Source organism: Lepeophtheirus salmonis, chromosome 3, assembly GCF_016086655.4.
Source record: "Lepeophtheirus salmonis chromosome 3, UVic_Lsal_1.4, whole genome shotgun sequence".
Taxonomy (NCBI): Eukaryota; Metazoa; Arthropoda; class Copepoda; order Siphonostomatoida; family Caligidae; genus Lepeophtheirus; species Lepeophtheirus salmonis.
This window is the reverse complement of record NC_052133.2, coordinates 12,397,638-12,541,816: the sequence shown is the minus strand read 5'-3', so window position 1 is coordinate 12,541,816 and position 144,179 is coordinate 12,397,638. Positions and strand designations below refer to the sequence as shown.

General features: G+C 31.9%; 2 protein-coding genes and 2 long non-coding RNA genes across 16 annotated transcripts in view; 2 read left to right on the top strand and 2 right to left on the bottom strand.

Annotated features, from left to right (window-relative positions):
• Window positions 1-2,048, top strand: part of LOC139904919 (uncharacterized) — a 3,486-nt gene extending 1,438 nt beyond the window's left edge. Inside the window, exons 1-2 of the long non-coding RNA XR_011779209.1 lie at window positions 1-1,808; window positions 1,872-2,048. The exon at window positions 1-1,808 is cut by the window's left edge and continues 1,438 nt beyond it. This is a non-coding gene — a long non-coding RNA (uncharacterized lncRNA). The remainder of the gene's footprint in view (window positions 1,809-1,871) is intronic.
• Window positions 2,049-35,117: 33,069 nt separating this feature from the next.
• Window positions 35,118-47,430, bottom strand: LOC121114127 (uncharacterized). Of its 4 annotated transcripts, XM_040707985.2 has the most exons (7): window positions 41,464-43,545; window positions 41,112-41,404; window positions 36,576-36,772; window positions 36,305-36,465; window positions 35,823-36,219; window positions 35,461-35,637; window positions 35,118-35,401 (listed from the first exon to the last, which is right to left on the bottom strand). In XM_040707985.2, the coding sequence occupies exons 2-7, from the start codon at window positions 41,116-41,118 to the stop codon at window positions 35,219-35,221; spliced, it is 1,122 nt and encodes a 373-aa protein (XP_040563919.1). In that variant the 5' UTR covers window positions 41,119-41,404; window positions 41,464-43,545; the 3' UTR covers window positions 35,118-35,218. The 4 variants fall into 4 exon arrangements, with proteins under 4 accessions (XP_040563919.1, XP_071743127.1, XP_040563918.1 ...); XM_071887026.1 differs by lacking the exons at window positions 41,112-41,404; window positions 41,464-43,545 and adding an exon at window positions 46,482-47,430; XM_040707984.2 differs by having other exon boundaries at window positions 41,112-43,545.
• A 24,062-nt stretch (window positions 47,431-71,492) lies between these two features.
• LOC121114128 (uncharacterized) lies at window positions 71,493-74,009 on the top strand. Its single transcript, XR_005863210.2, has 3 exons — window positions 71,493-71,605; window positions 72,362-73,230; window positions 73,295-74,009. It is a non-coding gene; the product is annotated as an uncharacterized lncRNA (long non-coding RNA).
• Window positions 74,010-76,541: 2,532 nt separating this feature from the next.
• On the bottom strand, window positions 76,542-111,441 carry LOC121114129 (uncharacterized). 10 transcript variants are annotated; one of them, XR_011779205.1, is made up of 11 exons: window positions 111,172-111,441; window positions 107,167-107,366; window positions 100,183-100,374; window positions 98,474-98,595; window positions 83,243-83,333; window positions 80,855-81,842; window positions 80,663-80,782; window positions 80,394-80,577; window positions 79,775-80,329; window positions 78,108-78,516; window positions 76,542-77,378 (listed from the first exon to the last, which is right to left on the bottom strand). XR_011779205.1 is itself a non-coding variant. In XM_040707988.2 (11 exons), exons 2-11 carry the CDS (start codon window positions 107,317-107,319, stop codon window positions 77,191-77,193), a joined length of 2,739 nt encoding a protein of 912 aa, XP_040563922.1. In that variant the 5' UTR covers window positions 107,320-107,366; window positions 111,172-111,432; the 3' UTR covers window positions 76,542-77,190. The 10 variants fall into 10 exon arrangements, 4 of the variants coding, with proteins under 4 accessions (XP_040563922.1, XP_040563921.1, XP_040563924.1 ...); XR_011779206.1 differs by having other exon boundaries at window positions 78,108-78,513; window positions 111,172-111,432; XR_011779204.1 differs by having other exon boundaries at window positions 100,174-100,374; window positions 111,172-111,365.
• Window positions 111,442-144,179: the final 32,738 nt, after the last annotated feature.

Below are 144,179 nucleotides of genomic sequence, written 5' to 3'. Positions count from 1 at the left end.
CATTATTTTTTCTCCTTTCCAAAACATTCTTCAAATTTTCAGGGTTACCATGTTGATTTTCAGCTTCTTTTTTTTAACACGCCCATTTTACACAGGATTTTCATCCCTACATATAACACAAGAAATATGTAAGCAAAGAATCAAGCGCACCCGCTACAAATGGTGTAGAAGAAGTGAGAAATTACAACAAAGACATACATGAGTTCATAAGGCCTGTCATATTTTTATGGAAAAAACGTATTTATTAGATTTAAGTATTTAATCATATACTTTTATACAAAAATCAGGTCCGTGAAATTCATAAATAAATATTTTATGATAGGGATTATTTAATTTCAATATCAAGATTATTTAAGTATAGATAAACATTTGATTATTGGAAAATTTGACAAATTACCTAATGAACATATGTTATGTCATTGTAGTAATTTTCATGGAACGCCGTTCAATTTTGTGTTCCATTCACAAGTCTGAATCAAATTAGTGATTTCTTATTACTAATTATATTTAAAGTATTTAAAATATAATGTACGGAAGTCATTTCTCGTAATATTCCATTGTTTGAAGGCTTCTTAATTATACAATATCGATGAGATCATTTTATACTACTATGTATATAATGCTTATCTCTTTAATAATAACATCTCTAGTATATAGAATCAACGTAAATAGATAACCATAGTTATTTCACTACCTGATTAACAGTAGATCATATTTTTATGAATGTAGTGTATAACTATAGAGACTATCAAGGATACAAAGATTGTATTATGTATATATTTCCATGGTCACATTTTCAATCTAAAGCTATAAAATAAATTGCCAAAAACGCGCTTGTTAGCTTCAGTAGATTTCTTGAGATTTTGGTATCCTTTTCCCAACACAAGACTTCGCTTTTTGATACTAACACAGATGACATCACTTTATCATTTTAAGTCACTTTTCGTCATAAAAATTTTCCACAGTTTAATTCCTGAGCATAATTTACATTTTTTAATCTTCGTAAGTTGTACACGTCCATAACTTTATTGTATCACGCAATTTTTCATCAGAAAATAAACCAAAAAGGGTCCAAAATCAGTTAATAGTTAGCCAATTCTTCCCAACTATGAAGCTATTGTTGAATAATTGCTTTGGAATGATTATCAGTTTACCAATAGCTAATTCTAATTTAACCAATCGACGTTCATCAAAATGATTAGGTGGAAAAAACAGAAGTATCGACACTAGGGGGTTTCATATTTTTTATTTTGTTGAAATGTCCGGCTCGCCGGTCATAATTTGTTTTTATAGATAAAAAAATATAATAGGCAAAGTTACAGAGAAATTCAAAAATATTTAGACCTCAAAGTTTTGAAAATGGCTCATTTAAAAAAAATGACTTTTTCCTCAACTATCGTCAAAAAAAATCACAATACGGATTTTTTTCTTTTTATCTTTTTAAAGATGAAGTAATTTAGTCTTAAATATATTTAGGCTATTCCGAGAAATAAATATTTATAATATTAATTACAATGCAAAGTAGTTGAAGAGAAAATGAATGCATATATGGATAACATGCTGCATGCAATGTTTTTACATTTTCACCATTTTCTTCTGAAAAACATGATTTTTTGTTTTGATTGTATTTGCTCTTAATTTGGGATGTTAAATTAGGCCCAGTTATTGGTCCTTCAATTATGTCCTAAATATCAAAGCGCCCTCTATGAAGCATAATTTCTTATATGGATATCTGGAGTACTTTTGTTTATAATTTCAACACATATGGCATAGAACTATACTCGTATTATAATTATTATTCATAATAGGTGAGGAATATTTAGTACCAAATAATACTGCATATAATAATATTTTTTTTTTTTTTTGCTAAGGACAAAATTAAAAATCAAAAGATAAGAACAAGTTTATCAAAGATTATTTCTAGAATAAAGATAATTTCTTCTGATTCAGAAGACAGCGACAGTTGTCAGGAAGGAAAAGAACTAGGGTCTTGAAATTGAAAAAAAAAAATTAAAATATTAAATTCTTTCAAAAAAAAATAAAAAAAATTCAAAATCCATGACTATTCCCAAAAAAAAAAAGAATTTTTTTTTGTTCTTTCCTGGTGAAAATTAATTTTTGTACTTTTAAATTTTTTAAAAAAGTCAAAAAAATTATAAGTACTTTTTGGACTCTGAGTAGAATTGAGGTTTGACATCAAAGAAATTCCCACCAATGTCGTTGTTTATTTCCACCTCTCCTCGCAACACCTGCGTTTAGCGGATCTAATGAAACGTCATCACAGATAAGTGCGGCTCTCCGCACAAACCGTCTTCAAGTTGTCAGCGTTACTATTTTAATTTTCAGTTTCTTTTTTAACAATAAATGCTAATAATAAGTCTTCATTTTGTTATACGAAATCACGTGATCAATATTTGCCCAAATCTACAGAGTGCCACAGGGAAATTTTCCACAATCAAGAAGGAAAAACATAATGAAAAATATTATCCAAAACTTTAGCATTCAATCTTGGCAAGAATTATTCAATATGTTCGACTCCATTTTGTTGATTTGTAAGAGTTTTTGAGTGAGAATTAATTTTTTTATTAAAAGGAATACCATTGGTAAAGTGTATGCTTAGAGCCGTTTTTTATATTGATTATTTATAAGAAAATAAATGGTACCCAATTATCCTTAAAAATTATTTACTTCGCTTTTTATGATATATATATTTTATTAGCTTATAACTTAATTAACATAAATTTATTTATATCATAAAAATAATAGTTTCTACTTTATCAAGCATTATTATCCATACAACATGCATATTAATAAACGGTTATCCTTTTTTTCTGATTAATATATCTAAAATACTAAGTTATCTTAGATACATATTTTTTTTTAGTGCTGATACATCTTTCAATGCTTTTCAACAACTTGCAATAAGTGGTGTAAAAGTATCAAGTGTGAGCCCCCAAATGGTGGCTCCTTCAATTATGATGTAATTCTTGACGTAGATACAAATTTCAAATATTAAATTTTTGGATTTTTTTTTGGATAAATTTAGGTTTTTCAAAATACTTGGGAAAATTAATTTTTTTTGAAAAAAATTTCAAAAATGAAGTTTTAAATATTACATTTGATTAATTTTACTCTTAATACCCAGACTATCCAAGACCAATCAATGTCGTTGTAATTTTTATATAAATAAGTATATATAAAGTTTATAAAACAATGTGTAACTAAAAATATGGTGAGATTGGGATTATTATAATGTCCTGATGAAACATTATGAGGACATTATTATAATTTAAAAAGGGGGATGAGTCAGTCTTTTTTTTCCCCAGTGAAGAAATTGGTTGTCTGTCTTGGTTTTTTATTGTGCCCTGAGATAGTACTATACATTGATACAAGTTTTGTTTATGTACTTTATGGGGTAAAATAAAACGTAAATTCAACGTTTTTTTAGGTGAGTTTTTTTTTTCCTCATTTATCTGATGGTAATTACCTGTACCTTATGGTGTGAAATCGTTCGTGGCAGACTCCCGGTCTAGAATGGGAATATGTAAAAACTTACCTTCCAGTCGGTACAATACATCAAATTGAAAATTCTAGTAGCCCGATTACATGATGGTCTAACCTGGTATTTCTATTAACCTTGTTGATAGCCAATTTTGTTATGATGTCTTAGTTCTACAATATGGGTTCTAATTACAATATATGAATGTAAAAATAAAGTTATTTTATTAAGATTTTTACTACCTTTTGCATTTTTTCATAATTTGATCGAGATGTGTTACCTGAAGATGAACCTATTAAGAGAATGTAATTTTGCATAAGTAATTTTAATACCTCAAGCCAACTTTTCCCCTCTACCCGTAATCAAAAATTAGTTACCAAATATAATTATTTAGCTGTTGAAATTATCTACTTTTCTTTATTTAATAAAATCCATCACCCAACCTCTTATACTGGACCTTTTGTTAGATTTAATTATACAAATCAACTGTTAGTTTGTATATTGTAAATATACAAATTTAATAGTGAGATGATTTTAATTTATAGATATTAAGTTTTCCCCACAACATTCAAATTACAACTTGATGATTAATTTTAGTAAATATTGTTATGTAGTTATTTACCAATTAATTATATATTATTGAAAAACATACCCTCAACCCTTAAAAGAAATAAATTCATTCGCCTATTAAAATATGGTAATAAATTGCATTTTACATAAATCAAGATTAACCTTAGATTCTGTGTATGTAGGTTCAGCATTTTATGAGTTAGTAAATTCCAGAAAAGGTTAACTACACTCATTAGAAATGCTTTACATTGTATATCTCCTCAATAGGTTTGAATATAGTATGTTGACTTAAAATTTAGAAAGTAATGTCTTTTGAAATAGATGTTTGTAATTGTAATTGGTCGGCTACGCCGTTCCATAAAATAGTTTTTTTTCTTTTACACATGTAATTAAACTTATACATCTTATTATTTTTATACATAAAAGGCAAAATCTTCATCTTCAAGTGCAAAGGCCCTGGATATAAATGATGTCTTGCAGATTTTGTAAGGGGAAGATGATATTTCAAATATTACATTTTGTGGAAATAAATTCCGAAAATTCATATTATTCACAAAAAATTTCAAATATTAAATTTTTTGCTCAGTCATATTGAAATCTATATATATTTATCAACCGTTTTTCCTTTTCTAATCGCTAAACTTAGTTTTTCTTTTCACTTCTCCCTTCATTAGTTAAGGGTGATAATTTTGGTAATAATACAAAAGCGTGAGAGGAGAAGAGAAGAAATACTTATGGCATCATTGATTAAATAATATATATCTTCTTTTATCAATCATGAACATTATTTTGATTAAATATTACCAAGTAAAACTATTTTTTGGTGAAGGGAAGCTTCTATATGTAGTAAATTTTCAGATAATTTATAATGTTAAAAAAATCATAATTGAGATATCTTATAACTGTAAGGATGATCATTTTGGTAAGAATAGAAAAGCGTGCAAGGAGAAGAGAAGAAATACTTATGGCATCATTGATTAAATAATATACATCTTCTATCAAGAACGTTATCATTCCCGCCTTTATTATTCAATATTAGTATAATATTAGATGGGGATAGTCGATATAGAACTGAATAAAATGTAAAAAATAACGTCACCTTCGGTCTGGATTTCTGAAAATGGAGGCCCAGGAATTTGGAAAATACTGACCGGATGAGAAACAGATGGTTTGTCGGATTTGTCGATATAAATGTGCCTTTAGTCCCCTGTCTAGAATTACACGCCACTCATTATCCTCATCTCATATCAAGAGCATGGATATTCATCTAAAAAATCCAGTTAATGATGAATACATCAAGTCAGACTTTAACTCTGATCTCACAAAGATGCTTATTCCATGTAATATAACCTTATCCATTGCTAATCATCTATGTTTAAAAAATTTATGGAGAAATACACGGGTAAACCTATCCCTTCCCGAGGAACCATCATTAAATAAATGGAGGATGTTGGTACTGATGTCATATATAGAAATACCTCCATTGTAAATTGTGAAGTTAAGATAATTTTCAGCCTGTTTAGAGTCATCCACGCCAAATGGAACCCTGAAGTTTGTACCGTCTAAGAGTAAGTATTCATTTCTTTTTTAAATCTAATCCTAAAATATGATTCTATTTTAGCTAAAGTTATCAAGAATTATGATACGCAACTCATTAAATGACATAAACAAGTGCTTATATGGTCACAACAACGGGTGTGGTAGCTTTGGATGGTTCATAACTAGTTTGTCTGACATTAGCTTCTTTACTTAAAGACTTGAGTATGATCATTAGGTTTTCCAATATTACATAGTCAATAAATATTACTTTTTGATCACTTAAGGATTAGCTATGATTGATAAGCCCCAAGAAATGGTTTTCAAAAAACTCATAAAAGGCAAAAACAACTGCTTAAATGGTCAGAACAACGGGGGTAGTTATTGAGTGTAGCATTATAATTAGCAATTGTGTGTATCCTTCATGATAATAGTATGCTGTTATACAAGCATAAATAACGGGGGGAAATCTTTTTTGAATCCCTTAATAAGGAGTAATATCACCGGACATTACTACATAATTAGCTTTTGCAATAAATATTTACGATGGATTTAATTCTAATTTTTTTTTATTAGTATATTTATTGTCTAATTTTGTGATTTTGACATTTAAACTTTAAGTTATGACATATTTAACTGAATTCATGTCAGAACAAGAAAATATTATTTGAATCAATCTATTATTTCATTATTCTGTATTTATAATTTATTGTTATTAGTTATATCATTATAATTGTTTAATTTTGTATATTTAACATAAATGTATGATGGTTTATTTTTTAGAATGTAGATTATATTTAATTTAAGCCTTCTTTTTAAACTTGGAACTTCAAATATATTTCGAAATACTCTACTTTGTCGTCTCATTAGTTATTATTCTGAGAATATGGTTCATAATTGAATTACAATTTAATGGAGTGTGACGTATTCAAATCTACTGTAACGGATAAAAAACGTCTAATTCAATTATACGTAGTATATCTTCATTAAACATTTTGCTAATAAATACTTTTGGTATACCCTCAAAAATCAGAATAAAGCAGGTTATGTGATAATTACATCAGTATTTTAAACAATGATACCATAAGTCTTTCTCCCTCCCCTCCCCTTCTTGCACGCGTTTTTCTCTACGCAATTATCAACTTCAGTTATTAATAATTTTCAATTCAAGTGTACTCAACGCCTCTGGTGGAAAAAAGTGTCACTAAGATTACTACTGTGTACAAGTATTCATCACGTGGTATTCGTTTCGCCCCATGGCTTAAAGCTTTGGTCAGGAATGAAGTTGGTGTTGTGTTTACATACGTCGATTGACTTGAGCAAAACGGATTGGAGTCGTTAAAGATAAAGTCGATTCGATAAATTTGAAAAAGGAAAAAGAAGATAAAAAATTAATGAGCTACGCATGCCCATGGCAGTTCCTGATATGCACAATTTAGGCTTTCGTCGAGGGCTGGTATCGTTTAGTGGCAGCATGAGCACCCAAAAAGAAAATTATTTATATCAACTTCCTCTGGTTTTTTATCTTGCGCCGACGAACATACAAATTTTGAATAAAAAATATAGAAGATAAAACTCCAAACAAATCCTTGGATATTTAGGACCACGATTGTCATTTAATAGGTACAAAATACCTCACTTAAGATGGATCTCAAGAGACCGACAAAATTGGTCTGCTTTAACAAAAATCATTCTTAACATAATAACAATATACAAATATATATTTTACTATTAATTCAATAATTTTTCATGACAAGACTAACAGCTAGCTACTCACTTTCTTTCTTTGCACAAGAAAGAAAGTTTATGAAGAGATGAATGCCATCGTTCTATTGCATTTTCAGATTACTCCAACTGTACTGACCTTTACAGTTTTCCTTGCACTCGCCATCGAGTCGACCATTGACTATCTCCCCGAATCCTCTTAGTAGTGTGTTTCTCCACAGCCAACAACCTCTTCTTCTGACAGATCCTGGATCATGTTGAAGAGGAAATCGATGCTCTTGCCTAGTTTTATGCAAATGTTTACACGTCAATCCAAGAGTCGTGTCGAATATGAATAATCTATCATGCCTAATGATATTAATTAATATATTTGATAATGGAGAATTAAGTAATTAGCACTTATTCCATTGGAACCGCTGTCGTGTTTGTTTATTTTTCTTTTATCATAATATAAATTATATTGCTGATAGGTATTATATTAGTTTAAAAGAATCTAGTCAATTTTTCCATTGAAACACTTTTCCTTTTTTTTATCTTGCCATTTTTTCCGTTGCCATGTTTTCCTGACACCATAATTAATAATATTGAATGTGGTGATGAACTGTGGCTTATTAGGTATAAAGCATTGTTAAGTATGCATAGGGATGATTCCTTGAGTTAAATTAATCTCTGATCATATACTTTTACCAATAGACTGCAGGTCTGAATCATTTCGCTGGCTGGCATGACAATCACACCCTAATCTGGCTCTCACCCGGGGGATGATTTGGATCCTTTCCTTTGTAGGGAAGATGGCATCCCTACCTCCCATCCCCCAACAATTTGAGCACTAGGTATGTCAAATCTATCTCTTAAGATATGGGAAAAGCCTCATTAGAAATTGGTATTGATTAGAAAACCACTAAGGACCAGTAGCACCAAGAAAATTCTAAACACCATTTGATGAGGTTTTGTGATACAAACCTCTTAGACGACTCAATAAAATATGAATTCAACACTATTGTTTTTATTTTCGAAAATTGACTCAACAATTTGAGACGGGTCAAACCGAATCGATAGTAATTATTCGAATCGACACAACCCTAATAAGGGTGAATCAAGATTCATGGTTCAACTTATCAATTTGACATTTGATATCTTGTTTTTTGTTTTGTCTTTTCCCCTACATTTTACCACACGGATGTTTAAAGCAAACGACATGTGCTGACTATAGGCACAAAAAACGCCCACCTCATTGAAATACAATAAGAGGTTTAGAAACTCAAGTTACTCTTGAACTAGTTAGTTAATTTTTTTATTGATAAAATAAGACACATATTCGACATGAAAGTGTACTCTTTATACTATTTATGAGACCAGGAAGCAAAAATTATTCCAAGAAAACTGGTTTCAAACGCATGTACTCCTGGGAAAACCTGCTATAAATAAAAAGAATATTTTATAACTTAAAATTAATCATACGATAAATAAATATTCCATGACCTCATAATATTCAGTACTTATCACTGTTATTTTTTTATTTGAGCATGCTCAATATTTGTGTATATATTAGGAGTATATAGCTCCTTTAGCCACCATGTCATACAATAGAGTATCGTTTCTCAAAAGGGATACCCCCGGACCGTATCAGGAGTGCCACCAAAAAATACTTATTTTGGCATCTAATTTAAGTCTAAGATGTTTCACGCTAGAAATTTTTCAACTCATAAGTATATCAATAGTAAAAATCTCACATATAATTTATGATTCAAAATGTGTCTCTTCATCCACATGAAGCAATTTGTATTGCATTTTTGCATTCATACGCGTAAAATGAGCTCATATAATTTAATTTTAATATATTTGAAATAGAAAATATCTAACATGATTCATGACGCCCTTGAGGAACTCCTGGGAGATTTCCACATTCACCTTAAGACACTGAGGGAAGGAATACAGCGAAAATAACGCCAAGGGTCATGATGGGAGAAGGGAACTTGTGCTGCACCACAGAAACATCCTTGCAAATCTCGCCATAGAAAAAACAAACCAACCCAACCAAGTCATGTTTCAACTCCTTCAAGAGAGTGAGGTGGCATTCGTCTCCCTAACAGGTTTATAAAGTTTTTATTGAGAGTCGCAGTAACAAAATTCCTAATAGTAGAAGTAGCAGCACTGATCGTGTAAAAAAAAAAAGTTCAAATTCATCATAAGAAATGCTATTCCTTTAATTTAAATGCTATACATCCAAATTGAGTTTAAATCTCCTCATTTCAAGTTACTCCAAGTAACAAAAAAAAGAGTTACAAAGGAACATCCATTTTAAGCTCGAAAAAATAAGTGCAAAGGTTACATGGGGTAGCCATCTATGCCCCACTTTAGCGCGCTCTCTTGGGCAAACGCAGTGACCCAGGCAGGTTTTTTTTTTTTGATAGATAGCTTGTTGAAACTTGAACCTGCTGGAAAAAAAATGAAATTAGCTAACAGATTCTTTGTCCCAAAAATTTGAAAAAAGCCACAGAGCCCTCATTGAAATCCAATTGCTCGAACTTTGGATTAAAGCCCTTGGTAGACATGGTTGACATTGGGAGGCATTACATATGGCAACAGGACTCAGCTCCTTACCAAACCTCGAAAAAAAAAGTATCAAATGGCTCCAAGACAATTTTGACGACTTAATCTTTCCGAAGTTTTGGCCTCCAAACTTACTGGATCTAAATCCGATGTATTTTTTTTTTTTGGGAGCGATCGAACGACATACCAACCGAACCCCCTACAACACCAAAGACGAACCTATCAGTTGGATCAAGGACTTGTAGGATTCGCCAAGGGATTAGTGGCAAAGGCATGCCCGCGCTTTTGGCCTCGTATTGAGACTTTAATTGAGACTGGAGGTGATTTTATTCAATAAAATAAATTAGAATTCATCAAGCTGGTTAGAAAGAAAAATCGTGTTTGAAAAAAATACGACCGTAAGGCTATTTTTCGTCCCGTGTGTTCGTGCTAGTACAGTAATTAAATCATCTATGATAAAAAAAAAATATTTGACAGATGAGAAGTAACAAATTGAACATAAACTGAATGTAAACAAAAATCAAATTAATTTTTAGCTCTACTATTCTAATCACTCAAGTAAAAATCATTTTGAATTTGGAGCCAAAACTGCAAGGGAGAATGGAGTAAAATGGAAAGAGTGGTAGAATGAACAATACGTTTTTCCAAGAAGATATGCTCTCATTTCACGTGTTTATTTTGGCAAATTGCATCATTTTTTGCTCTAAAAGAAACATGCTGTGATTTTTTTCCTCTACTGAACATGGTCTTACCTCCTTTACACAAAATATCAGGAGCGTCCATAGGGAAGGGTGGAGGGGTTGTACTCCCCCAAATTAAGTATTTTTTTATTCTTACTAGAAAATGCAATATTTCATTTTATTTTCTAAAAATGTCATATTGAATTAAATTTTCCAATTTTTTTCAGAAATTTTTTTATTTTGATTTTAGATTTTTTTTTCCAGAAAATTTGATTTTTTCTAAAAGCTCCGGAATTTTGACATTTTTTTCCTAAAAATTAGTTTTTCAATTTTTTTTTGAGAAAAATTTAATTTTTCAAATTTTTTTCCCAAAAAATTAAATTTTTGGATTGAAAAAAAAAAAAATCTCAAAACCAAGCCCCCCATATATAGACACTGTATTTTGTTATCAGCTGTCGATTGCCTTATCGGATATAAGTATACATATATAAACTGGCCATCTTATAATGTGTATGAAGACATTTTTGTTATCACACAGATATATAAATACGCTTTTAATAGAATATACATTATACCTTATCGAATAAAACACATCTATGGATTTCCATATTATTATAAAGTATATGTGTTATGGAAAATGTGGAAAATCGGGCATTTTGCAAAATTTGTCGAAATACAATATAAATTTCATTGAAAATGAACACTATAATCAAATTGCATGCAATGAAATTGTACCCCTGATCAAATATTTAATGATCAAATTACTTGCAATTAATTGTTCAACAATCAAATTATCCACAATCATAATAACCTGATAATGCAAAATGAACATAAAATAAATACTCCATTGGAGATCTCCAAATAATGCATAAAAATGAAGCTTAATATGCAAATAAATAAAAAATGCAAATAAATAGGGAGAAAAAGGCTTAAAGTGCAAATAAATCCATTAAAAAAGGGTTTATTTTCCAGCTTGTGAACAAACTTGGAGATTTTGTCATGCCTTCACGGACCTTCATAATTATAGACAAGGTCTGGACAAGAGGCAATCTACCTCCAGCTGAGTGATGCACTCCTTTAGGACCTTGAAGTGTAACTTTATTAAGACGAGGTCTTAGGCAAGAGAGGGATCCTCAAATATATTTTTGGACTACTCGATTGCCCTGCTCTCGTCATCCTGCATTAGTTAAATAAATCCATTAATGGTAAAGATGTTTTTCTCAGTCGTAGAAGGCTGCAACCTATCTCCTTAATGAGGACTGAGGGTAGTCACTAGTAATATTAGTCTCTACATTTGATCTGTACAATATACCACAGAATAATTATATTCTATTCATTTGTATAAAATTCTAAGTACGGTAAACCCTTCATTTAAAATCATTCTTCTGATTTTGAGGTTATAACTTGTACAATTTGTGAAATATAAAGTGAAATTAAATTCCAGGAATTTTACATTCATATTAATTTAATTTCACTAAATGAATATGTGTACGTTAAATTACTGTTATGAGTAATTTAAAGATACAAGTCCATTGCTATAATGATTGTATCACTAACTCCTAAAAGGACCAATAAGGTTACGATATTAAATAGTATTATGCATATAACAAAAGGATACTCATTGTAAAATCCAAAGTTCAAATTTCTTCCATGACCTTTTAATTGGTCATATAACAGTATCAATTCATGCGTTAATGGTTTATACATATGTATATGTATGTATTTTTAATCTTCTTCTCTCATAAGGAAGGAGGATTGTTTAAAAAATAACCTTCGTTAAATTACGAATTATTTATGCACACACATTAGACTGACTCGTTTTGGGACAGATATTTTCCCGCCCTGCACAAAGACCTTTTTAACTGGGGATAATCAAAATACGAATTTTGGCAAAATTTGAGATTTTTTAATCTATTTTTGGCGTGGTACAAGCCATTTTAATTTGTTGTACGATTTCCTTGTTTCCCAAAGATAATGTCCCAACTTTTTGGAATATCAAATAAATTATGCAAATTTTGAAAGATTAAGAGTAATTTTTTTAACAATGGTTCGATGAGCAATGTAGTAGATCACATACTTAGCTGTCTATTAACCCAGATGGCCTTCCGTGATAATCTCAAGTGGAGGGGCACTACGATCTCAAACCTCTTCTCGCACTGAGTGCTCATCGTGGCAACAAGGACAATGTTTTTCTTTGCAATCGACAGCTAATTATGTGTTTTACAACATTGCTTATAGGAAAATTGTTGAAAAATGACTCTTAACCTCTCAAAATTTGCATAATAGAGACGAGTTAATAATAACGGGTTGCCCAGTATTTATCTCCACCAACAAATTTGAACGGAGGCCATGTTTTTGCTTCTGCTTGTTTGCCTGTTTGTCCTGCGGAATACGCCAAAAATTACAGATCGATTTTGATCAAACATAGTAAAAAGATTATATATGGTCCCAGCAAGAGTTCAGGGTAACATAAATGTAAAAAAAGGCATAATCGACTATAACTGTGAAACAAATTAAGATATATAACTCAATTTGATATTAGGTGAATATTTTGCGCTCTGCCTAGCGCCCATTATAGCTTGCTATGTTATGCCATTTACAATCCCTTAAATTATTTTAAAAAAGGTGTACCGAGTGGGGACCAAAAACTTGTTCTAGCACGAATAAATTACAAAAAACGGGATTTTTATGGAATTCAGAAAAGGTGACTCAAAACCAATTTGTTATATGTTTAAATACTATGTGTAGCAATATTTTTTATTCAATATGTCCTTCTTGACAAGGAATAACAGTATTGCCAGACCAGCAAAAACACTGGCAGCTATTGACGATGAAGGTTGTGTCCATGGCGTACTACGCTATCATGATGGAGTGAATCCAAGTATGGATGAGAGGTGCGGCAGACATTTTTCTCCAAGACACCCCAAAATTCAGAGTCCAGGGCGAATACATGGAGACAGGCTGAATGGCAACCATATTTAGTTCTTCTTGGCTGTACAAGAATGTCATTAATTTATTTATGATGTAGGCAGCATTTTAAGCTGACGTTTGATTGTGTAATGAAACCTCATAATTAAAAATAACAGGGATTAAATTGTAAATCAACACTACGGCATGTTTTGGGTCCTAAATATTTCTTACTGATAGAACCAAATAATAATAAATATATAATTTACACAATTTGACTCAAAGGATTATATTTTGGAACAATAAAAGGAGTAAAAATGACCAATTTAGGCACAAAAAATCCCATTTAAAAAATATAGGCTATAACACACAAAATAACCAGGGGGTTCTTAAATTTAGCCAAAGTCAATTTTTTGATATTTCCCTGAAGAAGAGCTATTAATAGAGGGAAAAAATATTCGCCTGAAAACGGGACAGTCTAATACACATATCTACTAATGTACAACGTTCCTTTTAATCAAGAATTGTATATAAATAAATAGTCCTTTACTTTTTGGCAGAAAATTCCTTCTAAAAATAGACAAAGGAATTCACTTTGCCGGAGGCAAACAAAGGATAGGTTTATGTTATTAGGAAAAATATGTTGTACTTACCAAAAAAAAAAAGGATTGTAAGGTTTTTTTTTGTTTTTTAAAGAACTTTTATGTTCATTGTATCTCTCAACCTTTCCTTCCCACAAAAAGGAGAGAAAAAAAGAAGACCTGAAATTAACCGGTAGTTGTTACCCAATTATGTCATTCTTCTCAACAATATAATTATTATTTATCAGTCATTTTTCCTATTTTTTTTTTTTTTTTTAAACAACATAGGGCTATTTTTATATTTCTAGAATAACTATGAAATAAAAGATAAAATTGAATTGAAGCAATCATATTATAGGATTTTAAACAACTATTTTCTTCTTTATTATGAAATGAAATAAATAGATCAACGTAAAATAAAAATGTTTTAATTCTTTAAGACATTTGTTACACGCTTTTTTATTTCATGATTATTCTACTCTAAAAAAATCTTTTTTTGATTAAAGAATAGAAAAGAGTAAAAAAAGTGTGTATTTAATGCAGCTATAGAGACAATCCGAAAGCAAGGCTTATGTCATAAGAAAATAAGCCAGAGAATAAAGCGATTTTTGACAGAAATTCGACGTCCACTTAGTGTTTAAGATTTGAGTTTTTTATCAGATAACGGGCGCCCTAGTAGCTAACCTTGTACATCAAACTGCCCCTATAGAGACTGGTTAATGTCTGCTACGGCTTGTTTGCAGATATACAGGGCTAGTATCGCGGCAAAATCGATAGTATAATTAGGATAATTATGACTGAAAACATTAAGACATTTGAAGAATCCAAACTCAATGCAAAGTTTATATTATGAAATAAAAAATAATACCACCCCGTAATTTGAATTTGAATTTTGAAAGTTTGCTATCATTTCTGATTTTGATTAGGTAGAGGGTACCCTAATGGCTATTCTCGTACACCCAACTGTCCCTATAGATTGAGCCAGATAAAAGAATCGACAGCCGACAACAAAATACATTGTACTTTTTTATATCAGGGAGATAACGTCGTGTTCATAGACCGTAATTATTCACAGTTTAAAATGAACTCATTCGAGTTCAGAACATTCAATAGGGTAATATTCAAGAGTAATCGAAAAATGAAAAGCTGCTAATACATAGTAAATTTTCTTGTTGTTGGAGTAACGCAGTGATTTAGGGCATTATACTTCGAACATACAAATGTAGATTGTATTTTGTTATCAGCTGTCGATTTTTCTGATTTAGGAGAGAAAAGTAAAAAAAATTCGGCCTGCCAATGAAAGACTGTGACTTTTATTTAAAAAAGGATTCCCTTTTTACTATATAATCTCGCTTGACTTCCAATCCACGCCTCTTCAACATCAGCATTCCTTCACAGAAGTGAGTGTCTGGAAGGTGATGAAAATATTCATCTACGGACTTCTTAACTTCTTCATCTGATTCAAAACCCTACCCAGAAGCAGATTTCTTTAAGTTTGTGAACAGTGTCAAATACAATATATGAGGGTGTCAAATACGGAGAATAGGGGGATCCCTAAGCAAATCATACCCCCGAATCTTGCAGTTTTCCCATTGCCAAAGCACTCTTGTATTTAGGGTGTGTTATCCTAGTCAAAGATGATTTTATTTTGTTAAGGCCATGTCTCTTCGTCCGAATTTTTGGCCTCCGTCTGGCCTAGAAGGTTGGAGTAATATTTGTCTGTAAATGTTGTACTAATTTCAAGATAATTTCTTCTGTGATTGCAGTTATTGGCAGTCCTTCATATGAGTCATCTTCGATGACTCATATGGGACTACGTTTAAATTCAACTCCTAATTTTTAAAAGTTGTAATGAAAGGAGCAGACTCCCTCCAAATCTTTGTAAACTTCAGATGAATTTTCTTGTGACCTATGGGGTAATCCAGGCCAAAACGAAGAATTTTATTTACGTGTGATATTCAATTTCATCCATTTTAACAAAAAAAAACAATATTAAGTATGTTTACTGTAACAGTTCGTATAAACAAACTTCTCAAGCAAACCAGTTGAAACTAGTCATAAAAAAGTAAGTCCCTTGCACTGAGCAAGAAACTGAATTTATTAACGATTGCAGTACTATCTTTTGTCAGGCCAATAACTTTTCACCTTTTTTATTATTGCTCTTAATTTTGATTGGTTGAGCCTGTATCAGCCTTGTAAAACTGTGTACAATTCCCTACTATTTCCTAAATGAAAATAATTTCACAATTATGAATAAATTTGTCGTATTACAAAGAAGTAGTTGTTAAAACGAGGGGAAAAAATTGATAAATGAGTACCCCCCCTTCCCCTTGTCGTGTCTTTATATGGAGTATGCTCGGCAGTTACTAGACGTAATTATGAACAACTCTGTTCCCTTCATTGTCTTTTGAAAGCATTTATTCAAAATCAAAATTAGTGATTAAACAATTTTTCACAAATATAGAATTATTGTTATTAAATATTGGAAATTGTTTTAAATTTCCATGATAATAACTTAGGCAATCAATGTTTCAGAACACTGATATGGAAAAATAACTTAAAAAATCAACAGTTGATGCCAAAATATAATTTAAAAAATAATACAATTCTTGAATTTGGAGTAGCTTTTCATTCGTTTTTGGATGTAAGGTTGTGAGATAGAAAAAAAAAATATAATGACAAGGATAGCATTTGAGAGTTTTGGCCCATATTATCCGAACCCACATCTGAATTGATTTATGGAATGATTTTATACATAGTTTCATGATCAATAATACTGTTAAATATAAGAGCCATTATTGGAATTACATATTATTAAAGGAACATGCAATAATCAATATAATAGGATGAATTATGCTCCTGTAATATTCATACCACGCTGCACCTACGTATAAAGACACGAAACATATAATAATCAACTGTAATCCCCTTTTTCATATAAAGAAAAATGAAGATAATATATTGAATGATACTCAATGATATACTTCCCATAAATCCTATAGTCATACCTATAGCATAACTTATTAATTTCGAAAAATGAACGAAGAAATAAGTTATTCTATAGTTATGCTCTGTTCCCATGAGGACAGGAATACCCTTTTTTATGTTGATCCCTCGTCGTATATACGAGGGTCGTTTGAAAAGTCCGTACAAAGTGCGAGATATGACACTACTGAAAAGTTTCGAGGTATTGTTTAGTTATTAGCACCTCTTGGAAGTACACATTACAGCTTTTAGCTAGATCCGTCTATTTTTTTCTGTTGGACAAGAGATGCTATCAACTAAATATAACCTCGATACGCGACAGTAGTGCCATCTCTCGGTCTTTACATGGACTTTTCTAAAACCCCTCATATATAAATGTATTGGCTATTTTATTTTTTCTACAATTTTTTTTGGCTATAATATAAAAATACAAATGTATAGCTGTGCTTTTAATAAATAAGATTTGAGTTTTTCTTCCATTTTAAAGCAATTGAACTTTGTTCCTTCAGTTATTTTAGAAATTTTGTCTGTTTTGTCAAAACAACTTTGTATATTAACAACAATCTCTTCAACAAATTTTGTATATAAACTAAAACCATTATTAAATCCTTGTAGCATTTTTTAACCATTCCTCCAAAAAAGAAAAAAAAGGCCCAAATTATCTGTTGGTAGTTTATCAATTATTCCATACTTCTAGGACATTATTCTTCATTTAGGTAAAATTATTCATAGTTTAACAAAAAATATTTCGAGTGTAACAAGTCAATATTCCGGACATGGAGTATAGAATTGTATAAGAAAGGTATGTAAAAATGCATGAAACCTTGTAGCCGTTTAGATCAATTTATATTTTATACAACCCTATACTGTATAGAGTTGAAGACTCATTTTTAACAACGAGTATGTGTAGCTAAAGCTCAGCAAGGGAGTATTTTGTTCTAGAGACTAAAATACTCCCTCCCTGGCTCATATTGTTATAAGGAAAAAAAAATTATCAATTAATTTTTTGTTCTTCTTAATTATAGAGCATATAAGAAGTGTTGTGTCAGTTCTTATTTATTCGGTCCAGTCTAGTCTTTGGACCGATTCTATCATTCCATGGCACCAATCCTAAAAACTGAAGGTCCTTCAGACTGTCTGTATTAGAACTGATTACAAAAAAGAAGAAATAAAGTTGAGTAACGTCATCAAGAGCCGAACTTTATAAGGTAAGGACTGATATTGCTGGAATAAACTGGACCAGCCGAGACTGAACTCAACTAAATAAGGACCGATACATCACTACATACAAGCATTGAATAACTATGTGAGAGTGTGCTCATGAAACACACGAGGGCAACACTCAGGATTTCTTAGGGAGCTATTTTCTATATTCTTGAAGGAGAGTTCGTTTCTGCTCGAATTATACATGAGGGGAATTTACAGTACTAAACGGGGAGTCAGAATAATTCCAAATGCCGAGTTATACGAAATCCACGCTGTTGAAAACCGTCTAATGCGGGGACCTCCTGTATTAGTCTGAACTAAAAAGTATGAGTTATTGGCTAACTACCAACTGATCGGGCTTTTTCTTTTTGTAAGGAAGGTTGCGAGATACCATAAAGTAAGGAAGTGCCAGAACTCCAATAATAAGAGAAGTATCATTTAAATAAAGTATTTGGCAACTGATAAAAGAAAAGTGTAAATATTAGTGATGGAACGAGTCATTTGAATCCGAGATTTTTTCTGGAATTGGCATCGGGAAAATAATTTAAATTTTCCGATTCAGATTCTCATGTTTACTGATATTTAACTATTTATTACTTTTCTAAATTATAAAAAAAAAAAAAAAATAGTAAAAATATCCGTCAAGATGTAAAAAACGACCATTGAGCCTCATGATTTTATAAATATTCTAATAATATAACTTATGATAAAAAATGCTCGAAAACTGAGAAAAAACAAATTGAACAAAAGCTAAACGTGAAGATATGTAAGTGTTCTAAACACATGCAGTCGGTACATATATTGTTATTTTAGGGGAATACGTTTTGTAAAGGGATCTAGGAAATATCACCTTTGCAACATTTGACTTTGGAAAGTTAGCCGTGGGATTACTCGCCTTCCCTTTTTTTATGTAAATATTATGGAATTGGGATCGGTCATTTTTTTAGTAAAATCGCATTTGAATTGTTTTGTTTTTTTTAATCGTCCCATCACTAGTCAATATTAGTAACTAGGATATTATACTAGTAGGACCTAATGTCATGTAAAATTATACTTTTTTTATATACAATATACTTGTAATATCCCAGATAGGATTAGTCAAGTATTTTGTAATAAAAACGAAGGTAAGCGTAGTCATTCTTTACCTAGGAAATACCTTACTACCTACGCCTAAGCTCCAATAGTTTTTAAAAGAAAGTACATTTTGTGAACAACATATTCTAATAGGTTCATAGCACATACATCAAAGGTCAAACGTATTAATATAATCTACCTAAATGTACTCTGACTATTCAAGTGGACTCTAATCCTTTAATGAAGAAGAAAATCCCTTTATATAATGTATATGTAATAGTTACCTGCTTTGAAAGGAATGAAATCATTTATGTCTCTTAATTAAAAAATCATTAAATCATTAATTTGAATATAATTGCTAGGGAGAACGATCAGGAGCAAAAAACTCAGAGTATGAATAAAATAGATGTCTTTTAAAGGATTTGAATGCTATTAAATTGTATATAATAGGAACATTTGTATTGTATATACAGCTGTTCATATTAATTGAATAGAAGCACCTGGTACAATACATACAACTATAACGGAGGCGATGTTTGAAATGATAATTGATAACATACGCTACATTATCTACAAGCTTTTCTCTTTTTTGGAAGAGTAGGTTGAGTGATTTTATCCCTTAATCAAAATTGCCGAAAGAATTATAAAATAAAGAGTACGGCAATGAAATTGTAGCGAACAAACCTTTACATATAAAATAGAATCAAATCGTTATTTTTTAAAGATCGTTAGTGACATAACAAAAAAAAAAAAACTGTAGACAGCTAATGATGTCTTACATCGATTGAATTGAAATAATTTCATTAAGGCTTGAAGAACTTTACAATAGTGCTTCCGGAGGAAGCGTAGTTCTACTTCACAAGGCTCCCCTCTGCATTTTGATTTTTGTTATTTCATCCTTGACAGAGTATACCAGAGACGTCTTAATAGTGAAATGAGCGACGGCTATTGGTATGATAGCTCCAAACAAAATAATCCATCAGATTAAGATCTGGACTACTAGACTCTCTTATTTTCTTTTCAAACATTTTGCTACAGTTCTTTTGATTCTTCGAGGATCCTTTGTGCCCTCCAAGGGCTTTATGATAAAGCTGATCGTGATAAAGGCTCTATCACTCTCTTTAATGTTTTCTAAGGTAACTATGTGAACACATATACGCCTTAGTTAGATATTTTACAAGAATCATGATGACAGGAGAACTGCATTCTTACTCGTGGAATTGAATTTCCTCTAGCTCTTCAAATGCCCGAGTCATCATAACAAACTAAATATCATGGCTATACAGCTCAATAACACAAAAATATACGATAATTTTGTCTTCAAGTATTGATCTATTTGCTCATTTTCCTTTTATTAGCTTTTGAACCTTGATTGGTTGAATTTGAATTCTCTTTTTAAGCTGGGAAGAATTATCAACCATTATTGAATTCCATAATTGTGAGGCTAACAATTTTGTGTCTTTTTCCCCTTTCTTTAAGGAGAAAAAGTTCAAAGATACAATAAAAGTAACGATGTAGTTAAGCCCCTACACTTTTAAAGGTACAGTATCGCATTTTTACTATTTGCTATTGAAGCGATATTGCAAATTATAATTCACGCTATTACGTCGCCGGATTCTGTCCATAGTATGTATATGTTGTGTACGAGTTGCTGTTTGTACAAGTTGTAACTTGTATAAGCAAATGTTGTAGGTTGGAACCACAAGATGTGATGAATAATTATAAATGGCGGATTTACAGTAGTTGAAATGAGGATAATTGAATATTCCATGGATATGCTAATCTTTTATTTTTTGCTTATTTTAATACCAATTACTCAAATATTTGTATTTTGTGGCATATTATAAAGTTCAAATACTTAGAGTTATATTATTTTTAAATAGGTAATGAGCATGTAGTTTTAACAGATCTAAATGAAATAATAGTATTAATGAATAGTTGGTAATTAGAATGGTCAATGTTGTAAGTAAATTATAAATTTTAAGGGGACGAAATTGAAACTTGTACAATTTGCTTATTGAAGTCGCAACTTGCATACAACATAATATATTCAATGAATACTAAACTAGACTCTAACTATTTATTATTGGTATATATATTATTAATATTTTAGCTACGGGAGATATTTATGTATAGACAGTATATATAATATTTTACATATCTCTCAAAGGAGGCAGGGGCGTTCGCAAGATTATATTTGGAAGTGGGTAGAGGGTCAGTTTTTTGATTTTTTTAAAAAATAAAAAAAATTTGAAAAAAAAATTTATTGCTATTCACAAAAACAATCAAAAATTAATTTTAAGAAAACAAAAAGTTAAATTTTTCGGAAAGAAAAATTCAAAAAATAAAAATCAAATGATAAATCTTTTGAAAATAATTTCAAAAATCCATAGCTGATGACAAAATTGTTAAAAAACCTACAGCTGTTCACAAAAAATTTCAAAAAAAAAATTTTTCGTGAAAAAAAATTCAAAAGTTCAATTTTTCGGAAAACAAAAATTCCAAAATTAAATTTCAAATATGAAAGTTTTCAAAAAATTTCAAAAATCCACACTTGTTCACATTAAAATATCAAAAATTAAATTTTTCTAGAAAAAAAATAATCAACCAAAAATCTAACAAAGAAACTAATTTTTTGAAAAAATATAACAAAGTTGAAGTTTGGAAAAAACTACTTTTAGCTATTCATAAAAAATGATTTTTTTTAAATAATTCCAAAAATCAACAGCTGTTCCCCAAAAATTATATTATTTCTAAAAAAAAATAAAAAAACATTTTCGGAAAAAAATATATAAGTTAATTTCAAACATCAAATTTTTTATTTAAAAAAAATCCACAGCTATTCACATTAAAATATTTTTTTAGGGGCTACATCCCCTTCAGCCCAACCCCTTTGGACGCCCTGAGAGCCTTTAAGGCTGTCATCTTCCAACCCCTCCCTATAAAGAAATACATTCCTATGTGATTTAATATTCAATTAAATTGAAGAAGTGTTTACATAACTTTTAGAGCACTCATAAATTCCTGTAGAGTAATCAACGTGTAAATTATAATTATAATTATGATATATACAATATGTTGAATAATTAATTACTCATTTGATTTGTTTTTAAATACTTTCATATACATAATCACGGAGGTATGCTTGCATGTGAATATGCAGCTTATCATCCTTCTATTCCTATTAAATAATTATAATAATTTAAAAGTATAATGTAATTCGATAAGTAATATAATATGCATAGATGAATAAGGCCGGAGGGAAGGGATGAATATGAACTTTAGAAAAATGAAGTTTATCCACACATTTCCTTATAAAAACTCTCTATTGATGTTTGTCTATTTTCATTACTAGACTGTACGAAGAAGTATCTAAGTTTCAAAGGGCAAAGCTTTTAAGTATACTATAGGTAATTTAAATAATTAATTAAAGTTGAATGCTTGAAATTAATTCATATTTCGATATATTAAAGCATGAATAAAAAGTAAAAAAAAAAACAACTCCTGAGCTCTCTACCTTATGTACAAGTCGAGAAAATGACACTTGAACGTGATTGACATATTTCCATTCGGGCACTCCAAGGAGTTGGGGGTCTCCAGGACAACTGTCTAGGCCGTCAGCAAGTCTGAAACGTTGGAGAGGATTCTGAAGTGTTCTGTCAAAAAGGTCAAATTGAACCTGGAGGAGTTAAGAAATACAGTCAAGGTCAATCACTTCAAGTCCATGAGGATCTATACAAGAGATATTGGAGATTCACAACAGATTATCTAGAGAGCTATTAAATAAGTAGGCAGAAAGAGCCTTGTGATGGCTGCGATGCCACTTTTGACACCAACAATGAAAGAGATCCATCTCTTCCGTTGTTAGACTCTTTTGAGTTCTTTTCAACCCTTTTTTGATACTTTTGGCCCCCTACTGCCCTGATGCCAAACCAATCAACTACCCCTTTTGGTTGGATGTCGAGGGGAAGGCCTGTAATGTCCATTATCTAAACACTGAGGCCCTCAAAGACACTGTCAGTCAGCACTGGGACGCTATGATAGATGACTACATCCGCAGGGGGTCTCAGGTCTGAAAGTCATAATTGCCGCTAAGGGCCGTTGCATTAAAGATTAAGAGAGATCAGACGAACATCTATTTACATGATTAATTCTGTTGAAATTCTACTGTTAATTAATGACTTTATTTTTTAATCGAATTTTACTAAAAATTTCCCAAAAAATATCTCATCAATTTAACAATCTATTAATAAAATCTCTATTATCTCGGACCACACTTTCACAACGTCCTCGGAAACGTCCAACTGCCTTCTTGACCGCCCCCCTGTGTAAAGTCCGAAATGCCCTCATTTCACATCTCTTAGGGATATTGTTGGGATGTGAGGACCTTCATTGGAAACCTGTTCAACATTACCCCAGAAAAAAATAGTATAAAGGCTTTAATGCGGGTGAATTAGGAGACTAAATCTTAGTGGAACGTAGAAACCATTCTCATAATCAAGAACATCAAGTGTTCTTTTCCTGGTGTGACAGGGGGGTCCGTCTTGCTTCTAGATCCATATTGGTCTTTCATGATGCTACAGAATCAGATAAAGATTTTGGTGTGCAAAACACTGCTTGAAATGAAGGGCGGTATAACGTGACCTTCGCTGCCAACAACCCTAAGAATGGGTAATATGCTTTAATGAACATTTTGCAATGCTTAAATTCAATTTTAGTGCATGAATATGGCAAAAACCGTCCACTTATAGCTGCTCCTACCATTACTTTAGCCAAATTCTTGAAAAAATAGTATGATATATTGATATACATAAATTATCATTGTCTGATAACTTAGATCAACTTTTACAGGAGAAAGGAGTTCACAAGTCAGTAACCCTGATTAGTGATTAACTTGACTACTAGTCTGGAGCTGTAAATGACTGGCTCCTATAATTTCAAGAGCTCTTGGAGAAGACACATTTAAAAAATCTTCTTTTCCGCGCATACAGAATATACTGGCCGAACGATTTCATTACAATATAATTTAAAGCTCTCCCCAATTTTACATACAACACTTCTTAACTGTGTTGGAATTTGAAATCAGATAGATCAGTGCACATATCTTCTGAAATTATTGAAAGACTTACAGAAGGACAAAATGGACGCACATAAAAATACCCTTTAAAAAAGAATAAAAGATCCAACGATTTCGTTGATAAATTGTTTAAAAAATGCAAAGAGCATGCTGGTACAGTAACTTCAGAACAAGAGCTTAGAGATTTGATTGTGAATTATGTTTCTAAAGAATTGAGACTGTGCCTTAGAAATAGTTCCAGCACCAACGTTTGACATATCCAAGAGATATGATGGCTATATAGGGTCACCAAAGTCGCCGAAGGCGTAATGTGAGGCAACCGTATCACCAAGATGGGCGACATATATTAAGCAACAGAGCAGCTCATCATATTTCCGACAGAGGATGAGCTAATGGGCGAACTGAAAAAATATAGTAATATGGCTGAAGGAAAATCAAAAGTCAATTAAGAACAACAAAACTGCATTAACTTTTTTCAAATGATATTCTGGGAAGGTTGTGCCTGCTTCCGGTCCAGGATTTCTATCGGTCCCAGTTCTTTCATTTTAAGGGCTTCGGTCTCGGTTCAGCTTTATCGGTCTTAGTTCTTTTTTATCTAGGTTCAGTTTGGTATCAGCACATAAAATAAGGGGTGTCACTAGAAAATTACGACAGAAGAAATGATACAAACAGGGCCACAGCTACCTTATACGTAGAGTGAGTTGTGCCCCAAGTTCCAGTAGGGACCCGGAAACTAAGGTTGCTTAAGACAATGGTTTTCAAAGTGGACCATGAGGGGAGGCTAGGGTAGGGGGGAGGCTTGCAGGAAGATGAAGAATTGAGGATTGCTTTCAGTCGACAAATAGATAGTACACATTTTTTGTAAAAAACATTAGCTAATAATGTATTAGTGTTGGGGGCTTTTGGAAACCCTGGATTTCGAAATATTGTAGTTATCATATCATATTATAGGAGCCTGTCAAGCTTATTAGTGGATCTGAATCCGTAATCAATCCCACCCTTCCCTCTTTTATTTACACGGTCGGGTGCCTAAAACCACTTTTACAGATCCATAAGAAGCCCTTAGTTATTTTAAACTCAAATACAACTGTATCACCCTCGCGACTTAAAAAAAACTTTGGAAAACGCTGCAATTGCATTAAAAAAAACTCAAAAATTGCATTATTGATTTAAGCTAATTTATTTTTTATAATATATATTGTATTTTCTTCATATATTCTATATAGGAACACCGATACCGATAAACAATATATTGTGGTCTCGGTTTTTTTTCTCGGTTCTAGTTCCAGCAGTTTAAAACCAGAACCGCTTGAACCGATATAACCCTTAGACCGATTTAGGCACAATCTTGCATTCTAGATATAACGTGGGAAATTTGTGGCCAAATTCGGTAAAAAAAAATCACCTGCGGGTGCCCCTGATAACGTCACTATTATATAATCCCCCCCACACACACATACAAATGCATTCTGGCACTGGTGGACTCGTCAACACCCAAATTGAAGACTCTGGACTATAACTAGAGATGGGGTTTGTGTATAAGAGTGCAAGAAGAAGGTGAAAGACATATTATATTTCTGAATTTAGACCATTGTGTATATCAGTTTCCTACCGAATGGTCCATAAAAATCTGAACTATTTGAATTATATAGCTTCAACAAGATATATTTTATTAATTAACAATAGAATTTCAACAAAATTAAGACTATAAATAGATGAGTGTCGTAGTTCTCTTAATTATTAATATAACATCCTTAGCAGCAATTATGGCTTCTAGCCGGTGGGAGCCACGTTATTAGAATGACAGACACTGCAGACTTTCCCTCGATATGCATCCAAAAGCTGTAGTCGAGGGAGTTGGAATTAGGGATATAGGGTGTCAAAAGTGTCAAAGAAGAGTTCAAAAGAATTCAAAGAACTCATTCAAAAGAGTCTTACAAAAAAGAGTCATTACTGGTGTCAAAAGTGGCTTCTTCACCCTCACAAGGCCCATTCCGCCCACTTTTTTGTACAGCTCTCTGGATAGTCTGGTTTGAATCCCTGATATATCTTGCATGGACCCTCATAGACTTCTGGCGCTTGGCCTGTGCTGTTTTCTGTAACTCCTCCAGGTCCAGTTTGGCCTTTTTGACCGATTACTTCTTCCTCTACAACGTTTCGTACTTGCTGACGGCGTAGATAGTGCTCCTGGAGTGGCCTAAGTGCTTGGAGTGCGCGTAGGGAAATTCGTTCATTACGTTCAAGTGTAATATGCTAGAGAGCACGGATTTGGTTTGTTTTGTATCTAATTTGGTTACGATTTGAAATCTCGAAATATGAATGCATTTCAATCAGTCAAGCTTCATTAAATATTTAATTAGTAAGTGTTCAAATTTCATAGGACCACCAGTTATTATATGATATGAAGGGGGGGGGGAGAGATAATAAATTTATGTTATAAAGAGGAGAATTTAAAATAGCATTACTGCAGGAAAATATTATCGTTATATATTAATTCACATATGTTTATTATGCATTTTTAAATCAATTTAGAACAAAGATAGGAGAGAATTATTTATTTATAGTGAGGCGTTTACACACCAACGACTTATTAAATTATAAAGAAAAAAAATATTAGTACACGCAATAAACCATCTCTCCTTTTCTCATCGGTATTCTTAGTTCCTTCTTTACACATATACCATTCTCTAAATATAACTAACATTCCGGGCTATTGGGGTATTCATATGTATTGTTGATGGAGTGACGAAACAAATCGGAAACTTCCTCATTTATTGATTTGTGACTAAAATTAATAAATTTTAGTGCTGACGTAGCATATATAATAAAGTAACTTTCTCATGTAATTATGTTGGGGAATTAACTCATTTCATGAAAGGAGCCACATAGACCTATCGATTATCTATTTGTTAGATGTATTTCTGAATTAAAATATATAAAACTCAGTAATATCAATCTTTGGAAGACTTTTTCAACTAACCGATTATTGCACTAAACTTCCTAGAGATTCCTAACTACATAGTGGGTGAAAAATAAAAATTTTATCACAGTTTCCAAATTATTCTTAAATTTTTATATATTGTTTTGTCAGCCCTTATTTATTTGGATCGGTCCCATCAGTCCTTCAGACTATCAGTACTAGAACTTAAAATAAAAAAAAGTTTAGTGCCGTCATCAATGACTTAACTTTATAAGTATTAGAACTGATTGGCAGGACTGAGTTGTACCGGGCCGAGACTGACCTGGACGGGACTGCAGTTTCCAGAGTTCAGTCCTTAATAAGGACTGACAAAACACTAGTTATATAAAATATTTGTAAATCTTAAAATCTAAATACAATACTGTCAACTATTTCTCTATTCAATTCTGCCACTATCGTCTGTTACGATGGGCAGAAATGTAGGACTTACAAATGTAGTCCGTATCGATTTGAGGTTATTTTTGTTTGTAAGTGGCTATTGTTTAGTAACATAGAGATAAAAAACATTAAGTGATGATGTGAAGACCGTCGTAGTTGACCAAAACATTCAAATTGTTGTAGTAACAAATAGATATGTCAATAATAAAGAAGGTGCTTCAAATATTTGTATATCGATCCTTACTGTATTTTAAATTTGATTATATTTTTCTTTATGGAACTCTTTAGTTTTTATTGAAGGAGTGGCGATTCCTTAGAAGATCTTGAGGGATTTATATATAAACTACATTACCTGCTCCAACGGAGTTGAATGGAAGTGATGTTTTTGTCTTTGTTTGTTTGTTAGTCACAAGGATTAAGACAAAAGTAAGAGATGGATTATGATCAAACTTGGTACAAAGGTTACATATGGCCGCAATATGTGGCCATTAATTTTTGTTAGGTCAGAAGAGCATAATAAAAATGAATAATCGACCATATCTTTGTAACAAATTCAGATACATAACTCAATTTTATTTTACGGTGAGGTTTTGCACTCTACCTAGTGTCCATTCTAGATTCCATTGTTTTGGTCAACTCATTTTTGCTTCCAATAATTTCCCTTGTTGTTGCCCAGCCGAAGGACTCTATGTGTAATAAATAAAAAAATGATTTTATTTTGGTAGTTATTTAAAAAATTTAACTTTCAGAGTTAAGTAACTTTTTTAAATACTCAGATGATTTTTATATCACTTTTTTTTTTTTGGGGGGGGATGAATTACTGCTATAAAGAAGGGGTTCTAATGGACCATTGGATAAGGCCCCTGTCTGCTGGTTCATTACTATCACTTTTTAACAAAAAATATTTCTTCTCTTTTACAATTGTTATTTAATGGAATATTTTTTATTATTTATTTCCAAGGCTCTATTAACAAGGTTGAGTTGAGTGTCTAGTAGCTATCCAGATGTTAAGTAATCTATTTATTAAAAAGTGTATTAATTCAGCTGTACCATATGTCTTGCTCGTGCCCTCACCTCGAGCTCTTTTTTTCATTACATACTACTCAACTCTAACTATAACATACAGGGTTGATGTTATCTAGTGGTACAATTTTTTTATTTTTTAAATTTTTCAGGAGTCAAATTAAAAGGAGAGGTTTATTGAGAAAATTTATTTAAACAACCATCTTAAAATAGTCCTCGGCACAACTTTGATTAAATATGTGATCCCCCAGCTCAATTAACTACCTTAATACGATGGATTGCATACCTTTGATAATTAAATAGATCCAAGCTTGGTCCCCTCCACCTTGATGGAAGCCTTAAGAGACTGGACACTCCTATGATAAGTAGCACACACCCTCTTCTCCTGGAGTGCTTTGATGGAATAGTCCAATGAGTTTGCATCTGGAGAGAAGGGCGGCCACATTTGAGGTCCCAAAAGTGAGGAATTTTGTCTCCTATGAAGGCCTTTGTATTAGCGGATCAATGTCTTGGAGTTCCGTCTTGAGAGAAAAAAAAAAATTGATCCCTAACTTTTATCTGTCCCAAGGTAGCACTTTCTTATACAGGAGTTTGATGTAAGCATCTGCATTGAGCCGCTCCTTTCTCATTACAAAGAGAGGGCAGACAACGCCCAATACCATGAATATGGCTGGAAGTTTTGTTCTGAAGACATGTCTCACTAAAGCTGAGACATTGTCTGGACGTTGGGTTGTGATGTAGCAGCTGTTCTGCTGATTCACAGTGGCATCAATGTTGATTTTTTAAATCATATTTCCGCTAAACTTTATCCAAATTTTTGTTAGGCCTAACAAACCGATTAATATTTTTTATAAATACTATGTAGTATCGTAATTTTTTAAATCTGTCATTTACAAACTCGGAATTGTAAAGTGTGTACATCAATTTTTACTTAGCACCCGCTACGTATTATAATAGTTTAATATCCTCTCCTGACGGAAATCGTTCCATTGCTTTTCCCTTTATGAAACCATTTAATATTTTATTCGTATTCACACTAGGTATGAACCTATTGACTTCATGGGGTATTAAAAGTACATACTTATATAGAAAACCTATCTACCTATGAAGTTTGATCCTTCAACCTTGAAGCCTGGAGTCAAAAAGATTAACACAATAAAAATATTATTTCAACAGCCTTTTTATTATATCATCCATCCATAGTATGCAGGTTCTATGATAATTTTATCAAACAAACTTATGACAAGGCAATTAAATGCTGCTGCTTGAATGCTCTACCAACATACAAAAGTATGAAGGAATAAGCAAAATATGCATTGTCATGATAGGAAATTGAATTTAAATTGCAGAGGTTGGAAAACAAATGGAAAGTACGTACTTACATTGTACATAAGTACTTTAAAAATAGAAATTTCTAGAAGGCAACGTTTTTGAGTGACATCAGAATATGTACATAAAATACTAATACCAGAGATGGATCTCGTCATTACGTCAGCAACAACAAAATTAACACTCAAATTTATGGTCAGCTGTAGATATGTCTGATTCCTCACCCCTTATTTAGGACTGAAGACTGAAGTCCAGTAGAGCGGAGCTTATTTTTTTAATGTCAGAAATAAGTTGTATATCGGGTCTCAAAATGTTCATTTTAGTCTATAAATATAAATGGCTAACTTTGAAGAATTTTGAAGAATATTTAACGGTAACAGTACACTTTTTAAGAAGAAAATAGGTTTTAGTTTAGAAGTCATAGATTTAGTACACATCACAGCTTTTTTTTGCAAAATAATAAACTTTGATTAACAAACATTATATCGATAATTTTTTATGAAAATTCCGTATCTACGTTGCCAAAAGAAGGATAATTGTAGTGACATCAATTATATCTTTACACATATCAGTCTCTTCTTTAGCATATAAGAGCCAAAAAGTTCAACTAATTTGAAAATACGCATATTGCTATCTAAGAAAAACAAAAATATGCAAATTTTTATGACCTGGGTAACCTTTAGTTGAAGAAAAATAAATATATAACAAAAATTGATAAAATAAGTAAGAAATTTTTATAGAATAAAAAAGTTTTTATAAAATAAATTTAGTAGGAGTCACTTTGATATAAATATAACCTCTTTATGACCGTTTAGCTACATATAAATATTTTTTTAAATGGTTCAACGTTAGCCAATGATATTTACAGATTAAAAGAAAGATTTTAAAATCCTAAGAACCTCATATTTAGAACATTTCAATAATAACCTCCCCCCTACCTTCCAATTCAGCCTTGATCTGGTCCAGTACAGTCCTTAAACTTTTAAAGTTTGACCCTTGATAGTGTCACTGAATTTACTGAACTTTCTTTTTTTTCTTTTTGTATCAGCTCAGTACTGATAGTCTGAAGGACTAACGGTCTTGATGACTGGTCACAAGGATTGATGAACCTTGTCCTAAGACTACACTGGACCGGATAAATAAGAACTGATACAACTCTATATGTGGGCCTATTTTTCGAAGGAAAGGTTACGAAAAACATTAAAGTAACGACGTGACGGGGCACCTTTGTAGTGTTAGGCTTCGATCTGAAAAACCTAGACCAGTCTGAGACGGCTATGATTTTTAGTGGACCGGACTAATTCGGTCCACTAAAGAAGTTTAGTCTGAATGGGTCTAACAGAACAAATAGGTTTCAGATCTGTCTCATTTAAAATTCAGTTTAGACCAATTCTATAGATTAATTATTGATGACGTCATGTGTGCTTCAATATGGTGAAATTTGTTAAAATCACCGAAAAAATTGGTCGACGAATTGAAAACGATTAAATTGCGTTATATAGTCTGAGATCGCCGACTGGACCAAAGTATTGGTCCAAATTGGTCTAAAAAATTAATTAAGTTCGAGTCGAAAAAAAATCGTTCTCGGACCAAGTCTCAACACCAGTACTTTGAAAGAATCCACTTATTTTAAAATTTAATATGACGGTAGGAATTTAGATCATAAATAGATACGTACTTTCTATTTACGTACAAACAGTGAGGGATTACAACATTACATTTACAGTTATTGACTCCAATTAAATGTTAGAAAAAGTATGATTTAAGTTTCCGTTAGAGTAATTTCGATTCAATCCATTTTTATTTTTATTCATGTCATTAATAGAGAGTGGTGATATGACTCAAGATATATAGGTATTGGAGTTGATATTTTGTGAGATTATTTAAGGTAGATATTTTTATTTAAATATAAACATGATTCTATACGGAGGATTTGAAGGAGGTTAATCAATGAGGCTTAAGAACATATTTGATTTGTCCTTTTCAAAGCTATACAAATCGGGTATTTTTAATAGATTTTTTTTTTTAATATCCCAATGTTTATCTTATTGTCAATAATGACAGTGTTTATATAACGGTGGATCTCGACGATTTCAATATTTAATCCACATTTTCGACAACTTGGTTTCCAGGGCGTAGTGCATCTTTGACATCAAAATTACACAGAACAGAATCTACGAAACCAAAATACCACGTGATTGGTTGTTACAGTATAAGTACTATTCACATTTTCAGCCTCCTAGCTTGTGTTTCCACCTTGTTTGAAAAAGAACAGTACATAAAATGTTGCACTTTTCTTTTTTTGATGTCCATCCCTGACAACCGTTGAAGCAATACTGAGTCAAACTTTCTACAAAGCTTTTTAGTACAATTTACGATCTTTCTAACACCATGTGGTGTAAAAAAATTGCACTTCTACAACACGAGATACACATTACTAAAGCCATCTAATGGCAAAATAATGGATATCTTTTTGCTACAGTTATTATTATTTTCATTCATGATTATAACTAGTGATTTAAATCCGGTGTATTATTTGGCTGTACCGGTTTTTTTTTTTTTTTTTTTTTTTTTTTTTTTTTTTGTAATTGGTGATCTGAAGAATGAATTTTATTTTCCTCTGTTGTTGTCATTATTATTTAACTCCTTAGTAGTAAAGTCCTTTTCTATTACATTCAATTAGATTAAAAATCTGATTAAATATTCGTGTGTCCTCATATAAGATGAAGAGTAACCTCGAGGATTTGTTCCAGAGTTATAGTTGTAAGTCCATGTTAGACTCGGAGTAGCGTTGAAGACCGACATCGGAGTAGTCCTAGCCAATGTCCTTGTTTATTTTCTTCTCTCCTCGTCAAAGCTGCTTATAGCTGATCTAATAAAACGTAATGATAACTGAGCTGCTCTCCTTCAAAATATTTTTCAAATTGTCAGGGTTACCATGTTGATTTTCGGTCTCTTAATTTCTTAAATGATTAAAATACACACGATTTTCATCACAAATTATAACGGTCTAGGATTTCCAGACCGAAACCCAAGACTAGTAGTAAATACGTACCTACTTTTAAGTCTACTCCACTGACTTAAATCAAGTTAATAGTCTAAGTAAGTAGACTCCTACAATGAAGGTAGAAATCATCTCTTGTCCTATTAATAGTATCGTAATAAATACTTAACTATTTCAACGGCTTTTTTTCAAAAAAATAAAATACACTTCATAAAAAGATAATAACGAGTCAACTCATGAAGAGTGCCGTTATTTTTAACGTCAAAGAAATTTCACCTCAATCTTCTAAGATTTCGTAATGAAATGAATATTAAAATTATGTGTATGTAACACCTATAGCTTAATTAGAGTTGTAAATGAATGAAGATTCATTACACGGATCCTATTACAACTCATAATATATCGTAGGTATATAAATTATAATTATTCCATTGAGTAAAATATTTAAATAAAATTATGATAGGACGTTATTAAATTAACAAATCCAACATTTACTTGAATATTGTTCTTAAAAATCTCTGTTGCAATGAAGTATATCAAATCCATTAAAATTGAATTAAAAATGTTCTAACATTATACTTTAGTGAATTCGATCCTTTAACTGAGCATTGATTATATATTTTACATTGGAGGCTCGTCGTCATGTTAAAAAGAAATAGTTTTACAATATTTCTATTCTCCGACTTTTTCATTATCTTGTATTTCTATTAATAACCTATTCTTCGAACGCGTTGTAAGTTGCACTGAAAGGCCGCAAAGTTATCCGTCATTATTAAAAAATATAAAAGATTATATTTGAATTAGTCGTGTGACAAATAAAAAACAAATCCCGATGCTGATTCTAGTAAAAATTCCCTATTCCATTCCTAATTAATCCGATTTCTCTTGTTAGAGCGTAATATGTATGTACACATGTGGGTCGACCCAAGGTTAATATAGATACAAAGTTAGACCATCATGTAATCGGGCTATCTAGAATTTTCAATTTGATGTACTTTACCGACTGCATGGCAAAATAGGCAGATTTTGACAAAACACAGAAGTACTCATAGTCTATTACGTCACTATTGCTAGAATTTTCAATTTAATGTGTCGTACCTACTGCAGGGCAAGAAAAACAGATATTGTTAAAACAGCAAATCACTTATCTACTATGACGTCATCATTAAAAGCCTGCTGGAAGTCAAACATCAGTCGTACACGCATTATGGTATTACCTTGTATTTCTATTAACTTTGGGTCGACCTATATTACACATCTACTAGTGAGTAACGATTAAGCCGGTACAGTACAATGAATATGATCATACACGTTCAGAAACGTGTGGTACGGTCCCACATATGAGACAACATGTATAACATTTACAAAACTTAATGTATTAGAACAAGAATTGCTGCACTGACCACATGTTTCTTCTCAGTTTTTGAGCATAAATGATAAGACTGAAGTAAAAAATTAACCTTATCCGACGGAAATATTTCATAACTTTGCAAAGAAATAATTAATAATATATAATAATCGGAAATTAAACTTTATTTTCCCGATGCCTAAATGCCTGACCAGATTTATATATTTTTTTTTTTAAAGGACGCGTAACTGGATCAGTGTTAATATTAGTGTTCTTTTTCTATCGTTTACATTTATTTATTTATAGTTTTACTTTTATTTTAAGAACTTGTCCTCCAAATAAAATACTGGACATTTCATGTATTTGTTAAAAAAAAAAAACATAAAACATGATGTAAAAAGAGGACAGTAGGTCCTCCAAAAGTAGGACAGTAGGTTATATAAATTAAATGAAGACTCTATAACTCTTAGACTATAATTAATATATTTGAGGTATCTCAATGTAACTCAGAATATCAACAAACGATCCCATAATTGACTCAAATACGTCTGTGAAATATTGGGGCTCTACCATTTATCAAGTAAAATATTTTTTTTTAACTCAAGATTGACGCACCACATTTGATCAAATATGATTAATTTAGCAGTAATTGTTCTATGAAGTTTAGGCTTTAAGTATGTATATTCAAAGTAAGCTATATGAAATAAATAAATGAGATAGATATCCAACAACAAAAAAAAACAGAGAGAAATTATTATCAAGATTAAGCAGCACTAAGAGTTCGATCAAAACCACTCGCCATTCTAGAAACAAATTCCATATTCTTTTCAAGATTTGTGGAATAGAAAATATGACATAAAAATTCACTTGCTTGTGAACAAAAGGTATTTCCAGTACAGAAAGCAAGATACTCGGGAGAACGTTGTCCTTGGCCACAAGAGGATACCTGGAGATAGGAAACATAAAGTCATTTTTTTTTTTTTTTTTTGAAAGACAATATCTCACCTCTGGATAATTGTAGTTGAGAACGCAGGTTCCAGTTTTTTCACAGTACATTCTTAGACCCAGCTCACCAAGGACGAGCTTGACAGGATGTGTAGCTCGATTTTCATTTTTCAATTCTTGGCTTTGAACTCTGTCTATTGCAGAGTCTAATATGGAAGTATCTCCGGTGGATCCAACCTGTTGATAGATTATAACAATAAAATATATGTATACTATTATAGTAATTATTGTTATTGTTGGTGAAGTATGAAAAATGGAATGCATATATCGTAATTTTGCACAATGACATTGCAAAAATACGGAATCTTCTTCAGTTACCTTTAAGCATCATATTTGATTAATTACAACCAATCATTACTCACCTTCACACTACCCAAATACTCGATTTTAAATCCAGAGAGGTGATTACAACTTCCATTAAGGAGACCAAACTCTTCATCATCACTATAGAGATCATTTCCTTCAATCCATTTACTCACAACCTCTGACGTTTTAAGACCAGTTTCCTCCCAGAGTGGTATTAGTGGTGAGTAAATTGTGCCTTTGTAGTCCGCTCTGCCTTTAATAACTCCGATGACATGCGGTCTACGTCCGCCATTTGATTGTTTCTTTATGAGAGTAGCAACTTCATAGGAGGATAGATCTATTGTGGGGATTCCATTAACTGACTCGATGACATCACCCACTTCTACTTTACCATCCTCTCCTGCCACAGAGCCTTTATGCACTTCGACAACGATGCTACGACCCTTTACCACACTGAATTGAAAGAAAATGGAGGCATAAAGATGGTTTTATGTACATCATATCATCAGACAGCGTCATAAAAGGTTCAATGACTTACTGTATGAGTAATCCTAGATCTCTACACGGTACAAGCTCGTATATAATATAATATGGCATAAACCACGTTTGATCAAGGAAAGACGTGTTCTGTAAATCCAGATCAAATGAAAGATGAGGTGACTCAGAGTTTTTGATAGTTTTCATGAGCAGATCATAGTCCTACATAAAGTTAAGGGAATATAAAAATTATCTAACCCATTTGTATATAGGCACAAACATAAGTTATATATATATAAAAATAAGAGTTTTAACATATTCAATATACATACCTCTGTATCATTGAGAATAGATTCTGGGGAGTAGTATTCCAAGGAGTACTCATGAATCAAGTATAGTAATTGCCCAAGACATTTATTTTTGAGAGACGTTCGTAAAAGGAGCCGCGTTTTCCCAGTAAAGCTATTTACGCCCTTGTTTCGATTTACGAGATCCACTGAGCGACAGAGATTAAAGTCCTTGTAGCAACCTGGTTAAAAATCAAAGGCACAAATCATGATTAAAAGAAATGACAATGGAAAAATGTAATAATATAAACCAGGTCATTCAATAAAAATGAACACACAAAATAAAAAAAAATACTTTTTATTGGAACGTGAAATGAGAGAAATCAAGTAATGGTAATCCTTGATATAATATTAGATATACGTATGTTAGATACTTTTAATCGTATAGATATATGTATGTATTTTTAGTCATTACTAACAGGGCACTCCAAAGTACCAGCATTTTGTTCTCTCTCTCTCAATATGACATACATATATTCATACACATATTATTCTAATTAATCATCTGGAGGCTCCGTAAATTGAACTTAAAGTAGACAAAATTGATTGTCACATGAGAAATTGGCATATTTCTTTTGAGAGCCCATGTCGGTCTCTTTAACCAAATACAGGTTCTCTACTATAGCTAAAATGATTGGGTATCTTAACACATACCACAAATTTGAATGCAAAGCTTATATAATCGACTCAAATATGTCTATTAAATATTGAGCTATATGTACGGTTTGGGAACCCATAACTCCCAGTAGCATTTCATTACAATTTCATGCCCGTTATTTCAAAATTAAGAGGTGTCATTGCGCAATCAAACGACAGCTGAAACAAAAATAAGCAAGTTTTGTTTTGTACTGCTTACAACATCGAGAAGTCTATTAAGAATGGGAATGGGGTTGACATCTATATTATGAATCTAACTATTTTACACTTCTGTAAGCAATAATAGCCTACCTCCATTTGGCCCTTGTCCAGCCCGGACATCAAACTCTTTGCAGCTTGGGATGTCCCGGAGAAGAATATCTGCCGCACACTCTCATCCAAATTTGTAGCTTTTCCAAAGTACAAGTAAACATTAAAGTATTATTACGGTTACTCCATCTGACTTAGGAATCTTGTGTGAAATCCATATACATAAAGTATATTTCTTCCTCTAGGAATGACAGGGGCGCGAACCTACGCACATTGAGTTTAAGAAAATAATTTCTCCCGAGCGCGCTACCCATTGAGAGTGTTATTGCTTGTGAAAGAGGATATATTCAATAAAAAATATAATTTTAAACAATTTCTAAATTGTTTTTGAGTTGTCTTTCCTTGATTCCATAAAAATTATGTTCTTCGTCATTTAGTCATGTTACTGCAAGTTTTGGATCCCCACTCTATTTGTATATGAAATAAACAAATACAGTGGGATTTTCTACTTTTCTTTATTTTTCTTAAGACTGTTGAATGTTGACAAACCACATATTTATTCATATTTTGTGCCGGTCCTATTTCAGTACTGAAGACACGCTCTCGTTCTGGTGCAGTTTAGTCCTAAAACTTATAAAGTTCGATCCTTGATGAGGTCACTCAACTTATTTTCTTCCTTTTTTTAATCAGTTCTAACACTAACAGTCCGAAGGGACTGGACCGAATAAATAAGGACTGACACAGCACAAAGTATTTTTGTAGAGTGATGCAATTACTCCGTTTCTTTGTACACGATCATGTAGAATCAGGTTATCCCTCATTATTTGAGGAACGTACAAAATACATCATTCTATTTATAATCCCACAGAATACTTATTCTGAATAAATATTATTATGTAATTATGAACACAGAGAGTAGTAGTACCCTATTTATAAAATCTATGATTGGACAATAATCGTACGTACTTCCAAGGTTGAAGTACATAAATTGTGTATTACAATAAACAACAATGATGTATTAATCGTTTGTACATTAATATATTTTCTTCGTTTTAATCCTTTGACATTGACAGTAAAAGGCAACAAACAATGTTACTTAGGACTACAAGCCTAGGTAGGTAGGACTGAAAAAAATCCTAAGAAACAGTGCTTGGTGTATTATACTATACATAATAAGTTGAATGTTACTTATTTAGGTGTGTCATACCAGACAAAAATAAATGAATAACATCATTTTAGTTTCTTCATTGTTTATTGCTTGATCGATCCCTACTTTTAATATCATGCCTAGACATAATAGGTACTAGAGTAAATTTGCATGGGACATTCAGAAATTAAAATGAATTCTGAACTTTTTTGCTTCGTATAAAACTAAAACCGTCAATTTTTAAGAATTATTTTCGCTACATGTTGCTGTTGGTATGAATCTTTGCAACCTTTTTTGTCAAAGGTGATAGAGTAGGTTTGTCCGGTGTTATTAAGAAAATTAAAATTAATTCTGAATTCTTCTTCTTTTTTTTTACTGGAAATTAAGGTTTAGAGAACAAAAAATATTCAAGCGGAACTATCGTTTAAAAATCTCGTGTCTTATTCTCTCCTTCTCTAAACATTAAAATCTCATTTAAAAAAAAGTTTGTTAAGATACATACCCACATGAAACTAGAATAATTCTTAAAATTTTACATTCTTTATTTATGGGCCTATATGAAATAGTCGTTGGTTAGTTTAAAAAAATCATTTTTAGAAAATGCTCTTTAAAAGCCGCCACCACCTTGAAGGCCAAAAAAATGTTACCAGAACCCTGTCTTGATCCTTAAAAATCTACGTGAAAAATTTCAGCGAAATCCATTCATTGGTTTGGGCGTGATTCCCGAACAAACACACACACACAGACATTTTCATTTAATATATTGATAGATAAATGTAATTCAATAGTTGAATGTTTAATTAATTCGAAAAGTGTCTCATACAAAGAGTGTTCCAGAATAAGGAAACCATATATAAAAATGTCATTAAATTAAGAGAGTATTATTTATTCTGTGTGGATATTTCGTTAACCAATTCAGAAATATTGCAAAGGCCGGATGGGGCCCTACTCACACTGCCAATGAAGTGCAAAAATGATGCAGAGCCAATTTGGATCTCTCTCGTCTTTGCATTTTTACCCCTTGACTTCGTAATGTAGGGTATGGTGGAACGCCAATGCAGCTTCCAATCTCAGCAAGGACATCTTGATGATAGTCGTGTAGGCAAAATACATGGGTTGTGTCGGTCCATATTTTGGGCTGAAGATTGGAGTCCCGTCTAGTTCAGTCGGGGCCGGTCCAGTTTATTCCTGCATATCAATCCTCAAACTTAAAAAGTTCGTTCTTTTATGTTGTCACTCAACTATATTTCTTCTTTTTTCATCGGTTCTAATACTGTCACCCGAAGGACTGTTAAGACCCGAAGAGGGTATACACTACTGGACTGGACCGAATAAGTAAGGACTGACACTACACTAGTTGCGCCTATTAATTTTGTTCGAGTAGGCTGGTTGGTTTTTTTTTTACCGAACTTTTCGTTACCAAATTTTACAAATGATTTTTAGAAAATTGTTGGTTATTTTTTTTGGAAAGGACTAATTTTGAAAGAATAATTTTTTTTTTGAATATTTTGATATTTAATTTTTTTTTTATACAGGACGGATATTTTATATAAAAATACCAATACAAATTTCGCAATTTGAGAAGGTACAGTCACTTCAGCCCCACCCCTATAGATGCCCCTGAGCTGACAACCAGTGAGTCTTTACCAAATTATTTTGAACAATGACAAGCCCATTGATTAAGATCGTATTGGTCAAGTGTAGGACAATGTTTAACCAGTAAAAAAAGTATTCATACATATTCTAATATATATCATAGACCCGTGGTTCTCAAATGGGGGTATGCGTACCCTTTGGGGTACTTGACATTTTGAAAAATATTTTACAAGTGATACATCACTTAAACTAAAATGATGTATTGACCTACTTGTTGGGACAGTTGACTGAAAAAAGGTTGAGAATCCCTGTTTAGACTCTGAGTATGGGGCTCCCATTACGGACAACCCTGTTTATTATGCACAATAAAAGCATCGTTCTTTCTGCCTTAACTTAAGATACTGTAAGTCGTTAAATTGCTCCCCTAAAATCAATATTCAGTGATAAATAATAGCAAGTATACACCTTTTACAGATATTTATGTACAATAATACACTTGTAGCATAGATATAAAAACATCCAATAGGGAGAAAGGCTCTCCTTCATCACACAATGAATGTATAATTGAAAGACGGATTAATTATTTATGAGTCATCTACATACATAATATATATAACATATGAAGGTACATACATCGATTAAAAGTTAATGTCTCTCTTGTTGTACATACTCTTTTGAATATATTGTGTACCTATGAAGATCCAATCCCTTTAGCTGCTGCCTATGTATATTATGTAATACTCCTTTCCTTAGAGGGAGAGCTATGGATCCCTTTTTGAGGTGAGATTGCATATATTTATTACCATTTATAAGTACTACTAATTTGATTACCAACAAAAAGTGAATCAAGTTAATGGAAATGATGGACCTACCTTTCATCACCTGAGAGGATCTTTTCTTATTGGAAATGCTTTGAACAACTTGAAAAAAATGGAGATTAAGGAGCCCATGCTGAGTGACAAGCTCCAATAGACGACAAAAGTTTTTTTAGCTCCTTGTTGGAGTCAAGTATGCGGTAGTTGAGGTTTGTTAGTTGAGATGGACGATTGGCAGTACTCTCCTTTAGAGACTCAAGGCTCCGCTCCAAGTCTTGGAGATAGGTATGAGGTGAGGGCTCCATTGAAGGAAGGAAAGAAGAGGGTTATGAACTACTATAATTATACAACTGTGTGATGAGGATTGATTAGTTTTTGTTCTATAGTCCTAGAAGTAGTATGAACTCACTTCACTCCTCTTTTGTACACGTTGTGATTCACATAGAATCAAGGGAAGACTTATGTAATTATGCTTCTACAAAAAAGTTTGTTACTTATTACGAAAAGTGTTCGCACGTATTATTTCCATCGTACTTCTTCTTCAATGGTGTGGCCGTGGGTATGTTGTGTACTTGGAGTGGTGTATCAGTATACACAGAGCATAGACGTACTTGTCGTCATCAAAGAGGAGCTTCTAGTACTACAACAACTACTATAAGGGAAGGCTCCCTCTCCCGCTTTCTGAATTATGTACTTAAATTCATGCACACTCACGACTGATTCTTTCTCTCCTTTTTTTTGGTCGTATCTCTGCTACATAATATATTATTATTTATTATACATACATTTGATCTATTCAAGTATATACGTATATATTCACTTCACCTGCTCAGAGACTCAACTGTCCTAGGATGCAAAAAAAGGTCATTGTAGCTAAGCTGCTTCATGAGGATTTTTCAACTACCATTATTATTTAATCAATATATCATATCACCCAACCCTTCACTTAAAACAATGTCAATGTAGGATCTGTAACAACGCCATTTCCGCCTTTTCTCTCTCTCTCTTCCTTTCCCTCCTGTTTATCATCGATCTCCCGAATAATATTATAAACTATTATAATATAATGATACTACTGCAGATAAAAGAAAACTTTTACTGCATTCATTTCATGATAATAATATTACTGTTGGTATTTCCTTTCGTACCTATGTAGAGTAATGTTGATGGTAAAACCAAGTTGCTATTAATAGTAACCTTGGCATCGAATCTGCACGCTAAATACATTTATTTATTTATAAATTTCTTAGATAAGGACATGTTACATTAATGAATATGATTATTGTCCATGGCACTACATTGTGTGATTGTTTCTGTAACTTATAAGATGGATCATGCCTTCCTTTGTATGTAATAAAGGTTTTATGGTTCTTTTTGCATATATGTAAGGTGTAGATATATATTGAATATTTGACTACTTTTGACAGGGCTGACATCATAGAAATGAAACGAGAGGGAAGACCAGTTTTTATAGGTATTAATGATTCTACCAATGGAAGCAAGGAAGGAGAAGGAAGGGACACACAACAACAGCAGCAGCAACGGCAAACAGGAAGTTATGTATTCTTATAGAGTAGGAAGCAAACTCACATATACTGTGTATGTATATAGGTTTTATAAGGACCTTCACGTGAATATGTTTGTAGATGGAGAAAGAAGACTGATCTATGTATAAATGGAATGGATCCAGCTAGCAAAAAAAAAAAATACAATTTTCTAGCAAGTAGTCAATTGTCATAGCTTATAGTCACGTTCCATAAAGGGGGTTAATATGACGTCATTAAATCACTTGACTTGACAGTACTTATGCACCATAATAGGAAATCTTCAAAACATTCACTTTTGCGTACTATTTTATCAGCTGTCGATTTTCTACTTCTCAAATGGTTACATTTATTGGCTCTCGCAACCTTTCTTTCTCAAAAAAGAAATAATAAGGCATAAGTGGGGTTTTCTTAAATTCATTTGTAAACCAGCGACCTATATAATAACTGAATGCACAACCTATTGAATAAAAAGAAAAAAAAGAACGACTTGTCTTTCAGGGTTTGACTACTACATAAATATTACTACTACTTGTTTTTTTTATTATATATATATAACATAAAATATCAGCTGACGATTGACTCTCCTATTCTTTGCCTATTGAGTATCCAGTTATTATATAGGGCGGTATTGTAAACACATCACCCGTTAGAAAAATAATAAACCTCCCTGAATAATAATTATGATTATCCAGTCAATGAATACTAGCTACCAGTTAAAGAAAGACTTTAGACGAAGTTGAGTCACCTGTTGACAAAAGTCCTTTTATTTTATTTACAAAACGATGGCATATGTATAATTATAATAATAACTAATTTACAACTCAATTACAAATATTGCAATATTGAAATTTGTAAAAATGAAATATTAATATAAGTATAAGTATTAACTATTGTCGTAATCTTGAGTGATACTAGGCCCCTAAAGCAATCCATACTTATATTGGCCCAAAGCGACAGTGAGTTACACCCCATGCGGATAATACATATTTTTTAGTTTTCCCGTGCCCTTTAGTTGGCCAATTTTTCCCATCTACCCAAGGTTAATAGAAATACATAGCTTAATAGACCATCATGTAATTAGCCTTGCTAGAATTTTCGATCTGATGTATTGTACCAACTGATGGACAAGACAGGCAGATTTTGACAAATGCGCAACCACTCATAGTCTATCACGTCACCATTGGTAAAATTTTCAATATAATGTATCGTACCAACAGCTAGGCAAGAAAAACGGATTTTGAGCAAACACGCAACAACTCATCTATTATGACATCAATATAAAAGCGTGGTAGAAGTCAAACACCAGTCGAACACACTTTATGGTATAACCTTGTATTTCTATTAACCTTGCATTTACCATATATTTCAAGCCTTTTTTCTCCCTCTTTTTGGAGGAAAAGTTGAGAGATACAATAAAGATTAGGATGTTTTAAATGTAAAATAGTTCCATAGTTGAAAAGAATGACTTAATTGGCTAAGTACGGGTTATTTTCATTTTTCCCCTCTCTTTTTGGAGAAGGACGGTTGAGAGATACAAAAATTAAACGAAATGTTTCAATCCCTTTTGGTTAGAGGCACATCTTTGCAAGGGAGCTATCCTTGTTTGACTAAGATTATAATTGAGGATCGACATTGGAGTAATTCCAGCCTATATATATCTGCAATAGGTCTAAGAATGAGGACTGGTGTTATCTTTCATCATCATACGACTGCTTGCAGGTCATATAATAAATAAAAAATTACAGCTAAGATACTCTCTTCCCAAAAAATATTCAAATGGTCAGGATTACCACATTCATTTTCAGTTTCTTTTATTTTTACATACCCACTGGCCATAAAGTACTCAAAAAGATATAAATACAAGGAGGGCTTACTCAGAGAAAAAGTAAAGGACATTTGTTGAAGCCGAAAGATAATTTACCAAAACACTAGAACATATAGTTATCTAGCACGGCGTTACCTCACTAACGCAAAAATACCCATTGTATTTTGTTGTTAGCTATGCTCGTCTCGCTTGATACGTCATGGCAATTTCATTATTTATTCTTTTTGATAAATAAACGAAGTAATAATTTATTCTGTAATTTTGCTCCGTTTCCAAAAGGACAGGAATACAATTTATTCTTGATCTCTCGTTGTATATACCTATATATATGCCATCTTATTATGTCTATAAGTAAATTTTGGCTACTATATAGAAATATAAATGTTATAAGCTTTTAATATTATATTACGAAGCAATATTATATACAGTATCGAATAAAATACTATGTAGGATTTTAATATGAATTGGTCTAATGATAGTCTAGGAGTACTTAAAAGATGAATAGCAGTTATTACATATAATTGACTTATAAGGTCAACTATCAGATGATTTAGGACCTTTTTTCTGTTTCTTTTTGGATGAAGGGTTGCGTGATATATTAACGGTAACGACATGTTAGACATCAATCACGCTAGATCTTCTATGGAATCATCCTTTACTTAGAGAAACTAAAGAGTTCCATAAATTAAAATATTAATATACAAATATTTGTAATGCCTTTTATGTTGTTCACATATCTATTTGGTACTGCTACAATTTGAATGTTTTGGTCAACTTCGACAGCCTCAACTTCTTTTAAACCTCTCCTATTAATGATATCAAACCCGTCAATATTGGGATCAACAACTCCTATATTATGAATTCCTTGTCAGCTTTTGGAAGAAAGGTTGAGAGAATATGCGATGAAGCTTGCTATGTCTGACTTACGGTATCAGCATACAGTGGTAGAGCTGTTGTATATAAAACAATTTTTATTACATCTCTTTTTGTCTCCTTAAAAAGGAAAAAAATACTAAAATAACCGGTAGTCAGCCAATTACGTCATTCTTCTCACTTACTGTATTATTTTTTATGGTCACTTCTTAACTAGATTTTATTCGAGTTTAACAAATCAACATTGTCAATGTATGTCTTCATGGTTTTTAGAAATCAAATAATCTTGTCTTATGTTGGTACTCTTGTTCCACTGTCGATGGTTCTCCTTCTTTAACACTCATCCGTGTTCTGAACATTTATTGGTAACATTGAAATAGCATTCGTTAAATTCTGTACAATTCTTAAAACTATTAAACATTAATTCCATTCTCATTGACTGGTGTTGGTCTTTTTTCACACTGTACTTTTCGGATGAAAGGTTACAAGATACAATAAAGTTAACAACGTGATATATTATTAAAAAAGGACAAAAGGAAGAATATTTTCCTTTTCTAATTTGTTCTCAATATTTAACAGCTTCTAAACCTTCCATAACATTGAATTTTCCCTTCTACAAGCCAAAAAAGTCAATGTTGTCTCAATCCCCCGCTGTAATTCATGCTTAGTCCATTTCCTTTTTTGTTCCACTTTCCATGTAAATAATGAAACAATTTCCTTTTACAATTAAAATACAAAAATATTTGTAACCAACAAGTGAGTTTGCCAAGGTATAATTAATAGAACGCCTCAATATTTATTTAAAAAATGCTGAATATGCCTTCTTTTTTAACGGTATACACAATACACTTTGTGTATGTGTTTTATTTTAACTTTTGTAGCGGTCGAGCCCCCTCTTTTATTCTTCTTTTCAACATTTAAGGCTAGATGAGAGAATAATATTAAGATCAAGAATAGACACCTATAGTCAAAACAACATTTCTAATTTTACAGCATTTTATATTGTTGCTCAATAATCTGAAGAGATGTGTTCAATAGTCATTTTACTCTTCAGATGACCTGTTCAATTAGTAAATATAAAAATGCATAAATAGATGTAAAAAATGCCTTAGCACGTTATTACCTATATATTATTTTGCAACCTATACTCCGAAAAGGAAAAAAAAAAGGACTTAAACTCACTTGGTTGTCAGTCTTTAACAATGATGGAATAATTAATTATTCGATGATTGTTGAGAATTGTTCCAAGCTTAACATCAAGAACTAATTCAAATTGAACCAATCAATGTTTAAAATGACATGATTTGGAGAAAAGAAGCAAAAAAATAAACATACACTATGAACTTTTGTCTTTCTACATTAGGTAACGCCATCTTGGATTAACACAAATAACTGTCGGTATAAAATATATGAAAATTGAAGATTGCAATATAAATACAGTCTAAAGAGAATTATTTATTTTAAAAAGTTGTTATCATTATTCTTGAAGAGAGAACGATAAGTATAAAATAATCATAAGTGCGTAAAAGACGAGAGAAGATCTGAAGATTTATTGCAGAGTTATATGTGTAAGACCTTGTTGGACTTGGAGTAGAATTGAGGATCGGCTTTGGAGTAACTTCTGCCTATATCATTTCTAGAAACAGAATGGGATTTGTTCTCTAATCTCATAGTCAATCTAATTATAATTTTTTTTTATAACAAAGAACCGAGAGCGAAGACCGGAACCAAGACCGATAAAGTTTAACTGAGATTGATTCCGGAACCGTTGAGATGAAAGAACCGAGACTGGGACCCATAGCACTACTGAACCTGAGCCAGGCACAATCTTGTCACTGTCTATGAAGGTTACGCTGTTCCTTTAATTGGTCAGATGGAGTTACACTGATTAAGTAAAAGTAAACATTATAGTATTACATTTACTCCATTTGAGCTAGGAATCTTCTTTGAATTCCATAGACAGGGGTTCCCCCCTTATTGCGGTTTCTGGGAACAAGAAAAGTCTACGTTGTAATTAACCCGCGTTGTACAGGGGCTTTGTTAGCACAAAAACTCGTAAAATTGGCTAAACTATTTTTCAAAGTCTACTTGTCACTATTTTTCCTTTGTTTTCCTTAGAACAAAAAACAAAAAAAAACATTTTATTCATCATTAATGATTTAAATTATATATGTACAACAAAAAACTTGTAAAATTCAATATTGATCGGATATTTACTTGATTTTTATGCTTTCATTTCAATATTCTAAAATTTAAATAATCGGAACTTAATCAATATATATTCAGCAACCTTTTAAATTCTAAGTTTCAATAAGAAATAACTAATAACCAAAAGCTTGAAGTCTATTTATCCAATCAAAAACTTATAGGACACTCCCCTGTGAAAAATTAGACACTTCCATTAACTGAATGTATAGGCATAGTAGGAGCAAACTCATCAACAACTGCAAAAGTTATTTTTTACCTCAATATATAGTTTTTATAATTTGCTATCATACTATAATCAAACGCGATATGATGTGAATATACCACACTATGTGGGGAGTCAGAATAACTACAAAGACCGCTTTATGCGAAATCTGCAGAGTTTAAAACCACGGTATGGTGGGATCCCTATACATCAAGTATATTTCCTTCTCTAGGAAAGACAGGGGCGTGAACTTACGCACATTGAGTTCAAGAGAATAATATCTCCCGAGCACGTTGTCCATTGAGGCATGTTGTTCAATTCTTACCTCTGATTGTTTGTTTGTTTGTTTGCCTAGTGTAACCTGAATATTTTTTGTTAGAGTTATTAATGTAAAGCCCCTTTGGACTTGACGTAGAATTGAGAATAGATATCGGAGTAATTCCTCATTGCTATGTACGGAGTGGGATTTTTGTCTATTTCTGTAATCTCTTAGCTGCACACAGATAATTTAATGAAACTTCATGGCAGCTAATCAGCTCTCCGCTGGAACATTAATTTTGGGTTTATTTTTTATTTTTTTATTATTTCAATCTATACAAAGAACCATCTAAGATTTTTTCATCTAAAATTGAAAGCCTTATGCTTAAGTTAATGTTAATTCAATAAAAGAGGGTGACAGACAAGACTATGAAATATAGAAGTACATATATACGTGATCAATTGATCATGAAAGGAATTCGGTCATGCAAATTTATTTGTTTTGTTTTTTTAAATAAAAATGAAATGTTGTCATCGGATCGGCACTTACCAATAAAATAATAGACTATATATAGAAATAAGCTATTGTTTTATCGCAGACACTTCCATCCTCCATATCAGATTTATTCACGCCATGTCAACTTAAATTATGCATAACAATTACGTACCTTATATACAAATTTACAATGTACTTCGATGTCAACTATGTTGCTAATTGGTTGAATTATAATATGTTATGTTAAATTTGTGATTAATTCCCTATACCGGGTGTCCGGAAAGTCCTGACTGATTTCTAACTTCCAACTTCATTAAGATCTACAAGGACTAAAAGTAGATATACAGAGACATGTTTCTAATAAAAAAACTTCGCTTGGTTATAATCTATAATATATTTTTAACAATTTGGCCTTTAGCTTCCATAACAGCCACAACACGGGGACGGAAGGAGGAGCAGGTGTTCTTGATGTAGGTGGGATCCATCTTGGCCCAGGCCTTGGTGATACTGGCCTTGAGAGCTTTGGTACTGCTGTGGCGTTTTTTGTAATCCTGCCTCTCAATGTGCGCCCAGATGCTGAAATCCAAGGGGTTCAGGTCGGGGGAGGAGGGGGGCCAGAAGTCCTTAGGCCAGAATTCCACATTCTCCTTCAACCACTTCTGGGTGTTCTTGGCTGTGTGTGCGGGTGCCCCATCCTGCTGGAAATACACCCTCTTGTCAGGATACTCCTTCCTGATCCATGGGACCACCTTGGTCTTGACCACCTTGATGTAGTCCTCCGAGGTGAGCCTGTAGCCCTTTCGGAAGAAGACTGGAGGCATGGCTTTACCATCTGAGCCAACAATTCTAAGCATCATGATGCTGGCTGGGTGCTTGGTCATGGACACATATTTCTCAGATTCAACATAACTATTAAGGCTAATGTAGCGATCATTTTTGCGGTTGAAGACTGGATCCACTGTAAAAGTTTTCTCATCGGAAAAAATGAGAATTCTGTTCCCATTGCTTTTCATGTTGTTCAAAATCTTCTTGCTTCGGATATATCTGGCCTCCATATTGGCCATGGACAACATGGGACTGGTGGTGCGGACCAAGGACTTGCCCCCAATGTCCTTGACAATGTTGGCAGCAGTAGTCTTACCCATGTTGTTCTTCTTGGCAATTGTTCTGATGCTCAGAAGAGGGTTTATCTTGATCTGGGCCCTAATCTTCTTCTTAGTGGCCTTGGTGGCCTTTAAGACAGGTCTCCTACTTCGAGGCTTGTCTTCAAGGCCTTCCCCTTGTCCAACCTCCTCTTGATCCTGCCAATGGTGCTGGCGGACATGCTGGTGGCCTCAGAGATCTCCTTGTGGTTGATTCCTGCACGAAGCAGAGCAGCTACTTCATGTCTTTTAGCCTCCATGTCAAAAACTATTATGAATTTCGAAATGTTATTGAAACAAAACTTGTTAATCTGAAAACGGTCTTTAACTTTTATTTACGCAACATTTACGTAAAAAAGTCTCTGAAACTTCGAAAAAAGCCATCGAATGTACTGGTCAAGACTTTCGGGACACCCAGTAGTTGTTAAATAAAAATTTCACACTAGCGAACAATCGACCAATTTCTCACTGATTTTGGGCATTTTATTCTGTTTATTTTTGGATCAAAGTTTTCAGTATAGAATAAAGCTAACAACGCGAATAGAGTTCTAAAGATTTTCGAAAAAAAAATAAAAATTTAGGATAATGTTATCCATTTTTCATTATAACAAGTTTCCTGAAAAGTTCAGGCTTAAGATAGAAAAAAACTGTTATTTTTTCGTTTAAAATTGGCTTTTATTCAGTTTATGAAACTTTTCACCCCATTACTCGAACAGTTCGAACAGTATTTTTTCCCTTCAAGGAGCAGTGTACAATGAACAACAAAAAATTGTTGTTGATCCATTGTTTTGAAAATACCAAAAGCAGTGTCACACTTAGCATAATAACTCACAAACTAATGAACCTAGAACACTTAACAATGTCTGTAATCTTCATCACATCAACTCCGGCATCTAGGGGATTTGAGATACGCTCGCTGCCTTTTTTCTTGTTGCTTGCTCATGATGAGTAAATTATTAGTATAGTTTGTTTATGTAAAAAGGACGGTGGAAACAGACTATCAAAAAATAATCACTAAACTTTGTCATAGTAATGAGAAAATAAACAGTAATTAGCAGTCCAAATTTTGCTGCCCTATCCTGTATATTTATATTTTATTTTATTTTGGAGGGGGGTTGGACTTTCTTTTTTTTTAAATTGAAAAATTATATGTTGTGAAAATATTTTTCATAAAATGATTTCCCAAAATATTAATTTAAAAGAAAAAAAATTCACATTTATTCGTAAAAAAGTTAAATTTATTGGAAAAAAATTTCAAAAATCCATGGCTTTTAACAGAAAATTAGATTTTTGGGGAAAAAATTTAAAAATAAAATTTTTTTGGAAAAAAATTTCAAATATTAATATTTTGAAAAAAAAAAATCAAAAATCAACAGGTATTCACAAAAAGTTAATTTTTTTTTCTTTTAATTTCAAAAACGCACATTATTTTCGAAAAAATCATTTTTTTTTGGAAAAAATATCAAAAATTAAATTTCAAATATTAAATCTGCTGCATAATTTCCCCGAATAACAAAAAAAAAATAAAGTAAAAAGTAAGAATTTTGTAATTTAGGGAAGGGCTAAAGCCTCTACAACCCACCCACCCCTGTGCGTCCCTGATCACTACATCCTATGTGTATATTTTTCTAATGAATGCGCTCAAATGAAAATTGATTCTCCAAGAAATTGAATATTCATGCCATTTCGTTTACATATTTTATGATTCAATTTTCCGTCAATGCATCATTAATGAATGGTCCGCCTACGATGTGTTTTTTTAAGAGCGAGAGAGAGTCACTGCAGGGATCCATAAGACATTTGAGATCTACTATAAAATCATGTTCTTCCATATTTGAAGGGGAAAAAAACCCAGCAACTAATTTTGATACGTTAATACTTCACTTCACTGCGCCTTACAAGATTCATATCTTAGATTTCAACTATTACTATCTTAATAAACAAGTTCCAAGTGGTCATATCCCACAATAGTATACCCAAAACATCAACAAGTCTTATTTATTTCTTGTTATTTGTTGTCGATTTCTTCTGCCACGACTCGCTTTTTGAAATAAACAAAGATGTAGTGAATTTTCCTTACAGCTGTATCCATTAATTATTATTAGGTCACTCTTGTATGATTTAATAGGGACATCTGCATAATTATATTTTTGGGGAACATGGTTTTTGGATTTTTTTTGGAAAAAAAAATTGAAAAATTTAATTTTTCAAGAAAAACTTCATATATTCAATATTTTGGAAAAAAATATCAAAAATTTAAAAGCTGTTCACAAAAAAATAAACATTTAAAAAAAAAATTCAAATTTAAAATTTTTTTGGAATAACATTTCAGAAATCCACAACTATTTCCAAAAAATCCACAAAATTTAAAAAAATGATTTTCGATAAAAATTTCAAGTATCAAATAGTTTCAAGAAAAAAAATCAAAAATTCATAGCTATTTTCAAAAATTAAATTTTTTGAAAAAATTTCATTTATTAATTTTTTTGGAAAAATTTAATGAATCCAGAGATGTTCACAAAATTTCAATATTTTGCGGAAAAATATTTGTTAAATGCATAACCATTTGCAAAGAAAATGTCATATATTGTTAAAGAAATCAAGAATTCACATTTGTTTACAAAAATGTTATTATTTTGAAAAAAAAAATCCAAATTAAATTTTTTGTAAAGAAAGATCAGGAATCCACATTTGTTCACAAAAATGTAATTATTTTGGAAAAAATTGAATATATTGGAAATAAACTCAAATATTATATTTTTTGGAAACACATTTGAAAAATGAAATAAAATTTAAAATTCTACATTTTATGAAAAAACTTTCAAATATTACATTTTCTAGAAAATACAAAAATTCCTTAAATTGGGATGGGGAATGGGTCTACGCCACATCCCCTGTGGATGGCCCTGTTTAAAGCAGCTGACTTTACATATTTTAAACTCAAAATAGGTATTACATATGATTTTTAAATTAATTAATACAAATCAAGGACCTTCGTTTAGAATTCAAGTCATTTCATACACAGTCAATGATATCATTACTAATTCAATGTATATAGTTATAGTTAATATAAAAATAAAGAAGATTATTTATTTTTTTCAAATTTTTCTTTGTAGTGATGTAATTGGGTTAATTTGTCCCACCTATTTTTGAAGCGTATGGGGATGAAAAATTGGTCACATACGAGAACAACAGCCAAAAAGGTTGTGATCAAAGCACAATGAAGCGGCTCAAACGATCGTCAAGCTCGGATTAACGGCTAATAAGTTAATGCTTTGTGTGTGTGTTTTTTTTTTTTTTTTTTTTGGGGGGGAGGATACGCGTACTATTTGTGGCAAATAATTAAATGTGTAATAAAATTCGTATGACGTATTTTTTTATGCAAATTATATAATAGAGAATTTATTCTGGTATAGATTTAATATAATTACTTAATATAACCGCCATCAGCTGCTATGGCACCCTCCAAGCGCCCGCAGAAGGTCTTGCACACATTGATGATGTAATGGTCTTCCATGGCTGCCCATTATTCATTGACGCTGGCCTTCAATGAGTCCAAATTCGGGTGGCGGGTAGCACAGTCCTTCTTCTCAATTTGCCACCCCACACTGTAGTCAAGGGGATTCAAATCAGGTGATTGAGGTGGGCAAATATTTTTGTGAAGGCCTTCTTCACCTCATCCACATTGATTTTACGTGGTCTGCCGGCCCGAACACCCTCCTTCAGATCTTTTCCCTCCTTTACAACCTTCTCAACCTTGAACACAGTAGTCCTGGATAGTCCAGTATCCTTGATTATCTCCTTGACATACCTACCGGCGCGGAGGAGAGTGGCAACCATATGACGTTTGGCCTCGTCATTCATCGTAAACGACTTTGTTTGATGCGAGTAAGACAAACAAAAACAAAGCCAAAAGATTTACCGAGTTACTTGTGCTAGAATTTTTTATTTCCGGTCACAAAACCTCGAGATATAAGTGGTTAAAAATTAGTCTGCGTATTTATGGAACTACCTGTATTTAGGGTCCCAATTACATCATCCTTTATGCTAGTAAATTTTCAGTGAGAATCGAAAATCGTTGCAGAATACCGTTGTTATAATAACATTGATCGTGCTTAGCTCTTATTAATGCGCCTATTGGCTGAATACGAATTAGCTATTTACAGCTGGGAAGGGTTATTAACTTGCGATTAAACACTGATTATGTATCAAACCGGTCATGATCCGCAACTTGCTGAACATACATCCATCAGGTACCGTATACCAAAGTTAGTATATGTGGCATCCTTTATCTTATTCTCCTTGGTCGCATTTGATAAGGTGACTCACCGTTAATTTTTTTTCTCGGGTACAGACTTCATAAATTCATACAGTCTCCATTGTATTTTTTCTGTATTTGGAGGAAAAGAGAATAAAAACTATCGAGATTTCAATATGAATCATAATATAAATTTGATGGCCCAAGTGGTGAGTTTCTTTCTTACATCTTAAGAAAAATTGGGACATGGGTCCTACACAGTTTCCATTTTGGAAAATAATAATGAATGGAGTCTTGACATTCCTAAGCATCTTGCATGAAGAATTTCAGTAATACTAGTTGAATAATGAATAATACTTAATTATGTATCAAATGGTAGAAAAGTACCGTATTTCACAAATAAATTGTACTTTTTTTAAAAATTCCCTCACTTTTAGTTAATACCAACCTTCAAAATTTCATGACAATCTCTTCTTTAATTCTTGAGTTATTGTGCTAAGTGTGACAATACTTTTCTTATTTCCAAAACAATGGATCAAAACCAAACTCTTGTTCTCTTTTTAAACTGCTTCTTAATGGGGAAAAATACCTGTCAAGCTAAGCAATGGCTTGAATCTTATAATGGGGACTCCCCTCCATAAAGCGAATAAATGCCAATTTTGAACAAAAAAAAACGTATTTTCTTTGTTAAGCCTGGACTTTTCAGCCTATGTGTTATTAAGGACGGTTGTGCCCAGGATGAAATGTAATTATGCAGATATATATCAGAGGGTAACAATTAGTTTAAAATGTAAAGTTATCTAACCACCCTGTTCTTATAAAATCGAATGTCTTCTTTTTTTTATCAAATCAAAATAAAACACAAGTTGCCTAATGCCTCCAATTCCTCCAATTATAGAGAATTTCGACATTGAAATATTTGACACTAACAGTAAACACTTCATTTAAGTATTTGTTGATATATATTTCCATTATATAACATGAGATTTTTATTTATTTTATTAAATGTCATATTCTAGCATGTTGTTCAATTAATTAACATGCTTATAATATAAATCAATATTGATCAAGTCAACTGAGTTATTTATTTACATATATATTACGTGCATTTATACGATTTTAATCTAAAAGCACTAACACTCCATGATAAAATCTTTAATGTTTTTAATCCGCCTGCCTACATACATGTACTCCTGATAATGATAGAACATATTATCACTCGCTCTATTTGTTAAGGAGCTTAAAATCTAAGGAAGGTATTGGCAATACTTGAATGTACATATTTTATAAGTTAGTTTTGTGGCCACTTGAGTCAATTCAACTAAGTGGAGTTTATAATTTCGCTCCAAGCTGCAATTGTGATAGTGGACAATGTTTTAATCACAATGAGCTGCCAATCAGTTCCCCGGCGTTTGGAGGCTGTTATTGCTTATAAGGGAAGACATATTCAATAAAAAATATAGCCAAATATATGCCCCGTCCGCAGGACTATCTCTCTCTCTGTTTTTTTTTTTTTTTGTGAAGGCTTGGTGTTTAGAGATAGAAAAAACTTCAAAAATCCAAAGCCATACAAAAAAAAATTTCGAGGAAAATTACAAATAATAATTTTTTTTGTAAAAAAATTAAAATCCACAGCTATTCACAAAAAAAAAAGTTTCGAAAAAAAAATTCAAAAATCTATAGCTAATCACAAAAAGTTTTACTTCCGAAAAAAAAAATTTAAGAATTGACATTTCCAATATTATTTTTTTTTAGAAAAAAAAATCAAAATCATATCTATTCAAAGAAGATTGCATTTTTTGTAAAAAAATTTCAAAAATCTTCAGTTGTTAACAAAATAATAAATTTTTTGTAAAATTTTTTTGAAAAACTAAATTTTTTGTAAAAAGAATTCAAAAATTATATTTAAAATATAATTTTTTCTGCTTGGGAACCTCACTTCATGATCTGATTACTTATCTTGGGGTTTTTTTCTTTTCCTCCTTCATTAATTAAACATATTAATTCAATTCAAATTCTTACATTGTCTTGTTTTTATTTTTATAATTATTATTTGGATTATTTTATGATTTTTGACTCATGTGATATGAGTAAATAATATGAAGAAAAAACAAAAGAATAAAAAATAAATTGCATGACAAAAAAATTCAAAAATCTATAACTATTCAATAAAAATTTCAAATATTAAATTTTTTGCTCTGCTCCATAGTTTGCAAAAATAAACTGTACGACACACTTTAAATAACCTTAAGATACACTTCTTGGGAATCACTACGCATTAGCACTGAATGTTATCTTATTTGCATGTGGATATGTGAATTCTAGTAACTTAATTATTGTAATTCAAAGATATTTAAATATTTGGCGTTTGGTCTAATCAAACACAAATTTTACCTTCTTATTTATACACTCCTATCCTCATCTACCGTCGAGAAAGTATATTCTAAAGTTGGTCAACCTTTTAAGGATAGATGCCAAAGTTAAAAGATGAAAACTTTCAAATAAGAAAAATAAATAACTTTTGTCTATGAATCAAAAAATTTATTGTTAAAACATTGGATTAGTAATTTAATGGATTTCTATAAATTTTAAATATAATTTTAAACTCTTCAATTTATTTATTTTTGGTACTTTATTTTTCTTCATTTTTTAGCGGAAGCGTGCTCAGGATTTATTGAGTGGACTCTTGCTCTGTTTATAAGTGTTGATTGTTTTGTAAAATAGAAATAAAAACATTTTGTGATTATGTTGATGCCAGCGTAGTTGACCAAAACATTCAAATTTTAGTAGTAATAAATAGATAGTCTAACAGCATAAATGGCACTTAAAATATTTTCATATTCGATCCTTAATGTATTTTACATTTGATTACTGTTTTGTATATGGAAATCTTCTATTTTAATTGAATTATATGATTTATATTCATATTGACTCCATCAACAAAGTTGAAAGGAGCAAATGTTTTTACTCCTGCTTGTTTGCATGTTAGTCACTAGGAGTACAGCAAAAGTTACGGATCGATTTTGATCAAACTAAATGTAAAGATTATATATGGTCACGGTTAGAGGTTCAAGATCAGGGTCAAGGTAGCAAAAAGCGTACAAAAATGCATAACTCACAATATGCATTTGGAACAAATTGAAATACATCACTCAATTTGATTTTATACAGAGGTTTTGCAGTCTATCGAGTACCCAATTTAGTTTTTTTTTAAAATTTAAATTAAATTTGAGATCCTCATTTTTTTAATTTTCTTTTTGTATAACAAATTCAAGTTTCTTTTTATATTTTTTTTTTTAAAGAAAATATTTATTTTATTTAATGAAATAACTATATATTTTATAATATGTACAAGGCTGGGGCAAATTACTCCAACATCTCTCTAAAATTTGTATATGCCTTTGTATATGGCCACTGTCAATTTATGAAATATTTTGAAGACATACTTAGCCTTGCTTTGGGCTAAGATGTCAAAGATTTATTCATAACAGTACCTATTATACTATACATATACTAATGCATATTGTTATTTATTTGGTGGGCCGGGGGGAGGGGGGACTAGGAGCATAGGATATGATAGTTATTTGGGAGAACAGCTTCAATTTTGCCCGATTATTAATAACTAACTCTATACAAAAATGAGACTTTGTTTTTTAAATTTATAAATATCAAATTTGACAAATAACTTCTTTGGAAAAGTATTAGAGTTAAATTAAAACCCTTTTTGAAAGAAACTTTTTCAATATAGAAGGGTAATAATTTGAATGAATAATTTTTTTTTTAATGGAAGATAAATTGCAAAAAAACTTCAAAATATTTCACATTTAATATTTTTTATAGAATATTAACATTTTTTAATGATTTAAATATAAAAATTTATTAAAAGTGGAAGCCAATTATTCCTAGGATTCAAGCACCACTGCTCGGCCCCATTTCCTACACTTATGGTAATAGCGTTGACTAGCACAGAGTTAATTTGACAATATTTTTCGTAAAGTTTCATAGATGACAGGCTCGACGCACTGTTTTTAACATTGGAAGGGCCAATAACTCTTTTTTCTTTTTGCTGTAACACTTATTGAGAGTCCAACTTTCAACCAACATCTACACGGCCATGTTCTCTCTTTACATCCTGTTCAAACCGATTGGAGGAGTTTTTTTAGCCCTTTATGAAAATGTACGATTTTATCATTCAAGTCGATTTTCAGAAAGTTAATAGAGGACTGTTAGTCTCTTTAATTTAACATACAATTGAGATGACATGTATTAATTAACAAAATCTATAAGAATAAAAAAGAATCCAAATTTAACCTTTAATTTACTAATTTCAAAATATATTGACATTTATTGTCATTCATATCCTTTAAAAAAAATTAATACTGCCACCCAATCTTTATGATCATTAGTGATGTAAATGCTGTGAATGTTTTAGCAGCAATTTTTTTTTTTTGGAATTGGTAATCTGAAGAATGAATTTTCTTTTCCTCTTCCGTTGTCATTATTGTTTTACTCCGCGATCAGTGAGCTTACTTTCTTAATACATTCAATCATATTCAAAATCTGATTGAACAATCGTGTGGGCTGAATAAGGATTTGTAGCGGAATTATAATTGTAAGTCCTTTTTTGGACCCAGAGTAGAATTGGGGATCGACATTGAAATAATACTTGCCAATGACCTATTTTATTTCCTTCTCCCCATCCTCCCTTGTCACAGCTGATTATAGCTGATCTCCTCCAAAATATTTTTCAAATTGTACCATGTTGATTTTCGTTCTTTTTTTTAATATACCCATTATACTCAGTTTTTTACCACTAAAGATAATTGCAAATCCCCATAAAGTGGGGTAGTCATTTCTTCCACTATTGTGTGTTATCTGGAAGAGTCATTTTTACCTTGGGCGTGCGCACGGCACGGATGGAGGTACAGAATACATTCAAAATTTGTAATACTTATATTATTGTCAAATACCTAAAACGAAAGATGACAACATAGTTTTGCGTTCTGACAATTTATTATGCAATGTATTTGAAATTTGCAAAAAAAAAAAAAAAAATTAAGATTCCCTTTTTTCTTTTATAAGAAAATAAATAAGGTATTGTTAGAACATTTATTATAAATATTAGTTATGTTCTTGGATTTCAATGGGGGAATTATATTTGTATTATTTAGTAAAAAGCGATTTTGAAACAATTTGAGAAGTTGGACGAGATCTTGTTATAATTAATATTGCATGTGAAAACTAAACTAAAATAATATAATATCATCTGCAAGGTAGTATGAGATTTTGTAGCTTATTTCTTTAAAAAAAAACAAATGGAATATTAATATAGACCTAAATTTTAAAGTAAACAATGTTGTTGTTATTAGGTCAAGTTAAAACAGAGTATGCTAGGTGTATTTTGAGCTATATCTAGGTCAATCATCGAATATGTCGATAAAATAATGGAAATTGATACATTCTTCGTATCAATACGACTTGAAAAGACCAGAATGTCCTCTTTTTAATTTTATTTATTCGTTCTGTTAATTTAATTTTATTCGATAAAATAATGGAAATTGTCGAGTTTGACCGGAATGTTAATTTTATTTATTACTTTTAATTTTATTGATAAAACTATTTACTTCACCTATTATTGAGGGAGTTGTTTTGTTTTGTGGTTTTCTGTGGGATGTGACAAGACATATATGCTAAGGAAAAGAAAACTCATTCTAGCACAAGGTTAATAGAAATACAAGGTTATAAAGACTTTTTTTTCATTTTAGTGACGTCAAAGAGTATAACTGCTACCAAGAGTACCTATATATATCCTTCCTTCACCGTTACTGTTAGAGTACCGTTTTTATACTTTATGACGTCAAAATCTGTCTTTCTGTGACCCAACAGCTGGTACATTATATCAAATTGAAAATTCTGGCGAGCCAGAGTATATAACTTTGTATTTCTATTAACCCTGATTCTTAAGATTATCGATTCAAAAAACAAAACAAAAAAAACCGCCCAACTATAAAATTCACAGAATTTATAGCACTACTAATTATACTAGCCGGTAGCAACTCGCCTGGTAGGAATTTATAGGTAATAGCAAGGTTAATAGAAATACAAGGTTATACCATAACGCGAGTACGACTGATGTTTGACTTTCACCACGCTTTTCATATTGACGTCATAGTTAAATATAGTCAAAAATCTGTTTTTCTTGTCAAGTAGTCGGTACGATACATTAAGTTGAAAATTCTAGCAAAAGTGACGTGATAAACTATGAGTGGTTGCATGTTTTGTCCAAATATGAGTGTCTTGCCTAGCAGTTGGTACAATACATCAAATTGAAACTTCTAGGAAGACCGATTACATGATGTTCTAACATTGTATTTTTATTAACCTTGAGTAATACAAAGTGCAGTTCTCATAACCAAAACAACTAATAACAATAAAAAGTTTAAGAGGGAGGAACACGACTTAAATTTAATACACAGCAGCTTTGTTTACATATTTATATAAAAACACAGATCCTGCACAATTATAATCGTCAAATCAATAGTTTAGGAGCCGCTATCTTCCATACTCAAACATGCTTGGATATGACACCAAAACTTACTCATAACAGTGTAGGGTCGTAATCACTTCAACTAGGCCCACTTAATAAACAAAAATCTGGTCATTAATAACGAAACTGTAATTACGGCCCTGATGTGTCCATTAGACATAACACTACATAAAATTATAAAATATTTTAGGAACATAACTATAAACCAAGTGGTAAAACGAAGACCAGGTGACCAATATTTGTAGAAACATAGTTGGCTACGCGACAACTTCTTGTCTGCTAAGGTGGTTGAGGGTGTCATAAATATTACTCTAAAATACCCCACAATGGAACTTATATGAATCTATTCTTTTAATTGAATTAATAAGCCAAAGGAAGAAAAAATTGCAGAGGAGAAAAGTAATTAAGTAACGTCATCTATGCTAAAGAGACTCTAAGGAAAGAGGCGAGAAGGCAGTTGCAATAATTAAAATGAAACAAAAGGCTTGTACCTAAATGATCATCATCCATTGATGTAACCTCTATCAAAAAATATAATCAATTCTTATAGAGGGGTCATTTTTATAGGTCGATGAGAATAAAACTGTATCTTTTCTCTCCAAAAATCCCATCCCTTACTAGATGAACAGAGTGCAATAAAATATTTTAAACCTATCAGAATTTATCTGCCGTTGAGTCTGTGGTATCTCAAAAGCAACATCTTGAGGGGATATTGTTTTTCGTAGCCAAGAAAATATTCTCAACCTAACGTTTCGCTCTAGTTTATTTGATAGTTTTGTGGTTATTTCATACTTGGATAGACACAATTTTAACAAAAGATGTTAATAAATAGAGGATCAGACAATATAATAGGATTGATACTTGGGACATAAACTTTTAATGGACCATTATTAATACTATTTGTTAAGGTTGAGTTGATTTTTTTCGATTTAAATCTACCCACAGTTTGAGTCAAGGTGACATAATACTAATATCAGTACATCATACCTGTTGTATATTAACTCCAATCAAGTTTAAACATACATATTATATGTTGTTGTATGTATGAACCTATCTAGGTAAATCTTATCACCAGAAACGTTTCCTCATATGAAATTATGTGCCATCAGAATTCCTTTAATATTAATAAAAAATTATGGATATTTGTTATGTAACGAATTAAAATCATGTCCATTGTTCATATGTATATTGTATGATACCGGGAGGTGCAAAAGTTTTGAGATAAAACTAAATAACTGAGCGTATACTACCACAATTTGATTCTTTTTTCCTTCTACAAAGAGACCAGAATAGTGATGTAAATCGTGTGTATTTTTTAGCTGGCACGTTTTTTTTTGAATTGGTCTCCTAAAAAATGAATTTTCTATTCTTCAGCTGTTGTCATTATTATTTACTCCTGAGTATTAAAATTCCTTTCCTACTACATTCGATTATATTCAAAACATGATTGAACATTCGTGTGTGCTCAATAAAGACGGAGAGTAACCTTACAGAGTTATAATTGTTGGACTCAGAGTAGAATTGTGTATCGACATCGGAGTGACTCTAGCAAATGTCATTTTTTATATCCTACTCCCTCCTCCCTTGTCACAGCTGCTTTTAGCTGATCTCCTCCAAAACATTGCTCAAATTGTCAGGGTTACCATGTTGATTTTTAACATGTCCGTTATACACACGATTTCGTTTACGTTAAATTCACGACATAAGAGTTCATCATCATTTCGCAAGAGCAACAAAGGTGAAATATTACAGCCTTGATTACTGCTGGAAATTCTACAAAAGCAACCGTCTACCGTGTCAAGGAGTGCCTGGATAAGGGTGAGGATCTCGTAGAAGCCCCCATGAGTATTCTTACAACAAAATAGACTACTTAAACTCTATTCAAAGCATTTTAAGAGCCGCTGGATCTCTCCATGGAATTAATGGCCATGGACGTCAATGTCTCAAGGTCCACCGTATCAAGGTGCATCAAAGAGGCTGTTGGTGTCTCTCTACGATCCCAAAAAGCAAAATTCCTGACAGCAGATAAGATAAAAAAGTGAACCATATCTTCAGTTTCACTTTTTTTGGTGAAATATTGTCCTCTACAATACCCTGATTTGAATCCTCTAGACTATAGTATCTAGAGGCAAGTATATCCCCAGCCTTGAATAATCCGATACCAAAGCCTTAAGGACTTTATGGGAATCTGTCAATGAGTAGTGGGCTGACATGTATGGGGCCTAGATCACACTTTCCCACCGCTATTGCTGCTTACGGTGGTCATATTTAAGATTAATTATCCTTAATGTCATTATTATAAATTGGGTATGAACGTTGTTTACTTATATTCGTTTGTAAACAAGCAAAATAATACAACTCCGTGAATGATAATATTATTATATACAAAATAACAAGTAGGTAGTATGTTTATAAATTAGAGAGTTTTCTCAAAATTCTTCTGAGCAAGCGCCATTTTTTAAGCTGCCGATTGTCACACCACCTTGCAGATGATATATATTTGTTTAGTTGGCTCAAGCTCTATTACAAATCATTGTTTAAATCGTTCATTTCAGTCTCATTTAATTTAATGACCCAGTATAAACATTGTTGAATGATTAAGTGTCTCACACACAAAATTATCGACAAAAATGTCCTTTTAGCTAGAATTAATTGCATTGAAATAAAAATACTCTTTATTAAGGTCTCATACAACAAAATGAGACACTTGAATATGAATTAAAAATGTTGCTTTGTCAATAACATCTTGAACATTTTACATGTCATATATATATAACTACATCTAAGGTACTTAAAACTGCATTGAGAAACCTATAAAAACGAGTGATTCAAGGTTAGAGATAAGGATGTTGTGTAGATAATTCAAAGATCAATAATAATATGTAAATTTAAAGCATGAAAAGCAATATTTTTTAAAGCAGTTGTTGTTGTTTCAAAGACTTGGTTTGTTTTAGTGTTGTGTCGACTCGAAGGACTATGTTTCGATTCAAATGGTTTGTCGTTTTTCCTATTCCAAGAAGTGCGAGTCGGATTTATATTTTATTAATGCAGCTTGATTTTTATGGTCTAACCTCATCAAATGATGTTTTGAGTTTTGAGTTCACTCCAGACCAACCTATTCATTGATAGCTGAAAAGTTGATACTTCTGACGCCAATTCGAATATCAATCCCTTATACTTCCGATGAATTCTTAATCTTACCCAGGGGCATCCACAGGGGGTAGGCTAGAAAGGTTGAAAATCCCCTCCCAAATTAAGGAATTTTTCCTTTTCCTAAGAAAATTGAATATATTTTTCCTAATTTTTCTAATTTTTTTTCCAAAAAATTTAACTTTCTGTAAATAGTTAATATTTTCTGAATAGCTATGGGTTTTTGAATTTTATTTTCCAAAAATTTATTTTTTGTGAACAACTAAGAATTGGCATGGATTTTTCAATTTTTTCCCAGATAAAAAAAAATATAATAATACATATACATAATCCTGCGGACACCCCAGGGACCTCTTTGATGTTTCTCCAGGTACTTGCTGACCTTGAACATCCACTTCTTGACTTGTCAAAACAGCAACTATTCTTACAAAGCTTCCGGATTGTATATTTAATGGTGCTAAGGCTTATTGAGTCACCAAGGATCACGTAAATTTGGAATGACGTATTTCCTTCACTGTAAAGAGCTTCACCCGCTTTCCTTAATGGATGCATGATATTGGAATGATATTTAAGCTATTATAATTGCAGATTAATAGATTAAGTACTGAAAAATTTCGACCCAATAATCAAATCTTTAAAACTTATGAATAACCTTGTGTATATACAAACCTTTTACATTGAATTGTACAATCTCATAGTTACTAAGAAATATCACTATCATTATTGCTCTGAAATAAAAATAAAATTCGCCAAAAATAGAATATGACAAGAAGATAAGTTATATCAACAGTGTATACATATAAAGGCGTTACTTTGCTAGTAACACAAATATTTACACAGTATTTTGTGTCAACTTTCGATCTTGCTGATTATTTTCTCCATATCAGTATTATAAACGTTTATAACGATAGGTTGAATTCTAATTATCTTTTCTTTAGCTGTGAACCATTCTTCGATAATAATTGAATAATTAGTCTATGGTTGCAAAAGAATAACTAATTACCAACTTAATTTGGGTCTTTTTTATGTCTCTGTTTTTGGAGGACAATTTGAGGGATACAAAGATTGTATTAAAATATTCATTGATGCATAAAGTAATATCCTCCCGGTGACTAAAAATAAAGGAAGGGAAAAATGAACACAGTAATCCTGACAATTTGAAGAACCTTTATAAGGAGAGCAGCTTAACTCTCAGGACGTTTTATCCGTTCAGCTGCAAGCAGCCATAGGAGGAACCAAATAAACACAAATCCACTCCCTATAAAGCAAGGGTATATAGGCAGGAATTACTCCGATATTGATCCTCAATTATACTTCTAGTCCAACAAAGACTAATACTTATAACTCCCGAGTAAATCCTCAATGTACTCTCAATCTGTCATAAGCACCCACATTAATTATTACTTTATACTTGAATGTTCCTTCCTAAATAATTATGAAAATAGCTTTGGAAAATAAAAAAAAACTCTGTTCAGATTACCAACTAAAAAAATCTACTCCTCCTTCTTAGGACATGTTTTATACACCTCTGATAATTAGAGTTGACGTGTTGTAATGAAAATACAACATTTAAATTTTAGAATTGTTGTTGCGTGTGCTCCTTTTTTATTGGTCATTATTTAATAGGTCGTCGTGGAGTTAACTTCTCCCTCTGAAGTAAGCATTCTCACCTATATTTGGTGTCAATTGTTTTAAAAATGTATAATAAAATAACTATGCATAAATTTAAATATGTTTACAATATGCACTAATGTTATTTTAAATGTAGAAGGTTCTCCTTTTTAAAGTAGTAAATCCTTACAAAAATGGATACTGTAATAATAATATTAGAGGGCTTTAAATTAGCGGACCCCTCGTAAGCAATGTGACCATGAGTGGCAGCTTAATTTCTTCCCTTTTTTTATATTCAAACTTATCGATTCAGTTCTAATTAATCGACTCAAGTCAGCGCAACACTAATTTAATTGTTTAAAAAAACATTTGTTGGGATTGTGGTTTCAAGGATGATTTAATCTTATATTCAATAATACTTTAGATCTTTTTTTTTTTTTTGTCAATGTGTATTTGCATTTCTCTACTAAAAATATTTGTCTGCCATTATGTATAATTGTGGTTATATCTTTGACATTGCATCCTTGGCAAGGATTGTGGTTATTGTTGCCTGGTATTCGAGGATATGTATCATAGATGAAATTGTCGTCGGACGTTTCAAATTGTCGGACACTTAACTGTTAAGTCGTAAAAATTATTTAGCACTTCAACTAAGAATATTAAAAGGATATTAATCATCAATCTTAAAATTTCAAATCGATTAATGATATAGTTTTGAGAAACATTAGTTTAAAGTTCGAAGTCCTAATTATTTGCAGTTAAAATTTCACACTTCAATATTTTATGGTGTGTGATAATATGAAGATATTTCCTCTCCATTTGATTATATTTGAATAAAATTGCCATGTTCGAGTTTAATGGAGTTTTGATGTAAATTAGTATTTTATTTATTTGTTGCATTTTTGTCATATTATTTGCAAAATAATCGCTGTCTCATAATATGAACCAAATAATTGACAAATTCATATTATCGGACATTGTCTTTAATTGAATGAAATAGTAAATAGCTCACTAAATAGCCAAATAAATAGCTAGATACAGAAAAAATCATACAAATAGCTGTTGATCAGAAAGAAGAAAAGAAGAATCCAACGTTCAGTACATTCAACCCTCATGCCTCAAATCCATCATATTAATAATTAATAAAAGGGATCACGTTTATATCCATGCATCCAACTCCGTCTCAGAAAGGAATATAACGGATACACTTCGGCAAGATAATGTCATTTATCCCATGGATACCTACAATACATATTTGATTGACGGTTAAATAGAAATTATAGCTATCCAAAATCATATGGAGTCTCTCAGAGTTCGAGTCGCTTCACTCCTACTCATCACCTTGGGAAATTATCAAAATTTTGTTTTCAAGCATAAATAAGTGTTATGGATCCCTAAAAGGTGATCATCCCAACATTAAGTTTAACTGGATTAACGCGACTATTCCACTTGAAGCGTTTTCAATGTAGGGATTTGAATGTTGAAGTCATTTGGATGAATACCTTTTATTAAGGGAGAGATGAGAAAAGATTATTTACAATTTTAGTTCCAAAATATTACCCAAACAAGGCAATATATTCGAACTAATTAATCAATTGAGAACTCAAATTAATTTATTTATGAATTGTATATTATAATATTAAATTAATTGATTAATTAAACTATAAACTAGAAAACAGCTTAAATCATTGAATCAATGAGAAACTTAATTTAGCAATAACGGAGTAATTTATTAGTTCCTTAATCCTGTAGGAGCTCCACTTTGTCTTGTATTCTTAAATACATTAGAGTTATCGAGGTGCGAGGTAGTTTATTAATTTCCTTGCTTATTAATAAATCGAACATGAATCTTTCATGTTAGTGAATGAAGCCTTTCTCAAAAAAGAGGATAACTTGGATTTTGTAGAACGATAATACAAAGATGCCTAAAGGAGACAGTGATCTTGTAATTAATAATTAATATTGATAAATGAAACCAAAGAATGTGAAGGCTATAACATCAATATCATCTATCGGAATATAAATGATAACTCTTGATTGTTGAAGTAAATGAAGGATTTAGAGTTAGAGACAATTCATAATTGATCCAACATATTATCAGGATGATAATTAATATAAATTTTGACATTACAAAGTCTCAATGAAATATAAGATCGTATTGGAAATGAAGATTTAAGATTCTGGAATTGACGATAGGGGCAAACAAGACACGAGAATTATAGTACATCTTAGCAAAGTTGATTATTTCCCGAGGTTGCATGAGTTGAAATGAAGCGATTTGGACTCTCAAAGACTCCATATTTCTCCGAATTTATGAATTTTGGACATTTTTTGAAAGTGTTTTTAAATCTTTAATAACCTCTTTATTCGATATTTTAATGAAAATATTTTGATTCAAAACTTCTTACAAACATATTTATCAATGTATTTATTTAAAAAAATCTCAAATATAACACACGATGTCTATATAAAGTATATGAACATAAACACCTCTTCGATGTGTCCGACGATGCGGAACTTACCCTATTACAAAATTATGTAATAATTGAAATATGTGACTTGTCAACATAACAGCAATGTGTAACTATTTTGTTGAAAATTGATCAAGAAGTTAAAATCAGGGACGTTTGCAGAGGGTGAGCTGAAGGGTTGTACCCCTCCCAAAATATAGGAAATTTTACTTTTTATAGGAAAATTTAATTTTTGATTTTTTTTCCAAAAAATTTAATTTTCTATAAGTAGCTATGGATTTTTGAATTTTTCTCCAAAAAATTTAATAATTGAAATCTAATTTTTCAAATTTGTTTCCAAATATTTCATTTTCTCTAAATAGGATTTTTTAAATTTTTTTATAAATCGCTAGATGAATTTCCTGCGAACAGTTATAGATTTCTCAAAGATTTTTAATTGGTAGGAATTGTTCACGCCTTAACAAGAGATCATTATATTCAACCAATCAACGTTCAGAACACCAATTAGGGGGAAAAGAAGCATACACATCGACAGCTGACCACAAAATATGATATATATTTTGTGTTAGTAAGATAAAGCCAAGTCAAGCTATGAGATTATAACCCCTGTATTCATAGTGGTTTTGTAGCAAATACCCTGATATTTTTTAACAGCGGCATAGCCAGTGAGGAGGGGGAGTGCAAAAATGTATCCAAGACTCTCAACAGTCATTTATTCTCCTACAACTCGTATCGTAAGTTGTACATATTAGCAGTGAGGATGTATTATTCATCTTTTTGGAATTCCCAGGCATCGATAATGCTTAAAAAAATATCTGAAATTGTTGGGCAAATTATCGATACAAATAAGTGCAATATTTCAGTTAAAAAAAAACAGTTTTTAGATCCTTAAAATTGACATTTGTGCGTAGTGATAGCAAAAAATGAAGTGTATAATCTTCTAATCGATTTTAAAGAAAAAAATGAAGACTTGAAAAACAGTATTCTGGTTCAGTAGAAGTTGGTGGAATAGTTAATTGTGCCTCTTTTAAATGTATCACACAACCTACCATTTTTTCATGAAGATGTTTTTTAGCGTTAATTATTTGTTTGAAATATTTTTCAATAATTTTAGTTTTCTTCAGAGATATTTTTTCTTCATCTATCTTGATTCAATGTTTTCTCTTCAGATAGTAACGAAGTCCATTTTTTTTTTTTTTTTTTTGAGCTTTTAGCCATACAAATTTTGCCACAATAATTGCATTTGTCCTGTTGTGTTTTTCTATTTTGGGTAAAAGGATCCCAAAGTTTACTAGAATGAGTATTACACACATTCACAAAGTCTGACATTTCGTTTCGAAGTGAGTGCCAATGGGATGAAAAATAAAAGCAGGATTAAACAGGTTGAATTTGAATCTTAGCACAATGTATGTGCATTAAATTAGAATAACTTCTATAAACTTATTTGTTATATCAAATTCAGGATAACTACAATAAAATTCCTGGGAATTTCCCAAAAATTATCAAGAAACCATAAAAGAAGCTTTTCAAAAAGTTTCTATGAAACTGGGAATAATTTTCACTAAAAAAAAGTTGTAATTTGAACTCATTTCATTGATCAGCTAAGCGGACTAAATATCTGATTAATTATTACTGTGGCAGAGTGTTGAAAGATGTCTTAAATAACTTTTTTTCAGGAAAAATTATATATATATTTGTATATAGCTGGAAAACTATGGTTGTCGGAGGAAGAGAATGTCAATGTACTCCGAACTATGTTACTAAGAACCTAAAACAACAGAATATTGAAATAATATGTGATCAAAGATGGAGATCAGCAAAGAGAACATACACCATATTTTACAGTTTTTCTAAGCCTAAGTTTTCGAAGCAAGAAAGCTAAAAATGTGCATAGTGGTTATAATGTAACAGCCAATCATGTGGAATTTTGGTCTTGTCGATTCCGTTCTGTCAAAAATGCACCACGCTCTGGAGGGCCAATTGTCGAAAATTAGAATAAAATATTGGAAATCGACGAGTCCACCTTCAAATAAACACTGTTTTGATTTCCAAGAAGATAAACATTAATGAAAAAAAAAATCCATTAATTATTTTTACTAGACCTAACATATAATTATAACTTCCATTGTTGAACAAGGGATAGGGTATGGAGCATGTTATTAAAAGAGCTAATTATTGGTTCAGAGGCGTTCACATTCTAAGAACTTTAATATCTTTATTGTATGTATCTCACAACCTTTCCTCCAAAAAGGACCAAAGTCATGTGGTAGTTAGGACTGTCACGTTATGGAGTCAATCAGCTACACAAATAATATATATTTCAATAAGGGATAGCTTCTTTTGAGGTATTCGCCCACTTTTTTACAGTAGGATGTTCCATCCGTGATGAAAACTATTTTCATCAAAGTCCAAACCAAGAGTTTGTTGAATACTCTGAATGACCAAATTTGCAACATTCATTTATGGATTTCCAGACGAATTTCTATAAACATTTTTTATCTATGAATTCAATATTCCATTGGAAATCCAATTTTTTTGCACCTGAAAAAAAAACGAAACTGCAATTTTACAAATTTTTTTGTTTTTTTACACATAACTTTTTGATTTTGAATAAATTTAGAAGTCATCCTTATTCGTATAGTAGTTTTTTAGAAGCCAGTCACTTTTTGATTTATGAATCAACTTCCTATCTAGTCTCTTTCAGCTCCCAAAAGCATTTTTTTTATTTATTTTTGGGATTGGGGGAGTTCTAGCCTCTCTCCCCCCTCCCCAAAAAATTTTATTTGGGAATTTCCGTTAAAAAAAAGGAGGATATTCGATTAAATCCTTGGACGATTCAAAAATTAAAATACAATTATAATTTTTGAATTAAAAATAGGGAAGATCACTTTTCTAAATAAAAAAAGATCAATTGGAGAATAACTTTTAAAATTGAAAACATATTTTTTTTTTTTTCAAAATGTAAGGCCTCCCCCCTGCGGTCCCAAATATATATATTTATAATCCTGCAGACACCCTTGCTAGTAGTTAGGTAATTCTTCACAACTAGGTATGACGTAATTATTATTCAATAATTAATTATTGGGAATTGACGTTCATTGCTTATCCATAGCTCCTTCAAATTCAACCAATCAAAGTTCAGAACACTACTCAGAAGGAGAAAAGAAGCAGAAACATCGATAGATGACAACAAAATCTAGAAGGGTTTTTTCTTTCAAAAGATCATTTTATATTGACAAAAAGTCACATTCAAAATCAATTACGGTAAAGCCAAGTCAACTATAAAAATTCCATTCTAATGAATTGCAAATACTTCTTAATCCTTAAAGGTTATCAATGGATATATAAATTTTGTAGGGTTTCGTTTGTATATTTAATTAATTCACGCATTTTTGTCCATGAATCATCATTTATCATATATACCTACATACGAGTACATTTTATATTTTTAAAATTCGTTTCCCATACATTATATTATAGAGAAATGAAACAAAGATAACTGCGTAATAGAAGTACATGATATCAATTTATCTTGTGGAATAGAATTGTATTTTTGTTTTGTTTTCATGTGTTGAAAAGTAAAACGCAAATTATTCATAATGTACAACAGATGAACTTTAGAACTCATTAGAACAACGCAACTATGAACGAATAAAAAATGAGCATACAATTCGCGCAATATTATTTCACTCACGCAACCTTCCCATTATTTTATTTTTCCTTTATCATCATCACAAAGCACGGATCCATAAGGCATTATTAATAGAGGTGTATAAAACATGTCCTCGAAAGTGGGAGCAGATTTTTTAGTTTGTAATCTGAACTAGATTATTTATTTTCCGAAGCTGTTGTCATTAGTATTTAATTCTTTAGAAGGAAACATCTCAGTATTAAGTATTAACTAGAGTGTGTGCTCATGACAGACGGAGAGAAACAATGATGGTTTGCTCAGGAATTACAATAGTAAGTCATGGTGAGACTCGGATGAGATTGAGGATCGACATTGGATTAATTCCAGCCACTATGTCTATGCTATATACAGAGTGGGATTTGTGTTTATTTCCTTCCTCCCAAACATTCTTCCAATTGTCAGTATTAAACGTTCATTTTTCGGTTTGTAATACAAATCGGTAGGAAATGTTATATGCATCACTGATTATAAATCACCCGCAGTAGTACTCGGGATTGCTACAAACTTTGTTTTTTTAATGTAGAAGATGCAGTACAATTTCTACATTAGTACAGATTTTGAAATAGTTCATCTCATGGACCTTTTAGTAATTGAATAGATTAACCAAATGTCGGTTTTTGGCTGGATAATTCATCTACATCCTGTCCAGCACGGGGGTTTCTCTATAATAAAAAAATTGCAGCTTATTTTGTTGTTAGCTGTTGATGTTTTTCCTTCTTTTTGCCCGCTCAACGTTCAGAAAGTAGTTGATTTGCCATCTGATTTTGGGTTTATTTTTCTGTTTCTTGTCGGAGGGAAGTGTGTAAGATACAATAAAGGTAACGATGCCCGGTGACTTTTTTTAATATACATTCATGATACTAGATTACTGCAACAAGAATTAAATTCAATAATCTGTATATTTATAATAGAGTTTGTGTATTTGTCTCTAATGGGTACCCACTAGTTTGAGACTCTGTCCAGCACCGATTTTTTTTTATCGGTTCGGTCTTAGGTGATTCATTAATGTTGCAAATTTTGTCATTCAGAGTATTCAACAAACTCTTGGTTTGGACTTTGATCAAATAGTTTTCATCACGGATGGAGCATCTTACAGTAAAAAGCGGGCGAAGACCTCAAAAGAAGCTAACCCAAATTGAAATATATTATTTATGTAGCTAATGAACTCTATAACGTGGCTGAACTTGCATGTAAAGATTTCTTAAAGACAACAATAAAATTTAAAAAAGTGTTTTTGAATACAGAACTTTACTGCTTCTTACAAAATTCCCTTAACTCCAGGATCTATCATCCCACGCTTGGGAATTTGGTTAAAAGTAGTTGATTACTAATTCAATAACTTCGAAGCAATCAGTGAATATTTAAACAGCCTTAATGAAAAAACATCATCGGTTGTTAAAACTAAGGAGATTATAAATAATGAGTTTATTTAATTAGAATTGTCAATAATTAATAATAATCTCAACCCAATTACCGAGGTTATTACGGAGTTAAAAGGAAGACTTCCTTTACTTGTTAGCTTGACTATTGTCGAACATTTAGATGTCGATATCAAGCTAGAGCCATTCAAAACCAAATTAAATACATTTTTAGATGAAAATCCAGTGTAAAATGATTTGCAAGACCTAGCAAATCATGCAGATACAATTTATAGAAACACACCTAATGTAAATTGTGACTTATAGATGATTTTTAGCATGCTAAGAGCCATTCATACAAAAATAAGGAACCGTTTATCAGTAAAAAGTGTCAGGAACATGCTAATTATAATTACATTTATTCATAAATACAGTAATATGGTCAAGATCAACAGCATGGATGGTCTCAAAGGGAGTTTTAGCTTTAAATTTCGTGCAAATAGTTTGTCTAACATCAATTTCTTCGTGTAAAGACTTGGGTAAGTTATTATTGATGTATTTAAATATTCAAAAGTTAATTAAGAAATACTTCTTCAAATTTAGGAATAGCATTTAGCTAAATGTTCATAATCTCGGAGATAAGGTGTTAGAGAACTACATTTATATTGTCAAGAACAAAAGCATGAATAGTCTCAATGCTTCAAGTTGCCTGGAAATAGTTTGTCTAACATCAATTTCTTCGGGTTAAAAATTGGGTATGCTCCATGGATTCCAACATGTTGAAGTGCAATTTATTTAAGATAAGTATAAGACGTGTTAAATAATCAACATATTAATTTACTCTTCTTTTCTTAGCTTTACAAATTACTTAGATGACAAAGAATAAGGATTCGATATAGAATTTGATGTATGATAAGAAAAAGACAGATTTTATTTCCACTAACAATTAGTATATTTTTTTCTGTTTAAAAATGTCTCATTATAGTTTGTATAACTACAATTTACAATTGTACCTAATAATTTGTTGAATCCATTCGTAATATTTAATGTTAATAACTTCGATTTCGTATCATTTGTCCCTAATAATTTGTTGAATCCATTTGTAATATTCAGTGTTAATAACTTCAATTTCGTCTCTTTTGTCATTATTTATTTGTTTCACTTTCTGTGTATAACTACTATTAGAAATCTTTTTCTAATTAAGATTTTTGTTATAATGAATCCTTTTTTGAATTGTGTTTTTTATTTTACACAAACTCTTTTAAAATATTTTAAACTTAATATCACAAATATACATAATAATTCTTTAATTTATAAATTTACTACTAATGTAATGCTACGGGTAAAGTGATAATCATAATTGATATTTGTTAAAAAATCTATAATATAGAAATTTGGAAGTTTTTTATGAATGTCAGAAAATAAATCTGGTATTCCTGAATTTGAAAATTTCAAATAATTTTTTTATTTATTCTTCAAGTGTAATTTGAAATATATAATATTCTCATTTCTATACCAGCATCACGTGATATTCTATCCTCCAAAACCGTAACTTTAATCAATAATACCATATGTCTCGCTCCAGCTTTTTACTCGCACTCGCTCGATGTCGATATTTATTAATTTCAAAAATATTAAACCCCTCTAAAAACCGACACTGAGAGGGACTCGTTTCTTTTTAAAAGAAATCAAAATATGATTATCCTAAAGCATTAAACCAAGTAGTGCATCGAATACTGTTAGCCTGAGGAAATGGTATGGTCAATATTTTTCATACTATTTTCGCAAGATGTCGTTTATTTATGACGTCACTCATTTATTAATTGTACGTACTAAGTTACTACGTAGTATTAATAAGTTTGAATAAGTAATAATCGGGATATAATTTTTTCTTGTCTTAAATATTTACTACTTACATATTATTATAAAGCAAATTTGAAACAAATTACTCCAAAATAATGGGTCATTGTGATGTCCGAGGATGCAAAAATAGAACTGAGTCAAATTTCTAAAAACTTCAAGGAAACGTTCGCTTTTTAAAATTTCCCATTCCCAAAATCTAAAAGAAGTCGCAAGAAGAGAAGTGGATATAAAATCTTAAATATTTTCCTAATTGGAAACCTGCTGACCATGTTAAAATCATTTTGAATCATAATTCCTTCTCCATAATTGTTCAAGCAAAAACTATATGAATAATTAAGTAAATAAAAGTAGAAACAGTACCGTACTTTACTCATTCACGAGAGAACAGGAAATGATTTTCCAATAATAAAACCTCTAGCGGACAATAAAAGTAAAAAAATTTTTTCGCTAATAATGACATTAGCCTTTCATGCACTACTTCGTTTAATGCTTGAGGTCATCTTAAAGAGAATCTACAAGCTTTTACATGAGAAAATAATAAAATATTCAGTCAAGTTACCACATCCATTTTACTTGTACCCATTAAGACATGTTTGGGAAGGTACAAATTATTTCTAATCTATATTCCTTTAAAATATTCAAAAATTACAATTATTATTTTTAAAACGAAGAAGTTATGAAATTAAAAATGTTTCTTGTTGGCTAAAGAACAAAATACAACCAAAAGATAAATTTCTAAGCAAATAAGTAACTTCTAAAGTTTAACTTATTGTGATATTTTCACGTCCTTACTAATATGAAACGTTAAAAATCACAGAATTCCTTCATTTCAAGGCTAAAAGATTATCATATACAATACAGAATTCTTATGAATGATCTGTCCATTGGCCCGTTCCAAAATTAAACACGTCCTAATGTATACACTTTACAAGTCCGATAGAAATGGAAAACCATCTCCAGTTGTATATATCTAACCTTCCAGTATATCCAGTGTCTTCACCCGGACTATTTGGAGCAAAAAAAAAAAAAATACTATTTATACCGAAGCCTTTTGTATGTACTGGGTGACACTTGAAAATATAAGCAATCAATACTTATAATTTAAACGAAATATATTTCTGTCGCCACTCGACATGTACAAAAAATATTTGAAGAACAGCTGTAACGCTATATTGTCTCTCTAATCTTCAATGTCGCCCCCTTTTTTATGTATTCTTTGGACATATCTGTCCAGTGTCCTTTATGGGCATGCTGTTTTATACCTAAAGGTACAGGCCCTAGAATCTACACACGACCAGAAGGTGTAGTCCAAAGGGTTGGTGTCGGGGTGAATACTGGGGGGATATTTGTCTTGAACAGAAATTGATGTTATTGCTCAGCCATCTTTGAATAGCTTTGGGAGTGTGAGCAGGAGGGCCGTTCTGTTGCAGGACCCCATTATTATTTAGAAAGATATCCCGAATCTACAGGAAGAAGTGAGCCTCGATATTTTATTTCATGCATCAAGAACCGCGCAGAACTTCACGCGAGTGTCACGTTCAGACGTTATTTTCTTGATAACTTAAAAAAAATAAATTTCTACACAGTGTTACGAAATGTTCAACGTCCCAAACTCACAAGTGCTCTTATTAAATTTTAAATTTTAAGACGAAGAAATTGCAACTTGTAAGACTTGCTTATACAAGCTGAATCTTGTACAGACATACATATCTTGTATACAGTATATATATATATTATTTAATAAAATCAATAGATATCATGGAAGGTACTCATGTTGATTCTTATCAAAGTAATAGATATATTTTCCATTCAAGGCAATATAAAAGCGATGATCTTTATCATAATTAACTTTTTGTGAGTGGAATAGAATAAAAAATGTGCCTCATGATGAGGCAAATTACTCTTCCTTTCACAATGGACGGCTCATAGAGTAGGTACACCACCTAAGTAGATACCAAATGAAACCCGAATAAATATTAGTATAATATGGGAATCAACTTTTTGAATTTATTGATTATATTAAAACAGTTACAAGTTAAATGTATATATATATTCATAAAAGATTTAATAATCACAGAAGTTATTATAGAAGTATATAATAATATAATATAAACTGTACGCAATACAAAGGGTGTAAAAGGGATCAAAGAGGGGAGTCACGAAGAGTAAGGGGAGTGGGGTGGTCAAGGATAGGATTCTTCAAAAGCATTAACAAAGGTAATGTGGTACACACTTTTAATAGGGGGAATATTTAATTTCTTCTTCATTATATCGTTGTTTTTATACATATTTTAGCATGCTTAAAAATGCATATAACATAGTTAAACATGCAATTCAATGTTAATACATACACAAACTAAGTCAATAGAGACGACTTCATGCAAATGTCCTAGCAATTATATCTGTCGCTGCACTGCTGGCAAGAAAATTATATCATTACACTTATTATTTTATTTTTGTAAAAGTAAAATGATTCAATTTAAAAGCTCAATGTCAAATTAAGTAGACTCATGCAGACATTGACCTCTCTATGATGAAATCCAAGACTCCGCAAACAAAAATATATGTAACTAAGGCTAGGTATGTAGTATGTATATAATTAATTAATTAATGACAGGCCGGCATCTTCCTGGATTTTAAACTTTGCTAAATTTGAGACCATCGTCATTTGAATAACAATTTTGACAATGTAATTTATTGTTCCTGACTCGAACATCTGTACCAGCGGTTCCATTTCCAAGTTGGATTTGACAGACGCAGCATTGGAAGCATCTTAGATGATAATATAAACGAAGACTCTCGATGATCATTGCCGCACCACGTCCTTTTATTATGAAATAGAGGAAAAATTAATTAAATAACAATTCAAAGAACAAACAGGGCTCGCAAAATTTCTAAATCTTAATTAGCCCTTCGGGAAAGCACTCTTCAGGCTTTGAAAGCCCGAAATGAAATGAACTGGACCATCTTTTTTGTTTTTAATATTTTAATTAGTGTTGTGTCGGTCCTTTTTAGTACTGAAGACTGCTGTACCGCATAGTTTAGTCTCGGTCCGGTCTAGTTCAATCGTATAACTTTTAAAGTTGGTCAATGATGTCGTCACTTAACATTACTTCTTTGTTTTCAAATCAGTTCTACTCCCGACAGTCCGAAGGAACGACGGTCTTAAGAACCAGTCCCAATGACTGATAGGGACTGGACCAAATAAATGAGGACTGACACGACACTAATTTTAATGCAAGTAATCTCGCATTTAACATTTTTGGAACTTTTATTATCACAGAAAAAGAACAAGAAAATGGTTTATTCTGTTAAACTCGAAAATATCAGTTCTTGTTAAAGGATGAGTCTCATCATCGACAGATATTTTTCTCGTGACACAATCTCCTCTTTTCTACTCACTCCTGTCATTCTATGCTAATCAAGATTTCTAGACAGTGTAAGACTTAATTAGTCTAAGTGAATAACTAAAAATCCTCGGAGATCGGTCCAGTGGTTTTGTGAGCCCTGAACAAGGTTCAAATGATTAGGTAGATTAATGTCTCACACTTACCCAATTCTTCTCTACAGTGGGAGCATTTCTTCTTTCCGCTAACGCTCAGCATACGATCTGGATTTTCCATGTTTCTCGGAGGCACTTGAGGACCAGGAACTCGAACATTACTGTTAGTATGATTGTTGCTATTGTTAATACTTTCTCTGCAAATAATTATGTATATATATGTATAATGAGAGGGAAATTCTATATCTTAATTAATTATCAACAGCTCTGAATATATTAGTGGCTAATCAATGAATGCGGTTAAATTTGCTTGAATATACTTGAACACACATGGGTTCTTTTTGAATTATTATTATTAAAGTTTGTTTTAAGCTAATTAATGAAGCTACATAATATGCAATTAATACACAACTTTGACTTGACTTAAAAAGGTCTTGTCGGCCCGACACCTGAATTCCTACTAAACAAAAAAATAAAATTGTAACATTAGTAGGCCTAAATGACGTTGTACTACAGCATAAAACACTGACCTTCGGAAAAATAATCTTAAGAAAATTAAAAATGGATTCATATTTTTACTTAGATAATTAAAAATTTATAATCAATACTCATTTTTGAACATAAAGTATTGAAAACAAAGGTAAAACATTTCATTTAAAGTGTTCAAAAAGTTTTTCCATAATATTTGAATACATTTTTTATAGCAATTAATTCCTGCATTGATATATTCAATCCTTTTTGAGAATTTTGCGTTGATTTATAGATAAGTATTTATGATTGTCGTGTATTTATTTGCTTCAGCTATGAAAATTAATGGTAAATTTTGTGTTTTGGTTTATGAATGCAAAAAATTGATACAACATATCTTGTTGAAAGCACGACGTAATCTTATTTGTACCTTGAACCTTTTTCTCCCCTACGAAGAGAAGAAAAAAGGGCCAAACTTCGTTTGTAATAAGTCAAGTCTTCCTAAATGTTGAATGAATTATTATTCCTTTATAAGTAGGTAATTGTTCACAGCAACAAATGCAACCAGTAAACCAGTCAGAAGACTACTAATAAGGAACATAGAAAGTGAAAAAATCGACGGGCGACACAACAATACATACCATGGTTTAAAACCATTGAGATAAAATACTTTGCTTACGCTAAGCAATAACAGTGGAAATTTTTTGAAGCTGAAAATTAGTTGACCAACCAAATTGAAAATATATTTATTTTATACTTCTATAAAAACTGAAGAGTTTCATAAATAAAAGTATAATCAAATGTAAAATACATTAAGGATACTAAAAATAATTGAAGCGCCCTCTATGTTCTTAACATTACTTCCAAAAGTTGAATGTTTTAGTCAACTACGACGGTCTCAGCTTCTTCTTCACATTATCAGTCTATTTTTAAAACCATTGCAAAATAACCAGGCTACCTAGCTCCATATCACTCAAACCTAAACTGCATTTTCTTTATAAAAGTCATATGAGTCGGATTTGTAAGTTTTGTTCGAGCTGAGGGTCAAAGTTTTTTCGCTCTTTTGGGAAGTCGAACTCCGAATATATAGAGTACTGAGGCGGTCAAATTTCAGGGGTTCGATTGTATAAATATATATATATATTTATGTATGTGAGGTCCCTTGGTCAGTTTTATGTTGTAATACCAGAAATGCCAAACGTCCAAATAAATTTATGTTAAAGAAGAATTGTACATCAAGATGTTCATACCTCATACTCATAGTAGGATAATTATTATTATTATTGTGTCCAGGAGGAGAGTGATTAATTTGCTGCTGTTGTAATTGCTGTGGTGGATGTTGTTGCTGCTGTTGTGAGGGCGGTGGCGGTTGTTGAACATTCGCGTAGGTATTTTCATAACTATACGAATTATTTGCAGGAGGATAATTGTTATAAATGGGTTGTTGCTGTTGCTGAGCAACAGTTGTAGTAGTGGTGGCCTGCTTGGAGTAGTGCATGGATGATGACGATGAGTTGTTGTGGTTAGGAATCGTTGGTTGTTGGGGCTGGGGCTGTGGTGGTGATTGATGATGGAGATTAGCTTTATTGTTGCGAATTTCCACGCTATTCTCATATGTGTGGCTATTGTTGTTGTGTCCCCCACCACCGCCATTGTTTCGTGATTGTCCATAGTGGTTTGAAGGAGAGGTTTTATTTTGAGAGATGGTGGCGTTGTTGGCCAAATTTCGAGAAGGAGGCTGTTGTTGCATCTCTGTTATTCTTCGCTGTTCAGCTTCTTGTATGAGCCAATGATTGTTGATATTTCTATTAAAAAAATAATAAAATTTGGAGGGATACATAATTTTATAAATTGAGTTACCAAACCTACCTTTCACTACTATTTTGAGACTTTTTCTTGGGTGAGTCTTCGTATGGATTATGCTTGTTATGGAGGGGCGAGTGCTGTTTATGTGATGATGATGCAGATTTTTGAATAGGACCGGAGATGTTTGTTGTTGATGATGTGATCGTCGTAATAGGAATATTGTGAGAATTACTATTTAAGGATATGTCTACAAAAAAAAAAAAAAAAAAAATGTAAGTAAATGTAGAAAGATCCATATCATAAATCTTATAAAAAAACAAAAAATTATATACTTTTCATAGATGAAACGGACTCCATGTATTTTAAATGTTCCTTTTCTTCAACTTCAAGACTGGCTATAATATCCCTCTCTTGTTTATCCATTTCCTCTTCATCCATTTTTGCTCTATTATCTAAAAAATAAAACAAGGACGTTCATTATGGAAAAGATCTACGGATTAATTATAATTATAAATTTTCTTTACTCATTTCATCTTTGACGACTTCATGGATCCTCTCTTGCCGATAGTCAGGAGAGTCAACATTGCCTCTGTTTTTAACTGTAGAGTGAAATGATGATGAATAATTATGAGAAGAGGAATGGGGTGTATTGCTGCCTGGTGGCGGCTCTGTGGGCGGTGGTGGCGGTTTTTCTTTAGGTGGTCCTGAAGATGGAGAAAAGTCTTCAAAGGAATAGACGGATTTGGCAGAAGTTGAGCTAGAGCTACTAATGTTGTGTGGGCTGTTGGGATGGTTACTACTCTGATGATATGGTGAATCATCCTCCAAAACGGAGCGATAGCTTTCCTCAAGAGCATCATCCAGGAGTTTATCCACATCATCTTCGTCCTCCACATCTTGGCTGCTGTAGCTACTGATATTGTGAGAGCTTCCACTGCTCATGACTCCTCCCCCACTGCTACCCAATGAATTTTGAAGATCTGGGGGATTGAGGAAATCCGTGATGGACTTTTTGGGAGGAATGTACTTGGCCTCCTCCTTCTCAATTTCCTTCTCTTTGAAGGACTCGAGTTTTTGACGGAATGTCTCATCCGGGGGAACAGGATTACTTGACTTCATGGTTGACGAACTCATATTTGTATTATTATTTGTAATAATAATATTGTTTTTAGGGACGGAGGAGGAAGAGACCGGCGGATTATTGTCTTCTTGTACAATCTCGAAAGCCTCAAGACGATTCTTCATAGTCATAGAGAGCTCTGAAGATTTCCGTCTCAGGGGTTGAGACTGTAATTGAGCTGCCTCAGTGGTTTGTTTAATTTCTTCTGAAGACATGAGTACCCCTGTGGAGCGACTCCTCTTGGGGGACATCTTCCGACGAGGTTCTTCACGAACTTCTTTATATTGAGCAGCAGGAAGAGTACTAACTGGTGGAGGAGGGGGATGGACGGCAGGTGTGTTAGGCATGGCAGAAGTACTCAAACTACGATGTGTAGAAATATTGGGGTGACTCTGGAAGGAAAAAAAAACGAACTGTTGTTATCAGTATGTAGAAAGAAGGTAAAATACGTTTTTACACAAAATGAAGAGGTTCTGATAAGGGGAAATCTATGTAACATAGGATTAACATATTATGTACATAGTACATAACAGCGTTTACAAACATTGAGCCTATTAGTAATTATTGAAGGCAGTGCGTAGTTTTGATCTTGAACTTCGTAAAGCATTCTCCTACGACTACATAATATAAGCATTGAAATAACCCTTATCTCTCATTTATTAAAATGCACGCACACAAAATAGATTAATGGTCACAAAAACTCTCAAGGTTTAATATATTTGGCAAAACATACGCTTTGCCAAATGGGGCTTGGTTTTTGGATTTTTTTGGGAATAAATCCAAATATTAAAGATTTTGAAGAAAAAAAATCTAAAAATTAATTTTTTTGAAAAAAAAAATTCAAATAAAAAATATTTTGAAAAAAAAAATTCAGAAATCCACAGTTATTCACTAATATTCAATTTTTCGATTTTTTTTCTTCAAAAATCCATAGGTATTTTCAAACAATTAAATTTTTTGGAAATTTTTTCAAATATTCACAAAAATTTGAAATTTTTGGGATTTTTTTCAAAAATCCATAGCTATTCTGAAACAATTAAATTTTTTGGAATTTTTTTGAAAAATCCATAGCTATTCTCAAACAATTAAATTTTTTTGAAAAAAAATTCAAAAATCCACAACTGTTTTCAAAAAAAAAAAATGTTACATTTTCTATTAAAGATCAAAAAATACTTAATTGGGGGCTCCAGCCGTTCCAGTCCACCCCCTACAGACGCCCCTGTTGCTCAAACAATATAACGCTATCATAACATCAAAAACTGTCTGTCATACTTAATCAATGGGAGCCCTAATCTTGTTTCTTTGCAACTAGATGTTACCATTTAGGGGCTCACTTCTTAGCCATTTTACTAGCTGGGATAAATTTTGCGCCACAAGTAAGGAGAATACGGTCATTTCAAAAGTAAAAGACCGCTTGACTGTGACTACTATAGAGGGGGGCTTACTAATCTATCTACATTTGGTAGGATAAGAAGAAGATATTAAATATGAATGCAAAGAACAAAAGAGGACGGAGAACATGTAGTAGGCAATGTAGCTTGTTGCCCGAGAAAACCTTAATTAGTTTTGGGTTGATAAATATGAACCCAAAAATAATTAACAACTACCTCGTAGAATTAATTATCTTTTGTAATTTGCATTTACAATTAATATTTTCTTCTACTCCTACCAACTGTAGATGGAGTGGTAAGTCCCATTAATGAATTAAACGTGTAAATAACTAATTAATTCTTGTGCGGCCCTAACCGGTCTGCAGTTTGGGGACCACTGCCCTAAATAGATATTGTCTTACCTCTGTACGGAATCCATTTCTCGTGACAGGACCCAACCAGTCCTCATCTTCATCATTATGTACTAAACTGCTCAGCTTCTTACCCAAACTTCTGAAATATTTAAGAATTAGAAACAATTAAGTCATAATAAAAAATCATTCATAGAGCATTAAATATCATCACACTAAATAATACCTCAAATAACCATCAAAACCTGATATTTTATTATCTCTTTTAATGAGAGTACTATGATACAGCCTCTTTAATGACTAAAGATTGTAAAAAATATACAACTTATTATTTAAACCTAATCAAATTGGAAAGATAAAGCTCATGAAAGAAAAAAGAAGATACTTTTTTAGTTTTAAAAGATGAGTTAATTAACACCTTATGAGTTGAATATGTTTAAAACAGGCCAAAAGAGCTGTGGTTGGCTCGTACTTGGACTAGAGTCACACTTAAGTCAGAAAGCTATTATCGTTAAAGTATCTTTAAACCTTTTTTTTTACCAAAAAGGAAAGAAAATTCGTCCCAAAATCCGTTGGTAGTGATTAAACCATTCTTCTCAACTTCTGGAACTATTATACTATTTAATTGGTAATTGTTCGCAAAGCTTCACAATAGCTCATACAAGAGTACAACCAATCAACACGTAGAACACTATCTTAAGATTAGAAAGATCAGTATACCTTAAAAAAAAATTACAGTGAGGGAAAAGAAAATGGAAACATTCCTTTGACGACGTATATCTTGCTAGTTTTTATTTGAACGCATCCTTTTTTATTGTTTCAGTGTGTTCAGAAGTAGTTCAAACTTGACAATTTTGATTCCTTCCAACAACTTTTCTATCTATGTATACTTCAGTTCAATATGGTGGGAAGAGGCAAGGCGTGTCATATCTTTTTGACACCTTAATCTTAACTGGATATGTTTGCCATATCATTCCCTGCACCAGGAAGCTTGTGGCTTTATCAAGAAGGTTGGATTGAAAATACTTTAACATGTAGTCTGGTATTGGCGGGCACAACAAAGCACACTCTGATAGGTTCCTAGCTGGTTTATCGGCGAAAATAGAAAAAATACCTACCTGAACGCCATGAAGAAGGTGATAAAGCCCTGGCTGGGCAATAACTACCCAGAAGACAATTACGTTGTGCAACAAGATTCCGCTCCATCACACAGAAGCTCATTGGCGCAAGGAAAACTTGGCGGGATTCTGGAAATGGAAAATGTGGCCTCCTTCATCACCTGACCTTTCGCTTCTATACTCTGCTGTGTGGGATTAAGTTGAGAAGAAGGCGTGTGCGCACTTCACAAAAATTTGACCAATCTCAAAGCTACAGTTGAGAGGGAATATGTTTGAAGATTTCGTAAGAATGTTGGCTACAGAGGGATTGGGTGAGGGAGGGGGGTATTTTGTTTATATAATTTTATGGAACCCGAATCCAAGAGCCGCCCTACCTGGAACTCAACTCAAATTCTAGGACTTGAACGACTATCAACTTGAATCCAACTACTAAAAAATAAATTATGAATCATTCTGACCTGATAAAGTGAGTCTTTTATATGACATCACGTGAATTATTATTATAGGTGTACATGTATGTACTTATGAACAATAACAATTCAAAATATCGTGATCAAAAACCATAAAAATACACACTCAATTATGTAATTATTAAGGAATATTATGAGAAGTGACTGGGAGAAAGAGAGATTGTGAAAAAAGTGAAAATTAAAGTCACCTTTGAAGATCTTTTGACATACTAGGTAGATACTACATACTCAAGTACATAATATGACGGAGGTATTATTATTATTTTATTTTTTTTGAGGGAGAAGGATCAATTGAGTCACTCGAAAACATAGTCATGATATTCAAATTCCCAAATATATTCTTATTAATAGTGTTGGAAATCCTAAACTGGTTTGAAAGTTTTAAATTATTTGTTGGTCCAACTTGTGTCTGTACAGGTCTCCCATCAGTAAAATTTGACAGTCCCACGTTAGTTAGTTTTTTTTTTTTTTTTAGAGAGAGAGAAAATAAATTTGAGAGAAAAAGATGTTTTGGTTGCAATCTTATGTTAGAAAAGTAAATGTTGAACTTTTCACCATACCGAAGAAAAAAATCGGTCTCAGACAGTGTCTCAACACTGAGGACTGATTGAGGACACAAAATTTGCAGTTTCCTCGTGTTTTTTTTCTTAATGACGCAATCAAACGATAGCTGATACAAAAATAAACAAGTCTTGCTTTTATCCTTTGTCTGAAAGTTTAAAAATGTCGGAGCAGTAACGCAAAACTCGCGTGCAATCTCGCCGCTGTCAGTGCTGAGAAAGCTACAGGTACCGTTGGCATCTCCATCTGATCTGCCTGGAACATCAAGAATTCCATTAACGAGCACACCCTCACATACTCCCAATGAGAAGAAAAAGTTATGTAGCAACGATATGGCTGACTTCTGGTCTGCCTCCATGTGGCCCTCTCCCAGCCCAGACTGAACCCCCTGGACTTTGCAGTTAAGGGCGTCTCGGAAATGGATGTATGTCGCACCTCTCCTCCAAATTTGGATTCCCACCACGCTGACATCATACGCCATGAAAACAGCCTTTATCGTCAGGAGCTACCAACACCGGCGTATCAAGACTGTTATTGCTCGTAAAGGAGGACCTATTGACTAATAAATGGAGTGAAATATAGTATTTAAACATAGAGCAAATTGATTTTGAGTTGTCGTTCCTTGATTCCATAAAAATCCCGTTTACCGTAATTTAGTCATGCTACTAGATACTCAATATATGTACATGTCGTGTACAACTTGTGTCTAAACTAGACGCCCTAATCCGTATCGAAATAATAACTTAAGACCGTACACGTCTAAATCGATCCCGGACCAAGTCTCATCACTAATAAGTACAGAATATATAAATAAATAACTCCTCTCAACGAACCATATAATTACATCATATTATTTGATATATAACATAAGGCTCCCTGAAATTCAATTTAAAATATGTCAAGCAAGGGATGATGGATTGACTTTTTAATGATAATAATAATAATTTATTATTATTATTACATATGAATATGATTAAACAGAAGTAGGCGCCTTCCAACTATTCTGAAATAGGTTTATAAATACACATATATATTTGTGTATCTAATTACTTTTTGGAAATATTTATAAACTATCACTTGTCACTTTCACTTTAAAGAAAGTAAAAAAATAAAAATAAAAAACGTGATTAATTTTCATTTGCTAGTCATTCAGGGGTAGAAAAAATATTAGTTGTGTACATATTAAAGAATGCGTGAGTACAAATGAGAAATAGGGAAGTCGTCTACGAGGGAGGAAGGATCAGTTTGATGAATTTGCTTATTAGACTAGTACTACAAAGAGAAAAAAAATGCATTGAGCAGTGCTTCCCAAACGACGGAGAGTAGCTCTGAGGATATGTTGGCTGTGGAGTTATAATTTTAAGTCTTTGTTTTTGTCTTAGAATTGAGTCATTACTTCATAAGTCTTTGTGAATTTGCTTCTCTTCATTTTTACAGCTGTTTGTACTGGATCTAATGAAATATTCTCCAAATTGTCAGGGTGACTATATTGATTTTCGATATTTTTAACATGCCCAAAATGCTCCCTATCAGCAACACTGGTAATATGTATAAAACTTGTAAAAAATATTGAATACATATTCCGAGGCTTGTGAACGGAACACAAAATTGAACGGCGTTCCAAAATAGCGGAACGTTTACAAGCCTGCATATTCCAATAAAATAGGACAACCCTGTAGACCTACAAATTATGCATCTATAAGTCAATTTAATGGATACAAAAAGCCAGGAAGTGTGAGTCATTTGATGTACAAATTAAAGAAAGACTCGCAATAGGTGCGATGCTCACAATATATAATCAATACAAAACGAGAACTTGCTCAAAGATTTTTGAAAAATATAGGTTGATGCAAAGTATAAATTACTATAATGTATACACGCATAGCCTGCTAAAGACGTGACGCGAAGCGGGAGGACTCATTGTACATTGTTCTTGATAGTGCTAAAAATAAAACAAAGAAGTTAGTAATTGAGCAGATTGCAGAAAGCATAATAAGTGAAGAGTACCTTGCTACAAATGAGTTCTCCTATCATGTATGATCATAGTAACTATATACCTAATAATAATAAATATTTGCAAAATACGTCAATAAGTGGAGAGGAGATCATCTACGGAATTTCAACTTTTCTTTTATAAACTTAAATGCTATTTTCATTCATTTGTAATTTAAGTATTATATCGGTACAAAAATGTTGTCGTCCTAATCAGACGTAAAACCCGTCCGATAGAACAATCTTTGCTGATTGACGTCATAAGGCAGTTATGTCGTCCTCAATCAATCTTAAACATCCAAGATTCAATGTTTATAAAAGTGTATATAACACATGGGCTGAAAAGTCCCGGCTTCAAATAGAGATGGCGCTTTTTTTTTTTTTTATTTTTTTTGTATGTAGTTTATGAGTTATTGTGCTAAGTGTGACACCACTTTTGTTAGTTTCAAAACAACGGATCAAAAACAATTATGTATTTTAATTTTACTCTGTTTCTTGATGGAAAAAAATAGCGTTGAAGCTAAGGCATGGCTTGAAAAGCGTTATGGGGACTCCGATCCATAAAGCAAATAAAATAATTATAAAAAGTTAATATTGAACGACAAATAATCGTATTTCCTTTGTTAAGCCCAAAACTCTTCTGCCCATGCGTTCATTAACAAGAATGGGCTCTCGGTAGAGCATAAGCCTCTACCTATGATTCCTTTTCCTACATTGGATTTTTTGCTCAATGCCAAATCTTTTAAGTATCTACATAAGGGTGACAATTTGAGCTCTGTACCTGAGTATGCTCCAAAGTTATGGTGGACTATGTATTTTTAACGTTTTGTGCTCCTTTGACCTTGACCTCTCAAAAATTAATGTACTCTAATTGTGACCAAACATATTTAATCTTCGTACCAAGTTAGATCAAAATCGATCTGTAACTTTTGCCCTAATCCTCGTGACCTAAAGACAAATAAACAAACAAAATACTAAAGCATTACCTCCGTTCAACTTCGTAGACGTAGGTCATAAAGACAAGGAATACTCTATATAAAGAATGTGCACTCTTTTTCCTTTTCCCGTTTTTGACCAACTAAAGGCTCTATTTTCTGAATTGAAATAGGGAATTGAATTAAAACAATATTATAATAATGATTCTTTTTAAATGAATTCATATTATTATTTTTATATCCTTATTTTTTATTATTTTGATAACAAAAAAAAAATGGATCAGCCCAGAAAAATATTATTTAAATTCCTTCTTTCACTTAATACATATTCTATTCATTAAATAGCCCTTCCTTGGTCAAAAAAAGTAAAATACTCTAAAAGAGTGGGTCTATGCAAGATACATAAAGTTTTACTAAACTACTTCAAATGGAAAACTGAGTTACTTAACTAAATATTTATGTCGAATAGAGTAGCATTTCTCTAACCTTTTCCCAGTTAGAGCACCTTTCAAATGTGCGTAAAATTTCAAGGCACTTCATTGTAAAATATGATTAAAAATGGCATTGCAAAGCATAATTGCATATTTCCTGTTTATTTAGACGAGACAGTAATGAACCAAGCATAGTACGAACTGTAAATAATAATAACGTTAACCTTTTAAAAACACATGTTTAGAAACTTCCTTGACCACTTAAACTAAAGAAAAATACAAGAACCCAACAATAAGATCGGAGTAACTAAAATATAAGACGAAGGTCGTCCTTATTTATTCGGCCTAGTTCAGTCCAGCCTTAAGACTGGTCCTTAAGACTGTTTTTCCTTCGTACTATCAATATTATTACCCATTAAACAAAGACAAATAAAGTTGAGTGGCATCATCAAGGACCGAATTTATAAGTTTTTAGGACTGATATACAGATCTGAGTTGGATCAGACCCAGACTAAGCTGGAAGGGACTGCAGTCTTCCATCCTCAATGAGGACGGAAATAACACTGACGCGGTCAGTGGGAACCTACTTTGAGAAACGCTGTCCAAAATTAGGGACTATTTCTATGACTCATAATAGGGTCGGGATTGAACTGGACTAGACGTGGAAGGGTACTCATTTTAAATCCCATATTAAGTACAAATAAAAACCTAATGACTAATAAGAAACAAGGTGGAAATTCAATTAACTCTTAGCTACTACGAGACCGAACTTAAGTCCCATATAAAGGACCGATACAACCCTAATACGAAACAAGGTGGAAATTCAATTCACTCTTAGCACACGGCTCTCTGACAGCATCTTGCACTTTTTATTATTATTAATTATAATTATTATTAATCGCAAAAAGAAACCTTCTCCATATGACGATCTTTTAAAGAGATTTTTTATTTTATTTTATTTAATAACCTAATTTAAAAAGATAATTTTTATCTCTATTCTATGGTTATTCTATGTATGTACATTGTAGTATCTTGTATATACAATAATTGGCCTGAAGGGAACGTTAAAAAGGCCTTTTTTTCACTTTTTTATACTCACATATTTATTTACAAGTACATAGTACAATCTCTTTAGAGTAAAGTGATAAAGTATTTTAACTACAACATAGATATGCACTTATCTCTCTCTTTCTTTCTGAAGGAATGCCCAAATGAGAATGTGTACTCATTCATGCATCATGATGGGGGTATTATGTATTATTAGGTACCTATTTATATATAGAAAAGCGCAAATAGTATGCAATACTATTACAAAATGGGAGAAAAAATATGAAATAATAATTTGTTTCTTCCCAAATATTATTTCAATTAACTACGTAATATATGTATGTATGTATTATAGGAATATATGAAATGATATAGGATTCAACATATACATAATCAAACAAGCTGTTCCAAAGGTCAAATATGCATTATATTAATTTAATTAATTATATATATGAAGACTATTGTCAACAGTAAAGCAGGCTAGAATGATTTGTCTCCACACATTTTCAAAAAAAATTAATATTTGAAATTTAATTTAATTTTTCAAAAAAAATAAATAATCCAGACTTCTAATTGCTTAACACCGATTCAGACATATTGTGTCTTTGAGACCGATCTAGACTGAATTCATATAAAGGGCCGAATTATTATACGAACAGGGTAGGGCAGCAAAACGTGGACTGTTAATTAATATTTATTTTCTTTTAAGTATGAAAAGGTTTAGTGATTATTTTGTGATGTTCTGTTTCAGCCGTCCTTTTTACATAAACAAACTATACAAATCATTTAGTCATTTCATCATCATGAGCAAGCAACAAACAAAAAGGCAGCGCATTTCAGAGCTCTTATAAACCATAACTTGGGATTCGTTTCTTTAACAAGGGCCCCAGGCCACCTTATGACAATGGGTAGGAAAGCCAGGAGGCTCGAGAGGTGCAAGAAAATGTGGTCACTAGTAAAAAATTTCATGGACAAGAAGATATTCACAGTTGGTTAATTCCACAACCGCCAGAACGACCACTGGCTTGCGGAAACAAAAGAAAAGGTCCAAGGGGTTTACCACAAAAAAATATCCTGGCCAAAACATGGTCCTTGGTGTAGTGGCATCTAATGGAAAGAAGATGCATCAGTTCTTTTTCAATGCTGGTCAGAAAATCGACCAGGAGGTCTACGATAAGGTGTTTAGATATACCAACTTGTCTTGGCTGAAGACCAACTACCTGAAAGGTAACTATGTGTGGGCTCAGGACGGTACCCCCTCTCAAATGTCCGCCAAATGCCAAAAGTTCTGCACAGATAATATGGCTTGATTCTGGTCCAAAGAAATATGGCCCCCTTCTTCTACTGATTTGAGGCCACTGGACCTGTCTATATGGGGCACTTTGGGAAGGAAGGAAACCAACAAGACCTCACCCCCAAAAATGGACACACTGAAGTCCTTCATAGTGGCTGGATGGGACAAGTTTATCATCAACTAAAGCCTGTGATTGAAATGAAGGTGGCTATATTGAATGAAAAAAGTTTTGCAAAAACCTTGTCTACATGTTTTGCTAACATAATATTTTTCCCTATTATTGAAAATATAAAATTATTGATGTATTTCTAAATCCATCTCTCGAGTACACGTTTTGCTACCCTACCCTGTATATATAATCAAAAAAGCTTTAACATAATAATTGTAATTTCAAATATGGTCTTCAAGGCAACGCCTTTTGTGTCATGGAGCTCCTTGTTTCTCTAACTAAGTAGATATAAAAGCTATTTCACATAACATGGGCCTTCGTTAAGGGATACTGCATTATACATAGAATGCACTTTGAAGTTCTTTTTGAGAAGGAGGAAATGAATCCATGTTACTTATATGTACTTCTGCATCGATTGTTACATCTCATCATCACGTTCCTTACACCTACACAGACGTATGACGTGAGGAAATTCAAATAATAATCTGTCAGGTGTACAGAATTTACTATCAACATGATTATTAAAAATATAATATTATGCACCTCGTCACATCAACTTGGCAATCTTACAAAATTAATATACATACATATGGATATAAGTAGGTGAGACCAGAAAAGATTGCAACATGGGCCTATTCCTAGAACATCCAAAAAGCTAGTGCCAAAAAATTTACATCGCAATATTCTATCAAATAAGGCAGATTATTCGGACAAAAATGAATATACAGGGTCGCTCAGGTACATTCAGGCCAACCTTAACTACATTCTTAAGAATAAGGAAACATTTAACTCGGTTATCTCAATTTTAAAATGAGAGGTTGAGCGTTAGCTTTAAGTTATTAGCGCAACTTTTAATTTAAAACAATTATTTACGATGGAGGAGACCCGAAGGAACACAATCATCGAATTGGCTTGCGCAGGACACAGCCTAGTGCATATCAAAAAAATGCTCGGGTATCCAAAGAGCACAGTCTACAACGTCTACAACCGATGATCGGAGGAGGTGGTATATAAAAGAAATTCCCACAAGTCCTGGAGTGATAAAAAACGCTCTTACAGATTCCTTGTAGGCCTAAATCAGTTTCCAGAACCATAAAACTGACTTGAGGATGAAGTCATATTGCCTCTACAAGACATATCCTTACAGACAAAATGAAAGCCACCCAGGCTGCTCACAGAAGAAAATTACTGAACGATTTGAAGTCCCATGGTAACCGAATCATCTTTTATTCCAATGAGAAATAATGGAACGTCAACAGATCCCACAATATCTAGATCGACAGATGGTAGGCCATATAGAGAAGTAATGCCCCCATGTCTTTAAAATTTAGGTTCCGGGCAGCATCATGACCTTCGGGTCATTGAGAGAAATGGTTTTTGAACCAAAAGAGAGGGTGCGTGTCGGCAAGGACTAAGAACTCCTGTCTAAACAAGTGATCCCATGGATAAAAACTTTGGCCAATGGTGTCGAGTTCCTATTTCTTGCGAGCCTTTTGAGATGGAACACGATTGATTTTTTTTTCAAAATATTATAATTTTTGGATTTTTTTCCAAAAAAATAAATATATATATTCCTACGAACCCCCCTTGTACATTAAAATACAAATCAGAAGTAAAAATGTACATACTCTGTTTTTAAAAGAGAAAATACAAATGTATTTTGACAAGTTAAAATTCTACATATTTAACTTTCTTTTAAAAAAGAAAATACATTTAGGATATGATTTGTGTTACTTATAATAGTTATGTGACGTACATACATGGGAGGAGGCGGAGGGTAGTACCTAGGTAGCAGTGAGCAACCTTGACCTATTCATCATCCTCTAACACTCAGAAAATTTACATACAAATATTCCTTCTGACTGAGACACGACAATATGTACGTCAAAAGACGTCTCCCTCTATACACCCGATGTCGTTCTTATACCTTTAAATATTTCTTTGTTTCAAGTCACACATAGTAACAGCAATAACAATAGAGCTATATCATCACTATGTATGTAGATATTGGGGGTTTCTCTCTCGGGATACAGGGAAATCCTGCATTTTATTATTTAGTAATAGTAGTTTTATTTAATGAAGCTCATAAATAAACTGTAAAATGAAATAAAAAACTTTGACATGCTGTAATTAATTAATAATAATTATAACTATCGAAAATTGTATTAATATATACCCCATGCATCATATTTCAGCTTGCTCTGAAGATTGTTTTTCAAACTTAATTTAAAACTAGTTTGTGAAAAGACAGTAAGAACACAATTAAGCTTACTTCTAACTAAATTTATAACTGAAATCGACATTCATTATTCAATATGGTCGCAATGAATGCCTCCAACCTCTTTCTGAATTCCACACAAACCTGTCACATGTATTCTTCTGAGAAATAAACCAATGAGGCCTTGATGGTGGACTTCAAAAGATCGTACAGAACCGGAGGCTTGTTGGATGGAATAAACTAAAGGATTATGATCAGGTGGGCTGGGAGGCCACATGTTCTTGGACACATCAAAAAGAAACTTGGCTAGAGATGACCTCTAGTGACCTATCGTGAGATTTTTCTTCCACATTTTTCTTGATTTTTCTCCCAAGTCATACTTCGGAGCGTTATCTTGCTAACATTCATCTTCTTAGCCATGCCACGAATCGTACTCACTGGATTTTTAGCAAGGCGATGTTTGATACAGATAACCATGGCTTTTGTTCTTACTGTTCGTTTCCAATCTTGCCACAATTTGCTGGCGAATATTCCTTAGGTTTCAAATCGCTTTTTAATGTCATACACAGACGTCTGAGTTGGAGTCTTCTAGCGTGCAAGAATTTCTAGCTTAAAAATGCATTTGGCTTCCATTTTGTCGTCTTTGAAGATACAGACAATATTTATTTCAAATGATTATTTGAATATAACAGAAACTCACTTTTGTAAAAACTCTATGGGTTACATGAATAATTAATAACTAAATTTTTGGCTATCTGCTACAATACATTTCTTCAAACGAGACCAGAAGCTATGGCAGCCACAGATTATTATTTAATGATCAATTAATGCCCATCCTCGTCTCAGAATCTGTTTGTTTTTTCCCAAAAAACATCCAAACAGTATATTTTTGGATGGCATTGTCAGTCTCATGGGAGGGGAGGGGGTCCCATCTTGTTGTCATGCATAATTTTTGTTTGGCTAGGTCTTTTGACGGTTGTTATGGACTCCAAGTCATCGGCCCATTGGCTGTATGGAAACCATTGGATCAAAATCCATTCATTCGGAAATATTTTCATCTAAATCATACCTATTACGGGCAAAATTGCATTTTCAAGCCTGCAAAATCGTGCTTTCCGAGACACCGACGACAACCTTCATTGTCTTAAAATGAAAATACGCCAGAGTAAATCAAGGACTCTTTGTCTTTGATGTTGTTTCTTCGGTATGTCTACAGCTACTGAAACGTGTTACACCTCTACAGAAAGCTCTATACAAGACAATTCTTTTTATTTGATTTTTTAAATATAAATTATTTAATTTTGAAAAAAAAAAATAACATAAATCAAACCCCTCCCAAAATATGATCCTGCGGACGCCCCTGAGTAACTACATGTGATTGAGCTCATGAAAAAGAATGAGCAACACTGAAGATGATCTATATTAATAAAGCAAATCTATAATAAATAAGCTGGGCGTATCTGTTTGTCGACGCCTAATAAATCTGATAAGGAAGAAAATGACAATAGATAATTTATCTTGAATAGGACAAGCTAAAAATATACTCTTCCTTCTTAAAATATAAAAATAAATAGTTATATTTTTTTAGATTCTCGTTGTTTCCCGGGATCCCCTCTCAACGATAACTTCCCGGGAAATGAGAAGCCTTTATAAGATATCCACTTAAATAATGTATATAAATAGCAGTGAACTTGGAATGGAATTTAATAATTACATTTATATTAGAGAGAAGCGTCTTTAAAATTGAATTATGTCCCTTGAGAATAGGGATTTATTATTTATAGCATAGGTATTTAGGTGTGTTGAGACTTGGTCCGAGATCGAATAGGTATTTCAGTTCAATTCCAAGTGATTATTTATAGACTGATCTGAATAGATATTTCGGTCCAAACTTGTCTTTTCTAAATTTTATTTCAAGACTGAATTTTAACACGAGACCTGTGGTACGGATCGAACTTTGACGGAAATAGTTATCCAACAAATAAATCATATCTCCAATGTTTATAATTTTGATTTTTGGAGTTCAAGTAAAGTATAATATTCCAAAAAAGATTTCAGAAGAGTTTGAGTAGTTTTTAGATAATTGACCACTTTAATAAAGCTGAGATTTTTTTCGGGCTCGAGTAATATTCGAATCCAACACTACTTCATAATACTAGCTAGTCTTAGAATATTTACTAATTGTACCTTATAAGATACTACAGGGGAAGATTTTAAATCCGGAACAAGTTTAAACCTCAATATTTTTGGAATCCTGAGATCTATGTCTATGAACTCTTATCATCAGATTTAGCTAACAAAACTGTATTAATAATATACAAATTCTTGAGATGTCCTCCAAATACAAAAGCTGTTTCTGACGATCTTCCCGGAATTAGTCATTGAACGAGCGTCGGCCACGATTGAATTGATTAAACCAGTTTTTCACAGAGCTATAGGATTGTGCTTTATCGCCATACAAAGATTTTAGTTCGTCAATACACTCTTGTCATGATAATCCACGTCGTAAGTTGTGAAAAATGATCGCACGAAAATGTTCACAACCTAATTCCATTTTTTTGCCAAATTAATTTTTTCAACTCAATGTAAACAACACAAATGATGGCCATACGTCAAAACATTTTGAGTACGATTATGCTACAAAAATGTCAAACTTACGAAAGGAAATGTCAAATTGGACCTGGCAACACTTAGTGTAGCCTAGGCCAGAAATATATATAGCAGCCTACGTATTAAAAATTATAATAGGTACATTTAAGTCCACGGTTTCAGACTGTCTAGAGGGACCGAGTACGAATACAAGTGTTGACTCCCGGGAAAACAGAATCCCGAGATCCCCCGAGATGAACCCAAATACCTACATACTTAAGTAAATGTACTATATACCTAAATATGCAAGTAATTTATCATGCATATTTCAAAGTGAGAGAGATTCATAGGTTTTTTCTGCTTTTTACTCCCATTACTCATTCATTCATTCACAAAGCCACAAATATATATATATATATTATTTCCTTCTTAAAAGATGTTTTTAATCTATCATTCATGAAAAAGGAGCATCCATTCCATAATCCAGAAGACATTCATAAATTACAAGTCATTTAACAAGAGTCAAACTGGAGATTATAAAATGAAATATATACTTGAAATGATCAATTATAGTCTTAATTGATTTTTCTATACAGATACAAATCTACATTTTGGTCAAAGACCATGGAACAAAATTGAATGCACTTAAACAATCAACTCTAATGTCATTGGTCCTGAGAAAGTGTATCCCAAAAATTTGGAAATGTGACTGCATTAGACTGCAAAAAGATATTCTTAAAATATATAGAACGTAATATTACGTTAAATTGAAAACTGATTTAACTATAGTTCGTCGCATGATGTCATCGTTCCTCATTTCTAAATAAGTTTGAGAATATCCATAATATTTTTTTTTTTTTTAAACGGGTTCAAGCTTGCTTGCCGGATTGTTCTACTTACCGAATTAGATCATTTTTAAAAAAGGAGTCATTGATCGAATTGTAACACTAATACGTAAATTAAACTTGGTAAAGAGACGATTTTGGCTTGATTTTTTTTTTCCTTCTCTTGACATATAACTTTTTTAATAGGTCAAGGATTACTAGAGAAAAGGAAATCAAATTTAAATAGCAAGTATACAAACTCAGGCCTATATTAACAAGAGAAAAGGGAGAGTAAATGAAGAAACCATTTTCTAAGGATAAACCATATAAATCTATCCTTTTTTATAAAATATTTTAAAATTAAAACAGTTTCATGTACTAATATTGCCTGGCTGGGCCACTTAATTTCATATGCAAGTATAATTTAAATAAAAAGGCAAGCTTCAATTGAATAAATATTTGTATTAAAACTTGGAGCCAACAAAGAATTCAGACCCTGTATGTACTGAATATACAGGGTGGTCCGGATAACTCGGGATTTTTTTCTTTAATGGATGATATCATTCCTCTCCACGAAGAAAGGTATGAGGTCAGGCTGAGCAAAGGGCAATGAGTAAAATTTTATATATTCAATCCTTCTTTCGAGTGTCGACTCTGAATAAATTATCATCGGCCATTTGCTGGAAAACAATCAAACGTTATAATAACAAAGAAACAGAAATAGACAGAGGTCCGCAACCACCCGACCGTGAGTGAATTTTGACCGCAATCTTATCATGGAGAATCATCTTAATATAGGCATACTAATTCACCCTGACTTTGCAGCGATAGTTGTTTGGCCCTATGCCATGACACAACATAGTTATTTGCCCCCCTACTTTCAAAAGGTTACCGACCCTGAACTATAGGCATGAGTTCGTAGAAATGAAAAAAAAAAAAAAGGAAGGACTCCACTGCTCTCATTTTAGATGTTTTTGTCTAGGTACAATAAAAACGGACTTTGGTAAAGTTTGAGGCCTCTCAAGTCATTTTTTTGGGGTGGTATAGGCCATTTTCAAATGAAAAAATAGGATTTTTTTGGGGTCAAAAACCTCCTTTACCGTTCCAAATAAGATGTTATGCGTCAACAATTGTACTAATTATATTATGACTAGTACTTGGTTCATTATTAAAGAAATACTATGCACTTTTCTTTAATAATTAAAGTGTTCTAAATTGTACCAAATGATTTATAGGTTTTCTGTTTTATTGAACATAACAAAGAAAATTAAAACCCTAGATAAAGGGATAGTTGTTGAACAAAAAGGGAGGAGCCTTAGATAAAGTAGGGAAAATTGCATATCATTAGTGTTGTGTCAGTCCATATTTATTCGATCCAGTCCTATCTGTCCTTGAGATCGGTACTTTGGTTTGTCAGTATTAGAACCGATTAAAAACAGTAGAAATACAGTTCAGTGACGTCATTAAGGACCAAACTTTATAAGCTTTAGAACTGATATAAAGATTGAACTGAACAGGACTGCAGTATTTACTCCAAAATATGGAACCACAAAACACCGCATATCAATGTTTCGCACATCTTATATCCCTTAAATTATTAAAAAATAAAGTGCAAGGTGTAAACATAAACTTACAGCTTTCTTTTCTCTAGGCCAGTGTCCATGGAGGGATCATCATCCACTTTTTTGATTTCCGCTACTCGTAGAAGAGCATCCTCACTCTGTTTCCGTCGACGATCCTTCCAAACATTCAAATTCTACACAGAGAGAGAAAAAGGGAACATTAAAGAGGGTTTATAGTTTAAGCGTATATATTAGGGGAGTTTTTTTTCCACCACTTTGCTCGAATTTTAATTATGTCTAATGCAGAAATGTTGTGCAGAAAAAAACCCTTTACATTTTTTGTAAAGGCAGCATACCTTTATTTAGTCAATACAGATTAAAATTAAACATGATACTTTAAAATGAAAAGATAATTAAGATAGACATTTCTCTAACCCAAAAAAAATAATTGTTAATTTTTTTCATATGTCATCATTCTTTAGAGCGGAAGGAAATTATGAACATTTATAATTTCTTAACTGACAAATGTAAAAAAAATATGTATATTCCTACGTTATAACTAGAGTTGACACATTTGTAAGGGGAAAAAGAGCACGAGGAGAAGGCTGGAGCCAGGCATATGGTAAACCTGAATTAAGACCAATGTTAATATCAGCTACCTGTTATATGATTTTGCAGGGAGAAAATGACTTTCTGTATAAAGAGGAGAACGTTCTATATTTAAAATTGCGTTGGTGCAAGGAAAATGCTATAATAATAATAATTCAATTTATATAAAGAGTTTATAAGCAAAAAAGTCCAGTTTCCTTCCCACCAACATTGTATCCTAAGTAAAGGTCAATATACTTTTTATGAATAGATTGGATGCATAATTAAAACATACATCAGTTGGCCTTGGTTTAAGACCATTAGATCTAGAAATGTCGAAGAGAGAATACCAAAGGCATTGAGTAGTAGATTTACTTTGTACACAAATTCGTCCTTCTGAAATAGCAGGGATAGTCGACATTTCTGAGCGAATTTGGAGGCTTGGAAATATCCAGATGAAATAGTCACAATACAAGAATAAACTGGTTGCTTTTGACAAAGTTCTCACAGAAAAGCCACCATCATCAACAGATTTGAATCCACTGGATTATTATTTTTAGGGCAACATTGAGAGGAAGGACACTAAGCCCGGCCACGATCATCTACAGCTTCCATTATCCGTGAATGGATTTTTGTTGATTCTGTCGAAATTGTCAGAGCTTACAGAAGCTTCCAACCTCGTCTTGAGACATGTGTGGTCACTGATGCAATAATTTCTAATTTTGAATGTTTAATATTGTAGTTTTGGATAATTTAAATACAAATTTGTGATAGCGTTTCCGGTTTTACCGCAATTAGGCTATTTGATGCAGATCGGACTTTTTTGCTTATAAACACTATATATATTTATATTTTATTTTGCATTTTTTAACATTTACAACCAAGATAAACGAGAATGCTTACTGCAGAGGAAGAAGGTATCATAATGAATACCTCTTAAATAATGAACAAAAAAGAAGAAAGACCACATGTTATAACCGTTTTTCCTTTTCTAATTTTTAAACATTTTTTATTATTATTAGTACAAACATGTTAACTCTAGTTATGGCATGGTAGAACATTAATATTTTGCATAGAGGATTTCTTTACCGCATGACAAATTTTCCCGTAATATAAATTTGAAAAAGGTGGGGGAAAAACCCTGTCCTAATGTACTGATTTTGAAAATAAAATAATAGATTTACATTACTTACAGACTGCCAATCTGGTTCCTCCTCTGTTTTCCGAACGACTTCCTTGGTTTTCTTCACTTGTTCCACCTTCATCATTTGGGATTGAGCCGAGAGTAAAAGTGGGTTGGAGGGGATTTTAGTAAACTGCCCAGGATTGGCAGCGGGTTTGGAGGCCGTTATCGTTTTCATACGAGTAGGTATAAACTCATGATCCTACATAGAAAAATAAAAGATTGCGAATAAATTGTAAATAGCTATAAAATGTTATGATAAGACTTTATCATGGAGGCAATTAACAGGAAGACAAGGCCTTTCCTCATTTTATCAGCAAATGTGTCATATTTAACTGATAGGAAACATACAAATTAATTAATTAATCATCGCCATAAATAATCATATATGATTATGGATGTAAATACCTTCCTTCCTTAATTAGTGTTGTGTCAACGAGATACAACCGAATCGAGTCGTTAAGGATCGACTCGAATATATATATTAAACAATGGGAGGGAGAAATGATAGGTTTACTCATCCATAGGTGTAAGAAATGAGGCGAGGACAATTCTCCACCTTCAATTGAGAAAAAAACTTTTCTAAAAAAAAAAATCATAGTCTCAAATATTCGAGTTAACTCCCCTCCATAAAAAGTGATCCTCTCCTACATATATGTATACATGTCCATGATCGTCCATTCACTAATTTATCTTGTACAAATTTTTAAGTATTCTTTGGTATTATCACACATGGTATTCAAAACGGTCAAACAGATCAGTCTTAAATTTACCAATTAAACGTATAAAATAACCAAGCATGTTCATATTATATCATGATGTGCCTAAGAGGCCTGTTTTTAACCAAAATAAATCTTATTTTTTCTTCTTTCTTTCTATGTCTCTCTCCTTCTCTCTCTCTCTCTTTCTTCCCTCTTGTTTTCTCCCTCCATATTTTTCTACATCCCTCTCTCTCAGTCTATTTTCTTCTACCTTCATTCTTTGTTTCTATTCCCTTCTATTTATCACTGCAACGTAGTTACCCTCTGCTAGTATTCAATAAACCACATTCTGTATTACCAGCCTAAATTTCAAGTAGGCTATTATGGCGATTTTTTTAGCTTTATGAACACTTATGAGAAGTGATGTGTCAGTCCTTATTTATTAACTGTTAAGTCTCGGTCCGGTTCAGTTCATTCCTGAATATCAATACTAAAAAGATATAAAGTTCAGTCCTTGATAACGTAACTCGACTTTATTTCTTCTTTTTTAATCAGTTTTAGGTCTGACAGTCTCAAAGACACGTCCCAAGGACTTAAAGTACTTGACCGAATAAATAGGGACAGTCAGAACACTATTTATGAGCGAATATTTTTTTAGTAACTCAAAGGATTGGATAATTCGTTAGAAAACTGCAGTTATGTCTATATCATCTATCTTAGTGATGAAAATTGCAAAGTCTATTTATTCACTATGTAAATATGAAGGAAACTCAGATTTTTTCGATTTTGAAAATCAGCTCACCCACCATTTCATTCGAGTCGATAATAGTTGTTCTAGTTGACAAAGGACTATCCTCAATAAACGTAGAAAAATTCCATGCTTCCCCTCCCCCTCGACTCCTTAACATGATTGCAGATTATTTTAACTTAACTTTCTCTTAATAAATAACCATCATACATATTTTTTTATTTAAGAGAGAGAAGGGAAAAAATATACCTGTTCATAATCAACCGAATATCTATCTAAGGTTAGTGCTTAAAAGCGTGATACAAAAATAAAATGATAAAAACCATTCGGATAATCAAATATTTTATATAAAAATATTCAATAATATGCAGGAAATCACCCAAAATAGGTAAATATGAGATATAAAAAAGGCAGAAGAAAATTATAAATAACATTCCATCATCAAATCTTGCTTGCGCAAGATTTGACCCCCGAAAAATGGACAAAAATTGATAATAAAAAAAACTTAAAAGGATACTACAGTAACCCCTCGACACACGACTTTGATTCCCTCAAGAACGGAGCTTGTAAGTTCAAACCATTTACTTTATCACATAAAAACTAACTTTTAAAGATTGCGTATGAAACAGCTTCTTGATAAACGCTTATTTTTTTGGAAATAAAACTTTGCATGTAATTTCAAATTTTTGCTCAGAATCCCGCTCGTATCTCAAGGTATTCCTGTAATGACATTTGTGAAAAGAATTATCTTATGCTTTTTAATACTTATTTAGAGAGAATACACAAAAACTTCTCGTTGACTTTTAGAAAATGATAGTTGTTGTGTCTCTGTGGTCCAAGACCGAATTTTTGTTTTGGTTTGGTCTGAAGGGATGTTTTTTTTTAAACTATCTGGACCAATGTCTTTTTTCCAAAAAAAAAAAAGGTCATACTCAACAAATTTCTTATCTTAAAAGAAAAAGGAAAAAAAAAGTTGTTAAGAAATCTCTTTGCCAACTCTTAAAGCAATTTAATTAGGTCTCAGACTACCTTGTGTTTAATTTCCAGAACGAATCCAAACACTATATAGATGTGGCGTTATAACCAGGCCTGAACAGACATGCATGTAAAAAACTAGTCAGACTAGTGCAGGGTGGCCTTTTTCTTGCCCGTTTGGCGACGTAATGCTGTACCTTAAATATCGCATGTACACAGGTAATTTTGGTTTCAAATCATGGGTATTAGGTTGTGTCAACATCTCATTCGTCAAATATACATTGAAAACAAATTTTATAAAAATTTACATCAACTACATACATCATTGTAAGACAGTTTGATACTTTGAATGCTACAAATTAGTATGTAAATTTTGGTCTTAATTGTTTAAATAGTTTTTAAATCTCTCCCCCCCCCCCTCCCCTCCAATTTGAATGACTGACGCAGGTATATGATTTTCTATTCTATATACCCACTGAAGGTCAATTATGTCCGACTGTCAATGGAAATTAACTTCCTTTTCAGGTATTTATGTTTTCTTTGTTTATGGCAGTAATAATTCCCATCATTTTCACTAAGCGGAGCTCCTGGAAGTAATTATTTTTTGAGTAGGGGTAGCTATTTTTGCCCGAATATTTGGGTCTATGATTTTTCAAATACATTTATTAGAGAAAAACAAACACTTATTGATTACCTCAGAGACACTGGATTATGTATTATGGAGCCCCACGTAGGAATCACTGCTCCATGGAAATAACCAACAAGTCAAGTCACTGAACCTCATGCATGAAACTCCTTCACTTTTAAATTGTATATTGGGGTTATTTATAATTTGTGCATTGAACTACCTATGAGAATCCCTCTTTTGGCTCCTCTTATATGTGTTGGATCGGTCTATCAATCCTAATTAATTTTGTCAGTTCTAGGACCGGTCCTTATCAGTCTTATATAGTAACTACAACAGCGTTAATGGCGTAGTTGCTAACTACGTCATTTCAAAAGTTTTATCATAACCACTTCCCAGGAGACAAGATACCTGAAGTTTAAAGATGGAGGTGTATGGCTAGAACGTGTAATACTTAAGTATTACACGTTCTAGCTATTATTCATTAATTTTTCGTGTTTATTTTCTTAAATCCTAACTAGAAGTGAAGAAAATAAAAAGATGGCTGTACTGTAGAACTGATGAATGGTGAAAAAGACGGGACCGATTTGAAAAAAGAATGATAAGAATGAAGTTCTAGGACCGATTCAACAACACATCTTATGCCTTTCTTTATATAGGTATCAGGGGTGTCCACAGGAATATATATATACTTTTTTTTATTAAATTTTTTCGAAAAATATTTCCAAAATAAGCTATTAATAAAAAAGTAAATTATTTAGAAAAAAAATTAGATTTTTTTTTTTTTTTTAATTTCAAAAATCTACCTGTTCACAACAAATAAAGTTTTTAGAAAAACATAAAGCTTCAAATATTAAATTTTTTCGAAAAAAATTTAAAAATTACACAGGTATTCACAAAAAAATTAAATTATTTGGAAAAAATTCAAAATATTAAATTATTTTGAATAAAATTTAAAATATTTAGCTTTTTGGAAAAAAAAATCACAAATCCACACCTGTTCAAAACAAAAAACATTTTCAGGAAAAAAATCTTCAGACTTTAAATATTAAATTCTTGAAAAAAAAAATGAAAATATTGAAAAAAAAGTTATATTAAATTTACTTGTAAAAAGCAAAAATTCCTTCAATGCCCCCGCGGACGCCCTTAAGTATGATGGGTGTAAAACTTCTCACTGAATATATGGAATCAGCACCTCTCTTGGAGAGGAAGAGGTGTAAAATAGAGAAGACCCCATCACGAAAATTAACTGATTCCTTCATGAGTAGTTCATATATATTGCAGTTAGTTTTCACAGACATTAGGCATGGAATTTTAATTATGTTCCATTCATTCTCATTCCTATCAAAACAGCCCACCTATGTGGTGTATTTATAAGTATCTACCTAGGTACAGAGAGTCTGAGAATCTTCACTCTACCTACTCCAATGGACATTTTATCATTTATTTTTGTGTGTTCTTTGTGGAAGAGAAATTTGGGTGCTATCATCTTCATCGAGTAAAAGAAATAAAAAATTACAGTTGTTCCACCAAAAAAAAAAAAGAATGTTTAATAATGAAGAAGAAAAAACAAAAAACTATTGAGGCAGGGCCTAATTTGTAAGTCAGTTAGTCAGACAAACAAATAATATTTATTATTAAAGTAGAAATTTGGGCGTTTCTAAGCATGAATAGGGAATTATTATAGCATATATATTGATATTATTTCCTTCCTAATGGAGCACTACTTGAAAAGACTATAATTAGTTATAAAAAAATAGGAATTAGTGACTCTTACTAGAAAATTTAATATTTGAAATTTAATTTAATTTTTCAATTTTTTTTCTAAAAAAATTAATTGCCCGTGAATAGATACGGACTTTTGAAATATTTCTCTGAAAAAATTTAAATTTGATTTTTTTTCTAAGAATTTTATATTTCAAATTTAATTTTTACATTTTTTGTGAAAAGCTATGGACTTTTGAAAAAAATTCTTGGAAATTTAAGTTTTTGAGAAAATGTATGGCTTTTGGAAATTTTCCTCCGAAAAATTTAATAATTGAAATTTTTGAATTTTTTCCCCAATATATCTGGAGTCTCACTTATATACAAATTAAATGTAAAACTTCATTATACATTTTTATTTTTCAAGAATAAAAAATCAGAGCCCTAAATAATATGAGTAGTCATTTTTCTTCTAGTTATTCCATCCCAATAAATTTCATTTTTGTGAACAGGTCTAGATTTTTGAAATTTTTTGTGAATAGCTATGGATTTTTAAATTATTTTTTCCCAAAAAATTTAATATATTAAATTTTTTTGTGAATAGCCGAGGATTTTGAATTTTTTTTTTTCATAAAATTTATTTTTTCAATTTTTTCTCCAAACATTGTAGTTTTTGGATTTCTTTTCAAAAAAAAATCCAAAAACCAAGCCCCGGCCCTTACAAAAAAATATAATCCTATGGAGGCCCTTGATGTAGGTACTTATTCAGAACCTTGGCTCAGTCCAGTGCTTTCCTACTTGTCCGTCCATACAGAAGGTCAAATCGATTCCTTGTGACGTCATTGAGGTTGTTTTTCTTTCCTATTTTAATATCTCTGTTATATATACACTGTTGTATCGATCTCAAGACCGACTTCCTAATTATCTTTTCCCTTTCGTAGAGAGTATATTATAAAAATTTAACAGCTGAAATGACGGTGTTAGTGACTACACCATTTCAGCTGTTGTAGTTACCATAAAACTTATTAGGGCGGGTCCTAGGACTGACAAATTTTATGAGGATCGGACTGAAAGGAATGCAGTCTTATTAGTTTTTGAAGACCGATCCAACACTCTACGTAATGGCAATGAATTATAATGACCATGTAAAAATATAATGTTCGTTTTATATTGCATTATAATGAATAAATGAATATTTCTTGCAAGTTATATGGAATGGTATCATATAACTTATTTGGGTAAATAAACAATTGATTCGGAGAAAAGAAGCAGAAACGCCGGCATCTAAAAACAAAATACGATGTGTAATGCCGAGTACTATATCAAATAGTAGAATTGAAACTCTGAGTGAGACAGATTTTTTTTTTTTTTTTGGGGGGGATGAAGGTTAAGAGATCTGGAACGATATTCAATTTTTTTTTTTTTTTGCAGTTTGAAATTTCAATCGTAGACCAACTTCCTTTGCTGAAAAAAAGAAGATGTTTATCTTTTCGACTTTTACTCAGAGATCCATCCAGACGGAACTTGCACAAAATTATTTCCATCTTACAAAACGGGTTTGGGATTTTCAGATCCAACACTACTACTAAATAAATAACCAATACGTCCAACACCACTACGTCAAACAAAAAAAATGGCTTATCGATGACGTAACCTCAAAATATCTGAGCTAATCACTCATAACAAAATTGTCATAATAAAACAAGGAAGAAGTTAAATTTATTTTTATTTATACAATTAAAAGTCCACAAACTTCCGAGCTAGTCCCTGACCCTACTTCAAACAAAAATCATTTAGGTGAGAAATACCCTTGAGGACACTTTTGTGCTATGCTTTTATTAGGAAATGCACCGAAATACGGATTACTCATTTTGAAACAGGATGGAATATATTGATGTCGTGACAATACTAATTAATATCTATAAGAAATTATATGTATATCGTAGCTATTACATGACTAAATAACGAATTAATCTACTTGGAAGAAGAATAAATTTTGCGAAAAATACCTAATTTGTGAAAAATAATTTCATTTTTGTTTAATTAAATTGTAAATTGATAGACATGCTGTTAGTAATACATGGAGTATATTAATATTATCTTCATATTATCTAGGATTACATTGCAAAAAATGTGTATATTTATACGTATCTACTACTAACTAGTAGAAGAATAAGAGGGACTAAGGGGTGTGCAAAAAACATCAAAGCAAACAGGCAAACAACATCATTCTCTTCTTACCTTCCTCACATAATTATCAAGAACTTGTCTTTGACTCTCAGTGGAAGAAGCATTAGAGTGTCTATCTTCGAGGCTCTCAGAGGAGCGATAGTGTTCCATTGTGTATATGCGGTTTGCAGGAGACTCCTCCATGCTTGACTCTATCCCGGGCATTTCATAGAGAAGAGCTGATCTTTGTGCAAAAATACAAATCAGAGATGCTGAAAAATTTCAAAGAAATAGACCTCATTTATTTTATAATGTTAACAAAATCCTTTGAATTTTCTCTTTATTTCTGTCTAAAAATGTATCATGATTAGTGATGAGACTCGGTCAGCATAAGTGATTTTTACTAGACCCATAATTCGGTCCAGATCGAAATCGAGGGAAATTTAAATCATAGTCGGATTTTTTTCCCCTTATAAAATGACGTGGTACCCGATCGAGATCCAATTATGTACTTTTGTAGACCAAATTTTACTATGAGACTTCTCCAGGCCCAAGTTGGACCGAATTAATTAAAATGATAGATTTCCAGACCGAAACCCATCACTAATAATTATTTATAGACTATATAAAATTATAAGGTACAAATAACATTTATTGAATGTAGTTAGTTTTGAAGAAAATAAAAGTATAAATCTCTTGGATACAAGGAACTGAATTTATCCCTCCAACAGAGAGAGAGAAAAAAAAAACAAAAGAAATTAATAAATATAAAAATTTGTCAGGATTTTGATTCAATTTTCTTTTAAGAAAAAATTATATAGTACTAATAAAAAATATAAAAGAGACCATCTGTTATATGTATTTTTTAATGAGGAATTTAACGGATCAATGATCAAAGGAAGGAGAGAGAGAAGGGGTTGGTCGATACGTCGGTGGGTTGTTAAGAGATGGTTAACAATGGGTAATAAAAAAGGATTTCGTTGTTGATTCGAATCAGTTCACATGAATAGATCAATGGGAAGAAGCAGAGGATTTGTTGTACAGTTATCAATCATTTGAAAATTGCTGAGTTAATCTTAATTACATATCAATAGATCGCTCTCGTAGAGTTCAAGGACAGGGAATCCTACATTCATATGTTTAATTCAATCATCATTTAATTATCCCTTTAAGACATACACAAGTTATAATCATTATATAATTAAATAATAATATTTGTAACTAGCACATACAAGGTCTTGTATACCACCATAGGTATGTAGGGGGTAGGATCCCTTCGTCCCATCCCATCTTTAAGGGCCTGTCAAATTAACTGATGACCTTTGCATGGAAATCCTTTCCGACATATTTTGGTCGTACATATATGTGTACCACCCTAAGGACGAAGACATCTAACAGGGTGCATATCTAAAATTACTTTATCAAAAGCAATGGATCTAAAAGGGCCACTTAATTATGTAATCAAAGTACATACAAATGAATGTACTTAATAAATAGTGATAATGTCTTTATCTGACATTATCTTTCAATAATTGTTTTATTATCACTGTTTGTTAGTGCTTCATATGGATTATAGAACTTGTTAGGGTGGGGTAGGAGTAAATGAAATCATAAATAAGACTTCTTAATGAAACACCACTCAGATAGAGAGAGAGAAAGGGTTAAGAAACTATATATTATTACTACGACATAATTGTTCCTTGTTCTCTAAATAAGCTATTTCTCTTATATTTTCAACTTTTGATCCAAAGTAGGTCAGAGATGGAGCAGCAAACTCCTTCTTTTCTTAACAGCACTCAGCTATTTTTATTGTAATTTTTATGTGTTAAGTTTGTTGTACGATACAGGGAGCTAATGCCACATTCTAATTGTATAAATATTTGTATTACAGCTTGGAGCTAACAAAGAATTCAGACCCTGTATTACTGAATATACAGGGTAGTCCAAATAAATTGGAAAAACCTTTAAAAGGCTTATAGCGAACGAACTAGATGGGGGTAACCCCATTTTCTTTTAAATCATTTGAAAGCTACATTTAATAACATTCAATTATTTATAATGAGATTCGCCTTTCTTGATAACCTCGGCCATACGGAGCCAGAAGCATTGACAGGCCTGTGCCACCTCGTGCAGATCCAACTTTGCCATGCCATTGTACGGGTAATTGACTTCTACAGGGCCTCCATAGACGAATGATACATGACACAGGCTTCATGCTCAGTCCTACACCAGAGAAAGAAATCGCATGGGTTCAGGGCTGAAATCTGGGCTTCAAAAGAGAGGATATTTTGTGGGTAAGACATCCTGCACTTTGTTGGCCTTGTAAACCGGTGTCTTCTAGAAGCTGTAATTTCTTCCTTGGGCTACTTTATCCATCCAGGGAATGTAAATTAGAAGTGCAAAACCAGAACAATAGAAAAGTACCTCTGCAAGACTGCCAAAGCTTCCGGCACCGAGTGGCCGAGGTTATCAAGAAAGGCGGATCTCATTTTCAATAATTAAATGCAGCTTTCAAATAATAAACATTGTAGGGTTCTTTGTTCGTTATAAGCCTTTAAAGATTTCCCCAATTTATCTAGATCGCCCTGTAGAATATATATAAAGCTTCTTGAAACATTGTCCAGATACTTCCTAAAATAATCACATCCGTCTTATTCCCATTCCAACAAAGAGAAGACAAAATTAATTTGGATTCCTTAGATCCTCCAATAATATTGTAAATAAAAGATTTCAATTAATTATCAATTTGAATAGATAATAATTACCAACTACTACATGTCCCTCCCAAATCTATATCTTCTTTTGTTGGGAGGAGTCCTTGTTTATTTTTGATTCATCCCTGGGGAATAGTCCCCATTATACACTTAGCATTATCTATAACTATGAAGCCACTCTTTTTATTAATAAAACAGACAATTAAAACATGTACTTTGTACATATAATAATGGGAGAGATATTCAAGGATATGATAATGGTACGGAGGGAACTAATACCTCAAAAGAATTATAAATAGTCCTTGAATCTTCTATTACTAAGTCATGTATATATACTATAACAAGACTTCTCAGGAGAAGGATCTCCTGAGGTGACTTTTATTACAACTATTGATTAGTATAAGGGATTCAATGTGAGGTATTGATGATCTGTTATTCTCTCCATGAAAAGGCATCAATGTTGTCCGTTGTCAAGACAAAAGCAAGCTAAAATGAGTCTAGATTACATTTGTACTCATCAACAAATAATGATAGTCCGTTTATTCAGACACACTATTCTAATTGATCTTTGGGAGACGCCACAAATTGAAGAGTAACAAAAATCTATTGTCACAATGAAAGAATTATAAATGTATATATTCTATATACGAAATGTACCTTATCGGGGCCAAATAATGTCTCATAAATCAAATGAAGGTTGTTAAATATAGATAACATTCTTGAGCATTGTAACTCATACCAGAAACGTGAATGCAATGCCTACTATTGACACAAGTATGTATGTATATGAAATATGATGCCAAAAATAAATTGGACATTTCCCATTTTCTTCTTGATTCTTGTTGAAGATTGTTTTTGTGTAATAATATGATATGATGTAAAATCTTTTCCAACCCCTCTTCATACTCCTCCTCAAAAGACTTTGAACTTTTTACAAAAGTACTGACAATCCTAGAATGTGTGTCGTTCGTGTTGAGGGAAGGAGGGAGGGAGGGATGGGGTAAGAGAAGAAGAAAAAGTGTTTTCTTGAAGGATGAGGTCAAAGAAACTTGAGAGAGTGAGCATCTAAAGATTTCTTGAATCCAGTTTGAAATGTCTGTGTGAGGATTTGAAGGGAATGAACTTGGGAGGGAATTAAGGAAGGAAGGAAGGAACCAACAGGTCGGATTTAATATTATTGGAACCATTTGTGTTATTTTGTTATGGTTATCCAAATAACCAAAAGAGAAAATGAAAGAAGGAAGACTAACAATAAAGAACTAACTAGAGAGAAGAAGGAAAAAGTGGTTGGCCGTCGTTTCCCTTTTTATCAAGACTGAATAACAATCCAATGTTATTTTTTTAAAAAAATGAGTATTCTTACCTGTAGCTAAAGGAAATATCTCTCACCACACTATTTGACAAAATTCTTATTACTAATTAATTTATTTTGTCTATCAAAAAAACAACACCAAGTTGACAATGTCTCGTATGCAGTTAGAACTAAACTAAAAAATGAAACCAATATCGGAGACGAGCGAGTCAGCTACGTGACCCGGAGGGAGCAAAACTGAATACATCCATAGAATAATTTTTTCTTCTTTTCTTTCTTTCCTTATTTTGAATTACTTCACATATAGACAGTGAGAATTATTAAGGGTCGCAGGCGCAAAATACGGACCTACACGCACGCCTTTCTTCTTTTTATAATAAATATTCTATGTTGAATTTAAAATTATGTATGTTCGTTCTATTCTTTTATATGTATATACAGGTAAAGGAGGGGCAGAAGCACTCAAGGTGGCCCACGCCAAAATGCCACCCTTCTCCCGCTCTCTCTCTCTCTCTAGCTTGCTCACAAGATTTGTGTATATGTGTGTGTGTGTATATTAAATATCGGTCCTACAAGTTACAACTAATATATTATTATTGTTACTCCAATACTATGTTCAACATTCACATTGTACTAGTGTCTTCTACACATTTCTTAAAAATAGGTTTAAGACATTTTTGTACAGGCAGCTAGAGTAGCTTCTTCTTCACCTTCTACTATTCTATTATTCCCCTTCTTCATTGGCTAAAGTTGTCGTCTCCCTCCTGACACTACAGAAGCTTTTAGAATCAACTATATATGTATTACATTTATAGTACCTTGCCACCTTTTGGTCATTCAGACTCTACTGGTTGTTTACAAATTCTTCCTTGTTTGATAAATAATGCCTCTGTGCACGTGGCTTGTGCTATGCACTTTAAACGTAGGATTGTATATATAAGTTTTTTTAGGGGGCTTTGTTTTTGGATTTTTTTTGGAAAAAAATTAAATATTTAATATTTTGGGAAAAAGCTTCAAAAATCCACAGTTCTTGGAAAAAAATTTAATTTATTGGAAAAAAAAATTAAATTTAAAAAACATCTCAAATATTAATTTTTTTGAAAAAAAATCAAAATTTATGGCTATTCACAGAGAGTTAAATCCTTTGGGGAATAAAAATGATATCTAATGTTCTAGTCAAAAGTTAAAATTCCTTTATTTGGGCTTGGGACCTCCTGTCAAATTTATATATCTTAAAAATTGGTTTAATGCATTTTTTTTTTTACAAGCAGCTGCAATAGTTTATTTTTCACTGTCTAGAGTTGTCTCCTTCCTGACACTGCATAAGATTTTAGAATCAAATATGTATCTAGCTGCATTTATAACATATTTTGTGCCCTCTCGGTTGTTCACAATTATCCCTTGTTTAATAACAACTATGACTTGTGTTGCATGGACTTTAAAGGCCTTAATAAAAGGAATAGAATGAGCTAATCCGGAGTTAATATTCGAAACGGACTAAAACACAGTAACCTGCCAATTTATTATGTGTTTTTTCATCCCCATTTCCAATTAAAGCAAATTATTATTATTATTTTCAAAGCAATATTTTTTTGGGTGGAGTCAAAAGCTCAATTATTTTTATTAACAATCATAATTATCCCTTATAGCTCGATCCGACCGCATTGTCCATTAATTAGAAAGAAATCAAATCTGCTTTTCATTTGAGTCATATAAATGTAAAATGTGTGCACTTTTCAATATATTTTACAAAGAATGATGACAAATATCCGTTCTTGGCACTGAAATACTAAGTACTTCGTACTCAACTAATGGAGTGGAAGGACCATCTATCAACCCTTCAGATATACCGTCCATGCAAAGTTCTTATTTCATACTCATATTTATTGCTAACAATCGACTCTTTTAACAAATTTTTATTTTATTTTACTTACATAGGTATAATATACGCATTTCTGTGTACGACTTATGAGTATCTAATAATTTAAAAAGGGAATTGTCCTTGTGAATGCTGCTCAAGTACCTAGTAACTTGCAAAGGTCCAATGCTCTTTACAATAACCTAAATATTATCTGTATCTGCATTTGAAAAACGTGTTTTGCGTAAATAGCAAGTGCTTGGTCTATCCACATCACACCCTAACATAATATTCTGCGTATAAGTCCGCGTAGAAGAGAGTTACCAAGTGTTACAAACCGGGCCTTACTTATTTTTTAATTACAGATTCATGCAATACAAAATACATATACTTGCTCATGAAAAGCTCTTAACATGCTTACATGGGAATGATAAAGACAATTTTTAAGGGTTATATAATCATTAATCACTTATAGTTATAATCAACCAAAAAAACAACATGGGACCTACAATACATAAGGGTGATCCATCAAGAAACTATATATGTATATCGAATGAACTTCTTCGAAAGATATACTATGAAAAAGTCAAACCACGTTAAGATATTGAAGTATGGAAGAGAGGAATCATGAATTAATGAGGCCTTCCTTTTCTTTTTACCTGCTAATGTACATTGGGATAGGACGTGTATTGGTTGAAGGCCTGAGAGATGCCTATTTTCATAGATATACATGTGAAATAGCAACAAAATATTTGAAATGTTGCATGGTAGGTTGGTATCTTAAGAATGGCACTATTTGAAGATTTAACCCATAGAGAAATAAATACATAGAGGCCGTCAAAAGATGGATGAATGAATGTACAAAGATACTGGCCGATACAAAGCGTATAAAATGACGTCATATTTTTTCTTCTTCTTACATTAACAGGTTAAGAATTTTATTGATTTAATAATCCGCAATATGAACTGTTTGATGTTCATGGTGGGACCTTCATTTAACAACCAGCACGTTTTTTTAAATTGATTTTCTACAAAAAGAATCCTTTAATTTTAATAAAAACAAATCCCTATTGAAAGTTGAATACAAAAATACTATAAGTAATTCAAAATAATCGCCTTTGGTGTCAATCTTCGACTCGACCTCGGAAACGGGAGCATGTATTGATAACATTCTCAATTGGGAAATTCCATAATTTTCCCTGGATCCCGGAATTCAGCTCGGATTCTGTGTTGCGTGAGGATCTGTTGGTGTGTCGCTCAACTGCGCTACACTTGGTAGTTGAGGTCTGATGAGCTTGGAGGTCAAAACCTTCTGGCTAGCCACCAAAACAACCCCCTACGAGCACATGCACAGATGTTGCAGGTGATCAAAGCTCGTCGTTAAACAACGACCGCACGCTGTGCAAGAATAGCCACTAGGACAACCTCTATGCTGTCTACCCCAGAACGCTTCTCAAATATTTTACACTGACAGAAAGTAGACTATCTGTGAAAAAAATCAAATTACTTCACTGCATCAATTTATCATGATGTACATATAATTTGGTTTGAGCTTGAATTTTCAGATTGCATAGTGTATCAGTCATAGTTATTGTTTAAAATCCTATTTGGTTCTGCCGCGATACTAGCGCCATGCATCTGCAGACAAGTCATACCAAACATTCAACTGCCCCTATTCCAAATAGAGAAATAATTTTCTCCTCTGACTGACTGACCAATGGATTTTTAATAAAATAAAGCCATCCACTGATTTCCTTTAGCTGATGTTGAAATTTTTATACCCATTGCCATGGCTGATTTTCATTGCAGCAGGCTGAAAAGTTTAATTTACGAGGCTAGCTACGGATTTTTGAAATTTTTTTGCTGTGGTTTTTCAATTTTTTTTTTATTTCCAAAAACATTTGGAAACAGTGCAATGATTAAAACTGTGCATATCATTGATGTTTTTAAGACCATGTTAGCCGAGACCAAGATTTTAAGGCACCGAGAAAACGTCAGTAGTTGTATGTCAACTTTCCAGAGGAACTTTGATTTTTGGCTCATGTTTTTTTTTTTTTTTACATTTACAACAAGGCCTTTTAATTTTGGTATCAAGAACTATGTATGCAATTGCCTTGTTCTCAATTTATATACAATAAATATAACTCTGAGTAATGAACCCATCTCGTTAATCACTAAATACCTCAAGGATCTTCCTTTCTCCCAACTGAAAATCTCTTGACATTTTCCATGCAGACGTAAAGGTCGATTCTACCTATTTTCGTATGTAATAGAACATTTAAAATAAAATAAGAAAACTTTTCTTTAATCATAAGACATGAAGAATAACAAAATACATATAATATAAAGAGATGAACGGTGAACAAAACATCCTCATAATTGATGGATGAAGAAGAATGATGAAATATTACACATTTGTAAAACTTATCTTGTATGAGTGTGTATATATTCCCTTATATGACATTTTATCCTGGATGTCGTCCAAATTATAGTGATGATTATTTACTACTAAGAAGGGGGCGAGAAAATGTTTTTAATTCTATTTTTTTAAATATTTAATATTCACACACCCTCACATAAATATTATAGGGTGGGAAAAAAGTAATTTCGCATTTCCCGCACTTTTTTAACTAAGCATATATTGTTTATCATTGGTCATATCCAAAGTTGTGGCTTTATCTGTCTAGCGGTTCAAGTAGTTCCAGTACTGGAACCGACAAAGTCGAAACGAGACCGCAATATATTGATTATCGGACTCGGTTCTTGTGCTTCTGTTCCTATAAAGAATATACAAAGAAAATACAATATAAATTATAAGAAATAAATTAACTTTAATCAATAAACACAATTTTTTTTTGTGCAATTGCAGCGTTTTATAATGATTTTTTACATCAGCGGTGGATACGGTTGTATCTGTGTTCCAAATTGATAAGAGCTTCTTATGGATCTGTAAAAGTGGTTTTAGGCACCCGACGGTGTAAATAAAAGAGGAAAGGTGCTAGGTATATTAAGGTCCACTACTAAGCTTGATAGACCCTTATAATATGATAACTTTAATATTTCTTAAGCCAGAGTTTCCCAAACTTTACTATGCCAAGGCCCCCTACCTAATACATTTTTAGCCAAGGTCCCCTTTATACTTTATACATGTGTACTATGTATGTGTAGACTGAAAGCAATCCTCAATTCTCCATCTTGCTGCGCGCCCCCTAGCCTTCCCTAACGGCCCAACTTTGAAAATCATTGTCGTAAGCAACCTTAGTTTTCAGGATCCCTGCTGTAACATGGGGCACTACGCACTCTATGTATAAGGTAGCTGCAGGCCTGTTTGTATTTAATATAATTTCCTTGACCTGAATTGTCTAGTTACGCCCCTTGTTGTAAGTTCCTTTAACCAAACTGAGCTTGTATAAAAAAGAAGCGAGACTGAAGACCGAGACCAAAACCGTTGAAATAAAAGAACCGAGACCAGGACTGATAGAATCACTGAACCTGAACTGGACCCAACCTTGGGTGTAAGCGTATATCACAAAAGCTTTTGGACATTATTGCGCGTGGTAGGTTTAGTTGTGAATTATCGTGCATCGATAATAGAGGTTGTAAAGGAAGAAATTTGGCATATTTTACATTTTTACTACATATGAAAGGAAAAAACGCGTTGAAAGCGACCAAAAAAATTTGCAATGTATACGGGGCTAATACTCTTTGGGTTCATCTTGCACAACATTAATTCGAGGGATTTCGTTCCGGTGCAGTGGAGGTAAATGATGTATCACGTAATAGAAGGCCTGTTGTCGAAACTGTTGATTTAAGGGAAATTGAGATAGACCGTCACGTTAGTAGTGTAACATCGTCCAGGAGCTGAATATTGATGATAAAACCGTTTAAACCATTTCCAAAAGGCTGGATATATAACGAAACGCGAATAAGAGAGAAATTGTCATTAAGACAACGCCAGGATCCACACATCTTTGATGACGCGGCAAAAACTCTGTGAGCTCGGATGGGAAGTTCTTATGCATCCATCCTACAGTCCGAACCTGCCACAAAATGACTACTACCTGTTCCTGTCTATAGCCTACGCGCATGAGGGTACAAATTTGGCCTCAATAGGGGCCTGTGAAAATTGGTTCTCCCTTTTTTTTTGCCAATAGGGACAAGGGCTTCTACGAATAGGGACTACGAAGTTGAATTATCGTTGGCAACAAGTTATCGAACAGAATAGGGCATATTTGGCTTAAAATAGGTTGATTGTAACAATTCTTAGAAAGCATTGAAATAAAACAAAAAATATAGAAAAGTACTTTTTCCCAAGCAATACAAAAATATTTACAGTTAAATCCGGATAAAGGAAACTGCTATTTTTCATAATTAAGTAGACTATATACAGATTTTTCTTCTATCCGAAGAAACCATCATTTCTGGATGCTTATGTAAATAAGTATTTTTGAAACCCTTCCCTTTCGAGGCAAGCGGTGAAATTATATTTGAAATTAAACATATTTCTTTTAGTCAAGGTTAAATAGAAATACAAGGTTCTACCATAACGCGTTTACGACTTATGTTTGACTTCCACCACGCAATTAATATTGACGTCATAGTGTATGAGTGGTTGAATATTTTGTCAAGATCTGTTTTTCCTACCGGCAGCCGGCACGATATATTAAATTGAAAATTATAGCAATAGTGACGTCATTGCCCAGCAGTCGGTACAATACATCAGATTGAAAATTCTACCAAGCCTGATTACATGATGGTCGTCTAACCTTGTATTTCTATTAATCTTGTCCTTTAAAATGCATTTTTAAAACAGTTTCACGAAAGAAAGGTGATCGCATAGAAATGTTAACACCGCGATGATCAATTAAAGAATGAACGAAAACAAAGAAAGAGCACATGCACCAATCGTTATTCCTTTTCTAATCGCTAAACTGTACAAACATCCCATCAATTTGTATAATACGAATATATTATATTTTCTAAATCCTTTTTAAGGTACATTGTAGTGCTGTTTAAAACATAGATGGCCACCTCTATAAATTTTCACTTTTCAGTTTACTATTTTTACTTAAAAAAAAGAAACCCGTCAGCCGTGACGAAGCATTTAATTTGGATAATGACGTCATCATAGACATATCTTAATCACGTCAATACCATTTATTATATCTGAAATCTCTACCTTCAACAATTGCATATTTTCATAACATTACTAAAGTTAGCCAATTCATCCAAACTGTTGTACTATTCTTGATTTAAAACAATTCAATACATAGGGAATTGCTCAAAGGTAACTAAGAACTCTAAGAAAAAAGCTTACAGGAAGAAAGAAAATTATCACCTTCAAATTCTGATAGGTCTTAAAAATTTTACTGCCATAAGTTCATTTTTTGTTTCGCGTCATTCTTAGGTATAGGATTTTTGTTATAAAAGTAGGAGTTTTATTCAGCTGGTATTCTACACCATTTCTATCTTTTGGCATTGCTATTCTATTTTTTTGATCGAGATTACGTAGTTGAGTGGATTTCATGTATATAAATGTTTTTTTGATTAATTATTAATCAATGGCCCTATTGCCTCTTTTCTTACATTTCGTTGCTATAAGTGTATCTCACAACCTTTCCTCCAGAAAGAAACAGAAAAAAACCTAAATCAAATGGTATCAGTTAGCCAATTCTTTCCAAATATCATATTAATTTGAAATCACAACAAAAGCTAATTATAATTCATACCCAATAAACCTTTAGAACACTGATAAAAAGAAAAGAAGGTGGAACGTGGACAGCTGACAACAAAAAGGTATAATTTTTTTAGATACTGTTTTTGACAGATCATTCAGGATGCTCAGGTATTTTGGCACTCATTATATATGGACGTATTGATTGAAAATCAATGTAAAATGACGTTGAAAGAAGCATACAGTCAAAAAATGTTGGGTCCAGCTTACGATTTGTTTCTATAAAAATTAAAAATTCTTATAGAAATTCTTCATTCCCATGAATTTTTATGAGATTAAAGAAAAAGTTGATTTTACCAAAAACAATTCTTTAATACGAAGTTTTTTTATACATTAAAAAATTGTTATAAGAGAGAACGTTGATTATAAGCCTATTTTATTATGTCTGGATTTCTTATATCCGGATTTGACTGTATATATCCAACTAACATCATATTTCACTGTATTTTTCTTCTACCCATGCCAGAGCCGGTTTTAGGTGGGCACTTGTCTCATACTCGGGATCAAATTATGGGAAAATTATAATTTTTACATATACTAATATGAAATTTTTATAAAACGCCCATACAAGTAGAAAAAGGTTATTTCATACAAGAAAATATGAATTTATAAAAATAACGTCATTAAATGAAATGTAAACACAATATTGTTAAAGAAAGATAATAAGAAGGTCATTCTAAAAATAAAATGTAATTATTTTCTTTTAAAAAAAGTCATTTATAATTAGTCAAATGGGGATATAATAAAAATAATCTTCTAGTCAATGTATTCTCAGATACCAGTTTTTCCCTACATAAATAATTCGCATGAAAGAAATTTTTGTTTTGAATATTTCTTTTTAAATTCATTTCAATATGAATACATATGTCCCTCGTTCAACACTTTTGGTAAAAGATAACTTAAAAATAAGATTTTTGGATATAAATGACAAAATCATATATTGTCAACTTTTCATCTAAGAAATAGAAGTTTCATATATCCAGATTTGACTGTATTTAAAGTTTTAAAAAACCCTATAAAAAAGTGTAAATATTTATTAAAAAAGTTCAAATTGAAAAAAAAAAAAAAAAGTGAAAAGGGCCTCGTAAATATAAATTTGCAAAGCCCCACTCAGACTAAAATCGGCTTTACTCTTTCCCCCATTAGAGTTCGGATCGTTTATTGGTTGAATAGTTGTTTACTATGGCGTTCCGTTCACTATGGAACCTCTAGGGATGGTATTACCCCACAAATTAAAATAATGACACTTTTTTCTCCTCTTTAAAGCAGTTATTCCTTTTATCCTCCAAAATCATTCAACAAGAAGCTGACATTAACTAGGGTCTTAATTCAGGTGTACCACATGTCTCGCTCCCGCCTTCTCCTCGCGCTCTAACAAAAAAATATTCTAATTTTTTTACAGGAAAACAATTTGTGGTTAGTATAAAAAATAAATTAGCTAATTGCTTAAGTATTTAGTTATATATTAGTATGAAAGACTAGCTAAAAGTTAGCTTGATACTAAAGATAGGACGGGTCTTTGACCTCGGTACGGTATAAGTAAATTTTTATTATCCTAAAATATCCGAGATCCAAGACCCGATTCGGTTTTAGGTACTCTAGGTACTTTTATGAATCTTAAAAAAGATTATTCTGCATTTAATTATTTCATAAGATACGTTATATTTAAATATATACTAAAGTAAGTTCACCTGACGTTGGCCGGGACATTAAGAAATTAAAATTGATTCTGAACTCTTTTGCTTTATATATATATATATAAAGACTGTAAAATTATAAGATTATTCTCAGCTCATCACTAGCAGACTATCATATATAATTTGAGGGCATTTTCCTTTCTCTGTAATGAACAATAAGCAGACATATATATTGATGTTTTGTTAAATTATTTACACATAAAGCTACAATTTCCTAAGGGTTTCTTAGAATCCGCACAGAAGGAGAACGATGAGGCATCATTTATTTCAATTTATGATTTGAATTACGACATAATTAGTGTGGATTGTATTCCCCAATAATACAAAATTTACATATATTAACTAATGATTATAGGGCGACTTTTTAGTTTCAGCCGTTGTTGCTCAAAAAACATTAGGATATTTATGTATATTCCTTGATTATAATCTAAATAACCAATCAGAAGGAGTTTCAAAAAATGGCGTAATTTAATTTGTTTTAGATTTTAATGTATGAAATCCCTGTGACGACATTATCAATAGTATGAAAATTAATATGTTTGTAATTTTTTTGTCAGTTATCTAATTGAACTCTGGACTCTTTTTATTTGTGATCAAAAAGAGTTTTGAAGCTCCATAAGGTGAGCTGTAACAAGAAAGACAGTGGGTAGTTAATAAGTTAAGTTAATTAACTTTTAACTTAAGTAGTTAATTATTTAAACAGTGTTACTTTAACTTCAACTTAACTAGTTAATTTTCAACTTAATTTATTAATTTTTTAAACTGCATTATCTTAATTTTAACTTAACTTGATTAAGTTAAGTTAAGTTAAATTTTGTCACTCTAAGTTGAAATACTAAAAAAACACTGTCTTTCAGTAATCGTTTGTTCTCCGATAAATTAGTTTAAAACTGTGTCGACACTATCTATTTTATTAAACTTTTCAACTGGGTCATTCCACATTTAATCAATAAAAATGATGTTTTCTCAGTGTCGTAGAAAATGTCGTTTTTATATTATCTCTGATATTTTTCTAATTTTACATACAGTTGAAAATTAGATAGAAACTCAAAAATCTAAAATTTTAGCGGTCTTTGACTTCTATTTTAGTAGTAGCTTGAATCTGTATTTTTTTATTGATCGTTCCATTGGAAGTGCAGAAAATTTCAGCCAGAGAGACCGACAGAATAATTTTTATTATATAGCCTTGATAAATCTCTCAATAGACTAACTTAAATAGTTATTTTTTAATATCAAATTAATTTTAACTTAACCATGGTTGGGTCAGTTAATTTTACTTTAAATTACTTTAAAGTTAATTAACTTAAAATTAACTAATTAAAAAAAATTAAATCGAAAATACCTTTAACTTAAATAGTTAATTATCATTGAAATCGAAAATAACTCTAATTCAACTAGTTATAAAAAAATAAAATAATGATTAACTTTAACTTCACTAGCAAAAAAGATAAGATACCTTGCCCATCACTGATGATAACTAAGACAATGTTTTTCTTGGCAATCTACAGCTAATTTTGTATTTACAACTTTGCTCATAGGAAAACTGTGAAAAAAATGACTCTTAACTTCTCAAAATTTGCATAGTAGATATGAGTAAATAATAACGATTGGCCAGTAGGTATATTCGGTTCAGTCTCGTCCAGTCTTACGACCAGTTTTACCAGTCTTTGAGAGTAGTCCTTAAGACTGTTGGTCCTTCGGACTGTCAGTACTGGATCTGATTAAAAAAAAGAAGAAATAAAGTTGAGTGACATCATCAAGGACTGAACTTTGTAAGTTATAAGAATTATATGCAGAACTGAATTAGACAAGAGCGAGACTGAGCTAACCGGATATTCAGTCATCCGTCTTAAATAATGACCCATAAAACACTATCAGTAGTTAAGCGGAGTGGTAAGAAGATTCGTTGAGTGGAGAGTTCCTTAGTGAAGGGATATCAAACTACTATATACGTACTTATTCATGAGCTGTTGATTTCAGATTTGGATTTAGTCCTTGGAGTTAACAATTCCTTGAAGTTGAATTGCAAATCACAAAGAAGGGTCAAATTGGACAAAAAAAGGAAGAACATTTTGAACAAAAGTGAAATGACATTCATTAATGACCCCCTATAAATAGTCAAACAGTGAGGAAGAGTGACGTATTTAGAAAACTAAACAATTGATGTATTCCCCCCCCCCATCGTTTTAGAAAAGAATATTAAGTAATGTACTGTTTGAGTTGAGGAATCTATTTACAAATGTACTGACATTTAAAAACTAAGACGAAGAGCAACAATACTAGTGTTAATACTCGATCTGAGACCGATTTCGGGTACAGACTCCAGTCTCAAATCATGATCTGTAATATAGACCATTAACTTAAAGTTTTAAATATAAATAGGGGTGTACGGAATCGGCAAGAATCTGCCTTTTTGAATTATACGAATTGGCTCAATACTGCCGATTCCAAGGATACATATGTATGGATAATATGACTTATTTGTGCTCATTTTGGGAAACAAAACTACGGTTATAAATCATTAAAATAGCTAGACTAGACGACTTCGTTTAGACAAATTCAAAAAGAAAAGAAAAGAAGGGGGGAAGTACATAGAAAGATTATACAAATTTGTAATTTTGTACAGGAAAAAGTACTAGAGAGCAACAATTTAGTGCACCATACATTTGAATTGAATCACGAGTCGTTCAAGAAGTCCGTAACGGTAGGAGTAGGGTTGAGCACTTTACTCTAAAAGAATTAAGTAACTTTTTCACAAAGTATTTCTGCTTTGTATGTTTGTTGAACAATATTGTTTAAACAGAACTGAAGTTGAGTCACTATTTTCCGAGTCAAGCTCAAGTCATTAGTACTCGTCCCGGTTTCATGAAAAAAAGACACGAGTCTCAAACACTCGTTTAGACATACTTCATTTCCTAGGGTAAGCATATATAACTTAGTCAGGAAATGGAGACAGTTCAACAGCATTTGATTTCAGGTGGACTGACTCAGTAAAATAATAGAAAATAGCACATTAGGGGCACAACTATTCTTTTTTTATAAAATAAGTGAAACAGTTGAAATTAAAAAAGAAGCCGAAGGGCGAGGAGGCTGGCTTTAAATATCTAACAGACTGCCTAATATGAGCCAATCAGAAATTAAATGACTCCTGAGTACATAGAGTAATTGACTTTTTAAAATTAAGATTTAAACACAACTCATTATGATTGATAAATTTATGTGTTTTTTTCCAATCTGTATTAATAAAAAGTTAAAAAATAAAAAGAGTTAACAATTTTGTTATTTTCTTATGAAATTCCTTTACATTATAAGGAATCGGCTGAAAATTTGGTATCAGTACATCCCTAATTATAAAACAAAATTTTATTTTCCATAAAAACGTCATAAAAATCAAAATGCCATTTTTTGTGGAACTGTTCAAGACTGATTTTATTGAGTAGACCAAATTTTACTATGAGACCGATCTAGACCGAATTAATTCATTCCTACAAAAACTATAACGGTCTAAGATCTCCAAACCGAAACCCATGACTAAACAATAAACGTGTCAGAGACGTCTTCTAATATGTAAATCAATTCAGAGTTTGTTATTAAAGTATAAATTACACGTCATTTGATAACATGGATTCATTTTTCTCAGTTACTAAATAGAGGATGAATGTTATTGAATCAATGTCCTCTGTGAGTCTGTTGCCCGTCTGCCTATACCCCGTAGTATCAATGGTTCCGAAACTTTTATTAGGTAAAATCATGAAAATAAATTAACCGGATTTCAAATAACAGACGTATAAGGTCTTGTCGTGCTGAGAGCCGCCTGAGAAGTAGCCTTGAGATAGGCTATATGTGAGCCCTCAATACAAAAAGCAAGTAATACATTTGTATTTTCCGACGAATTAAGATACAAAATTATTATCATACAAATGATTCTGATTGACCCTTTGTCTGTGCACCACAAATTGCACGAAAAAAGGTGATAAAATTGAGTGCAAAAATGGAAGAATAAAAAATTGACAGATTTGATTTGAAAAGTCATATTGGGTCTAATATAAGTATCTTTTATGAAATAAAGGTTTTAAACTATTGTTAACGTTCTTGGTGAGCTCAATCCATCCCAAAAATTTGAGTATAAAGCCCATTAATTGACTGAAATATGTCAATGAAAAATGAAGTTGAAAATGTAGTGGAATTTTCTTCTTGTCTTGAATTTGGTTCAAGATTGTTTTTATATTAAAGTACTACATATTATTTAACAATAATTTATCCTTGACGTAGACTCAGGGACCGGAGGGTTGTAAAGTTCCATTAATAATACGAATAACAAAACCATGATGGTTGTTGACTCCATATCAAAATAAATACCATGTTATTTGATTAAGCATGAATTCAAAACTCCATGTGCCTTGTATGTACATAACATATTTAATTTTTCTTCGCTTTTACTTTTGTTTCTTGGAATTAAGTTATGTACCTATGTAGGTAAGAATTTTTATGGAACAATTTGTAAAGAACACAACTTATATTGTATTATTACATATATGTATAATAACAATGAAAGAATACTAACAAATAAAGAAATCTTCTTTTGTACGTGATACAAAAAAAAAAAAATTAAATGAAGAAATGGATTTCTTAAAGCGTTTCTTTAAGAAGAAAGAAAAACATTATATGTACAATTCGTCTTTAATAGAAATATCAAATCCAGCTAATAAGTAAAAGAAAATATTTTTTGATATTATAATTAGACTTGACATGTTTGTAATGAAAAAAAAAAAAAAAAAGAGCGAGGGGAGAAGACAATATAAAAGTTAAATTTACTAATTGTTTAAGCATCTAGTTATATTTTAGTTCCAAAGACTAGCTAGAAGTAAGGTTGATACTAAAGATAGAACGGGTCTTGGACCTCGGTACGGTATAAATAAATTTTTATTATCCGAAAATATCCGAGATCCAAGACCCGATCCGGCTTCGGTTTAATTATTTTATAAGATATGTTATATTTAATTATATACTAAAGTAAGTTCGCCCAGCGTTGCCCAGGACATTAAGAAATTAAAATTAATTCTGAACTCTTTTGCTTTATATATATATACAAGGACAAAACAGGAAGCAAGACAACTCAATTATCCACCCTTTTAATATGAGGAGATAAAATGAATTATTGCTACAAAGAGGGGAACTTTCTACATTTAAAATACTATTAGTGCAGAGAAAATATCATTATTAAATTTAAAAACCCTTGTTTTTATTTTATTATGCTTTTTTAAAATAACTTAGACCAAAGATTTGCGAGAATACTTAATTCAGAGGAAGAAGTTAACACCACGACGGCTGATTAGATAATGAACAAAAAAGAAGAAAGAGCACACGCAATAACTTTATTAATATAGATAAACCACTAATTCTGTCATTGTGACTATAAATTTTTGCTATTACTTTAAGCACGATTGCCAGCGTCTATTAAGGATTAATCAAAATACTTATTGTCCATAGAAATGGAAATAAGTATATGCCAATGAGCACAAATGTAAAGAAAACCTGTTTTGTGTTGACGGGCCGCATACATTTTTAAAAGAAATTTGTACATAGGTATTATTTGATGGAAGGAACGAAACCTCAGAATATTCAGGGATGTATACCATAATCATGTTTCTGGTATACATAAATAAATAAGTTTATTACATTTGTAGATATTGGTATATAAATTATACATAAACAGAAGTAGTAATATCTAAACCAAACAATGGCTAATGGTTTTATAAATACTTGTGGTTTTTGGCTTTAAACTCTCAACCATTGACATTGACGTTTTCATTGAATGAAATTACATAGGAATTGTATTTTTGGAAGAGTACAATCTATAGACGTGGGGACAGAAATAAGGATGAAAGTTTATTTCTTTGAAAAGAAAAGTGACATCATAGAAAACAAAGTTAACTTTATTGAACCTCGCAACCTTTCATAGAAAAAGAAAAGCGCGTATCGCAACAGATATTGCAACTCACTTTTTTTAAATAAACAAAGATGTTTTCATTCATTTTCATAAGATCACTTTGCATAATTTAAGCAGCGTACTTTACGTAATATGAACTCAAAAAAGGTATCACATACTATTTGAATTTCTATATTCATTTACATATATCAATCGAGGGCCTTCGTTTAGAATTCTTGTCATTTCATACTCAATCATAGCTAAGATTATCCCTTTATTTATAATAATTAATAGTTTTTCTCTCAATAATAATTAAAAGTTTGCTACAAGAAAAATACAGCAGGCAAGCTACCATATGTATTCTGAATTTGTCCTTTCTCTTTCGTCAGTAGGTGTTGAGAGTTGATAAAAAAAACTAGTCGTGTATGTTCCATATGTGGCGCATAATAACTTATCCAAAATGGCAAAGTGCAGGTCCTATATTCTTCGAGAGATAACACGGTCTGGAAACTTTTCCCGTAAAAGAACGATGGTATTGATCTGGAAAACGTTTAGTTTCAAAAAAATGGACACCGAGATCTTGTGATTTACCACCTTGCGACTTCTTCCTTTAGGGCCACGTGAATGATAATGTCTACACCAACAGGCCTGCGTCAATTCAATACCTCAAAGATGGAATTCGTGAAGCTATTGAGGGCATTCAAAAGCCACTTTGCAATTTGGTGGTGGAAAATTGGTGGAAAACAGGATATGGTCATGTAAGCGTAGCTGTGGCAGTCATTTGGGTGATATTTTTTTCCATTATTAATGGCATGCTTTTCTCTTTACATTAAAATAGACATCCGATCATTTATCTCAAAAAAATTCCATTTTTAAAATATCAAAATAACACCTCGTAATGGAAAACACTTTTTTTTTTAGTTAACAACCTAAAGAGTGAATTTTCTTTTCCTAAGATATCACTATTTAATTCCTGTAGAGTGAATTTTCCTTTCTACTATATACTACAAGTGTTGGATAAGTCCTACGACGGATCTCCTTATCTGTCTTCTTCCCCCGCACATTTCAATCTTCTTTTTTTATCAGTCTGATCTTCTTACCATTCAACGGTGCTAAGGACTGATTCATCGGTCTTTATGTCCTACGGTTCTAGCTATCTTTTTATTTTCTTCACTCATAGCTAGTATTGAAGAATATACGAACCAAAAAATAATGAATGATAGCTAGAAGGTATTAAATACGTTCTAGTCATACATCTCCTACAAGCTCTTGCCCCTTTAAAAGAGCTAATGAATTTTGATGAAACTGCAGCAACTCTAATGACGTAGATGGCATTAACTACGTATTTTCAGCTGTTGTAGTTTCTACAAAAGACCAATAAGGTCCGGTCCTGTGACTGACAAACTTTATTAGGACCGGACTGATAAGACTGCCGTCTTTTTAGCTTTCTTTAGCCCGATCCAAAACTATATATGACATATCATTGATATATAACAAACAGGGTTGAATATTTGTGTGTGATCGTAAAAGACGGAGAGTAACTCTGAGGATTTATTGCGTAGTTATAATTGTAAGTCATTGTTGGACTCGAAGTAGACTTGAGGATCGACATTGGAGAAACTCCTAATTTATTTCCTTCTCCCCCTCCTTCCTCGTCACAGCTGCTTGTAGCTGATCTAATAAGAGTTAAGCTGTTCTACTACAAAACATTCTTCAAATTGTCAAATTACCATGATGAAGTTTAGTTTTATTATTTTAACATGCACAAAATGCACCAATTAGCAACACTGGTTTGATCTATGTAGTTCTTTATCTTTAGGTAATATATCTTATATATATTTGTAAATATGTTTTTGTTGTTATCACTCATGGAATCCAAAACAATCGAACAGATCAGTCTTGAAATTTAGCTAGTAGAGGTATAATATTAATAAAAGAGTTTCTATGCTATTTTATGCTATTCTCTGAGGTCATTAAGATCTATAAAAATCAGTTAACTGCTTCAATTTCTATTATAGATATAACATTTTTTCAATTTCTATTCATAATTTAAAATTTGCAGTTATTTGAACGTCATACAACCTCCTTTCCCTTGTATCTTTCTATATCTCTTTCTTTTTCTCTGTCTCTTTCTACAAGCTTCTCTTTCTCTCTTTTCTTCTACCTTCATTCTTTGTTTCTATACTAGCGGGCCCTTTTTTTAGTATATACATCAGCAAGTAAAAGTTTGGTGAAAAATGGAATTTCAGTTATTTTTCTAACTACCTATTACTTTATCATCAGGTAACACAGTAATTAGGTTATTTAAAGTTTAAAAAATTGAGGTTCAATATGGGTATAAGGATTTATTTGTAAAAAAAAATTGTTTTTGTTTAAATTTTAGTTTCATCCCGCTATAACTGCTTTACCGACTTTTGGAATTCTTGCCGTTAGTTTTTCAAGATATCCTTCCAAAGCATTCTTCAAAATGTTCCAGTGCCCATTCTTACTTGTGAGGCACTTTTCCCGAACTTTTTGACTAAGTGTTCCAATAAATAGCTCTATTGGATTCAAGTCAGGAGATTGAACTGTTCATTGAAAGAAGTTTTTCCAGAGCTGAGATGTATGTTTTGGGTCGTTTTCTTTTTGAAAAACAAACTTCCTTCCCAATAATCTCTGTCCAGAAGGAATAACTTGCTTAAACCATTAAAATAAAGCAACAAAACGTGACTGATACCTTGAGGAAATTCAATGGTGCAGCATTTTATCATTTTTTTAAACAAAATATTGCTTTTCATATGACGTTATTCAGTTATTTTTCTGACTGGCGTAGTAAATTAATTTATTGTTATAAAATTATTACATAATCTTCCGTCTTTTCCTCTTTCCTTTTACCCTTTATAAAAAAATGTGGATTTTATTCAGATTTGGATATTGCCTGAGCAATTTATTTTAATGTACTTAGATATTTTGGCCAGCTTGAACGAGAGATGAAGAGACGGATTTAGTACCACTATTGAAAGGTTTCAAAAGTAGTAGTTCAAAACATAAATTTATATTATTAAAGGCCCCAATTCCATCGTATCTCCTTAGATAAGTGAATTATGACAACTATGTTTCCTTAAAGTGGTCTATCCATTTTCTGCCTATAGATCTTCTTGATCTTTGTTTCTGGTAGCAAGTCTTTCCATGGAATTTGATTAGTAGTATACTATAAATTTCCCTTACAGACTACATTGAAATAATTTTTTCACGGAAATTTGACCTTAAATACTCCATTATACATCTAGCTCGCGATATATGATATGACCGTATAATGTTTTAATATGCATACATTCAAATAGATACAGTAAATATTAAATAGTGATGCACTAGATATTAGTGGTACACCACTTCAGAAATAAATTAAAATTGTCAAATATCGAAATAGTGTTTCAATTATTTATTATCATTGGAGACTGATGAGTTTTACATCTTGTACATAGTATGCGTGTTCTTCATGAGACGATTCTCTCCGATGATGTCCAGTAATAATTTATGTTGGTTCTGAGTTTGTCTTCAGTAAGGCATAAGTTATTTTTGATACAATGCATCTCATTCTTACCACAAAGCACTAAACAGTTTGAGGCATACTTCAACTTGAGCTCCTCAAAAATAAAGTTAAGATTTCTGATTCATCTCAAAAGGTTCAAGTCAACCAATTATACATTTCCCCTTATGTTCCACAAGTCCATTTCCGTCTTCGAGACCTCGAATGAGCATTCTTCTATAAAGTAAAATATACTAGATAACATGTCTAATGACATAAATAATAAATACTATTAGCATCATTACTCCTAATTATATCTCCAAATAATAACTAACCCTGCTTCTAGAGAAAAAAAAAGTTCCTGTCCACCCAGACATTTTTCAGGTATGTATCACGTGGTTCCTCGTTTCGCTACTTGGTTTAAATCTTTACAAATAACTCTAAACTCCTTTTAATCCTGATTTCTCTATGACATGGTGCTTCATTACAAGACTTTTTTTTTTTTGTTGGGGGAGCATTTTTTTAGGGAACTAGTTACAACAAGAAGCACGAGACTGTCACACCACCTTCCGGATAATATTTTTTTTAGTTTACCCATGCCTTATTCTCTCCTCTCCATTTTGTTCTTCTTATCTATGGTCTCTTGTAATTCAAAAGAGAAGCATCTCTCCAAGAGAGATCAATCATGTGTATTATTCATTTCAAGGATGTACATGAAGGAATTGACTCAAATCCTATGATGACTCTCTCCCACTATTGTTGAACATTATATCAGATCACACAAAATATGTATATAAGTTTTAGTATTAGTTTATACAGTATATGTGGGATATCTCTAAATTGAGAGGCTTTGTTCGAGATAATATAGAAAATATATAACAATAAACTTTCAAATTTATTATTGGCTTTTAAATTTTCCCAATAAACATTTTCAATAAATAATTTTAAATTAAATTGGGAAAATTATGTATTTATATTACAAAATATTAACATGGATGACTTGCTTAATAGTATCACTTTGCTATTTTTTTATTATTATTTTTTTTTTTTAGTTTCGATTCAATAATCAAAGAGGTCAAAATATCCTCACATTTGATGTACCATTGTTAAAAAGTAGTGGGCCAGTGTTTGTAATGATTGAGAATAAAATCCTTGAACTTTACCACCAGAGTATCACTTCTTCGGAATGGCTGATAGAAATACCCTTCAATTGTACAGATCATGACAAGATAAAGTAGCTTATAACCAAAATTTAGCCAGCACTTTATTATACATACACTGCCAAACAGGTGGAGAAGGCAATCCCATAAAGATTGCGGATACAAGGCTATTACCAAGATAAGTTGGGGGCATTTCTATGCATAATTCATTTGTTAAAAATGTGATATTTGTTGTAATATTAGATGTTTGAGATTTTTTGTTATATACAAATGCGTTTTCTCTAATATAAAAGGTCATTTTTTGCTTTCTAAAAAAGGTTATTCAAAGGGCATTTCTTTTCTTTTTTAAATGGTAATAAAGGTCGTCCAAAAAAAAAAAAAATAACGCTAATTGTCAAAAGTATACACCTTAGCGATGGAAGCAGTAAAGTGTTTCTCGTGCAGTTGAAATCCTTTAGATTGTTAGATTTATTTTGGGTTTCCATGATTTTTTTTCCTTTTTTGATTGTTTCTTTTCTGTATATATGTGTTTTTCTTGTAGCAGGGGTACTCGGCATTGTCCAAAGTTGATAGGCGAGAATGAACTTTGGGGGCGTTCCATATTAAATCCATCTTTAAAAAAATGCTATTATTTCATGAGCCAGGGCTTACTTTAGCTCTTTACTAAATCTCATCTAAAGCCACATTCATCTTTTTTTTTATATATAATTTACTTCCATTTTTCTTTTCTTTTTAATATGAGTGGAACTAAACGCCTGCAAGATTTAATTCATTTAGAGAGTACTTTGCTTAATTAATATATATATGACACACTAAGAATCAGTTACACGCATTCATTGCTATATTTAGAGTACTTTGCTTAATTAATATATATATGGCACACTAAGCATCAGTTACATGCATTCATTGCTATATTTTTATTTCTTAGGTCAAAAATGACTCTACGGCATCCTTTCAACCATCCACACAAACTTTGCTTCATTAAATATGGATTGGTAAATTTAAAATTATTAAATTGTATATGGATGTTTGAGATAAAATATATATAAAAATATATTTTTCCCCTCGTTTCGGTCTTAGATGATTTGTTCTAGACAGGTTTGAAACGATATTTCGCCATTTTCAAATAGTGGACCGATTTTTTTCTCTATTCGGTTAGCGAGTTGTACACATATGAAATACCTTTAGCTTCGTATGAGGTCAAATGTCTGGTGTTTACCATTAATAAAAACACATGACGTCATCAATAAGTTATCTATAAAATCAGTCTAAATGATTTTTTAAACGAGACCGAATAAGACCCACGGACCGGTCTGAATCGACCTTTTTTAAGAATTAAATTATTTCCAAAGAAATATATTTAATGTTCGCATTATACTACAAAACCTGTATTACGGAATCCATTTTGAAATAGAAGGAATCGAAGGCTGGGTGGATTTGATGGAATTGTAATAGATGTACATTGTACATACAATTTTAAATTGTATGTAAAGTATATCATGCAATTCTATGCAGTTAATACAATATCCTTTGTCTATTCAAGCTCTTCATACCCTCACAAAGAATTTTCACTATGCGTATCGCGTATGGACGTATATATACATATCAAAGGAAATAATTCGTGTATATCCATGGCATGAATTTTCATAGACCTATCATTCAGTTTTATTTATGTAGGTACATAGTAGGGAAGACTAGGAAGAATTGCAACAGTTCAATTGTCTCAAACATCAAGAAAACTATAAACATAAAATTTACATCACAAATTTATTATTAGATGCAGATCATTATGACAAAAAATCAATCATTTTTGTCTATTTTTCTTCAAAATATTGAACAAAAACTGTTTTAGAGATGTAAAATTGTATATTCAAACTTATATTAAGAGTAGTCAATAAATAGTTATATATAACTTGTATATATAAATATTAAAGACGTAATACTATATGTATATATAATTTTTATTTTATATTCAATTTAAATATTTTCATTTCAATTTGACTGTTTTCATTTTGAATTTGATTGTTCATATTTTGAGTTCTACCATTCCATTTTGAGCTAGACTATTCCTATTATGAATTGGACAATTCTATTTTGAATTATACAATTTTTATTTTGAATAAGACAATTCTGTTTTGAATGGGACTATTCCCATTTTGAATTGGAATATGGTATAGTTATTAATAAATCAAAACATACTATTTAGTCTATTTTAAAAAAAAATTCTAACTCAAACTGGATATTTTGTTAATAGTTGGGATGAAAGTTGCAACATTTGACGAGTCGTATTCAAATTCAATGAGTAAAAAACTATTCATAGATATTATCCTTAAATATATGTTTCAACATTATCAAACATTATGTATATTGTGTGAAAATTTGGCAAGTTTTAATCAAACCAACTGTGTGTAAGTGAGCCCAAAACACAGAGTGTTCCAACTGTTCCCGACCTTCCCTACATATAAGAAATTAGATACAAAATATTATGGTTATAAAAATTAAGGTTGGCCCTGATGCAATCATACAATAAATATATACAAGTTGCTAAGCATGTTTTTGTATTAAAAAAACAAACAATTTTACATCACGTTGATAAAATATCATATTCTATTTTCAGCTTTGAATGACCCCCAAAAAAGTCAACGTGTGTATCTTAAAATATCAATCACGACGAAGACGACAACAAAAATAAAAGCACCGTTAATATTTAGTATGAATAAAAAACGAGGCGTTGTTGATCAATACGAAGAATCTTTAGCATTAAAGGTATATTATATTAGTGTTGAGACTCAGTCCGATACTGATTTTTTGTTCATTCCGAACTTAATTAAGTATATAAGACGTATATACATTACTAGCATTTTATCCACTCTCAACCTCGAAACATATGATATCATGCCTTCTTTATTATTATTTTTTTTGTTTTTGTAGTCCACTGTTAATTATAATTTAGAGAATAGTTATCAATTGTTATATACATTAAATCGATAATCTTATCAACGACTGGGTATAAAATGATACAAACTCTAAACAAAGGTCTTGGATTAACATAAATTAATATAGAAATCAAATCCTATGTAATACCTTTTTTTGAGTTAATAAAACGTAGAGTCAGCTGCTTTAAATCATGCAACAGACAGCTTATGAAAATGAATTAAAACATCTGAAAAGAAAATAAACTATATATTTCTTGATTTTAAAAAGTGAACCGTGATACACGGCTTTAACTGACTGTATTTTACTTTCAGCTTTCAATTTTTCAGGTCTTTTTCTTCTAATTAGTGTTTTGAAAGTTGTTAATTGGTTGAATTCGAATTATGTCATTTTGTTAAGTTGTGAACAATCACAGAGAATTATTGAATGATAGTTCCATTGTTGAGAAGAATTGCCTACCTACTACATATTATTTTATTTTTGACATGTTTTATGTTTCTTTTGGGATAAAAGGTTGCAAGATACAATACGTACAAAGGGAAAGACTTGACTAATATATAACTATTCTTCCATAAATTTACAAAGAAATCCGGTGCTTCAAATATCCAGATTTTTTCGGCTTATATGATGACGAAATTGTGTAATGCATTTTTGTGGTATAAAATACATATGAACATCACTTTGTACCCAAAGCACCACCATACAATCAACAACAGAAGATTTCAAGTCTATCACATTTTAGAGGAACAACACAGGTTCGCTTTTGTGTTAATTTTTGACCTGGATATTAGAAATATGGAGGTCTTACAGATGACAGGGATCCACATGAGAAGGGAAACACGGACCAAGTTTGGCTCCAAGAACACTACCACTACTGGGCGTCCAATTATATTCGGCCTCCTACCTCCCCTAACCTGAATATGATGGATTATTTTGTCTGGAGATACATTGTGTAAAAGGTCAACACAGGTTCTCCCACAAGTAAGAAGTCCCGGATGGACTCCATCGTCTCTAGTTACCGGGCTCTAGTCTATAAAAATTTGTCCTTTTTGATGGAATTTCGAACTTCAGTGGGGCATATTGCTAAAATTTTAACAATTTATCAATGTTCACATAAAAATAATCCCAAGATTATTTAATTTAAGTCTTTTTGTAGAAAATAGCACTTGTGCAAAAAAATAACATGAAACATTATTCCTAAATATTACAAATGGCGCCCCAGCCATGCCGGATATTTGATTTCACCGTTTTTCTGTTAGAGCCTTAACCTACTCATACTCTATAATTATGCAAAATATAGAGTGAAATCTCAACTTCCTGACACAATTGCAACACTCACTACCAATAAAGAAGGGTGTCAAATTTGTCAAAAAACAAAAACAAGTAAAATGTCCAAATTTGCCTTTTTTGTGTCACAATTTGGTTTTATTTGTAAGAATTTAAAATTTAGTATATTAATTGTTGTCTGAAAAAAAATCATATTCCTATTAACGGCCCTTATAATCAACATTGATTGTGCTATAGTAATATACTAGAGTTTGGTTTCTGGAGCGTTCTTGTAGTAAAACTTGGTGTTAATCGGTCCCACAAAAAATCACATCTTTTTTAAAGAGAGGAAATATTGAGTGTAGGAACTTTTTCCCCATATTAATAATTTCGGACTAGAAATACATTTCATATTGAACTATGTCTCAACACTAAAGTATAATTGTACGTATTAATGGTTCTACTCGATATGAGTATATTTGAATGTCGGAATCAACATCTCACAAAGGACTTCACATCCATATAGGTAGCTATTACTTATACATACCTAGGTGGTCATTTCATCAATTCCCATTTTATATCTTTTTTTTTTTTTTTTTTTTTGCCTTCTAAATATAACTCTAAATACCCATGACTCTGAGATCATAAAATATAGGAATATTCCTTTGTGAAAATTGACAATATAATGTCCTGACAGTTAGTTATTTTGTCAAATACACACAATGGTATTACGAGGATGTGACTTTTTTTAAATACATATACAAAAGGTACTTACAATCTACAAGATTATATAATTTAACATTATAACTTTTTGTAAATGATGAACTGTAGCGAGTATATTTATAATTATACAAAAAGATAAGCAAAAGTACTGTTACAAATGGGCTTCCAACCCCCTCCCCCAAAAAAAAAAAAAAAAATCTTATCAAATATATATATGAAACCAATTTATATAAGTAATTGTGTTACGCATTTGAATATTTTTGGGGTGAACCCCCACTCTAAATGATTAAAGCTAGCAAAGACCCTGATTCTGACTATAATTTTTCTTTAGGCAAGGGAAGTGTTCGGTTACCTTATACAATTTCTTTGTCTGAAAGACATGAGTGACATTTTTTATTTTATAAATTTTAAGTTGCACTCCATTTTTCATGAGACATATGATTACACTGTAAAGTTTTGATCATATTATACTGCTATTTTCCTGCAAAGGTTCTGAGCGTTTGAGTATCCAAAGTGTTTCGTTGGTCTAAAATTTGTTTTTCTTCAAAATGAAAAAAACCTGGATTATATTCTTCTGGATCACTTGAGAAAAGGAACTTTAATGATACTTTTGAAATTCAACCACATAACTTTGAAATTCAAATTTCTTCTGTTCAGCAACATAACTTTAAAATGGAAACTTTTTGAATCCCTTTATAAATGGATAATGTTATTTAAAAAAAAGTCATTTTCAAATAACTATAGAGGTCAAAAAAATCAATTTGAAGACTGAAACTTAAGAAACATAACTTTTTTCATTAAAATACGACAAAGGATCCAATTAAAAGGTCACTCTAACATTTAAATACCCTGTTACACAGGCTAAAATAAAAACTTAGAAGAAGTTGCCCTTTTTGTTACCTTTGACCTTTTATATGACCTTAAATCTGTACTTTATAACCTTAAAATTTTGTATCAATATTTTTGAAGCATAAAAAGGCTTTAATGATCATGACATTTGCGAGTTTCTTATTACTTTCTTTGAAAATAGATTTAAAAAAATACTCATTCATAGGTGAAAAAGTAATGTTTGGGGCAAGCTTAATAGAAATACAAGGTTATACCATAACGCGTGTACGACTGATGTTTGACTACCAACATGTTTTTTAATATTGATGTCATAGTGTATGAGTGGTTGCGTGTTTTGTCAAAATCTTTCTTTCTCATCAAACAGTCGGTACGATACATCAAATTAAGAATTCTAGCAATCCGAATTACATGGTGGTCTAACCTTGTATATCGATTAACCTTGAGTTCGGGGTAGGGAGGGTTTTTGGAGAGCCATTAAAAATTATTCTTTTCTCGAGTGCTTAAAAGATGCTCTTGCATCCGAAAAGGAGGGCTAAAATTGAATTGAATTTTAATGCCCCCCCCCTGCTGTTACAAGTCCTATCATTCCTTTTTGAATGCATTTGACAACAATTGCAACTTTGGTCCTGAGAAAAGCTATCCAACACCTCTGAAGGACATAATATGTAATCTGGCCTCACTTTAGAGAAAAATCATGCCAGCCTGTTTTTGTGTTGATGGGATTAATTGTAAGAAACAAATTATGTGGGTATTTGAGATATACTTTAGATGAATAAATAAAAAAAAACTCACTAAAAAGTATCAGATACCTAAAAATAGAGGGTAAAAAGATATATTATTAGACATAAAGTCTCTGATTACACGTTGGTTCGACCTTTCACAAAATTGCATATTTCATGTTTTTCTATTTTAAAAAAATACAATAAAAAAACCACACATAATTAATTAAAGTCGATACTATCAAGATCTTTTTTTTTTTAATTATTTATTGAACAAAGGAAATGAAACTTTTCGTAAGCAAAACCTTTTTATTTGCTATCAATATATCCAATTGGCAATCACTATATTTTATACATTAAAGGTAAGGAAGACTGGGGTAGTTTTCAAGAGGTTTTTTTTTAGTCTCAATAACTCCGAGCTGTTGTGACAAAAACTCGTTGAAATTTAACACGTCATACTTAAATTGGTTCACTACTTTTAAAACGCATTGAAAGATTATAGCAGTCATTAGTTTTCCCATAAACTGTATTCAAATGCGAGTAGTAAAATGCTGCAGTTAAAAAATATCAAATTTCTTTAACATTTTTTGTAGAATAAATCACTAGATTTTTGGAACTCTGAATTTTGTACATTAAGTGTCCCTTCCCTGAAAAATTGCAACACAGAGAAACATGGAAAGCTAGATCAGATAATACAAATCTTTTTTTATTAAAAACTGCGAATATTCAAAGATCTATTCATTTTAAAACCATCATTTGACTGTCAAATCAATAATACCAACTCTGGGACAGTTTATGCAGGATTAGTATTTTTCTTTATGAATTAAAATGATTACTCCGTGGGAGAATTGAAGCAGTGGTGAGGCCCATAGAGGTCATATTGAAAATTTATATGCCATTACTATCTATACTAATAAATAGAACCAAAAAAAAAAATCCTCATAATGCATTTTGTTCAGGATCTGGATGAGGTTAAAGTTGCCTTTAATTGTAGTGCACGGCCCTGTATTAAGATAATATAATAAGATTTATATTATAGATATATTAAATTTATATTAGTATTTTAGATTACAGAAATCTATTCTCAAAAAGTTCTTCAGGGCCGTTTTGCAACTGTCTCCGTCTCCCCTACATTATAAGTGCAAAATTGTTTAATATGAACTTTGTTCCAAATAGCTCCTCGCAATCATTTCGTGATTTTTAAAGCCTATTAAACAGATCATGTGGGGTTTGTAGATTTATACGCAGCAGAGATTGCAATAAGCCATACTAATTACAATCTTCAAATGTACGTAATATGTGTTGAGTTATCACAATAACAATCTCGAACAAAAATGAAGGAAAGGAGAAAATATGTCCAATCTATTTTTTCTACGCCATAGAGAACCCAATATTTCATAGAGATACTTTGGTCAATTATTATAGATATTGTACTTAAATTTTTTAAGTGAGTTGAGATACCCAAGAATATTACCTAAAATATTCTGTGTTTTTGGCCCTTTTTGTTTGATAGCAGGGATGTCCACATGGTCTGGGCTGGAGGGGCTGTAACCCCTCCCAAATATTTAAAAAAAATTAAACTCTTCAATTTATTTTTTCCAAAAAGTATTATTTTTGAAATTATTTTCAAAATTTTATTTATGTCAATAGCTGTGGAGTTTGAAGTTTTTTCGAAAAAAATTAATATTTGAAACTTCATTTTTATAGTTTTTTCACAAAATCTAATTTTTTTGTAAACAGCTGTGGAATTTTTGAAGTTTTTATACAAAATTTCAATTTTTATTGAATAGATATGAATTTTTGAAACTTTTTTCTTAAAAATGTAATTTTTTGAAACATAAGGGGTATTTTTGGAAAAAAAAATGCACTTCTCTGTAAATAGTTTTTGGTCTTTGAGATTTTTTTCCAAAAATTTTGATATTAGAAATTATTTTTCTAAAAATTTAATTTGTTATAAATAGCAATGAATTTTTGAATATTTTTCAAAAAATTTAATTTTTGTATTTTATTTAAAAAAAAAATTAAAAAACCAATCCCCTGTGGACGCAATTATATTTAAATTCATTAACTTTTTATGCAATTTAAAACAAATAACACCAGAAATAGGCCTGAATGCTTTCTTCAGAGGGAGAAGTTAACTCCCCCAGTTCATTATCAAATAATGCACAAAAAAGAAGAAAGTGCGCACGCATCAATAATTTGTCCTTTTCTAATTATTAAAGGTAGTTTTTTTTTTTTTTTTTCATGACAAACTCTCTCAACTCTACTCATTAGGTATACCAACTGCCCTCTTTTGCTGAAACATGTACTCTTTTTACTGAAGATAATTTTGTTTTAAATGTACTATATCTTTTTACTCCTGGTTTGGTTTCTGAGACAAGTTGTTATATACGTTAATTATTGGGGTATAGGACATAGATAAATAGATATATATAGAGCATTTTCACGTGACGTCAGCAATGTCGATATGAGCCATTTTGGGAGCCTAAACAACTATTATACCTTTTTTCATTAATGTCAGGGAAAATAGTGAACCATTAAATGTCAAAATGGGACCAACAAATAAAAAGGACATGAACCTTAAACTAGCTATAAAAAATATCCTCATATTGCCAAGTTATAAATTTATAAATCTGACCATAAAATGTTTTAAAATATATAATTACATCGTTATACAATCTTGCTACTGTGTTGTAGATGAAAAATTGTCTATTACAATAGAGAAATTAAGATATTTTACTCTAGTTTTCCTACTTTTCTTGTCCTTAATAATCGATCAATAGAAATAAAGTACAAATCTTGCCCTTTTTAGTACATATAACTTTGATTTAATTAAATTACTCATATTTATCATTGGTATTCAAGTATTCAATATATAGGAGCTAAAGAGCCATTGCCCACCCCCAATTTAGAAGAATTTTTATAATTATAACCAGGCTTTTGAATGGAACGCGTATTCATTGAACGTAACTTTTTCTTTTCAACGTTAAAAGCTAGAAATGAGATTTTAGCGTTCTGTTCCAATAGAACTCACAAACAAATCCAGATATCAAAGTTTATATTTATAAATCTATATGATTTAAAGGTCTTATAAAGCAAAGACGAACGCTTGAAATACATATTTTTGTCAGTAGGAAAGGAGGGGGGGGGGGGACTGATGGGCACTTTTTGTAGGTCCTTATCGAACTTGACCAGTTCAATAATTATGAATCATGGGATCGAGGCTCATCATTTGGGCGCGAATGTAAGCAAATAGGTCACTGAAAATCCCTGAAGACCCCTTGATGAAATAACAAGAGTCACGTGCTAAGATTTTTAGGTATCTTTCGATATTTAGAGAGTAATTCTGGTCTATGGTTCTCTCTTATATACAGTTTGCGACAGCAAGACGCGACTTTTTAGCGTAGCTTATGAAAAATCGACTTCTTCAAGAACTACATAGTGTTGAACGAGTGGGCTTTATATTATTCAAATGAACAATATTAAAAAAAGTTATTTCTCGAAATGTCCTCCCTCTGCTACCACCCACTGCGTCTCTGCAGAGGTCTTTAGTGCATCGACGCCGGGATGAAAGACAGCACAGACCCTACTTTCGACACAGCCATAGTCGAGAGGATTCATATCAGGGAGGAGGGAGGCAACACATCTTGTTTCCCAAAATCAAAAAAATTACTGCCTGGTCCTGGCCTTGTGCTCCACGGAGCAGGACCACGCAGCAACGGCTCGAGGAGAATTTTTTTTCCAGAATAAGTCCTGTTGGAACACAAAGTTTCCATCTGGGGTAGTTGGACTTCACCCAGGGCAAGTCCACCTCCTGGTACTCCTTGGCCCAGATTTTCAGGCCTTTCGGGAACCAATACGGGGGCATTCTCTGCCGGTCTTATTGCCACGATTCTTAGCATAGTGGCGGAGGATGTGACTTAGTCTGGTTGACCAGTGGAACCTCATCACGAGGCAAGGTAGCGGTCGTTCATGGATTTTCTTGTTGATGTGCTATTTTTTGCCTTTTTGCCTCCATCTCCACAATAAATGAACCAATCTTATTCCTTTGTAGCTCATAGGAACACTAATATTTACTGAATTAATGTGTTAAAATATCTTTAAACAGCCATAATTCTCAAGTGAAGACTCCCTGACACTATCAAAGTGGAAGTCGCGATTTACTGTCGTATAGTATATATGATACTACCTTATGATTGGAACACGGAACGGAACAGAAATAGTATGGCTGAATGTTGAACAACAACAACCACAAAAAAAAAAAATGAACAGAGTGCCAAATTAGCAGAACACTTACAAGACTCCTTATAATAAATTTAAAAAAATTAGTAAAAATAGCAAATTTGAGCTCCCAAAATCCTTCTATTATAATGTAATTTATGACATCTTTGAAATACAAAGAGCTAAAATTATTTTGATGGTAGTTTAGCATTCTGAGGCGGATGTCTTTTTAAATATACAGCTCGGGTAGAAGAATTCGGCTGATACAAAAATAGATACGGGAGGGATGTCCTTAATTTGGATAGCAAGTTTAGACTATTCAATGTAAACTCCACTCATGGGATTCTAGAGACCTGGAATAATCAAGCAAAATCGTTTTAATCCATTCCTGCAAGAAGGGAAATAAAAGTAAAAACATATGTGATTATTTCATGCCCTACTCATTGGTCGTTTTACATTAGCAATTGATTAAATGATTGGCCAAAATAATATCTTTAAGGGAAGAAAAAAAACTACCTATTGAGATGATTCACTCGTTAATACTGTGACTGTCTTCTTTTTTACATCTCTTCTCTTTCTTTGAATCTTCATTATTAACAACAGCTGAAGTTTAGGTCAAGATAATTCCCAACTTGTCCCCTCTATTTATTCAAAAATCTATGGTATAGAAGGTTATATTTGAAAAAGTTACGTCACACTAAAAATATACTCTAGAAGGTAACTTCTTTATGATTGAAAAGGTCAATCAGCCACTTTGTAAAAAAAGCTTATAAATTTCAATTAAATACATTAAATTAATGTAATTTGATAATTAATAAGGCAAAAAATAATAAAATCTATGTTTTTTTGTCAATTTTTTGATAGTAGTCTTCATAGATGAAAATAATATAATTTCAAAAGTTGTTATCATTATTATTTTATTTCTGAAGAGAAAACAATAAGTATAAAGTAATCACTGGTTCGTGAAATACAAAAGGTAACCCTGACAATTTGTTAAGGAGTTATAAGTAGTGATGAAAATCATGTGTATTTAGGATATGTTAAAAAAAATAACTGAAAATCAACATGGTAATATTTGAAGAATATTTTGAAGGAAAGCAACTTGTAGCTGTTGGTATATTTCATTAGATAAGCTACTATCAGCTGTAACAAAGGAGGAGGGAAGAAGGAAATAAACAAGGTAATTGGCAAGAATTACTTTAGAACCGACCCTCATTTCTACTCTGAGTTTCTATTTCATTTACACGTCCGCCTTATTATTTCTTATATAAAAAATATGTATATGATTTACATCATGAAATATTACATTGATGAAAATCCAGTATAGAATGGGTGCGTTAAAAAAAAAAGAAACTGAAAATCAAAAGTGTGACCCTGACAAATTGAAGAATGTTATGGAGAAGAGAAAGAATAAATCTCATGGCGTTTCATTAGATCAGTTGTGATAAGGGAAAAGGATAGAAACAAGGACATTTGCTAGAATGACTCCGATGTCAATCCTCAATTGTACTTCGAGTCCAACTTATAACTATAACTCCAAAACATATCCTCAGGGTCACACTCCGTCTTTTATGAGCACGCACGAATGTTCAATCAGGTTTTGAATTTAATTAAATATAGTAGGAAAGGAAGTTCACTACTCAGGAGTCAATTAGTAATGAAAATAGCTGACGAATTGAAAGTGTATTCTCAAGAATTCCAGTTCCAAAAAAAAAAAAAAAAAACGGGAAAGCTAAAAAATATATACGATTTACATCACTAGTTATAATTTTATTTTGTCCTTTTTAGACTTGGAGTAGAATTTACGATCAACATTGGAGTAACTCCTGCTTATATCATTGCTAGATACGGAGTACGATTTTTGTTCCTTTCCATCACCTCATAGGTTCTCGCAGCTAATTTAATTAAACGCCATGGTAGCTATGCTGCACTTCTCCCAAACATTTTTCAAATTTTCAGGGTAACCATGTTCAATTTTGGGTGCTATTATTTCAAACTATGGTAGTCATATTGGATAAAATGTTGCAGCATAAAAAAGCACTTTTCCTTTTCCCAAATATGTCATTTGTTCTCTTCCCAAATGAGTCATTTTTTGTTTTACTATAAACAATAACATATCAGTGTGAAATTAGCCCCGAATATATTGTACTGAACATTTCTTAAAATTCAAACTATAAATTTAGCAATATGGGTATTCCTCACAGATGATGACCACTCCATGGACTCTTGTGTGGAGAAAAGAAAGCTGTAAGTTTGTTTTTGCCTATGTATGCACCTTGCCCATTGTTTTTAATATGTAATTCAAGTGATCTAAGATGTAATGTTCGGTTCAGTCCTGTATATTAGTCCTAAAACTTAAGAAGTATGGTCTTTGATAAAGCCAATAATCTTTATTTCTCATTGTTAATCATATTTTTACATAACACTTAATATAAGAAGAAGGATTTATGACTCAAGTGGG

Excerpts from the sequence above, each read along its gene's own strand:
- LOC121114127 (XM_040707984.2), bottom strand. Across the intron at positions 36,466-36,575 it reads CTATTCTCAATGATACAGAG|GACTATGATCTGCTCATGAA; the intron begins GTATGTATATTG and ends AACTTTATGTAG. Across the intron at positions 36,220-36,304 it reads GATCTAGGATTACTCATACA|TGTGGTAAAGGGTCGTAGCA; the intron begins GTAAGTCATTGA and ends CTTTCAATTCAG.
- LOC121114129 (XM_040707987.2), bottom strand. The coding sequence starts at position 107,319 with ATGCCCGGGATAGAGTCAAGCATGGAGGAGTCTCCTGCAAACCGCATA. Across the intron at positions 98,596-100,173 it reads ATTGGCAGTCTGTAAGTAAT|AATTTGAATGTTTGGAAGGA; the intron begins GTAAATCTATTA and ends CTCTCTGTGTAG. Across the intron at positions 80,783-80,854 it reads AGTCGTCAAAGATGAAATGA|ATAATAGAGCAAAAATGGAT; the intron begins GTAAAGAAAATT and ends TTTATTTTTTAG.